The sequence below is a fragment of the Hemicordylus capensis genome, chromosome 5, assembly GCF_027244095.1.
Source record: "Hemicordylus capensis ecotype Gifberg chromosome 5, rHemCap1.1.pri, whole genome shotgun sequence".
NCBI classification, from domain to species: domain Eukaryota; kingdom Metazoa; phylum Chordata; class Lepidosauria; order Squamata; family Cordylidae; genus Hemicordylus; species Hemicordylus capensis.
Genome location: NC_069661.1, coordinates 4,958,568 through 5,101,689, shown reverse-complemented (window position 1 = coordinate 5,101,689; position 143,122 = coordinate 4,958,568). Strand labels below are relative to the sequence as shown.

The window sequence follows — 143,122 nt, the reverse complement described above, 5'->3', positions numbered from 1 at the left end:
TCCCAGACTAGTAGCCATTGATAAGAACCATCACCATCCTCCCCAGATGTTGGCTAGCACACAATTACTTTCCTGTCCTCCTCCCTCAAGTTTTGCCAACACACAACTGGTTCTTGAGAGCATACATAGGGACTGGAACCTGGCTGGGTGCCCCTCTTTCCCAGCTTTTTGTTGTGAGAATGGGCCCAGCGATAATGGCACCATTCACACGTGTAGTGGGCAGCCAGCTAGCACTGACAGAGTTAACTGGGGGGTGGGGGGAGTTGACCTTGATTGACAGACTGGAGACCCCAGAGTCATGACCCAATCTGTTAACCAGGTGGTGGGATGGAAAGGCTCCAAAGGGGCTTTGGGGATAAGAAGGGATGCCCAGGTGAGAGAGGAACATAAGAAACAGCCCTGCTGGATCAGTCCCAAGGCCCATCTTGTCCAGCATCCTGTTTCGCACAGTGGCCCACCAGATGCCACTGGAAGCCACAGGCAGGAGTTGAGGGCATGCCCTCTCTCCTGCTGTTACTCCCCTGCAACTGGTATTCAGAGGCATCCTATAGCCCTCCAACTAGTAGCCGTTGATAGACCTCTCTTCCATGAAGTTATCCAAACCCCTCTTAAAGCCTTCCAGGTTGTTGGCTGTCACATCTCGTGGCAGAGAATTCCACAAGCTGATTATGCATTGTGTGAAAAAATACTTCTGTTTGCTGGTCCTAAATTTCCCAGCAATCAATTTCATACGACGACCCCTGGTTCTAGTGTTAGGTGAGTGGGCGATGAAATGGCAAATGCGGCTCAATGTTGGCAAGTGTGAAGTGATGCACATTGGGATGAAAAACCCCAACTTCAAGTATATGCTGATGGGGTCTGAGCTGTTGGTGACTGAACAGGAGAGGGATCTGGGGGTTGTGGTGGACAGCTCGTTGAAAGTTTCGACTCACTGTGCAGCAGCTGTGAAAAAGGCAAATTCCATGCTAGAGAGCATTAGGAAGGGGATTAGAAGTAAAACTGCTAATATTATAATATCTTTATACAAAACGGTGGTGCGACCACACTTGGAGTACTGCATACAATTCTGGTCACCACATCTAAAAAAGGACATTGTGGAATTGGAAAAGGTGCAGAAGAGGGCAACCAAGATTATTGGGGTCTAGAGCACCTTTCTTATGAGGCAAGGCTACAACACCTGGGGCTATTTAGTCTAGAAAAAAGACGACTGCGGGGAAACATGATAGAGGTCTATAAAATCATGCATGGTGTGAAGAAAATAGATAGAGAGAAATTCTTCTCCCTCTCACCGGGGCAGAAGGTGGGGGTGGGCTGGGGGGAGAGGTGGCTGGCCTGCAGCCAGCAGCAAAGACTGGCAAGCGGCAGCAGTGGGCACGATAGGCCGCGGAAGCAGCTCTTGGCCAGGCGGCGCTGGGACCGGCCGCCGAGGCCAGGAGGGGCCCATGGGAGACTGGGGTGGGAGGGAACCAGGCGGCGGGACTTTCCTGTTCGCCGCCCAGGAGGAGGAGTGGTGGTGGCCCGGTAAGTAGAACTTTTAAAAATGCAGGGGGAGGAGGAGGGCAAGAGGGAGTGGGGGAAGGGGAGGGGGAGGGCAAGAGGGAGTGGGGCAGGGGGAGGGGGAGGGCAAGAGGGGCAGGCAAGAGGGAGTGGGGGAGGGGGAAGGCAAGAGGGAGTGGGGCAGGGGGAGGGGGAGGGGAAGGCAAGAGGGAGTGGGGCAGGGGGAGGGAGAGGGCAAGAGGGAGTGGGGAAGGGGGAGGGGGAGGGCGAGGGAGTGGGGCAAGGGGAGGGGGAGGGCAAGAGGGGCAGGCAAGAGGGAGTGGGGGAGGGGGAAGGCAAGAGGGAGTGGGGCAGGGGGAGGGGGAGGGGAAGGCAAGAGGGAGTGGGGCAGGGGGAGGGGGAGGGGAGGGCAAGAGGGAGTGGGGCAGGGGGAGGGGAGGGCAAGAGGGAGTGGGGCAGGGGGAGGGGAGGGCAAGAGGGAGTGGGGCAGGGGGAGGGGGAGGGGAAGGCAAGAGGGAGTGGGGCAGGGGGAGGGAGAGGGAGAGGGCAAGAGGGAGTGGGGCAGGGGGAGGGGGAGGGGAAGGCAAGAGGGAGTGGGGCAGGGGGAGGGAGAGGGCAAGAGGGAGTGGGGCAGGGGGAGGGGGAGGGCAAGAGGGGCAGGCAAGAGGGAGTGGGGGAGGGGAAGGCAAGAGGGAGTGGGGCAGGGGGAGGGGGAGGGGAAGGCAAGAGGGAGTGGGGCAGGGGGAGGGAGAGGGCAAGAGGGAGGGGGCAGGGGGAGGGGAGGGCAAGAGGGAGTGGGGCAGGGGGAGGGGGGCGAGAGAGTGGGGCAGGGGCAGGGGGAGGGCAAGAGGGGCAGGCAAGAGGGAGTGGGGGAGGGGAAGGCAAGAGGGAGTGGGGCAGGGGGAGGGGGAGGGAAAGTCAAGAGGGAGTGGGGCAGGGGGAGGGGGAGGGAAAGTCAAGAGGGAGTGGGGCAGGGGGAGGGGGAGGGCAAGAGGGAGTGGGGCAGGGGGAGGGAGAGGGCAAGAGGGAGTGGGGCAGGGGGAGGGGAGGGCAAGAGGGGCAGGCAAGAGGGAGTGGGGGAGGGGAAGGCAAGAGGGAGTGGGGCAGGGGGAGGGGGAGGGCAAGAGGGAGTGGGGCAGGGGGAGGGGAGGGCAAGAAGGAGTGGGGGAGGTGAGAGGGGAGGGCAAGAGTGAGTGGGGGAGGGGAGGGGGAGAGCAAGAGGGAGTGGGGCAGGGGGAGGGGGAGGGCAAGAGGGGCAGGCAAGAGGGAGTGGGGGAGGGGGAGGGGAGGCAAGAGGGAGTGGGGGAGGGGAGGGGGAGGGGAAGGCAAGAGGGAGTGGGGCAGGGGGAGGGGAGGGCAAGAAGGAGTGGGGGAGGTGAGGGGGAGGGCAAGAGTGAGTAGGGGAGGGGAGGGGAGGGCAAGAGGGAGTGGAGGAGGGGAGGGGGAGGGCAAGACGGAGTGGGGCAGGGGGAGGGGAGGGCAAGAAGGAGTGGGGCAGGGGGCAGGAGAGAGGAGCAGGGGGAGGGGAGGGAGAGCAGGAGAGACTGGGGCCGGAGGGTGAGAGGGAGGGGAGGGTGTGAGTAAGGGGGGAGGGGGAGGGAGGGCAAGAGAGAGTGGGGTGGGAGGGAGGGGAAGAAAGGCAAGAGTGTGGGGCAGAAGGGAGGGAGGGAGAGTGGGGCAGAAGGGAGAAGGGAACAGCCAGCCCCAAAGAGGGCACAGATGCTCTGTGCGGGTTGGCTAGTATATATAAATAAAATCAATAAATTGTTTTGTTTTTACAAGCCCCCTTCAGAGTGTTTGACTGACTCTGGGAGAGGGGAAGGGAAGCCTCTAGTTCACATGCTCCCAAAGAGCCAGCTACAGCTCCCCACTTAAGCACATATATAAATGGAACCATGTTTTACATTTGCCTGCTAGAAAAGTAAAGAGGAGACAGGAAATTCTAGCATTCCTATCTCCATCAGAAGAACTCTGTTAACCAAAGAGAGCTTGATGACAGCAATATAAACTACCAGATATTTTTCTTTTCTTTTTAATAAAGTTTAACCCCAGTCAGCTCACCAGGTAACAGGGAGGGGTGACTCAGCAATGATTCTTCTCACATGAGCTGGCTGGGTCAGTTCCTTACAACACAAATTGCCAAAGCAGACTTGAATGGGGCAGAGGTTGGAACTCCTGTAAGACCCTGTAACAATCAGCCAGTAACAGCCCCTCCTTTACCCTAAAGAGTTAACCTGAGGTGAACCCTGTCCAGACTGACAAGCTGGGGCATCTAGGGAACAGCCAATCAGCCTCAGCATGTGGGTGGGATCTAGACTCTCTTTGTGCTGTTAAAGCTGGCTGGAGGAGCAGGAGAGGTGTGGCCATGAGGTCTGGCTGCAGGACAATCTCTCTGTAAATCTGGGGTAAACCAGGAGGGCAGGAAACTTGAGTCCTCTACCATGGTTTTGCTGAGTTTGAGAAGGAAGCCTGGGCTTTTGGCTTCTGGAGGTTAGTCTAGGGAACAGTTGTTAGATTTTGCATTAGAAACTTATCTTTCTTTTGTGTGCTCTGCATATCCCTGAACCTGTTCTATTGTTTACCTATAGTGCAACAAAACTAAGAAAAGCTGAGTCTGCTCCCATACAACAGGGCATTGTAAAAGACCCTGTAAGCTTTTAAAGATACTTTTGTGTTTTCTTACATCCATGTTCTTTGCAACTGGGTAACCATGATTGTTAAAATGTGCTGCCCCAATATCACCTGGGGTGCTTTTTGAAGTATTCTTGTAACCTACTGAGTATTTGCTTTACCTGTAACTAAATGCTGTGAGAGCCTCAGACCACAGCAGTCTGTAGCATTTGAATAAAGCTTTTTATTCTTATTTTTGTTCTTTGCCATTTTAAAAAGCCTCTCTGAGTGGATTTTTAACTCAAGAAAAGGGGGGTTTTCTCTGGTGCAGCACGCCTCATTTCATTCAGCAAATCTACCAGTTTTCTCACCATGTGTAAGCTAGCATGTGGAAGAGAAGGAGAGTTTCCCCTGGAATTCCACCCAAGCCCGGGGGAGGGCAGGGAGGTTAAACTCTGTTAATAATTAGGTGTGCTGGCATCCTGCAAAGATATAGAAAAGTTTTGGGAGAAGCCTTTTTTGGCGGGGGGGGGGGAAGCACGGAGGGAATGATTCAGCATTTTTCTTCCCCTCATGTGGGCTCTAAGACAAAGGCTTGGTAAATCTGCTATAGTCCAAATGCATGAAACTGCAGTTTCGTACCCAAAGTGACCTGTGGTTTCCCTCACAAAACTCTAATTGGAACCTTTGGTTTGTTGTGAGTTTCACCGCTCCAACCTGAGGTTTGGGGTGGCAGCATTACATCTGAATGCAGACACCACTATAGCCACTGTTTCGTGCTGTTTCTGTAACCGAAATTATTGAGAGGGTGGCCCAGACCTGCCCAGGAATGTGCCTGCTCCATGTGGCGCATGGATAGGAGAGCTGGTCTTGTGGTAGCAAGCATGACTTGTCCCCTTAGCTAAGCAGGGTCCACCCTGGTTGCATATGAATGGGAGACTATATGTGTGAGCACTGGAAGATATTCCCTTCAGCGGATGGAGCCACTCTGGGAAGAGCATCAGAAGGCTCCCAGTTCTCTCCCTGGCAGCATCTCCAAGAGAGGGCTGAGATTGATTCCTGCCTGCAGCCTTGGAGAAGCCGCTGCCAGTCTGTGAAGACAATACTGAGCTAGATAGACCAATGGTCTGACTCAGTATAGGGTGGCTTCCTATGTTCCTATTCCTGCTGCGCTTCACAATGGCTGCCTCTCAGAGCACTTGTGCCGTCCCCTGTCTGTCCAATCCTGGGACGTTTCAATGAAGTGAAGATCTATCCGTGGTCCCAATGTTTCCCTAGTCTGCCCACCTGGTACTATCCAGACACATGGAGCAGCGAATTCTCCTTTGGGTGCATGAAAGGGTTGCCGGGTGAGGAGGGGGTTGCTGTGTAAAAGTGCTATGATTACCCAGAGAGAATGGGGGCCCCACACAAGTGGGGGAGGCTTTATTTGGATGGCCTACCTCATGAGGGCACAGTATAAATGAAGGACCAAAGGTCTTGCAGCCTCTGCTCCTCCCCAGTGGACTGGCCCTCTCATGAGAAGGCTAATCCCTGAGCGGCCAGCCGACATTGGGAGGGGAGTGTGGTTTAGTGTCCCTGGACTGCTTAGCCATGGTCTGCCATCGCAAGGGCATCCTTGGCCACGGTGCACCAGACCGCAGGAACATTTGCCCTCCCTCATAGACATATTCCCTCCTAGGAAGTCATCATGATCCCTTCCCAGAGTCACATAAAGATAGTGCCCCTCCCCGGCATCCTCCCAATGCCACGATTGTGCTTGTGAGAAACTGTTTGGGTGAGGGGCTCTTTGGAGGGCGGCAGTGCAATTGCGGTCAGAAGAAGGGCCTGCATGCCATTTAAAGGGATTTAAATGCCCTTTCCCTGCCAAGGGTGGGCAGTCCATGCATTCCGAAAAGGCATGATCGTGCTCAGCACGCCCCCTTGAAGATTGTGGCCAATGGCTCCTGCCCTGCAGATGTTCTGACACTTTGCAAACAGTCCGCCACTGGGAGTACTTTGGAGCTTGCTGGGGTGCAGCCTCGGCAGACAAGGAAGAGGGAGGGGCGCCCCTACCCTAAAACCTGGGGTTGTCGGGCTGTGGTTGGACAAACGTCTGCAATGCAATTCAGAGCTATGAAATTTAACCGCAGGTTCAGCAAAGTCCGGTTTCACGTGACGTGTGGATGTGGCCTATGACTACGATGATGACAAAGATTTATATACTGCTTTGCAACAGAAGTGCTCAAAGCAGTTCAGACAGGCAGGATGGGTGGATGGACAGACAGGCAGATGATCCCCTCATCCCCAAAGGGCTTACAATCTAAAAAGAAACATAAAGTAGACCCTACCAGCAGCCACTGGAGAGATGCTGTGCAGGGGTTGGATAGGGCCAGTTGCTCTCCCCCTGCTAAACATAATGGCCACTTCAAGAGGTACCTCTTTGCTTAGTTAGCAGGGGAGAATCTGACATCAAGAGATGCTGCAGCCCTTTAATTAGTCAGTTGTCACTGAAATTACAAATGCCATGAAGCACCACAGTCTGTGGATCCAAGCTGCAACTTCTGTTCTTTATAAAATGCAATTTAGATGTTAACTGGAGTTTGCTCATTAACACCGGCAATGATCGGGACTTGGTTGCTCCTTAACAGCCTTGAGTCCTTCCTGCACAGGGTCAGCCTCTGATCTTCTTCGTGTGGCTGGTGGTGAGGCTGGTATGCACTGCCCCTTCCACCACATATCCAAGGTCATTTAGGAGGCTGGCCTGAACACAGAGGCCTGTATGCGTGGGCTCCTCATCTGCACAGCATTTCCCCTCAAAAATGGGGAAGGAGAGCTGGTCTTGTGGTAGCAAGCATGACTTGTCCCCTTTGCTAAGCAGGGTCCCCCTGGTTTGCTTTTGGGTGGGATATTACATATGAGCTCTGTAAGATAGTCCCCTTAGGGGATGGGGCCACTCTGGGAACAGCACATGCACAGGAACATAGGAAGCTGCCGTATACTGAGTCAGACCCTTGGTCCATCTAGCTCAGTATTATCTACACAGACTGGCAGCGGCTTCTCCAAGGTTGCAGGCAGGAATCTCTCTCAGCCCTATCTTGGAGATGCTGCCAGGGAGGGAACTTGGAGCTTAGATTCTCTTCTCAGAGCAGCTCCATCCCCTGCGGGGAATATCTTCCAGTGCTCACTCTTCTAGTCTCCCATTCATATGCAACCAGGGTGGACCCTGCTTAGCTAAGGGGACAAGTCATGCTTGCTACTACAAGACCAGCTCTCCTCATGAAGAAGCTTCCAAGTTCCCTCCCTGACGTCTCCAGTTAGGGCAGAGAGGCACTCCTAGGAGAAGCCGCTGCTAGTCTGGATAGATAATACTGAGCTAGATGGACCAATGGTCTGACTCAATAGAAGGCAGCCTGCTGTGTTCCTATGTCCAAAAAAGGCGGAACCCTGTGAAGCAGCCTAGAATCTCCCACTCTTATGGAGCTGAGCTGCCCTCTGTCTTCACCTGAAATGACTCCTTGGCTTGCCTCTTTCATAGCTCCTGGAGAGCTCTGCCCCCTCCCGCTCAGAAGAAGGAGCTAAGCTCAGCTGGCTTTGGACTCAGTCTCTCCCCACAGAGTTCCAGTTGGATCTGCTTTCCACGTCTGGCTCACGCCCATTTCCCTAGCTTGTCACCCACAGAAAGGGGTTCCGCTGATTAGCGTCCAATTTCTCTCCATTTGTTCTGGTGTGCCTAGCCTTGCATAGCTCGAGCCAGATGCCAGCCATCCAGAAGGAAACCCGCGTGTGCTCTTCCCCCTGTGAAGCAGGTCTCCTTACTCTTCTTCGTCACCCCTCCTTGGTCACGTTACACATTTGGTCTCTTGGCACCCCAGAAGCTGGACACAAGCCCAGAGAAGCACTGATAACAGCCTAGCCTGGCCAACCCAGCCTTCACTGAGAAGAAAGCAATCTTGAGTTGCAAGACACTGGCATTCCAAGCAGAAAAAAATCAGCCACAGCAGCCTTGTTTTTATAGCCCTTTAAAGTTCAAAGTATTCACAGCATTTCACATGCACTGGTAACCCCAAAACAGCCCTGCGGGCATGGGGATGATTAACCCCATATCACAGTTACAGTTAGCAGGGTTGAGAGGAAGTGGTTTGCCTAAGGCCACTTAGTGGGTTTCTGGTGGTGGTTAGGTTTGAACAGGGGCTGGCTGGCTCACAGTTTAGTCTCTTAGCCACTACATTTACACAGCATCACTCTGCAGGATCAGACCAAAGATGGATCCTTCCAGATGGAGGAAAACTCTATTTGAAAATGGAAGTTCTTTTCACTTGTGGATGCAGGGTCCAGATGATTTCCTTTCCCGTTGCTCAATTTCACAGCGCCATCTGCTGACCATTTGCTGCAAATCCATGATGAAATTGGACTCTTTTCAGACCACTTTAAAAATAGTTTCATGGTAGTCTGAAAAGAGGCTATTCTCATCAAGGATTGGCAGCATATAGCCAACAGATGGCATTGTTAAGCTGTGATAGGGATGCACATCATCTGGACCCCACATACACAAGCAAAAAGAACTTGTTTTCAACTGGTGTTTTTCTCTGTCTGGAAGAATACTCTGTCTCCAACAACAACCAGCCAGGTGCACCTGGGAAACTCATAAAGATGGTGCTCAGCCCCTGTTGTTTCTGCCTTGCACTTGGTATTCAGTGGTATACTGTCCTTGAATATGGAGGTTCCATTCAGCTGTCATGCCTAATAGCCAGCAGTACACATACCCTCCATTAATTTCTCTAGCCTGGTGCTCTTTCTGTCCACACACCATGTCAACTTGGGACACCTGCCCCAGGGTGATCCTGTCCCCACTCAGCCACCTTGTGAGTAAGCCAGGCTCTACCACTGGGGCTGAGACGCTTGCCGTGTCCGCATTATTCATTGTCACTGATATATTATTATTTATTTATTATTATTATTTCTTGTTTACACAGTCAGACAGGTGTTATTGGCTGGTTTGTTTTATCCAGACAGCGAGACCTTCCCAAGGACCTGGGATGGCTGAATTTTATTATCAATATTGTTGTTATTATTATTATAGATATCGTCATAGAATATAGGCTGTTCCCAGTAAAGTTGCTTTTTGTAATTGGCTGGTGGTGATTTCTGTGGCCCCTATGGTGTTGAGGTGCTCTTCAAGGTCTTTTGGAACTGCACCCAGGGCGCCAATTACCACTGGGATTATTTGGGTCTTCTTCTGCCACAGCCTTTCAATTTCAATTTGTAGATCTTTTTCTATTTCTTTTTCTTCTATTCTGCTATCCCCTGGTATTGCTATGTTGATTCTTTTGACATTGTTTTTCTTTCTTCTCGACTACAGTGATATCTGGTGTATTGTGTGGCAGATGTTTGTCTGTTTGTAGTCGGAAGTCCCATAATATTTTTGCATCTTCATTTTCTTCAACTTTTTCAATTTGATGGTCCCACCAATTCTTGGCTACAGGTAGCTTGTATTTTTTTGCACATGTTCCAGTGTATCATCCCTGCTACTTTGTCATGCCTTTGTTTGTAGTCAGTCTGTGTGATCTTTTTACAACTGCTAATTAGGTGGTCCACTGTTTCATCTGCTTCTTTACAAAGGTGGCACTTGCTGTTTGTTGTTGATTTTTCTACTTTTGCTCTTATTGCATTTGTTCTTAGTGCCTGTTCTTGCGCAGCCAGTATTAGACCCTCTGATTCTTTCTTCAAGTTGCCATTCTTAAGCCATTGCCAGGTCTTGGTGATGTCTGATTTTCCACTTATATTGTGCAAATATTGACCATGCAGGGGCTTATTTTTCCATTTTTCTGCTCGGTTCTTGACTTGTTCTTTCCTGTAGGCCTGCTATGTTTCATTGGTGTTGAATAGTTTCTCATTATTGACCATTTGAAGTGCATCTCTCTTCACTGTCCTTGATATATTCTTCAAGGCCTCTTTTCTCCTCCTCTACTGTTTGATGGACTTGCAGCATTCCTCTTCCACCTGAGCTGCGAGGGAGATATAGCCTATCTACATCACTGAGGGGGTGCAGAGCATGATTGATGGTCATGATTTTCCTGGTCTTACGATCTAGCGTCTCTAGCTCTGCCTGGGTCCAGTCTATCATTCCTGCAGTATATCTAATGATGGTTATAGCCTATGTGTTTATGGCTTGTATGGTGTTCCCACCATTGAGTTTGGACTTGAGGATTTTTCTAACTCTCCTGATATATTCACTTCCAATTTTTCTTTTAACTTCAGCGTGTGCGATGTTATCAGCCTGGAGAATGCCCAAGTATTTGTTATGTTCTTTCTCTTCCAGGTTCTTGATGTTGCTTCCATTGGGCAGTTCTATTCCTTCTGTTTTGTTATTTTCCCTCTGTTCATTATTAATGCAGCACACTTGTCTAGTCCAAACTCCATTGCTATATCGCTACTGAATATACGGACAGAGTTTAGCAGTGATTCGATTTCTGATTGGGACATTGTTGTTGCTGTTGTTGTTGTTGTTATTTATTGGATTTCTATACCACCCTTCCAAAAATGGCTCAGGGTGGTTTACACAGAGAAATAATAAATAAATAAAATGGCTCCCTGTCCCCAAAGGGCTCACAATCTAAAAAGAAACATAAGATAGACACCAGCAACAGTCACTGGAGGGATGCTGTGCTGGGGGTGGGAAAGGGCCTGTTACTCTCCCCCTGATAAAAGGTGCCTCTTTGCCAAGTTAGCAGGGGTTATATGTGAAGGCTTCATTTAGCTAAGGCTGTGTCATAATCCTCAGGCCTGACTCCTCCTCATCTGAGATGGACCCTAAACCTGACCACCCCTCATCAGACACAGACCCCAAGTCTGACCTCGCTTCAGCCAAGACAGACCCTGAGACTGAGATAGACTGAAGAAGAGAGCCCCTGAATACGAACACGAGGAATCCGGCGAATATTTATATACCACTTTTCAGCAGAAAGTTCCCAAAGTGGTTTACATAGATATAAATGAATGAATGAATAAATAAATAAATAAGATGGCTGCCTGTCCCCAAAGGGCTCACAGTCTAAAAAAGAAACATAAGATAGGCCTTGGGTGTATATAATGATTTTGATTTTTCCCCAATCCACCACGGAGAGGTTTTTAAATCACAGTATAGACATAAATTTCAATCTGGAGTCAAATTTACATATTGCCACCCGAGATCAGCTAGCTGGCTAGATAGACTCTGGGGCCTGCCCTTCTTTTGAAGTCTACAGGTGTAAACTAGCACTTACCCCATGGTCAGACCATGCGGCTGTGAGATTTATCTGTAACCTCTCTGAGGTTACCATTCCACATGGTAAACCCTTGTGGCGATTACACCCTAAAATTTTAAGTGATTAATATCATAAAGGTGTCCTTCTATCAGAACTTGAGCGACAGATCCCTCGGCTATTAGAGGCAGAAGATGAACTTTTGGGAGCTTGGCAGACATTTAAAAAGAGGGTGGGCTGCCGTACTAGGGCAGTGACCAGACAGTGCTCACACATGTAGTCTCCCATTCAAATGCAACCAGGGTGGACCCTGCTTAGCTAAGGGGACAAGGAATGTTTGCTACCACCAGACCAGCTCTCCTCTCATCACTTCTTTGAAATAATGATGCCAGGGGCACCAGGAGGGGATTGTAGACCTGTGTTCATTGTGTGTACATGGGCACCATCTCACCTCACGGTGGTGCCCCCCTGGAGGTTTTACAGACAGGGCTTTAAGCTGTGGGGTATCCGAGGAGCAAATCTACTTCGCAGCAGATTCGAGACAGTTTAATCCGGGGGATTAGGTGGAGCATTCACATAGCCCTCTTCTGCTCCTCTACGCACATCAAAGGCAAGCATCAGAGCCTAGAAGAAGCCCCTGAGTTTCTTTCAAATGCTGCTGGAAACAGAGGATTATTTTAAGTCAGACATACCTCAGGCTAAGCCAGAATTCGCAGCCTCCCTTCAGGGAAAAAGAAAGCCCTATCTGCCCTAGTCCCTGATAGCCTGCAGGGAGTTTGGGTTAAATCCAGTGAATTTGTGGACTGGCTCACTCCAATCATATTCGGGGGGGACGGACCCCTGTCTGTAAAACCTCCTGGCAGTGTGCACGCTCATGTGCGCACACCCCCACTCACTCCACCCCAAAGCTGGCCACCCACCTGGCTGGCACCCCCATCGCCACCACTGCTGCTCTCCACCTCCTCTCCTTCTGCCTGGCTTCTATCCAGACCTGCCCTCCTTCCATTGGCCCATTGGGAGCACATGTGCACCCTCCTTCCATTGGTCGCCCAGCTCCTGGGTCCATCCTGCTTCTATCAGGAGTGTGAGCTCAGTGGGAGGGTGCACCTTCCATTGGCCCCTTGGGCACGCATGTGCACCTTTCTTCCCTCGGCCAGGAGCCCAGCCAATGGGAGTAGCCCAGCCAATGGGAACCAGGCGAGCAGCCAAAGGAGGAGGTGGGCGGCAGCAGGTAGGTGGCCACAGCAGTGGTGGGAGCCCCAACCAGCTGGAGGAGTGAGGGGGAGGGGAGCGAGGTAGCTCCCGGACACCTGGTGGCTTGGGTCTAGTTTGCCCTATTATAGCTCCACCCGGAATGGTGAGAAGCCTACTCTCAAATACCAGATTTGTTTCAACCCCCTGGAAGGTGTGGAATTGTGCTGATCAAAGAGGACGACATGACGCTCCCGTGCCAGTACCCAATAGCGACCTCCTGTTGCGACACTCAGCCAAACCCAGAGGGTGAGAACTCCTCTGGTGAACATTGATCTCCTGGTGATGTCAGACTCTGAGCCCATTCCTGCTTTCCATCCATAGTGATTAACCAGTTCACAAATATGCAGCAAACCAAAATGCCCAACTTCTTCTTAAAGCAAAGATCATGCAGATAGCTTTAAGACAATGCACAAAAGAAGTTTAAGGGGGAAAGGATGCAAACGTTTTCCATGCTCATCTCCACCCGAGAAACATCAGCGTTAATAGCACCTCATCTTCAGAGGCACAGCTCCTCTGCAAAAGGACAGAGAGGTCACCTTCTTCCTCTAGAGGGTTGAGAAAAACATGTCTAAGCTGTGCCCAGGTTCCTCTCTCCTCCTGTCTAATTTCTTTCTTGTCTTAACCAGAGAGGTGTCATTTAGATTCTATTAAAACAAAGCCTTCCATTAAACGCCACGACACATCCTCTGGGTCATGCGATCCAGCCAATAGCGGGAGAGCCATTAACGCCGCCGAAACGACAAGAGGAAAAGGCAGCGGAATGTTAAGTGACAGGCGATATCCAAGAACCATCAGCTGCCCCCATTATCTTGATGTCATGTTGGCAGAGTGTATAATCATCACAATTGGTATGCTTGATGGAAATTGGACACTCACTTGGGCATTTGAGAAGATGCACCAACTGCATAGGATCGTCTGGGCGTCAGTATGGAGGCTGCTGGGAATGTGGGTGCCGCAGTTCTGCACAAGTGCAGAAAAAGTGCAGACTGTGACTTCAGCTGTGGAATTCAGCTTCCTGAGAACTCCAGCTATCTTTCTTTTAAAAAGAAGAAGAAGAAGAAGAAGACAGTTTCTAGCCCTCATGGGGGACAAAGCCTGATGACATCTTCAAGGACCAAGAGGGCTACATGATTTAGACTTCCAGTGGTCAGATGGGGTGCCAGTAATACCCATAACTACCCACAAATTGTGCAAAGAGAAATCATACAAAATTGCTTACAATTTGCATAAAATATACGTCACAGAATTCCACTTTTTCATAGGGCCAAACTAATCACATTGTTTGACTCTTCCCAGTTTTAATTGTGTTTATTGATTTGTTGTTAAATTTGTTGCGAATGATGGTATGGACATCTATCTCAAGGCAGTTGACTATGTCTCTATCTCTCTCTCTAGTTAAACCCATAAAATCGATAGCAATCAAAAACAATTAAACCATAAAATGCAACCACAGAAGCAGTACAGACAACCAAAACGAAAACAGCACGGTCTTTACCTGCCTCTTAAAGGCATTGCGGGAAGGCAACGTGTGGCTGTCTGCCAGGGTGGCCTTCCAAAGCCTGGGGGCAATGACCAAGAAAGCCCTCTCCCACCTGCGTGACAGTCGAACCTCTCTCAATGTTGGCACGCAGAGCGAGGCTGCCACTGGCGCTGACGATTTTGCCAGCTGGTCAGAAACATTCCAAGGCCGAATGCATTAAGGGCTTCAAAGGTAATAGCCAGCTCTTTGAACTGGACCCAGAAACAAAGCAGTAGCCAGTGCACCTCTTTCAAAACAGGCATAGCAGCAGCCCTGGAGAAAACCCTTCACGACACATTTTGTAACTTTTGAGTCTTCTTCAAGGCCAGCGCCACCTAGAGAGGCGATTCACACGTGTGCAAAACCGGGCTGAGGGAGCCCAGCTGGTTTTGTATGGACCTGTAAACCGCCAGGATCAGGCCAATCCCAGCAGCAACACAGCAGCAAACCCGCCTAATTAGGCACCCTTCAAAATGAGCTTAAGGGCTCAAGTGCTCCCTTAACCTTGTGCATCCTGGTAGTTCCAGGGACCAGGATGACACATCCCAGCCCTTGACCAGCCCCGCGGCCTGGCCGAGCAGGTAATTATCTGGACCCGTGGGGATTAACGCACCCAGCAGCACAAGCTGGATCATCTGCAGGGAAGGTGAGTCTAACCCGCCATCCCTGCAGCCCGTTCCGGAACCCTTCTCACGGGTCATGAGGAAAGGCCCCGAATGTACTGCAGGAATCCAGCTGGAATATGACGAAGACATGGCTAAGCTAACCATGGCTAGATCTGTCCCCTCAAGAAAGTGGCACATGAGCTGAGGCCACCGCCTCCACCCGGGCACCCAGTCTTCTGAAGTTAAAAGGGGGGGGTTGTAAAGGGCGGCCAGAGGCGCCTTTAAAAGTCAAAGAGAAGGCGCTTACTGGCAGGCCTGTGGCACTCCCCCCATCCTTACAACACCATCGTTGCAAGGATGGAGGCACCACCACAGACCTGCCAGTAAGCGCCTTCTCTTTGACTTTTAAAGGCGCCTCTCACCACCCTTTACAAAACCCCTTTTTTCACTTCAGAGTCATAGAGGAATCCTCACCAGATTCCCCTTTACAGGCGCTTGAAACGGTGAACTGGTCTGTGGGTGAACCGGGTTTGGTCTGGTTCAATTGCAGACCAGACCCATTTCACAAGGGCCGGTCTGGTCTGCGATCAAACTGGTCAAGCCAGCCTGGTTTGCAGTGGACCAGTTTGATCACAGACCAGTTTGGCACACCCCTAGTCTCTGTTGGAGATCCAGCTGTAGATGGCATCCACCTTTTGCACCAGTAACCCTAAAGACCACAAGGGGCATTGGGTGTAGAAATAGATTGTTAGGGTCTCCTTCTCTTTCCTGTTTATCTCTGCCTCTATGACCCCTCTATGGATAGAATGCACTCAGGAACTTCCTAGGAGTGACTTCCTTCCTTCCTTCCTTTCTTTCTTTCTTTCTTTCTTTCTTTCTTTCTTTCTTTCTTTCTTTCTTTCTTTCTTTCTTTCCAGAATGCTTCTAGCTCTCTCTCTGAGCACCATGCTTCTATAGGTCTCTCTCTGACCAACATGTAGCCAGCAGTTAGATATAGGTCTTTTCTGTCATCATGGACTTCTGAATAAAGTAGATTAGTTTAACCCTACATGGATCTCCATGCTTATGATATACAAACTGGTGCCCTTGAGGCTCTCTCAACTTCTGCTGTAATGGGATTGAGTTATCTCCTGAAATACTCTGCTGTAGAAGTCATTACCTCCAACAGTCTCCAATCAGGCTCCGGTCCAGATCATTCGCCACGTCCTTAGGCTCAGATGACAAAGAGTGATAGAGCGGAATGTCATCTGCATACTGATGATACGTCGTCAGCCCAAATCTCTGGATTAGCTCTTTCACCACTTCCTTGTAGATGTTCGATAGCATGGAGGACGAGATGAATCCCTGAGGGACCCCACAGGCCAACAGCCAAGTGGCCAAGCAGTGGTCCCTCAGTGAGGCTGCCCTTCATAACAATGGCTTCTTCACACATACAAGTTAACAGTGGATACAGCAGCCATTAAGTCACGAACTGCATTGTCTCAGTGTTGCTTTACGCATGCAGCAGCCAGGCTCCAAGAACTGGCTCACACATGCATTTCCTCACTTGATGACCACAGCATCTCGTCTTTACTTGTATGTGTGACTGGACCATGGAGAGATCCTGCATATTTTCTCACATGCACCATGTTTTTGACTGCTCCACGCATTCAACTGCCAGTCGTGTACAGAAGTCAAGCAGAGAGAAATCAATGGATTTATACGCACATGTGAGGAAACAGATACCCCTAAGACCACTTGCCACAAGCTCCATCCCCATATCTTGCCTCCTTCCTGTCCTTCCCCAGTTCCTCCAAGAACAAATTCAACTTGGGTTGACAGAGAGGGAGAAAAATCAGTGTGATTTGCTGGGGAACACAGGGGTGGGGAAAAACACACGTGTCAATCGTCCCTTAACAATCTCTGCTGTTGAAAATATGATACATGTTCCTAATTTAATCTGTCCAGCTTCAAAGTCTCCCAGAGGCTTCTTCCGGCCCTTCCCCTGAATTCTAGAAGGGGCCATCAGCCTTCCGTGCTTTCTCCTCCCCCATGAAAGTGCTTGACATGAAGCCATCAGTCAACCTTTGGTCTTCTTTCTGACAAGCTAAAGAGACTGAGCTCTTCCTGTCCATGGCTATAAGACAGGGATTCTCAGTCTTGGATCCCCAGATGCTGCTGGACTACAAATCCCATCATCCACAGCCACACCATTGTGTGAGCCAAATACCCCTTTTGAAGTGAAATGAAAGCGTTCACACAACCCACTGGAAAGACATGCTGATGTGCTGCTGCCAGCCATTTCAGTGGGGCTTGCACTGCACGGAAGAACTTCCCACTGGATCATGCCCTAGTCACTTCTCAGTTTCCCCATTAATGCATCCTTCAGCTGTTCTAGAAACCCACTTTCTGAACTTCCTGAACCCATACAGTACAAACGCAGTTGCCTGAATCAATAATGCACACTGAAAGCACTAATGTAAATGTAATTAGGATGTACCCACAAAAAGTTAGCAATGACGATGTCCCACTGAAATTTATGAATCTTCAGTTAGCCATGTCTCATAGATTTCAATGGTGCTTAATCATAACTAATCTTCTTGGAATACAACCCCTTCCTTCTCATAAAATCACTCCAAAAAACTGTTGCTGGAGCCTTTTGCAAAGCAGAGAAGAAGCTGAGAATTCAGAGGAGGTTTCAGGAATGATTAAAATGTCACACACACACACACACATCCCACCACTGATATCAAGGAATCGCCAGGGATAACAGTGGATTCAAATGTTTTTAATTGCTTAAATATTTGGCTTTTAACTGTTTAATCAACGACATTTAAATACATGTACACTTCGCAAGACCTTAGGGAAGGTGTCTTTCTGGAGACCCTGGCTGAAGGAGACTGTTTCTCTTAGAGGTAAAGTAACTTAAAATAGCATCAACTTTCGCTGCTGTTCCTTGCTGGAAGGTGTTGTTGAGAGAGGCTTTCTTGGGTGAGAGAGTCCGTGCGCCTTCACCTAAGGTGGTCACTGGGCAGGACATCAGGGCTTTGCTCAGGAGAGGACCCTCTGGTGGCCCTGAGCCCTGGCAGCAGTCTCAGGGTTAGGAATATAGGAGCATAGGAAGCTGCCTTCTACCGAGTCAAGTCAAGTTAGACCCTCGGTCTATCTAGCTCAGGATTGTCTACACAAACTGGCAGTGGCTTCTCCAAGGTTGCAGGCAGGAATCTCTCTCAGTCCTATCTTGGAGATGCTGCCAGGGAGGGAACTTGGAACCTTCTGCATGCAAGCCGGCAGGTGCTCTTCCTAGAGTGGCCCCATCCCCTGAGGGGAATCTCTTCCAGTGTTCCACATTAGGGTGGCCAACTGTCCCTCATTACGTGGGACATCCCTCATTTCAGGGATGAAATGTTGGTCCCTATAGGGACAGCATTTGTCCCTCATTTTGGTGGCGGGGCGAAAAGCTTCTTATCTTGGAGAAGTTTTTGGTTGAAAAGTAGTATAACTTGAATGTGTTCTAAATAATAACAATGCTGGCATTATTCAATAGCATATAATTCAACTACATATACGTCAATGATACTCAGGCTCTTGATTACCACTGCATACACCTCCCGCCCCACCCCAGCCACGCCCCCCAGCCAACCCCCCCCCCAGCCCCAACAAACTTGTGTCCTTCATTCAGGCAATGGAATGTTGGCAACGCTAGATCACATGTCGTCTCCCATTCAAATGCAACCAGGGCAGACCCTGCTTAGCAAATTTGCCCTATTTAAGGTTGAATAGCAGTTGCAGGGAGGCCCAGTCTAGACCAATCCAGACCAATCCGGAGCTGTGTCACATGGAGAGAAGTGGGTATTTAACCCTTCCCCACAGAAAACCACATCCTTGGAGCTGCTGTTAGTGCCGAGAGAAAAGCTTCAGGGCCAAAGGGAGTGTCCTTTCTGGGGCAAACAGCAGCTCCAGGGGTGCAGTTTTCATTGGAGCGGCACAGGAGTGACTCTAGAACAGGGATTCTCAACATTGGGTCCCCAGATGTTATTGGACTTCAGATCCCATAATCCCCAGCCCCAGTGACATTTGGTTGGGGATTATGGGAGTTGAAGTCCAATAACATCTGGGGACCCAACTTTGAGAATCCCTGCTCTAGAACAACTAGTTTTCCTAATAATTCCAGAGGTAAGGTAACTATTGTTTTTCATTTGTTGACCTTATTAATGAAGCTTGCTTGACAGTCTCAACCTTATTCAGAAAACAGGCCAGAGAGAAAACAGGAGGCCCTCATTTTTCAGAGGGCGTTACATTTTCAGCTACCACCGCGCATGCCGAAAGCCAGAATAATTGAAACCTTGAGGACCTACAGAGTTCTGAAGAACCTAACCCCCATGATTCCCATAGGCACAAGGTTTCAGTGATCACGGTTTCAGCATTCATGCCCCTGTGATGATGGGAACCAGGTTCATATCACCTCACCGCAAATAGCCGAAACCGCGAATGGAGAACCTGTGAAAAATGAGGGTCTCCTGTATTGTCTTTTTGGAGATGACTCTGCACCTGCTTGCACAAATGGTCTCACCCAGCCCCGTTCCTGGCCAGAAAGGAAGCTAAGGGGTTGGCTTGGCTCCTGGAAGGCTGGAGGAGTAGCTTACCTCCCTGGCTGCACCGGCTTCTGCTGCTTGTTCTGGGGTAAAGGAGTGAGTTCAGTTCAGTTCAATTTCATTACAGTCATTGACCAGAAAAGAGAACATAAAGAATACAAATAGCAATGCCAATATAACAAATATAAATAAAATTAAGGAATAAGATTATAATTAACAATGGTAAAATATCCAACTAAGGAGTATTCATAACCTCCAAACGTATCCTACCCACAATGGAACCAAATTTGGCAACCTTCCACAATCTGGCTATGGATGAGTCTCCTTGACATTCCAGAGACCTTTAAAAAATTGTCTGACGCTTCACCGTAACGCTCCAGACTGGTGAATGGGGGAGCGGGAAATATTTTTGGGGAAGTGCCCACTACCCCTTGGAGTCATCTCTGGGACTGCAGCACTGTGGGGAAAGGTGGAATAGCTTGTCCCCTTGTGTTGTGTCTCCCGTCCCACTTGAGTTGCCCTCCGGTTGCTGTTGACCAAACTAGGCACTGGACACAACATGGCATTTGGCCCCGACTTCATCTTTGCAGCCTGGACATTGGCTTGGAAGCAAGGGTGGCAGCTTGCCCTTGCTGAAGAGAAGAGCCAAGAATACGCTTTGCAAATGAACGAGGCAACGTCTTCCATCCGTTTTCCATGGTGCTGGTTGGTATCCAAGCCCAGGTCCAGCAAGGCAGCAAGAGCTCTCCAGGGGAGCTGTTGAACCACTAAAGAGCCAGCAGCAACTGGAGGCTTTTATGACACGAACTCCTAGGGCAGCCCTTCTCCTGAGGAGGCACTGGAGTCAGTCTCCCCCTCCTCCTGAGGAGACCTGTCGGGAGGGAGGGCCCGAGCAGGTGAGCACACACTCCACCTTCAGACCCAGAGCTTGGCCTGGGCTTGGTGCTGCCTCTGCTCCTGGGAGCCAGGAACAGTGAAGTAGGGGTGTGCACAAATCGTTTCAGGGCCTTTGTTTTGAGATGCTGATTCGAGCTGCCCCCACCGAATCCTGCCACACCGTGCTGACCATTCAAGATGATGTCTGTGTTTGCATGGACACACAGATGCCATTTCCATGCCAATGCTGCCCGCAGGCTGGGAGCAGCCCTGCAGCTGCGCAGGAGGCATTTAATCCTGACAGTGCCACGCTGGGGCGGGGCGGGGGTGGCAAAGGGGCCATGGAGGGGTAGGGAAGACCTGCTTTTCTCCTTTTAAAGTGCCCGCTCTCCACCCCACCCCCGGATGTGCACAAAACACTTCACACATCCCCACAATGAAGAGGGCTGTAGGGAAGCGGCCCCAATCTCACCAGAGGGTGCCAGTGCTACAGGGCTCCAGGGGTCCTTGGAGGAAGCAGCCACTCTGGCTTTCTCCGAGTCTTCCCCAGTCAGTCTTCCCCAGTTGAACCCCGACAGTTGGGCAGTGGTGCTGGCGGCATGTCCAAACCAAAAGCGTTTGGGGGGTGACGGTGCAGTTCCTTCATTGTTGCGATTCCAGAGTGTGGCCGTGTGAGTTGCTCTCATTTTTATCGTTCAGATTCACAGAGTGAAACCAACAAGGGAGCTGTGGGCTGGCAGGGAGGAACAAAGGCTCCTTCACTGTGCCTGGAATCAACGTCTCCTCTGAATCCAGACCCTGGGAAACCGCCATCCTGCATTGTGCTTAACTTCATCTCTTCCTGCTTTCTTCTAATGGGGAGAGGGAAAGACAGGTAACTAGAACTCGGTCCAAACGAACATCAAACAGCCCAAGACTGACTTTTTGCATGGCCGTCGTTAAAATGGAAAAGGAGCCGGTGTGCACACCGGAGCGAGAGGACAGCACCGATGCAACAGCAGCCCTTGGAGTTCCATGGGGAGGGAGCTGGGCTTTACCTGTACATCTGTGAAGAGTGCCGTCTCCCAGCCAAGAGATCATGCATACAAGAACGTTTGCAAACAAATCCGCCAGAGCCTCGGGGATGTGGGCTGAGGGGAAAATAGCTCTAACACAACCCATATCCTGAACAGTAACTCAACTTTCATCTTCCAGGGTTCATTTTCCCATTTTTTGCTTCCCCCTCCCACTCCAAAAAAACAAAAATAAAAGCTGTTTTTGCAACGTTCATGCCCAGCAGAAAATGAGCCCATTTGTCAAATTATCACTCATTTTATATCCATTAAGCAAAACCCAGAGCACAAAAACCCCAGATGCGGAGTTCCTTGTTGGAGCCAAATTAAAGGTTCCATTTTCAAGTCAACGGTCATGGCCACGCTGTTCTCGCTGAGACTGGCACAAGTTCGCAGAGGCCTCACCGTACGGAAACCAACATCTCCGCCCATTGACAACGAGCCAGTCAGGAATCAGGCTAGACCATTTCTTCCTGCTCTCTTGCTTTCTGTGTGCAGGGAGGTCTTGTGCGGTGGGGCAGGGGTGGGCGTTCCTGCAGTCCGAAATGCTAGACCCCAGGCACAGTGTGGTGACCTTGCTGAGAATTAGGCCCACGCGACTGGTTCAGCAAGAGGTCTGGGACATGTCCTCAGCTGGCCTCCCAGGGCGCTCCTCTCCTCCACCCCACGGAATCTTGGGAGGTGCAAGGAAGTAATAGCAGTAGCTGTACTCAGCAGCCAAATGAGGTAGGAAGGAGGCCCACAGACCCAGCTGCTGCTTACCACACGGTCACAGAAGGAGCCTCTGCCCAGTTTTTCTTCTCACAGAAGTCGTTCACATGATCAGCCCTATGGGGTAGAACAGGGCTACCCCAGGTAGGGCTGGTCACGTGCAGTGCTGGGATCTCTCTTGATCCGGATGCTCCACCCCTAGGTAGGCCTGCTTCTGTCCCTGAGCTGAAAGCACCCACATGTACCTGTCATGTGGGCACTCCGGCTGCTGGCAGCCACCTGGACCACAGAGTCAGGGGAACGAGTGTCCCTGGAAGCAGGAATTTCCCCAATGCACCATGCTGCTTACACACTGCATTGTGGGATACCTGGCAACCGGGCTCCCTTCCCTTACCTCTGGATCACTGTGCTGCCACTCATGTGGGCGGCAGAGCCCTCTTTGGGCCCTAAATCATGTGGGGGGGAAGCAGGTAAGCACCTGTCTTCCCCCCAGTCCAACCCAGCCCCAGTCCCAACAGTTGTGTGAACGACCTTACAGATCATCAAATATCACGAGCATGGCAGTGATAGAACAAAAGAGATGGGTTTGGGGGGGGGGGTTGGTCCACCATTGCATCCAGTGGCACACCTGGGTAATTTTGGAGCCCCCCTACAAATGAACAGAAAACCTGGATTTAGGGGGAGCTGCCCCATTGATGGGATGGGAAGAATGCAAGTTGACATTCTGTGGAGGGCGTCACGGGTTTGCGACACTCCTTGCATTGCGGAGGCAGGCCGGAGTGTCTCACACCTCTCAAGGGCCAGACGGACAGCCGCCCCCCCCCAGATGCTGTGCCCGCCACACCACCATGGGGGAGGCCTGCTCAGCTCACCCCCTGCTCAAGCACGCAGCGGTGACAATGGCAAAGATCAGCATGGCGGGGCTTGTGTGGGACAGCAGCAGGGCAGGCGCGGGTGGCAGCAGGCTATCTAGAGTAGACTATCTAGATCCATTCCAATCAGGCTTCAGCCTGACTTTGGAAAAGAAACTGCTTTGGTTGCCCTGTGGGATGACCTGTGCCGAGAGAGGAACGGGGGGACGCAACCCTTTTAATTATTTTGGACCTCTAAGGCACTGTTGATGTCATTGACCATGGTATCCTTTTGCATAAACTAGCCGAGTTGCATGTGGGAGGAACTGCTTGGAGGTGGTTCCGCTCCTACCTTGAGGCCCATTCCCAAAAGGTGGTGCTGGGGGGTTACTGGGCAACCCCTTGGCAGTTATGCTTTGGGGTTCTGCAAGGTTCTGTTCTTTCCCCATGCTGCCTAGCATCTACATGAAACTGCTGGGAGAGGTCATCAGGAGATTTGGCTTGCGGTGTCATCAGTATCAGTATGCAGATGACACTCAGTTGTCTCTCTCTTTTTCATCAGATGCAGGTGAGGCTGTCCTGAATCAGTGCCTGGATGCAATAATGTATTGGATGAGGGTGAACTAGCTGAGACTCCGTCCAGACAAGACAGAAGCACTGTTGGTCGGCGGTTCCTCTGCCTGGTAAATGATGTTCAGCCTGTCCTTGATGGGGTTGCACATCTCCCCCTGAAGGACCAGTTCGCAGTCTGGGGTGCTCATCGGTCCAGCTCTGTGTCTAGAGGCTCAAGTGGCCTCTGGGGCTCGAAGCGCCTTTGATCAGCTAAGTGCCCCTCTGTCTGGTCTGTGTTTCCACATGGGTGTCGCTGCATTGTCAGCAGGGTGCCATTCATATTTCCCATGCTTTTATTTGAATTCTAATGATGCGTCTTTGCCCTGCAACGTTGTAAATGTGCTGCAGGAAAGTAGCTGTATTTTTCTGTGGCGTTTTATGCATTGCAGTATGAACAGTTCTTCCCCCCGCCTCCACCCATGCTAGCTTCCTCCACCCCCTCACTGGGGGAGAGAAACAGGCAGAGAGAAATCTCGGCTTTCTCCTCCTTTCCTCTCCTCAGATCCCAAACCACACACCTCCCTCCTCCTCCGCTTGCTTCCAATATAACTTGAGCTTGTTGTCAACACAGAAGGGGAAGGGAGAACAGCAGAGCAGATTTCTGAATCAGGGAGAGAGAACAGTCATTTATTGAAAAGGAAGCCCATTGAACTGAATCATGATTCATTTACTTTTGTGCAAACCTACAGCCCTCACTGGAGGAGCGCTCCCCTCCCCTTTGCCTCTTCCCTCCTATTTATTTATTCATTTATTTCTCTGGAGGCACTTCAGTTCCTGTCTTTTGTCCTTCCTGGTGCACCAAGGATACCCTTTTGCTCCCCACCCCCCACACATAAGCAGTTCCCTTATTTTGTCACTCCAAAAGATCTCCTCAAGCATCCCACTCCCTCTCTTTTCTTTTTTAAATTTTTCCCTGATTTTTCTTGTGCAAAACTGGAATGATGCAAGACAAAGTTAGATTTTTGTTTTGGAATGGTGCTCCCCCTGCTGGTGGTTTAGTGCAAGGCAGCGAAGAAGTTACCCCCCCAAAAATTCATATCAACCCCCCACATACACTGCAACTCCACTGGACCAAATGGAGCAGGAGGACAGGCAGATAAACGCGTTTCAAGGAGAATATGGACAGTCCTGCCTTGCATCTCCAACAGCACCAATGAGCATTGCAAGCCCTGTAACACTTCTGACAGATGGACATAAATCATGGCCCTCTGTGTCACTGTGTAACAGCTTGCATACTCTTTTTGAAACTCTTGCATAATCTTTTTTTTTTTTTCATTCTCTGCATGAAACCCTTGCACACACATTTACATGCATGTATTTATTTTTATTTTCTTCCAAGCAGCTCAGGGCAGCACACCTAACTATCCTACCCACCCTCCGCTGAACTGTACAATGACCCTGTGCGGTAGGTTAGGTTGAGAATTCATGATTGTCCCAAAGTCACCCAGTGGGCATCATGCCTTGGCAGAGATTTGCACCCGTGTCTCTACAGTCCTTAGTCCAAACCTCTAATTGCACTGGGTTGCTTGGTGTGTGCAGCCCTGGCCGGGGCAACGTGGTGCCCATTTCTTGTGCGTCTAGCTAGTCTCCAGCAAGAGGGCAAGTAAGAGAGCATCCTGCATGGCTGGAGAGAGGGCAGCTGCATGCAACTTTATTGCTGTGATTTGCCATCAGGGTGGCCAACCCACCAAGAGTACCCTGGAGTCTCCAAGAATTGCATTCTGTGACAAATCTACCACTGGCTACTAGTCTGGTGGCTACAGGCCACCTCCAGGCTCAAAGGCAAGATGCCTCTAAGTATCAGTTGCAAGGGAGCAAAAGCAGGATAAGGTGCATGCCCTCACCTCTTGCCTGTGTGCTTTTCAGGGGTTTCTGGTGGGCCACTGTGTGAAGCAGGATAAGAACAGAAGAACAGCCCTGCTGGATCAGGCCCAAGAAGGCCCATCTAGTCCAGCATCCTGTTTCACACAGTGGCCCACCAGATGCCTCTGGAAGCCACAGGTAGGAGTTGAGGGCATGCCAGGAGTCTGGACTAGATGGGCCTTCTTGAGCCAGCAGGGCTGTTCTTATGCTCTGTGTTCTTATGAAGTTCACATGATCAGCATTAGGGTAGAAGACACTCCTACCCTAATTCGGGAGCTGGGTGTGCTCTCGATATTTGAACATGTGTTAGATAAAAGCAAGGTCAGTGGGGAGGAGCTTGATTGTCTGCCAAGCCCCAGCAAAGTGGGACAAGATTCCCTCCCTGCCCAGATTCCCTCCCCAGCTTTGGAACAGGGTTGGCAGAGAAATTGCCCTACGGGGTTTGGCTGGTTGGTGATGAGGCTCCCTGCCTGCGGCCTTGTTCTGACCTAGCACTCAACCAGCAACTGGGAAAGCACCCAGCGTCTTCTCATCTCCCATTCAGATGCAACCAGGGCAGACCCTGCTTAGCTAAGGGGACAAGTCATGCTTGCTACCACAAGACCAGCTCTCCTCTCCTTGGGTCCCTACTCCCCTCTCACCCAAAGCAGCTCTAGGAAGAGAGTCTGGTGGGAAGTTCCTTCCTTCCTTGCCCGTTTTTCTAGGTGGGTGGCTTCCATCTGCTGCTTCATTCTTCTATCCACTATGCAAGGAATAGCACAAGGCTGAGGGTTTCCGGGTTGCTGTCCCCAAGAGAGCCAGCTGAAGGAGAAGGAGCACTCTTGAGCTCAGTTCAGCTGTCTCGTCTGGGGTGCTCCCTGAGCTGAGGTGGCGGGCGGGGGGTAACTGGGGGCCATGGCAGCCGTGCTGCTCCCAGACCCCTTGCTGAGGTCTGTGAGAGAGATAAGCAGGTGCAAGAGCTGAAATAGGACCTACCTGATACAGGCCCCTCTCTCACCTTCTGCCACCCCATTTGCAGGCAGCTAGACTTAGCAGCACCCACAGTGGTGGCAATCCTTCAATTGGCCAAAAGCTGGGGGCTGCATTCCTCACCCCTGCCTGAAGCCCACTCTACATGACACTAAATCATGAAAAGGGATAAGTCGGGGGCTCCCAACCTTGGGAGATGTTGTTGGACTACAACTCCCATCATCCCCAGCCACAATGGCCTTTGGATGATGGGAGTTGCAGTCCAACACCATCTGGGAACCCAAGGGAGTGAACACCCAGGGAAAGTCATTTTGCTTTGCTTTCACACCCACCAGCCCCCATTTCCCAGCTCTGGCCAGCAGTTCTCCCGGGGGAACTTTCAGCCCAGGAGAAGAACAAAGGATGCTGCCTTCTGCTGAGTCACCCTCTTGGTCCATCTAGGCTGGTGTTGCCTGCTCTTACTGGCAGCAACTCTCCAAGGCCCTTTCCCGTCACCTGCTACCTGATCTTTTGAACAAGAATTCCTAGAAACGTCACCCGCAATCTTCTGTGTGTGTGTGTGTGTCCTGCCTGGACCCTCCCTGCAAATACTTGCAGACAAGGCAGCATTCCCAGCTTCTGCAAGCTCTGGGCCAGGAATCCCAAGGGAGATGCAAGCACCACGGCCTTGGCCATCCTTTGCCTCTCAGTCCTTGGGGTCCCTCTCCTGACTAGCGTCTTCCTGGAGACTTTTCTCCAGCTACAGCCTGCTTCTCCCACTCACAACATTTCAAGGGGGAAATGACATTTGTTCGGTAACAAGATCAACATGCCACCTGGCCCCGCTTGTACTGAGCAATGCATTTCTCCCTCCTGGCTGAGGCAGTGGGAGTCATTTATACTTGTCGGAGAAAGTTTTGACAATGCGCCAGAGCTTCATTGGAGCATACTGAAGATTTCTCTGAGGAAAAGTGTGTAAGGAGAGAGAGAGAGCGCACTCACTATGTTCTGAAGCTGCACTGGAAAGTTTGGGAGCCCCCAAATTAAGGACCACCAGAAATGGCCAATTAAGAGAGGTTTCTTCTATACAAAATTGTGACAAACCCCTGTGGAGATCAGGAGTCAGGGGTCAAATATAGAGTACAGGGACGCCTAAATGTAATAAAGCACCCAAAAGTCTTCATGTGCTGCAGATGGCCATTTAGGGATCAGGACGCCCTTTTAAAAGAAGAAGAAGATCTCCCCCTAAGTAACTGTGGGATGTATGTACACACTTAAAAATAAAACTCCCTCAGAACCAGGGAAGGTCCCACAGCCTTTCTAGGATGTACCCAGCATGGAGGGGGTGGGATGGAATGTAGAATTAATCTTCTAGCACAGCCCCATAGCAGTAAACATTATTACTTAAGTTTGTTTAAGGAAATCTAGAGTTAACAAGTGAATTCAAGAAAAAGCCGGGAAACTAAGCAAGACATTTCCAAAAGAAAACATGGCCATTGTTTTACTAATTAGCCATCTGCTGTCAATCAGGGCAAGTTCCTTTGCTTTGTAGCTTTTGTTTATTTTTGTTTGTTTGTTTGTTTGTTTGTTTGTTTAACATGTTTTATTCCTCCCAAACCTCACGTCTCTGGGTGGTTTACAACAAAGCAAACAAAAAACAGAAAAAGTTAAAACACATTAGTTGAAATAAATGACAACAAAAATTAAAATGCCAGTTAAAACAAAGTAAATGATACAGCAAAAGTTAAAACACGACAACAATTCAAACCTTAAAACATTTAAAACAATGTTGCCGCTTCAGCCGCCATAGTTGATCCGTATACCAAGGGGCCAGTTTTGAAGTGGGTCAGAGAGGATGCTTGGAAGCGATCATGTCTATTCCCTGGTGAGTTTGTTGTTCCAATTCTCCACCAGGGCATCAACAGGATCGCCGGCAGAGCCAACACTAAATCCTTCCAAGGCTTCTTGGAATCCTATTGAATCTAATAACCTTCTCGGGCAGACCATCCTAATAGGCCGCTCACCCCTGTGAAGGTGGGAAGTGATTGTGAGTCCAACCTTGTGAGTGAGTCCAACCTTACCCAGATGGCTGTCCGTCCATGACAATGGGGATATCACAGGAGTCCTCACCCACGGAATACCACCCTGATCATACCAGATCAAGCATGTGACCAGCAATATGCGTCAGTCCTGAGACCACTTGGGATAGGCCCATAGTTGTCATGGCCGCTAAGAACTCCTGAGCCGCCCCAGACAGATTGGTCCTGAGTGAACACTGATGTCTTCCACCATGTCAAGCCTGGGGGACTCCAACACCAAGCCCGAGACCAAGTCTATCAGCTCAGTTCGGGACTCTGTTGGGCAGCGGGGTGATTAGTACACCAACAGAAGTCCCAGTCTATCCCTGGTCCCCAAACTTAAGTACACACATTCAATATGGTCTGGCACTTCAACAGGGATCTGGCAAAGGGGGGTGGTATACTTACAGACCACAGCCACTCCACCTTCTCGCCCACAGGAGAGCTGGTCTTATGGTAGCAAGCATGCCTTGTCCCCTTAGCTAAGCAAGGTCAATCCTGGTTGCATTGAGTGGGAGACCACATGTGTGAGCACTAAGATATTCCCCTCAGGGGATGGAGCCGCTCTGGGAAGAGCAGGAGATTTCATTTTCCCTCCCTGGCAGCATCTCCAAATAGATGCTGAGAGAGATTCCTGCCTGAAACCTTGGAGAAGCCAAGGTCTGCCTCTGGTGGGCAAGCAAGCAGCTGATTGTGGCAAGGAACAGCAGCAGCCCTGTTGACACCTCTTTGCTCACCTGCCTTCTCCCTCTGGTAGGGGTTGGTGTGCAGCCAGACATTGAGGCCTTGGCCGCTGGCCATGGATATCCACCATGCAGGTTCCCATCACCCCCACTGTCAGGAGGAGTCATGGGCAGCCACCACAGCTTACAGTCCAAAGTCTGGATCAGGGGAACCAAGCAGGGGAAAGGAGTTGGGGGCAGGGGGGGGCACCATGTGGATGGCTTTAAAGGAGGCTTAGATAAATTCATGGAGGAGAGGTCTATCCATGACTACTAGTCTGGATGGCTGTGGGCTCCCTCCAGGCTCAGAGGCAGGGTGCCCCTGTATACCAGTTGCTGGGGAGCAACAGCAGGAACAAGGACATGCCCTCATCTCCCTCTTGTGGGCTTTCCTCTCCCACCACATTAGGGTCAAGAGTCATCCCATGAAACTGTTCTCCAGGAAATTTAGGACCAACTAAAGGAAACACTTTTTCACGCAGCACATAAATAATTAATCTAAGGAATTCTCTGACACAGGAGATGGCCACCAGCTTGGTTGGCTTTAAAAGGGGCTTAGATACATTCTTGGAGGACAGAGTCATGAATGGCTATGAGTCTTGATGGCTACAGGAGACGTCCAGATCCAGATGCGATGCCTCTGAATCCCAGTTGCGGGGAGCAACAGCAAGAGAGGGGGCATGCCTCCATCTCCTGCTTGTGGGCTCTCCAGAGGCATCTGTTGGGCCACTGTGGGAATCAAGGTGCTGGGCTAGATGGGCCTGGGGCCTGATCCAGTAGGGCTGCTCTTATGTTCATGTCAGAACCAAGAAGACCTTGATACTGAAGCAGAGCCTTTGTTCAAACAGGAATATCTGGTATCCTTCCTATTTGGTAGGGACCCAACAGCCAACATAGGTGGGCAACACATCTAGACTACAGACTTTACCTAATTTGAAGCCATTTTAATTTTCAAGGATTTCCCCCGGGGCTGGATTGGGGGCACTGAGAGGGCAGTGGAATGTATGTGGGGAGGGTGCCGGGTTTTGAGCAGAATGGGTACTTAAGGGTAGGAGTTGGGGTGCAGGGGTGGGGTGGGGTGGGTAGGGCACACCGGGAAAATGCCCTGCTGCCCGGTGGGCCAGTCTGAGCCTGTTCCCCCCCCCAAAGAACTCTGGGAATATTTGCTTTCAAGAGAGTTGACCATTCTAAGTCTTTGGGGAGAGATCCCTTGCCCTCTCAGAGAATTATACTTCCTTGGTAGAGAGCCATGACTATTAAACTGGTTTGAAACAGGTTTAAGTGTACAGTGTAGACATGCCCACAATCAGTCCAGAGCCAGAGAGCCCTAAACTCTGGCATGGCTATTGCAATTCTGTAGTCTGCAACATGGGGGAGCTTGGGACAGAGTCCACGGCTCTCAGCCTCAGCAACTGCCCTCATGATGTGGAATTTATTCCACAGATGTGGAACAAACCTCTTTTACATACAGACACTTGCAAAGGGAGCCCATGACCTTTTCTAACAGGTACACACACACACACACACACACACACACACACACACAGAGCCGCCTAATGGCTCAGCAGGGAAATGACTTGAAGAGCAAGCCAGAGGTTGCCGGTTCGAATCCCCACTGGTATGTTTCCCAGACTATGGAAAACACCTATATGGGGCAGCAGAAATATAGGAAGATGCTGAAAGGCATCATCTCACACTGCGCAGGAGGAGGCAATGGGAAACTCCTTCTGTATTCTACCAAGGACAACCACAGGGCTCTGTGGGCACCGGAGTCGACACCGACTCGACAGGACACTTTGCGTTACATACACACATACCCACACACACCATAATCCAAAGAGATAAACTCCTTTCCCTGGCTACTCTGCCACATTCTGAAACTAATCAGGCAAACAGCTCCATTTTGCCGACTTTGTTTCCCTTCCCATTTTGGTCCTTCATTGTGCAACAACTTGAAAGGCATTTATGTCTTTTGTATCCCCCCCCCCCCCCCGCCCACTCACGTTGAGGAGATAAGAGAGAGGCTGGAGGCAAAGTATCCAAAGGCAACAGGGCTTCTGAGCCACATCAAGTTCTCAAGGATGACATATAGCTCTATTGATACATGTATATATTAGACCTTTCTGTTTTCCATATAGGGCTTTGAAGGCACGCGTTGAGATCAAGCTGTGCTTTTAGTCCCCCCCCCAAGCCCCCGCTCCATTAATGACACACACTGTGGGCCCAGGAATGGAGACTCACCACCTCCAAAGTCTTACAACGAGGCCTGGATTCTGCTGTGCAGGATTTTTTAAATACTCTTAAAAGAAAAAAACATAAAAAGTGATGAATGAATGATTTGCTATTCCCCAAAGCAAGGTTCCCCCCACCTCCATTACCACTTCCAGACTTTCTCGGCTGCTTTTAAAGATATGTTTTCCCCGCCTGGAAATAATAATAATTGTTGTTTGATTTATTCCCCCCCCCACTTTATTTCCATTTATCCCGTGCATTTTTGTCCAAGCAGGCGCTTGAGACAGCTTATAAGTTGACCCCATAAAGCGAGTTCTAATCACAAGGATCGCCAGCATTTGATTTCAAAAAGTGACCTTCACTCCCCGAGCTCCATCACCGACAGCCAGACAACTCCACCCTTTCTCCCTTGCTGCCCCTGATGATCCTGGAATCCCGGGGCGTAGCAAGGTTGGAGTGGGCCCAGAGACAAGAATTTAAAATGCCCCCCCCCACTGAAGTTCAGCTCATGAAGTAAAGAAATCTTAAATGAGGCTGAATAGTGGTAACAAAAAGCATAAAGATGGATAGACAGACAGACGGATGGATAGATAGATAGATAAAACCTATGACCACAATAGAACATCATCCTAAATTATTTTTTAAAGGTTGTTGTAAATTGTGGATGATGCAAGTCATTTAATGATACTAGAGGAAGACCTGCTGTTCTGGTAGCTCCAGGTCTTAACACTCACATCAATTTTGGAGGATGAATACGGCTGGGGGAGTCAGTCATGTGACTTGCCTCTGTGGGAAGGCAGTGGGCCCCCAGACAACTGTCTCCCCTTGCCCAATTATAGTTACGCCCCTCTGGAACCTCTATTAGGCTGCCAGCTTCCTTCAAATCCCTTCGTAAGACCCACATATCCCTGAACTCTTCGGCACAGCATCTTGGTATCTATTTCCTACGCAACTACCGTATTTAACCAAAAAGAAGACGGGCTCTGAATTTAAGACAACCACCTTAAAATTACACAACAAATACAGGCTATACCTGTATAGGGGGAGAACATGTGATTGTTTCAGTCCTGGCAACTTAAGGGTAACATATTTACCTGAATCCAAAAATCAGGGGGGGGGGTGTTCCAGCTTCTTTGATGTGAGAAATTGGTTGGTTGTCTTAAATTCAGAGTCTTCTTTCTTTCAGGTAAATACAGCCTGTATTTACCTGAAAGAAAGAAGACTCTGAAGCGATCCTCACAATCGCTGCAGGAGGCTACCGCCTTTTGCGGGGAGGAAGCCTGAAAGCGCTTACCTCCCCGCAGACGATCATTGCCTCCTCTCTGGGCAGCCAATCCGGAGTCACAGAGCTGGTGGCGGCTGCAGGGATCAGGGGCTGCATGGCCCCTGGAAGTTCCAGGGTGCCCCACACAAGCGCGAAGGGCATCTTGGAGAGACCCCCCAGCCTGTCGGGCAACACACGAGCAAAAAACAAGGTTAACAAAGCCATTGCTCTGTTAACCTTGTGTAAGGGGAGGGGGATTTGAGTGTGCTTCCGTTGCAGCACACCATCGCCCGTAAGCAGGCTGGGCTCCCTTAGCCCGCTTTGGGGCAATCATGGGAATAGCCTCTCTGAATTTAAGACAGCCGGCCAATTTCTAAGAAGAGGGGTGTGAAGACTAAAACCAAGTTACGTGTGCCTCTTTTGGGTTGCTCTGTGTTCTCAGTCAACCAGCCCCTTTGATGTGGAGTTGCCTTCCTGGGGACCGATGTCACATGGCCATCGCCATATCTTGTGGCAGTGAATTCCACAGATTAATAATGCACAGCACAAAGAAGTACTTCCTTTTGTCATCCCTCTGGATGACCCTGGATCTATGAGAGAGGGAAATAAACTTTTTGCAACCATGCATAATTTTACAAGCCTCGATCAGGCCCTCCACTGATTGACATTTTTCTAAACTAAAAAGCTCTGAATGCTGTGGTCTTTCTTGTGCTCTAGCCCCCTGAACCCCCTCCCCACAATTGCCTTCTTCTGTATCTTTTCCAGATCTGTAATATCCTTTTGAGCTGTGGTGATCAGAGTAGCATTTCAAGTGCTGGATCTCACAAACGAGCAATGTCTGTTAAATGAAAACCAGAGATCCCAACAGTGTGTACACTCCTGTGGAGCATTTCATGTGAACTCAGGATTTCATCAAGGGTTTTATCTTGGGTTTTCAAGGTGGGCTTAATTATGGGGTTCTGTAGCACCATCCAGGGATTGGTGGAAAATCCCGAGTTCACACAACACGCTCTGCAGGAGCACACAACGCTGGGATCTCTAGTTTTTATTTAACAGACATCACCAAAATTTCATGAACCAGCCCAAACTGTGGCTTCACCATAGATTTGCACAAAGGTATTATGATACTGGCAATTTTATTTTTGATCCCTTTCCTAATTATCTCTAGCCTAGAATTTGCCTTTTTCACAGCTGCTGTACACTGGGTTGATAGTTTCAATGAACTATCCACCAAAACCCCAAGACCTCTCTCCTGGTTAGTCACCAGCAACTAAGATCCCATCAGTCTATATGGAAAGCTGGGATTTTAGGCCCAAATATGCATCACTTTACACTTATTTACATTAAACGGCATTTCCCATTTTATTGCCCACTCACCTAGTTTGGAGAGATCCTTCTCCTCACAATGGAAGCTCCTCACAATTCATTTTGATTTTCACTGTCCTGAATAGTTTGGTGTCTCTTCTGCAAACCTGACCACCTTCCTACATATCTTGATCATGTATGAACATGCTAAAAAGCACCAATCCTGCTGCAGATAAGAACAGCCCTGCTGGATCAGGCCCAAGGCCCATCCAGTCCAGCATCCTGTTTCGCACAGTGGCCCACCAGATGCCGCTGGAAGCCACAGGCAGGAGTTGAGGGCATGCCCTGTCTCTTACTGCTGTTACTCCCCTGCAACTGGTACTCAGAGGCATCCTGCCTTTGAGGCTGGAGGTGGCCTATAGCCCTCCAACTAGTAGCCGTTGATAGACCTCTCCTCCATGAAGTTATCCAAGCCCCTCTTAAAGCCATCCAGGTTGTTGGCTGTCACCACATCCTTGGTGAACCTTACTTCTCTCCATTGTGAAAATTGTCCTTTTATCCCTACTTTCTGCTTCCTCTTCTTTAACCAGTTACCAGTCCACAAAAGGGCCTCTCCTCTTATCCTGTAAATGCTAAGTTCAAGCAGAGGGCATTTTGACAACCTTTCAAGGAAAACTTATGGGGGCAAAACAGACCAACCCACACCATGTGGCCCTCCTCCCAATAGTCATCAGCTGAGGGTTCCCATATTTTCACCCCAAAGCACGCTATAGCAACACGATATGAAGACACAGTGATGTTCTGACAAGGACTTCTGAATAAAAAAATAATACCCCCAGCCACAGTAGCCAATTTTGGGAGGCCACACCAGGCTAATGAGTTTCCTGATCACCCTACCCTCAAAGACAGAGGTGGGGTTCACCTCCACTTTTGCAGCCAACTGTCCCCCCATTTGGCTAAACCTCCTCTGAGAACCTTTGGCCCAGATCTAGGAAGCACCTCCCTGGGATCTCTTGCCCAGGACTCTGGACCCTGCTGTGGTCACTGCACGCAGAACAGTGGGGTACTAAGGGCAATGGGGGGGCGTTTGGGACATGTGTGCATCACAGGAAGGGAGTTGGGCAGCTCCCAGCCAATCCCCCACCTGGTAAATGCAACTTGAGCCCGGCAACTTCTGCCTCTCATTTGCATTTCCTGCTGCTGCTGCTGAAGCAGCATGCTGGGATCAGGCCAGAAAGCAAACAATTGACGGGGCTTTGGCAACCGTGTTCATGGTAATTACTTAATTGCTAAGCACTGATTAATAAACGAAACTTGCCTTTGCAGCAACATGCAAAATAGCCTTTTGCGGGGAAACTCTTCGAAGGCTCTGCGGGAAGCTCTCCTTCCTCAAATGGGTGTTGTTTATCAAGGAGCAAGATGGAGCAGACCAAGGAGAGAAAGGAAGGACGCGGAAAGCAGAGACCTGGTTGGCAGACTGTGTTAGAAACTGCCTTCCACTGCATGGCACCCTTCGGCCATCAAGCCCAGTATTCATTCATTCGTTTGTTCATTCATTCATTCAGTTTATATACCACCCTTCCTAAAGTGGCTCAGGGCAATTTACATTAAAACCATTAACACATAATAAAACAATTAAAATCAAAAAACATTTAAACCAGATTAAAATTAAAATTAAAACTAGATATCATTAAAAGCCGGCCTTAAAAGGTGCATCTTTAAGGCTCTCCTGGGTGCTTTCCAGATTAGACCCTGCAACAGGGTCAGGATATTTCTCAGAATTGTGCTTCCACACTTCCTATGTTGTGACACTGCAGTCCCTACGCTGACTTCAGGGTACCGTTCACATTTCCAATGCCTTCTTTCGAATTTAACCGCTGCAATATAGTGTTATGACATCGTATAGCCAGCATACAGAAGGTACAGTTTCTTCAGGTTGTTAGTTTCCGTGAGACTGCTCCCCCTGCTGTTTACATTTGGAATGTAATTTGCCTGAATGGAAGCATTTTGCTGCTGTTGACTGGCTAATCTGGAAAGCACCCTGAAGGCCTCCAAGGAAGATAATCCCCTCATATTCATGGGGAGCATGTTTCACAACCCAGGGGTGACAACTGAGGGCCAGATCCCAAGTCACCACCAGATGGACTGGTGGCACCTGAAGACGGACCCCTCCTGATGATCTTAATGAGCAGTGGGGATCTTGTAGAGAAAGACGCGCTCTCAGGTAACCCAGACTGAAGCCATTCAGGGCTATAAAGGTAATAACCAGCACTTTGTGCCTTGCCCAGAAACATATTGGCAGCCAGTGCATCCATTTAAGAACAGGCATAATGTGGTCTCTCCAGGATACCCCAGAGACTAATCTGGCTGCCACATTTTGAAGTTTCCAAACTACATACAAAGGCAGCCCTACATAGAGTGCATTGCAGTAGTCCAACCTGGAAGTTACCAGCTGGTGTACCACTATCTTCAAGTCATTCTCCTCAAGGAACAGGTGGAGTTGTTGAATCAGTCGCAGTTGGTAAAAAGCACTCCTGGCCACAGCCTCAACCTGAGGCACCAGGGTGAGACCCGGGTCCAAGTGCACTCCCAAGCTATGAACCTGTTCTTTCTGCGGGAGTGTAACCTTGTCCAGAACAGGAAGTTCTATCCCATCTTGTAGATTAAAAGCCCCAACAATGAGCACCTCCATCTTGCTTGGATTCCGCTTCAGTTGATTCTCCCTCATCCAGCCCATTACTACCTATAGACAGACATAATGCCATTTCCTGATATTGATGGCAAGGAGAAATAGATTTGGGTGTCATCAGCATATTGATGACACCCAGCAACAAATCCCCTGATGACCTCACCCAGCAGTTTCATGCAGTTGTTAAAAAGCATTGGTGACAGAAAGAAGCCCTTAGGGACTCCATACAGTAGCTCCTGTTTTGAAAAGCAACTATCATCAAGTACCACAATCAGAAATCTACCAGATATATAGGAGCGGAACCACTGTAAAACAGTGCCTCCTGTCCCCAGGTGATCCAGAAGGATACCATGGTTGATGGTATCAAAAGCCACTGAGAGATTTAAAAAGAGCCAGCAGAATCACACTCCCTCTGTCACTTCTCTGGAGATGGTCATCTAGCAGACCGACCAAGGCTGTCTCAACTGCATAGCCCACCCTAAAGCCAGTTTGAAATGGGTCTAGATCATCAGTTTCCTCCAAGACCTCTTGGAGCTGGTCAGCCACCACCCTCTCAATCATCTTACCCAACCACGGGAGGTTGGAGACTGGCCTATAATTATCCATCACCAGGGGATCCAGAGTGGGCTTCTTAAGAAGGGGTCTAGCCACCACCTCCTTCAAACAAGGTGGCATCCTGCCCTCCCTCAGTGAGGTATTAATGATATCAACTAGGCCAGCTCCAACAACTTCCCTGCAAGATGAAATCAGCCATGATTTCACCTGACCCAAAGAACAGGTGGTAGGCCATACAGCTCCAAGCAACTTGTTCACATCTTCAGGAGTCACAAACTGAAACTGATCCAATCTAATCTTGCAAGATGAATTGCTGGACACCTCCCTAACTGGCCCTGCAGAAATATTGGAGTCCAGATCAGCCCGAATGTGGGAGATGTTATGTGCAAATAACTTATTTAATGCATCACAGTGAGATTTTGTTTCTGGAAACAGATTTGAAACAGAAGGAGATTGAGATAAACCCCTTTGGGGTGAGATTTCATCAATACGCTGATGATACTCAGCTATATATTGCCATCCCAAACCATTCTGGAGATGCTGTTTCTGTGCTTACTCGATGCCTGGAAGCTGTTAAGGTCTGGATGAATCAAAATAAGCTCAGACTGAATCCCACCAAGACTGAGCTACTCTTACTCAGCCCTCGTACCGGCCAACAGCTGGATGTGAACCTTGTTTTAGATGGGGTGGTGCTGTCCCTGAAAGAGCTTGTACGTGATTTGGGGGTCCTTTTGGACTCGCGCCTCCTGCTTGAACAGCAGGTGGAGGCTGTGGCCAGAAGTGCTTTTGCCCAGCTCCATCTGGTTCGCCAGTTACGCCCTTACCTTGATCAGCAGGCATTAATGACAGTGACCCATGCCCTTGTTATCTCCCGTTTAGACTACTGTAACGCTCTCTATCTAGGGCTACCTTTGAGGACGATCAGGAAGCTACAACGGGTCCAGAATGCAGCGGCTCGTTTAATTATGGGTGCCAGAAAATATGACAGGGTAACACCTCTCCTGCAGTCCTTGCACTGGCTGCCTATTCGCTACCGAGTTCTGGTTTTGACCTTCAAAGCCTTGCAGGGTTTGGCACCTGTTTACCTACAGACCCGCCTCTCCCATCCAGTTACATCCCGTCCGGTCAGATCTGCTCAGATGGCCCTTTTGTCGGTACCTGATTTCTGAGAGGTTCGGGGTGCTAGGACCCGTGAAAGGGCCTTTTTGGTTGCTGCCCCACTTCTCTGGAACTCCCTTCCCCTTCAGATTTGTTTAGCTCCTTCCTTATTTATTTTTAAATTGCTACTGAAGACTTTTCTTTTTCGCCAGGCTTTTGCCCTGTAGTTTACCTATTTGTGTGTTTTTTTCTTTTTTGTTAGTTACTTTAGTTTTTCATTTAGAATGTAATTTTAATGCTGTCTTGCTTTGCATGTTTCTGTACACTGCCCAGAGTCTTCGGAGTGGGCGGTATATTAAATGTTTCAAATAAACAAATAAACAAATAAATAAACAAACCCCTGGCAATCTGGAACAGCTCTGCTGGATGAGAACTTGCAGGTGCAATACGCACAGAATAAAATCACTTCCTTGCGGTATGTATTGTCACAGCATAGGTCTTCAAATGGGCTCTATGCTGTGCCTTATCAAATTCAAGATGAGTCCCTCCTCCATTTGCCTCCAGTACAGCCTATTCTGGGCCACCTTAAGTGGCGCAGCAGGATAATGCTTGACTAGCAAGCAGGTGGTTTCTGGTTCGAATCCCCATTGGTACTATATCGGGCAGCAGCGATATAGGAAGGTGCTGAAAGGCATCATCTCACACTGCGCAGGAGGAAGCAATGGTCAACCCCTCCTGTATTCTACCAAAGAAAACCACAGGGGGCACCAGGAGTCGAAATCGACTTGACGGCACATCTTTACTTTATGGCCTATTCCACAGGCAAAGCTGCCTTCAACTGACTCAAAGCTTTGCTCCCTGTAGACCAATATTATCCTGAGGGCCTTTATCTGGAGATCTCGAAGACTGAACCTTTGCCACCATTGCAGCTGGGGATTCTGGGAGTTGTAGTCAACAACATCTGGGGATCCCTGTTAGAGGGAACACTAGAGACAAGCCCCTCTCTTGCCATGAGCGATGTGAGGGAGGGTAATGGCCTGCAAACTTTCTGATGCACTGAGTGCCTCCTTGTATGACGTGGACGTAGAACCCACTCCACACGCACCTGAGGCTTCAGTGTTGCAAGAGAAGGCGGGACTGCTCTGTCAGGAACCTTGAAGGCCACTGTTGAGCTGCCCATGAAGAAACCTCTGGGAAGCTTCCAATAACTTTAGGAACATAGGGAGCCGCTATATACTGAGTCAGACCATTGGTCCAACTTGCTCAGGATTGTCTACCCTGACTGGCAGTGGCTCTCCAAGGTTGCAGGCAGGAGTCTCCTCCAGCCCTTTTGGGAGATGCTGCCAGGGGTTGGACTTGGGGCCTTCTGCATCCAAGCCTGCAGATGCTCTTCCAGTGTCCTGTGGCCCCAGCCCCTAAAGGGGAATCTCTTACAGCGCTCCCACATAGTCTCCCATCCCAATGCAAACCAAGGTCAACCCTGCTTAGCAAAGGGAACAATTCACACTTGCTACCACCGGAGCAGGTTTCTTCCCCCACAACTTTCCAGTAACCTGCCATGTTCTCTGAAGCAGGGTCTGAAAGGGCCAAAGGAGGCCCCATTTGCAAGCTAACACATCTGGCGTCAGATGCAGGGGGCATGGCTGACCATGCGGTGCAGCCCCTGAAGGACAAGGAAGCCAAGGTTCTTTGAACCCCTTTGGGCAAAGGTGGCTCCCCCGCTGGGCAGCGGCTTCTCCAAGACTGTAGGCATGAGGCTCTCTTTTCCTATCTGGAAAGGCCAATGAGGGAACTTGGAACCTTCTGCAAGCAGGTCGGCAAGCAGGCAGATGCTCTTCCCAGGGAAGGAGCAGGGAAGGGTTTTTCCCACACGCTCCCAGCCAGTGAGTGCTTTGTTCACTGGCTGGCAGCAAGAGAGGGCAAGGGGGTGCCCTGGGGGAGGGGCCTAGTGGTGGCCCCCTAACCCTACTGGCCCAGAGACATTTGTACCCCCCAAACCTTCCATGATGGCTGTGCTACTGCCGGTGAACCTCGGAAGCGGTCTTCTCCGATTGGTCCATCCCGCCGGGGATTGTCTATGCAGCAGCTCTCCAGCACTGCAGACAGGGCTCTTCCTCTGCCCTACCAGGGACTGGTCCAGGGACCATCAGCAGGCCAGGCAAGTGATCTGCCGCTCCTGCCCCAAAGGGGGCTTTGAAAAGGACCCGCCACCCGCTTCCCTCGCCACTATGACAGCAGTTCTCGGCGGGCATCAGACAGGCATCCTCAAGACCAGAGAGCGGGAAGAAGAGGCTCAGGAGCCCCCGAGGGTCCTTCTGGGGCCTGTGGGAAGCGCATAGACCCACGTGGAGCATGGCTGCAGTCTAAGCAAAGACGGCAAATCCCAGGAGCACTTACATCATTCCCAAGACTCCATGGGGAAAGAGAAGAAAGCCATTTCATAATAATGTTGTTGTTGTTGTTGTTCACACAGTCAGACAGGTGTTATTGACTGGTTTGTTTTATCCAGACATCAAGTCCTTCCCAAGGACCTGGGATGGCTGGATTTTGCTGCTGTTATTATTATAGAAATCGTCGCAGAATATAGGCTGTTCCCAATAAAGCTGCTTTTTGTAATTGGCTGATGGTGATTTCTGTGGCCCCGATGGTGTTGAGGTGCTCTTCAAGGTCTTTTGGAATTGCACCCAGGGCGCCAATTACCACTGGGATTATTTTGGTCTTTTTCTGCCACAGCCTTTCAATTTCAATGTGTAGATCTTTGTATTTGGTGATTTTTTCTATCTCTTTTTCTTCTATTCTGCTATCCCCTGGTATTGCTATGTCGATTATTTTGACTTGTTTTTCTTTCTTCTCGACTACAGTTATATCTGGTGTATTGTGTGGCAGATGTTTGTCTGTTTGTAGTCGGAAGTCCCATAATATTTTTGCATCTTCATTTTCTTCAACTTTTTCAATGTGATGGTCCCACCAATTCTTGGCTACAGGTAGCTTGTATTTTTTGCAGATGTTCCAGTGTATCATCCCTGCTACCTTATCGTCGTCATCATCATCATCATCATCATCATCATTGATTGTTGTTGGTATTTCTGTTGTTTGCTGCCTAGAGTCTTTGGAGGAGGTGGTATATAAGAAGTTTCAATCAATCAAGAATGAATGAATGAATGAATGAATGAATTTCAAAAGTCCAGCTGCAAAAGGTGCCTGCTGGCTCCCTCCAGGCATGGAGCAAAGAGGGAGTGTAGTGACTTTCCCGGCTGGCCCCAGATCATCATGGCAAGTATTTGAGGGCTTGGCGGAGGTTGAAGCAAAGATTCAAATCCCCAAAGGGTGCAGGCTGATTTGCTTTCCTGTAGCCCCACTCTCCCCCCGCACCCCCGGGCTCTTTTCTTCAAGCCAGAAGGGTCAAAACAGGTCAGAGTGGACTGCACTCAAAAAGGCTCCCAAAGCTTCACACAGCCCTGGTAACTAATTCCAACCCCCTAGAAGTCTCCTCTGATGCATGCAGGGAAAGAACCCACATGGGGCCATAGCTCACTGGGACAGCATCTGCTTTGGATGCAGGAGGTCGCAGGTTCCCTCCCTGGCAGCATCTCCAGGTAGGGCTGGGAAGGACCCCTGCTTGAAACCTTGGAATCCTCTGCCAGTCTGTGTGGGCAATACTGAGCTAGATGGACCAAGGGTCTGACTCCGTAGGCAGCAGCTTCCTATGTACAGTTGCCATATTCTGGCTTTCCAAATCCAGGTGCCTAATTTGCATATTATGTAAATTGGCTTGAAAATAATTTCTGAGCAGAATAGTGACTGCATGTTTTGCTCCATAACTGCACTTCTACAAGGGATAGGGCTTAGCTCCCCCCCCCCTTTTTTTTTTTAAATGAAAGCTGAAATCCAGGCAAATTTGGGTGGGCTAAGCAATCTGGGTGAGATGCTTAACATCTGGGTGAAACCCAGAATTTCGGGGGGCATAGCAACTCTATTCCTATGTAAAGTTTCTTTTCCAATTGGCTGGCACCACGCATCTGATCATGTAGACTCTATGGAATGCACTAAAATAATGATAGGAAAGGCCCACTGAAATGCACTGTGGCTCCTTCCAAATGTCCATGGAAAGCATGAAATTCCATGCATTCCATGGCCTTTTGGAAGGAGCCAGCCAGTGTCTTTCAGTGGGCATCCCCTCTCATTCCTTTTAGGATGTCCTGACACTAGTCGAGCATAGGTCTTGCATGCAGAAGGCCCCAGGTTCCATCCCTGACAACATCTCCAGGTGGGGCTGGGAAAGATTCCCATCTGAAACCTTGGAGAGCCGCTGCCAGTCAGAGTAGACCATACACAGCCAGGTAGACCAATGTCTGACTCAGAATACGGCAGCTTCCTGTGTTCCTGTGTGCTGGCTCCTTCTGAGCCTTTCAGATGGGATTCCGGCCTTCTCATCTCCCTGCAGGCCTCTTTGAGCTGAGAAAATTGACTTGAGAGTGCTTCAGTCTCCGGCACTCACCAGAGATGTTCGATGTGTTTCATGACAAAGACCGTCTAAATAGGATTTAGAGATGAGAGGGGTGGCAATCTGCAAACAAAGGAGACGGGTCCCCAAGGAAGGCTCGTGAGCAGCCTTGAAGAGCTGGCACAGGTCCAGTAGCAGCGTCTTGGCCGCTGCGGCTCTCTGCTGCCATCTGGTGCCCACCGAGCATCAAGGCGAGTCCACAGTATGAGGTGCGGCCTATTGTGTTACTCTCCATGGCATCAGTCCTAGAACCTTAGCATTTCAGAGCTGGAAGGGACCTTGAAGGTCTTCTAGTCTGACCCCTTGATCAGCGAGAGAAACGGTACAGCATCCCTGACAGTATGGAGTGCTTTCCAGACTAGCTGCTCAGGAGCATCAAAATGCCTCCCTTCGGGCAAATCGCATTCGAAACGTAAACATCAGCGGGAGCAGTCTCACAGCAACTAACAAGCAAAAAAAACCCAACCCAGCAACTTTTTCACGCTGGATATACAACATCCTCGCTCTATATGGCAGAGAATAAATTCAAAACGAGGCATTGGAAATGTGAACGGTACCCTGCTGTCATAGGAACATAGGAAGCTGCCATATACTGTGTCAGACCACTGGTCCACCTAGCTCAGTATTGTCTTCACAGACTGGCAGCAGCTCCTCCAAGGTTGCAGGCAGGAATCTCTCTCAATCCTCTCTTGGAGATGCTGCCAGGGAGGGAACTGGGAACCTAGATGCTCTTCCCAGAGTGGCTCCATCCTTTCAGGGGAATCTCTTCCAGTGCTCACACTTCTAGTCTCCCCTTCATATGCAACCAGGGCGGACCCTACTTAGCTAAGGGGACAAGTCATGCTTGCTACCACAAGACCAGCTGTCCACGTATGGACTGCGGAGTCACGACGCGGGAAGTGTGGAAGCACACTTCCGAGATACGCCCTGACCCCGTTGCAGGGTCTAGTCTGGAAAGCGCCTGGGAGGAGAGGAAAAGAGCCCACCAATGCACCAGGCAGTCAGCTCCACTGCTGAGCAGCTCTTGCAGTCTGGAACTTCCTTCTCATGTCTTGCTGGTACCGGCTTCTAGACTCTTGCATCACACGCATTCTAGTCCTCCTGCCCTTGGGAGCAACAGTCTGCTCCTCCTCCTCCTCCTGTGTGAGAGCCCTTCCGATATTTGAAGTTTGAGGGCTGGATGAAAACGAGCTGGGACTGAGCACCACTCCCCTCCACCTCTCCCCAAACCCAGATAAAATAAAATGTGCACAGGAAGCAAGAGCCAAGTTTAGTGTTCTGGTGAAAGACACCTTTGCCCCTCCGTAGGGATTGTGACTGTCTTGAGGGAGTGTTCCCCAAGCCGAGAAACTCCCCCCTCTTTTTCTTCAAGCCCTCCTTCCCCTGCTCCTCATAACTCACAAGCTCCACCCAACTGCGCCTTCTAAGCCCGTGAACATCCCACTTGGGGCAAAACATCAGGGCAGTTTTGTAGGGGAGGTTGTCCCTTCAGTTTGTTCTCTTCAGATGTTTGTGAAATGGACATCTCTGCAGGTTACTCGACTCTGCTGGTGCTCCAGTGATGCACCCATAAAGATTGTAAGAGAGTTCTAACTCTCTTGGAAATAGATAAAAGTTACAGGTTTGTAATTAGATTTTCTAACGGGTCAAAGTGAGGCACTGTCAAATTAATATTCCTTCTGATTAAATCTGTCTTTACTCTTGACCCTTTTAATTATTAATTATTGTGCAAAATTGGGGCCAAGAACATTTCTTATGCCTAAGAGCAGGCATCCCCAAACTGCGGCCCTCCAGATGTTGCTGAACTACAACTCCCAGCATCCCTAGACACAATTTTTTGTGGCTGGGTATGCTGGAAGTTGTAGTTCAGCAACATCTGGAGGGCCGCAGTTTGGGGATGCCTGCCTAAGAGGATCATTTGCACCCACGTTGCAAGACTAGGGCCCATGATAATCCGTGCACTGCAAGACAAACCTTTGTCTCCATGCAATAAAAACACACTTGCCCATTTGTAGTTAAATAAGAAAAAAGCCCTTTATTTCTTCATTACCCTTCAGAAGGACAGTGGGGTTTGCAGGGTTTCCAAAATCTTCATGCTGAAGGCACACATTTGTCGGCAAGGTGCGTAGCAGGAAAGCGGCAGCTTCTCATCTGCATGAGCTCCGGACACAATGGGACACACAAACCTGGCATCGTCGGAGATGCATAGATCAAAGGCAAGAGCCGGCTTGCTTGTGTAGGCCAATAAAAGCCATCTGTGGCTACAGATGGCCAGGAGGGAGGCTAAGAGGGGGGGCTGGGGGGGCGTCAGAGGGGCCTGTCGCTTGTGGGAGTCGTTCTCTGTTCGGCATGAAATGTGCGCAAAGGAAACCCAAATGCCTGCATTTACGCCAACTCACTTCAACAATTTGCATAGGTCTACTTAATTTGCATAGTTGACACCAAAGCCAGAGCTTTAAAAATTGGGGTTGTCTAGTAAGATCTGAGGGAACGGGGAGAAGAAAGAGGATGACAAGACTTGACCAGTTTAGGGCCAGCCTATGATTTGCCACTCCAAGCAGGTTCATTGCCCAGTTCGAGCGGTGCGCCCCCAGAATCCTCGGCTGTGGCACCGAGGGCGCTGGGCTGCACTTCTTGGACTGTGTGTATGCTTCACTGGCAGCACCACACACACACACACCACGCCCACACCCCAAATATTCTGCTGTCTCAAAAGACTGGATGAGTCAGGCCAGCCCTACTCTGAATAAAATGGTCTGGGAATTTTCTAGGCAGAAACTGAGGACAAAGAAAGGGCTAGGGATGTAAACAAAACTGGAAAGCTGAAAACTTAGGGGCCTGAGCTGGTGGTGGTGTTTTGCCAAACCGTTTGGAGAGAAGAGCAACCCGAGTTGCCCTCAGGAAGCAGAGGCAGCTCCTTTGGCACACACACACACACGGCTCCTTAGGATGAGCCACTAGGGCTTGGTATAGCAAACGTGTCCTGCTTGCATCAGTTCTCAGGTGCAGGGACTGAGTGGATGACCTAAGAGGCAAGCCCCAGATGGGAACCATCTTTTAGGAATTCACAGCAATATTATTCCAAACAAACTTGTTTTGCAAAATGACATTTGTTTCCAGAAATGCAGTTCTACGGAGAAACCAGGACCTAAAATGAGAGGCTGTGGGATCCGTATCTGTCTAGAAGGCACAGCCTCCCAAGATATGTGAAGTGGGCTGTGGTTATGGGGTGGACAAGGGAAGGCACTCGGCTGATGCTCAGAGGCACTTCCCAGTGGCTAGAGTCCACAGAAGAAAATGGGTCCCAGGGCTCAGGGAAGCCCTGAAACTCAGCAGCAGGTCCATCTCTTCCTGACACAGAAGTGGCCACTGGAAGCCAGGGCTGGTTCACATCTTAGCAGCTTCCAGAGATGGAGTTGATAGAGATCGGCTGTGTGATCCATGTGCTCAGGGCACCATAAACAAAGTGCTGTGCTTCTCATTGGTGGGAAAGGTCAAGTACTCTCATCTCCATCTAGGGAAACCCATGTGTGGTGGCCACAGCCGGGCCAGTTTAGGGGTCCATCCATTCACTTGCTGCAGCCAGAAGCTCTGGTGAGGGCGATAAACACTGCACTTCTCCAAAGAAGAGGGAAAGGAGGGAGGAGAACCTCCAAACCTCTCCAAAGTGCAGCAGGATACAGGTGGGCCCCACCCCTCTCGAGTGTGGAGCTGGGGCGGGGAGTCATGCCTGACACGGAGGGTGCTCAGAGCACCTCCAAAGCACAGTGCAGTGCAGCAAGGGTGATTCCCTGCCCCTCTCTTGAGCTCGGAGCTGGTGGGGGGAGAGGGGCTCATCCCTGACTTCAGAAGCACTCTGAGGCTCTGCATATCGGCAGAGACAAGAGTTCTTCCTCTCCCGAGTAAAGGGAGGAACAGGGTCAGGGCAAACACAAGTGCTGCCAGACTCCAAGGACAGCCAAGGGTGTGGTTCCTTGGTCCCAGCACACCTGAACAGCTCCACAACCCCAATCCTGTGAGTGCTGATCCTCCCTGCTCCTGGGAAAGAGAGCCTCGTGGGCTTTCAAGACAGGAGAATGGAAGCTTCTCCAGGGACCTCACCTGAGCCGCAGTTTTCTCCTCTACCAGCAACAAGCAAGAATGACACTCTCACAATGAGGTCTCAGAGCCCATCTCTAAGGCCACAGCGGTGGCTTCTGGGAACTGTGGTCCTCAAACTGAGTCCCCAGACATTGCTGGATCACAGCTCCCATGGTCTTCGGCCATTGTGGCGGTGGGGGTGATGGGAGTTGTAGTCTAGCAGCACCTGGGGACCCGAGGCTGACAACCCCTGCCTCTCAAGTTTCTGCTCTCTCTCCATGTTACAAGTCCCAGCCCCACTGGCAGCCAGCCACAATAGGTGGTCCCTCCTGCTGAACCTCATTCAAGTGGTCTGCCCTAATCGTCATTTGTCATTAATGGCAAGATCCCATATCTGGTTCCCCACCTGAAGGCACCAGGGCTTATGGCAGTGCATGTTCACCTGGGGTGGCTTGGTCAGCAAAGACAAAATGGAACCAGTGAGCCAGAGGAACCACTAGAAGACCAGGGAGGGTGGCACTGCCCCCGCCATGAGGCAGGACAAGGAGTTCAACGTCCACGGAAGCAACAGCACAGCTCACTTTAGACAGTACCATACACTTTGGAAACTGGTCTCTAAGGAGGGTGTGGCATACACACACCCCCAGCACCAGCTCAAGGAGATGCAACGTCCAGCAGTCAGAGAATATCTCACGAGGTTATGCAAAATAAGGAGGTAGCTAATCACGACCTGCGACATGGATCAGAATGGTGCCCTCTCCCAACGCCGGGCCCAGGTGGCCCAAACCATCGGCAGTGGCCTGTGAGCCAGGCAAGAAGTTTCTTCCCAAAGGCCCATCCCGTCCCCCACCTCTGCCTCTTCTTATTTCACGGAAGTACCTATTTCCCCAGTCACAAACCCTGACCCCCTTCTTTGTTAGTGGCAGAAACAGTCCCGCTTAAAAAAATCATAGTCTTTGGTAGCAAAAAATCTCTGCGTCGGACGCAGTAGTGCAAATGAGGAGGAAGGAGTCCAGGGTGAGCACCCGCCAGGATCCTGGTTTCCACCGTTGTCATTTCTTAAAAGGGAAAGAAGCCGTCTGGACTTTCAAGCATGGAGCAGGTCTGCGGGAGGAGAAGAACATTGGCAAACATCAGAGAGAGACCAGGAGGAAGAAGAAGAGCAAAGCCCAAGTGGGCCTCCTTAGGGACGGGGCTGTATCTCAGCAGAAGAGCGGGACTCCCAGGCGGCATCTCCAAGTAGGGATGGAGAAGACTCCTGCCTGAAAACTAGGGAGAGCGGCTGCCAGCTGGGGTAGCCCCGGGGTCCCCAACCTGTACCACTCCAGAAGTTGCTGGACTCCAACTCTCATTATCCTCAGCCACAATAAACTGCAGCTGGGGATGATGGAAGCTGCAGTTCAGCCACATCTGGAGCAGGGGTTCTCAACGTTGGGTCCCCAGATGTTATTGGACTCCAACTCCCATAATCCCCAGCCAAAGGCCACTGGGGCTTGGGATTATGGGAGTTGAAGTCCAAGAATATCTGGGGACCCAATGTTGAGAACCCCTGATCTGGAGGACCACAGGTTGGGAATCCCTGGTGTAGACAATCAGGTGCGGAGGGAGGCCAGCGGTGGACCAGGTTCTGCCGCCACCGCGGCCCTTAGGCCCACCCCCCTGCATCAGATGGCATCAGATGCGGGGGTGTGGTTTAGCTGGGGCCCCGTTTGGGAGTTAAATCATGCCCCCGCTGCGTCTGACGCAGGGGGAGTGTCTGGGGTGCAAGGCAAGGCCCTTGAGGGGTGGCGGCCCAGGTTCTTAGAACCCGTTCTCTCATTGGTGGCTCCGCCCCTGTAGCCAGTACTGAGCTAGATGGGTCTGACTCGGTATAAGGCCGCTTCCTACAGAGTCATCTGTAACAGGGAGAGCCAGGCTTCAGGCTTCAGAGACCTACTTTGCTTTGTATTTGTTTGAAAACAAAACTGCTAATATTACAATACCCTTTTGCCATTGGAACAGGCCCTCCTCTTCAGTCCAGAGTCTCCCCGGCGGAACCAGGACTGTGGCTCCAGATTTATGATATCAGAGGCCAAAGAGGAAAAGGCCTTTCGAAATGGATCTGAGCACAAGCAGGCAGCTTCGCTCCTCTCACTCTCCGGCTAATCATGGGCTGAGAAGGTCTTTGAGGAATTCCGTGACCTGAGAAGACCCTGAGAAAACTAAACTCAGCAGCACCCAGACGCAGTCTGCATTTGCTAAAATACTGTTGCTAATTCAGGGAAATACTAATTCATGAAACATTCCACAGCCAAAGCAATTTCCTTCTCCCCCTCTTAATTGAGCGATATCCCCCAGCCCCAGGTTGATTCACCATCTCATTGGCTGAATTAAGAGAAGGAAAATTGCAACCCTTAATTAACTCTTTGCTAGAAGCTCAGACTAAGTTCCTGACTAGTACCATCAGTCATCAATGTTTCCCTGAAAAGAGACCTTCTGGGATTCCAAAGCAATAGAGCAAGAAAGAGTCCCAGGACTAAAAGAGGATCTGCTTTCCTCCCCACCTCTGCAGAACAATAGAGCAGGATCAATAGGGACATAGAAAGCTGCCTTCTACTGGGTCAGGCCCTTGGTCCATCTAGCTCAGCGTTGTCCACACAGACTGGCAGCGGCTTCTCCCAGGTTGCAGGCAGGAATCTCTCCCAGCCCTATCTTGGAGATGCTGCCAGGGAGGGAACTTGGAACCTTCTGCCCTTCCCAGAGCATCCCCACCCCCTGAGGGACTCTCTGATCGTGCTCATATGTAGTATCCCACAAACCAGGACGGATCCTGCTTAGCAAAGGGGACTCTTCATGCTTGCTAACACAGGAGCAGCTCTCTCCTCCCATCGATCAGGTCAGCAGTGAAGGAACTATCTTCGGAGCTACCTGGTCATGCCCTTGACCTCCTCAATGGAATAGAACTAGAATCTATTCAACTCTTTTGTTATTTCCATTCAATTTGGGGTATAAGAACCTCTGCCCAAAGCAGCCATTCCAAGCCACTTCAGCTTGATAGCCCAGAGAGAAACCATGAGGCTGTTCCCATGATCGCAGGGAAGAGGGCGAAGGGAGCTTAGCCCACTTTCCAGTGTGTGTGGGAACCACCAGGCTCACAGGCAAGCCTGTTGCTCCCAAGGCGGCTAACCCGCTCAATTCCCCCTCCCCTTAAATGAGGTTAACGGAGCAAGCACTCCATTAACCTCATTCTGTTGCTCGTGTGTCACCACAGTGCATGGTGACACACAAGTAGACCCCCAACTGGAGGCTCTCCAGGATGCCCCGTTCGCTCATGCAGGGCATCCTGGAACTTCCAGGGGTCACGCGGCCCCTGATCCCCACAGCCACTGCCTGCTCCATGATGGAGCCAGCAGTTGTGTGGGCGGCCGATCCAGCCACCCCAGGCTGCTCTTTAATCGCCTGCGGGGAGAGCGGGCTAAGCCCCCCCTCCCTGCAGACCCAACAGAAGCTCTTCTCATGGATCGTGAGAAGAGCTTCCATGTCTGTGAGTTGCTCCCAGAGATCTGGGCTCAGCCGCTCTCTGGCCCACAAGCCCTCCACCCTGCTCGCTGCAAAGCCCAGAGAGGGAGGGGTCTGCGGATCTGCTCCCAGAGATGCTTGGCTGCGTGAATCTCTGGCCGCTGACCCTAAAGAGCTGCTTTCAACCCTCTGGGTCTCCCCCCCCCAAAAAAAAAACTTCAGCCTAACCATCCAGAGTTCCCAGGTCTCTCATAATCTTCCTTCCAACCCAGGAATGCTACACAGGTATATTCCCCCTCCTGACTAACTTTACCCCTTCTCCCCTTACTTTGGTTCTATATTCCTTCAGATTCCCTAAGAGTCGTTAACATGGCTTTTGCTGCCATGTCTAATTTGTCCCTGAGAGGCAATAGCCAGAAGTCTTCTGCAACCCTGGTACCTGGACTTTGAGATGAGAAAAGTGCAGGCTTTACTTCTGAAACTTTACAACTTCCTACATCATTAGATCAGGGCTGTGTGCTTGCAATGTCTGGGTCAGAACACCCAAGTCCCAAATTTACTTAAAAACTAGGTGCGGGTTGTGGACCATTGCACTTTCTTGAAACTTCACCACACGTTTTAGCAACAGGTCTTGGGAGAGGGGGGCTGTTGTCACGGGTGTAACTGCAATGGGGGAAGGGGATTGCATCCCACTCCGAGATGAGGATATGGAAAACATCACCCCCTGCCTTGCAAGAAATTTGTCATCACGCTGAATTAAAGCTCCCTTGCATGAGAAAGCAGTGGTGAAAGCCAGCATCTCGGGATGTAGGGAGCCTGCATTCTGTCGGCCAAGCGAGAGAAGGTCTGGCGAAATGCTGTGTGAGCAAATGGCGGAGGACAGGAAACCGTTTCCCAGCAGCAGTAGCAGGCGTAAGCTCACACTCACCTCTGAGGCGGCACTGGCCTGCGGAGGAGAGAAAAGAAGGAGGTTTGTGGCGGGTCTGGATCCAGCATTTGTGGCTTCCAAAGCAGCGTCCAGATTCCTGGAGCTGGGGGCCGAAGAGGGGTTGTGGCCAGTTCGAAAAGCAACTGGCCCTTGCGACTGCCCCATCTGTCGGCAACTAGGGGCATCAGAGGATTGCTCCCGGTATTTAGGCCTCATGCAAATCATGGGTTCAGTTCTAGTTTTAGTCCAGAAATATGTTCAGGTTTCACAAACTTTCACACAAAAGGAAGGTATTCCTTAGGAAAGGCCCTTCATTCAGGAAGCAGTTTTAACTTGCAACTCTTGTTTATAAATAGTCATTTTCAGTTTGGGAATCCAGAGCAGTTGATTTGTGTGGCAGGGTGGGGTGGGGAGCCGTATGAGTATAGCACCTTCAAATACAAAGGTCTAAACCCGTCTTAAGGTGTTGCAGACAAGCAACCTTTCATTAACGAAGGCTGACAAAACAGGTCCCCTCCGACCCCAATCTGAACTCTTGCAAATGTTATCCTGGAACTCTAAAGCTCAGCCACGAATGTGGAGGAAATATCTGGCAAGGACACCAAGACGTCTGGTGCTCGGCTTCTGCCCATTTTTACCCCTGCAATGCTCCTCCTCCTCCTCCTCCAGTGCTGCCCAATGCTCGCTCCACCAATGCTCTAAGGCTTCAGAAAGACTGACTTTGCCGCCAACCTACTTGAGCGGTTTGGAGAGGTAGCTGTTCACGTTGCTTTCTGCTGGCCTGCAGTTGCTGGGAGGCACCATGACCAGCAAGGACCGGCCCTGAGTAGACGGCACTTCTTTGGCCAGGAGGGGGTTCCCCGGCAGTGGCCTGCGAGGTGGCCGGTGCTTTGGATCCACCTAGCAGGGAGAAGAGTGAGACCAAGTGGTGTCATGTCAACCAGACTTTGGGACTGCTTCCGGGCTGCCTGTAATGCACCGTATCAGGAGGGCACCGCCCCATCCCTCCCGCCAGCACCCGCACAGGCATGGAAGGCGAAGCCTTGGAGGTGCTGCAGGGGAGGTTTCCAGCCCGGCTCCCAGCACCTTCCCTCCTGCACCATCAGCGCTCAGCTTCCATTGCAAGCCTGGCAGACTGAGCTCCGTGCTTCAAGGGCGCCCTCTAGGCTGCAGTACCAGTCTACCTGAGCACTCAGTCAGCTGATCTCAACAACCAATCACTATCCACCAAGCCCTATAAAGCCTTGGCCTTCGGGCTTGCTCCTCAATCTCACCAACCGGTTTCCGGGGTGAAGTCATTGCCCAAGCGCCTGCAATCTTGGATCCCAGTTCCTTCCTTGTATTGACCATCCATCTGTTTGATGCTCTGGAACTCAACCCTTGCCAGTTTTGGCCCACAGACTTTCCTCTGGCCCATTCAGACCGCCACCAGTGTGTTCTCCTAGTCCTAAAATCCAACCATCCGATGCCTGGCCATGGCTGGGGCCTGGCAGGGAGTAAGCAGCCAAACTCACCACTGGGGTCCTGCCAGGACTGCTGGGAAGAGGCTTCTTTGGTGGAGGCAGCTTGGTTTGTGCACCAAAGGTGGCTTTGGCGGGAACGGCGGGGGATTTGTTGATGGGCAGGGGCGGTGGCCGAGAAGGCTTGAGGTCTTTCTGAAGAGGCACAGCCGGTTTGGGGGCGGGCCGGAGGGGACGGACGACATTGACGGGCTGGGAGGCACTTTGATGAGGGTTCAGTATAGGTGGGAAAGCGCCCCTCCTTGCCTGAAGAGAGAACACACAATGCAGATGGGTGCATTCCCCCCACAAAACGAAAGAATTCATTTTTCCTCAGAGATTGCATGCACACCAGAAGGAAAACAATGGTTGAGTGCTTCTAGCGGAATGATATGTCTCTGAATCATATGTCAGAGACATATGGTTCCTTATCCCCAGTGCTCCGTTTCTCCTTTTTCACCTGAGAACTGATTCACATGAACACATTTTAACAGACCAACAGCTACACAAGTAAATCTTTTCGGTGGATTTTGGCATGGCCTCCAGACCACGCCTAGTTCTGGGTCAACCCACCTTTAGAGGATTTTCCCTAGGTAACAGCAAGCTACAATTTAGACCCGTCAAAGAATTCACAGGACCGGTCACAGGCACACAAGGTCATCATGTGAAAAATGGCCGTGTGAAGTGGTGCTTCTTTTACCCTGAATAACGAAGCACTTTTACCTTTTAAGCCTTTGCAATACTGCAAACAGAAGAAGGTTTTTCCCCTGCATCAGAGACTGTCTGAAGCAAGACTGTCTGACTGGCTGCAGTCAGGGGCTATTGGGGTTGGGGATGATGGGGGTTGTAGGCCAACAATGTCTTGGAACCGAGCTTGGACACCCCTGTCCTATGATGATAATGCTTTTCAAACTCACCCTAATCTCTCATTTGTCCACATGCTTAAGAGGCTAATGTGGTGGTGTAGTGGTTAGAGTGCTGGACTAGGACCAGGGAGACCCGAGTTCAAATCCTCATTCAGCCATGATACTTGCTGGGTGACTCTGGGCCAGTCACTTCTCTCTCAGCCTAACCTACTTCACAGGGTTGTTGTGAAGAGAAACTTAAGTATGTAGTACACTGCTCTGGGCTCCTTGGAGGAAGAGCGGGATATAACATGTTAAAAAAAAGAGCGGGATATAAAATTAATAATAATAATAATAATAATAATAATAATAATAATAATAATAATAATAATAATAGGGAGCTGAGGGGAAGAGAAACCCTCATTAATTAGGGACTCTCCCCCTCCCTCTGGTGCATCAGGTTGGATGGATTTCAAAATTATTATTATTATTCAACATCATATAGTTATTTACGATCAAAGATCAAATATTTAAACTGTTACAAAACCAACACTCACATAAATAACTCAAATGAAAAACAGCCAATTAACACAGATATAAAGCTTCGGCAACCCTAACCTTATCGAAACCCTAATCTTAACTGAGAAGTAAATTGCTTTGACCAATTGTTAATTGTTGCTGGCTTCTCACTGCTGCCACACAAAAATTCGAGCCATTTAAGGGTATTTGCCTGGCCTTCTTATCTGAAAGGAGGAACCAACTGTAACATTCATCATCTCCACCCGGGAGACTTGCAAATTTGTGCCCCAAGAACAGGTCCCAAGGCTGCGGTATGAAGGCGCCTGTTCCCGGAAGCTCACTGCTGCTAAGCAGGTCTGGTCAGTGCCTGGAGAAGAGACCAGCTGGGGGGCTTGGCGTAGCTTGCCTTCAGCTCCAGGGAGGAAATCCAAAGACGGACTGAATAACCTAATCAAGTACGAGGGTTTGCTGATTCACAGGGGACCTCCTGCACCTTGCCTTGACTTCAGGCTGGCTGCAATGGCAGCCTGGACAAAGCAGGGAGTGTTGATTGCAGGTAACAGCTCCCCATCTACATAGAATAGAGCTGTTCGGGGATTATGAGGGAGGCAGCCAGAGGGAGGAGCAGGATTTTGCCTCCTGGCTGGGGCCTCACTACACAGGGGCATCTAGCGTAATTTCTGAAAGAGCCGGCATGCTTACAAAGTGCAGATGTGATTAAGAAACTGCCACTTCTTGTCTGCATGCAGGTATGTCCTGCCAGAAGTGATGCTGAAAGTGGAGACAGGGGACAAGGCCAGTGGCCACCATCTGCCCCCCCCACCGGAATCATCCCTGTGTCTGTGCAGCCCTAGGCCTAGTTCACACAATCACTGGAATCTAGGTTTAATGCGGGTTACCAACATTAGCGAGATTGTGTGAACTGAGGTGGTTTATGGCCTGAGATGAATCTGAGATTTGCTCCTTGGCGTGGGTTCACACAATTGCACTAATGTCGGTAACCAACATTAAACCTAGATGCAAACGATTGTGTGAATGAGTGAGGCCCCAGTGTTTCCGAACACACAACAATGGGAATTGCTAGGTCAGGACTCAGCAGGATGGAAGAGAAGAAGAGGAAAGCCTGAGAAGAGAGGCTGACAACCAATCCTCAGTTTGCTGTGAGGCTGGGTTTGCATGCGTCAGGATATAAGGCGTCTTACTTACTTGGCCAGAAGTGCTGCCCACGGCTTTGCTGGAAGGGGAAATGTCCTGCAATGTGAAGGCAGAATTCGAGTGCCCCTGATTTGCCTTCTGATGGGCAGTTCCACTCCTGCCAGGGAACACACAGGGAAGAGCACAGACAGTGGAAGTCAGAGGCTTGCAAATACAGATGCTACCTAGTGCTACCACTGCACATATAGTGCTTTTCAACCAAAGTCCTCAAAGCAGTTTACGCAGAAAAATAAATAATAAATGTGAAGGCTCCCTGTCCACAAAGGCCTCACAGTCTAAAAAGAAACATAAGGTACACAAGAACCTAAGAACAGCCCTGCTGGATCAGGCCCAAGGCCCATCTAGTTCAGCATCCTGTTTCGCACAGTGGCCCACCAGGTGCTTCTGTGGTCCTCCAATTAGTAGCTGTCGATAGACCTCTCCTCCATGAAGTTATCCAAACCCCTCTTCAAGCCATCCAGGTTGTTGGCTGTCACCACATCTTGTGGCAGAGAATTCCACAAGTCGATTATGTGTTGTGTAAAAAAGTACTTCTGTTGGTTGGTCCTAGATTTCCTGGTAATCCATTTCATGAGATGGCCCCTGGTCCTAGTGTTATGCGAGAGGGAGAAGAATTGCTCTCTTTCCACTTTCTCCACACCATGCATGGTTTTATAGACCTCTATCATGTCTCCCTGCAGTCATCTTTTTTTCTAAACTAAAAAACCCCAGGTGTTGTAGCCTTGCCTCATAAGGAAGGTGCTCCAAGCCCCTGATCATCTTGGTTGCCCTCTTCTGCACCTTCTCCAGTTCTACAATGTCCTTCTTTAGATGTGGTGACCAGAATTGTATGCAGTCCTCCAGGTGTGGCTGCACCATCGTTTTGTATAAATGTCCTAAAGGTAGACTCCAGTAAGAGCCGTTGGAGGTGAACTAGTGAACCTCTGACTTGAAAAATAGTGGGGGTTGGAGGAGGCAGCTGTTGGACAAGAGAATTTAATAATATTAAATATTAATACTTGTTTTAATATTTAAATGTGATTGTTATGGAATTTGATTGGATTAACATTTGTAAACTGCCTTGGGTTTTACGAAAGGAGGTATATAAATGGAATAAATAAAGAAAAGCCAGAGCCACACTTCTAGAGCTTTGAGGGTGTGTTTGCCCCCAAGTGCCTATATTAGTATAAAACAACTGTCATGGCTTACCCCACTGAATTCGGGTAAATATCACATATAAAGAGTGCCGAGGACTCCATTGGAAAGCTCTTGCTCTCCCGCACAAAACTACTCATGTGTGGGGGAGGACAAAAGCGGCCCTAAAAATGTAATTATATTTTACGTAAGCCACAGCGGGGAAGTAACTTGCCTAGGGAAAAAGAGGTTGCCGGTTCGAATCCCCGCTGGTACATTTCCCAGACTATGGGAGACAATTATATCAGGCAGAGGCAATATGGGAAGATGCTGAAAGGCATCATCTCATACTGCAGGGATCCTCAACGTTGGGCCCCCAGATGTTAGTGGACTTCAACTCCCATAATCCCAAGCCCCAGTGGCCTTTGGTTGGGGATTATGGGAGTTGAAGTCCAATAACATCTGGGGACCCAACATTGAGGATCCCTGTCATACTGCACGGGAGGAGGCAATGGTCAACCCCTCCTGTATTCTACTGAAGACAACCACAGGCCTCTGTGATTGTCAGGAGTCGACACCGACTCAACAGGACAACTTTACTTTACTTTACCTTGGGGATGCTTCCAGGTCAAAAGGAGGGACAGAAAAGAAATGGACAGTTCCCAAGGGTCCCTGTGGAGAGGGACCTCAACCCCTGCCTGTAGGTTTCCAGAGGCATCTGGTGCACCCCACACTAGACGTACCGCAGGCTCCAGGCCACCATGATCACTCCCAGGACCTCAAGAACAGAGGTGACAAGTCCCAGGCAAAGCTCATAGGAACACAGGAAGCTGCCTTCTACAGAGTCAGGCCATTGGTCCATCCGGCCCAGTGTTGTCTACACTGACTGGCAGCAGGTCTCGAAGGTTTCAGGCAGGGCTCTCTCCCAGCCCTATCTGGAGATGCAGCCAGGGATGGAACCTGGGGCCTTCTACCTGCAAAGCAGATGCTCTACCACTACCAGATGCTCTACCAGACAATGCTCCCGTGTAGTCAGCCATCCAAATACAAATCAGGGCAGACCCTGCTTGGCAAAAGGGACAAGTCATGCTCGCTACTGTAAGACTAGCCCTCCTCCAGACCAGAGGAGCTCAGACTAGACAGCACAGTGCCTGCTTAACAGCATGAGGCACCCCCATTTCAGGGTCCTACTTGGGAGCAAGACTCCTTAAGTATGGGCAGGATCAGGGCTGCACAAGTGCACCACGTTGGGGGAGGCAGTCAGGGTGGGTTTCCAGCACATCTATAAAGACACTGGGGGAAACTCCGTTGCTGCCTAGAAGCCACTAGTGCAACAGCCCCATAGCTCAACATTTTGTCATTTGTCCTAGGAAGGTCCTGTCTAGAGCCCCTGCTGCCTGCAACTCTTGGACTCGGACTCTTGAAAACCTCATTGGCCCTGCTGGACAGCTCCTTGGCTAGTCAGTACTCTGGCTCTCAGACTTTCCTGAGTCAGCAGAACTACCTCCCTGCCTATCATGGAAGACAAGGAACGGAACAATATAGATGTGCTGGGAAACCATGGCCAATTGCAGCACCTAGAACATGGGTTCCTGACCTTGAGTCCTCAAATATTGTTAGACTACAACTCCCATCATCCTCTGCCACAATGGCCTTTGATCAATTGCAGCACCTAGAACATGGGTTCCCAACTTTGGGTCTCCAGATGGCTGGGGATGATGGCAGTTATAGTCCAACAACATCTGGGGACCCAAGGTCAGGAACCACTGACCTTCTAGGGGGGAAAAGGATGGGAGAAGCACTCAGCAGTTGCCCCAGCCCTGTACGCCTGCTTACCTGTACGTCTTGTGGCTCTTCCTTAAGCTCTTCACCCACTTGTTGAGAAGTGAGCTCTCTCGCCTGTAGTAGAAATAGAGCCCCAGAGCGATCGCTGGCAAGATCAGCAGGAACACCAGCAGCAGAGTAATCAGGACGGCTTCATGATCTGTGGGGAGGAGGGAGGGTTGCCCGGAATGTCCAGAGAGGCTGGTGCAGCAAAAGTCCCCTTAGTCTGGGGACACACCACCCCCTCCCCCCGATGGGGAAGGGGGACCAGAACTCACTGTCATACTGCACAGGCCCACTGTCAATGCTGCCTCCCAGGCCCGGCTTTTCGCAGAACGGAGGAGCCCAGCGGGCATCGCAGTGGCAGTTCTGGTTGCTGTTGCAAACCTACAGAGTCAGAGATGGTTAGAAGTAAAGGTGGTGCCTGTGGGAGGAGAGACCCCATGACAAGCCTTCATGGGGGCAGGAGAACCGCTCCTGTCCAGTGTGGCTCCAGGACTGAAGAGCTTACAATATGATGTCTATTTTATTTTATGACATGCATAACCCAAGAGTTCTCTAAGCCAGGGGTTCCCAACCTGTGGTACTCCAGGTGTTGCTGGACTACAGCTCCCATCATCCCCATTACAATTTATTGTAGCTGGGGATGATGGGAGCTGTAGTCCAGCCACATCTGGAGTGCCACAGGTTGGGAACTCCTGCTCTAAGGAGCCCAGAGTGGTGTACATGGATATGTTTATCCTCACAACAACCCTATGAGGTAGGTTAGGCTGAGAGAGAAGTGACAGGCCCAGAATCACCCAGTATGTTCCATGGCTGAATAGGGATTTGAACTCGGGTCTCCCTGGAGCTAGTCCAGCTACATCATGCTGGCTCACTTTACACCAGTGGAGAGCAGTGGGTGGGAGGGAGATGATAGAGAACACGGGTCCAAAGAGATGCTTAGGCTCCCACAAGAGGCTTCTGTTCCCCAGAAATGTTTGCTCTTTTGTTTCCACTGCACACACACCCCCGCAATATGTAACCAACTGCTTTGCCAGGTCCTCTCTGGCTCAACAGCCATTTGCCACATTCTAGAAGTGTGGCTTCAAAAGACCCCTTTGGGCTCCCAAGGCTTCAGACCCTGAGCAAGGATCACGAGGGATGAGAGAGAGCAATTCCAGCAAACAGCAGCAACTTGTATGAAATAGGAAGCTGCTGCCTACTGAGTCAGACCCTTGGTCCATCTAGCTCAGTATTGCCTACCCTGGCCAGCAGCAGATCTCCGGTGTCCTTCTAGGGACATGCACAAAAAGGATTTTGCTTTTAAAAAAAAAAAAAACCTCAAAATGAAATGCAAAATGGCCAAAATGTTGCACCAAAACGTTTCTCATGTTTCGGCCATAAGGGACAATGGGGAAACTCAAAACATCCCATTGTTCCCCATGAGTAGCTCCCTGGGACACCAAAGAGAGTTGTGTGGTAGGGCACAATGGGTGCTCTCTACCACCCACCCCACAAAAGAAATGGGCAAGTGGCTGATTTTTAACAAATTTTTATACTTTCCCCCAAACCCCCATAGGATCGATCCTATGATCAAGGATGAAAGAAAACAACAAAATCAATCCTTCCTTCCTCCTCTCCCGATGTATCCTCTTCTTCAAGAGAGGCACACTATAAGGTCTCTCTCTCGCTGCCTCCCAGTCCCTTTAAATACATCTGGAATTTGGAATTCCCTCTTTTTGTGTTCCCTCCCCACTCCCCCCAGCCAATGGGGGCACAGCTGCGCATGATAATACTTGATTTGTATGACAACAATCCAAGCAAGGAGATTGTAAGCCAGTCAGAATCCAGTGCCAGAAAACCAAGCAGAAAGGGGGGAACAGAGTGCTCCAAAATGGCACTCAGAACGTCAAAACATTTCGAATCGCAACAGGGTGGTTCTGCTCCAAGCTTGAAACAGGCTGTTTATTTAAAGGGCATTTTGTTTCGGGCTCAAAACAACCCATTTCAAGTCGAAACGTTTCATGGTAGAAACAATCTGCACATCCCTAGGTCTTTCCTAGGCCAACCTACTGCCTCAAATTGAACTTGGGACCTTTATATTTATATTTATATACCATTCTTCATCCTAAGACCCCAGGTTAGTTCAAATCCCCATTCAAATCCCCATTCAGCCATGATACTAGCTGGGTGACTCTGGGCCAGTCACTTCTCTCTCAGCCTAGCCTACTTCACAGGGTTGTTGTGAAAGAGAAACTTAGGTATGTAGTACACCGCTCTGGACTCCTTGGAGGAAGAGTGGGATATAAATGTAACAACAACAACAACAAACCAGTCAATGACACCTGTCTGTGTAAATAAATAAATAAATAAATAAATAAACAAACAAACAATAAAACTCGATAAGACATAAACACCGGATAAAACAATAAAACTCAATTAAAAACATAAAAACTGAACAAAATGTAGCTAAAAATCAGCGGCTCTCACACTGAGCTCCAATCAATCCCCAAAGCTTAGCCCTTGTCGCCCTGCTTGCAATGAATTTGAACCCAGGCCTTCTAGCATCCCACCTGGAAGCTTCATCCAAACCAAGCTGCCCCACCCCTGCCTGCTATTTCCTGAACCCCCTTTCCCCCCCGTGCCCATGCTGCCGCTGCCACCTCCTCCTCCTCCTCCTCCTCCAATTATATGGTGTTATTTGTCCCTGGCATAATAGTAGTAGTGGTTGCTGTTTATTTTATATTTTAAAAAGTCATGAGGGGCCCAATCCAGTTCAGGACTGTAGTGAGGGTGGAGTGGGTCATTAACCTTTTCACACCCCTCCGGCCAAAAGAGCAGCCATGGGGAGTAGTCTCAAGTCAGACCGAGGCAGCAACAGAGGGAAAGGGTGCAGGGGCGTAGCAAGGTTGGAGTGGGCCCAGAGACAAGATTTTTAAATGGGCCCCCCCTCACTGCTTTCCTCTCCTTCTCCTGGCCCGATGTCTCTGCTAACTATCCCAACTAGTTACAAGGTGTAAATAACAGCAGAATCAACTAATACAAAGATTTAAGTCTGATATTTCAAAATAGGTATGCTGCCTGGAAATACATTTCACTGAATACACACACGCACACTTCACAATATATAGTGATATACATTGAATACTATATATTTGTGCTACTTTTAATGCTTAGAACACACTAGAAACACTAGAGGTAAGAGTATTTATGCTGCTTAGCTAGATAGATGCTAAGATATCATGAGCTAGATGGATGGGGAGCTGGGATGATGTTCATGTGACTTGCCTCCGGGGGGGGCCTTGAGAGGCAGCGGGCCTCGAGACAAATGTCTCCCCTTGCTCAATAGTAGTTACGCCTCTGAAAGGGTGAAAGCCTCCCTCTTCTCCACCACAGTCCCTATCTGGATTCGCCCGCCCCACGGCCAATACTTAACAAAATCCAGGCACTCCACTGCCAGGGTCAGTGTAACCCATGGTTTGGCCCTCAATAAACCACTGGCAAGTGGTTTTTCTGACAGGAGCAAGTGATGGGTCTTAGTCCACCTAGGGAGGCGGCAATTTGAGCTACGAGGCACAAACCTCACAGATTCCATTCTGGACCCCAGATGGTGAATTGCAGCACTGAGGACCCACAACTGCAGGCTTCCTGCAAAGAAGCCGACGTGGTTGGCCTGGGTGAGCTCAACAGTCTGCATCCATTCGAGAGATGCTTGCCTTGAATTGCACAAAAGCAGGGCTGTGTGTGTGTATTGTGAGGTGAATCACAAAATACTGGCTTGCCCCATGCCCGTGGTGGCGGTCAGCCCCCATTCAAAACTGACCCCTGCAAGCTCCGAAAGTGGCCAGGGAAGTGCCAGCAGCCAGCTCCTCTGCTCTCCTCGTGCTTCTTGCAAGCATTGCAAGGTGTGTGAGAAGAGACTCTTCTTTCAAAGTCCCAAAGAGCTGCCATCTTGCCACCCTACTGGCATCCCAAAAATCAGCCGCCTAAGGCAACTGCCTCACTTTGCCTCATGGAAGGGTCGCCCCGATCAATGGAGAAACGGGGGCACCTGTAAGTGAAATCAGCCTTTTCAATGCCACACATCTACCTGAGTCAGCATCTGAGCAAATTGGGGAACAGCTCCGGAAGCAACCTAAGATCTTCGCTGGTTACTCACCCCATGGCCATGGCATTTGGAGATGCACTTGTCCAGTTCATAAAGGGAAGCATCCAGGCATTGCTGATCTTTGCATACCTACAATCAGAACAGCCTTCAAGTCAGGTAGGCCTATAGCAACCCAACATTTTTCTCCCTCATTCCCCTGCAGAATATGGCTTGACCACGTTTTCTCTGCATCTGGCTCTCACCTTCAGGTGGGAAGAGACATTCCACACCTGCTGATGCCTCCAAACCATCTTCAAAGCCATCCCCACAAACAGCACATCACAAATATTCAACTTGGAGGTTACCAGGATAAGGAAGTTGCTCAAGTGTGTGTGAGGGGGTCTCCGCCCACACCCCTTAAGTACCAGAGGCCCAGTCCATCTTCTCCCGCTGGTTTCTGAGATTCCTCCAGTTGCTAATTCCATGTGTCCTCTTTGCAACAATAAAGACTAGCCCCTTGCTGTTTTTAATCTAATGCCTGCAGACACTCCCAAGTTACAGAACCTGATGCAAGATACTCATCTTATTACAGCAACTCCGAAATTGTCAGGCACTCAGGCCCAAGACTAGGCAGATATCTTGGAAGCAGGAAGATTTATAGGCAAATAGGCCACAGCAGTGTTCGAGCTGGGCTATCAGAGGGTTGGTAGCCTGGTGTTCAAAGAATGAGCCAGGTGCTCTCCCCTACCAAACAGTTGCCTGCCCTGAAGTGAGCAGAACTGAGAACCTTTATACTTGATGGTGGCACCTAACTGGCCCTCCAACCACCCTGGTCCATGGCCTGTGCATTGGCCCCTGCTCCCCCAGGGCCAGAGGCAGCTTGGAGAGTCATGAGCACCAACCCACAGCTCCAGCCCCTCCACCCCAAATCTTCCCCTTTTCAAAAGGCTGAGAGTTGGATAGAGCTCAGCTACCTGAAACAGGAGGAGAAGCAGTGTTTCCACTGCTGTGGAAGGTCATGTAGGGGCAGGAGAGCCCAGGGAGGGGGGCAGAGGAGCTGGGGGGAGGGGTGTCGTGTTCCCCCAAGGCGTGCGCATGTGCGTGTGTGCACACATTTATTTAACGACTGCTCAGTTAATTTTAGCTCCCACTCAAGCTGAACCAGGAAGGCCCCACTCTGAATGCACATGCGCACACACTGCCTTGATATGGCCGCCCAGAACAAGACTCATTCCATACAAAGATGCAAAATAAAATGAGAGCACTGGTGTGAGGCCTCTGCGACTGCTGCTGCCACCTCCACCAATCCACTGCCTGAGGCAGCCACTTCACCAGGCCTCACAGGTGGGCCAGCTCTGCCCTCCAATCCCATCTGCCTTCAGAGGCCGAGAGGATCATGCACTGTTCAGCGAGTCTTCCAGTTGGACCAGCTTACCAGCAGCCCCAGGGGTACAAGGGTCTGAGGAGGAGACCACACGCTGCTCGTTCCTTACTGGGTTATAAATGGACACCCTGGAAGATGCCCTTGGGTGCCTCTTCTCTGGAGCTAGCTCTGGAAGCGCACTCACCATCCCGTCTCCACACTTGGTGCCCGTCATCACCAGCCCGGGGTCCGACATGTCCCCCTCGTCATCCTTGGTTGCGTAGACCAACGTGCCCCGGCACTTCACCTCCCGCCCACCAAACCGGATCGTGGTGTCCATGGAGAAGGTGTCGGGCCGCTTGGGCTTCCTGGCTGAGCTCTGGCACTGGATCTTCCCACATTTGGCATCTCTGGAGGGAAGAAGCACATCTGAGTCGGAGGGAAGGAGGAAGAAGGGGCCAACTCCTTGCCCAAAAGACAGTCTCCTCCACAGGCCCACCACAAGCTGGACCTCAGCTAGAGAGTTGGGGCACTGCAGAGTTGAGTCAAGGGCCCAAGGGTGCTCCCAGGGGCCTCATCAAGGTGTGGCCCTGCCCCTGGGGATCCCCTCAGTCATCCAAACTCAGGGGCACTCCCATCCATGAACCCCATCTGGATTCTGTTTCTTGGTCACACTAGAGTGTGGCGCAATGTTGGGAACGGGCAACCATACAGGACGAAGCTCTCCAGAGCGTCTCTTCTTCGTCCTCGTTCCATCAAGAAGCCCAGAGGCGACACAGGACAAGCTTCCACCTCGGTGCCCCTCAGCACTCACTTCAAGGCACACTTCACGTAGTTGCCGTGGGCGTCTTTGCCACAGTTCCCGTACATGTCGCCGGCCCTGTTGACATCCTGGAAACAAGCATCGGGAGCTGGCAAGGCACCTGCAGAGCAAAAACAACCCAGCAAAAACAGAACAGAAAGAAAATTCGTCTCCCAGGAATCCTTTTCTGCACTTAAAATGAGTTTCCATTATTACACACACACACACACACACACACACACACACACACACACCCTAACATGGGCAGCATGGCCAAGGATCAGGGCCCAGGATTTATTTGTTTGTTTGTTTAAAATATTTATACCCCGCCCCTCCAGTACACTACTGCTCATGGCGACTCACAACAATAAAATAGATACAATAAACAATAAAAGTAATACAATCAACCAAATTAAGTAAACAAGTTAAAAGTCAGGTTAAAAACCACAATCAGTATTAAGTTTCAAATTAGAAGTTATTTTAAAAGCTAAAACTTGAGAATCATAAAAACTAAAAACTAAAGAACCTACCAGATATAACCAAAGATGGAGCATTATAAAGCCTATTTTAAAAGGTGTGTTTTAAGCTGTTTTTCACAAACACTGAGGGAGAGAGCATGGCGAAGCTCTTCAGGGAGGGCGTTCCCAAGCCGAGGGGCTACAACCAAAAAGGCCCTGTCTCTAGTCCCTGCCAACCGGATCTCTGTTAGTGGCGGGGCCATGAGGAGTGCCTGAGATGATGAGCAGAAGGCCCTGGCGGGTTCATATGGGCAAATGCGGTCTAACAGGATTAAGAGAAATGTGGGCCTTGTGATCCTCAAGGGCTAGGAGAAGGATTCTCAAACTTGGGCCCCCAGATGTTGTGGGATTACAACTACCATCATCTGGGGAGGACCCAAGTCTGAGGACTCCTGGGTTAGGGTGATCTGGGCCTCTGGCCACTGTGGCTTGGGATGATGGGAGTTGTAGTCCAGCAACATCTGGGGAGGACCCAATCTGAGGACTCCTGGGTCATGGAGCCTGTTTAGTCCCCATCCTACAGATGAGATCCCTTCCTCTCTCCCAGATGTGAACATCTGTAATTCACACCTGGATCTCCAGATGCTCTTGGACTACAACTCCCATCAACCCCAGCCACAACAGCCTGGCAGAGAGGTGAAGGGAGCTTTAATCCAACAACTAGAGACACAAGCCTGGGAAGACAGAGCATTCCAGTTGAGGACCCTGCTGTGGGGGTAATTAAATCTGCCCTCCTCCCTTGACATTGGACGGCACACGATTCAGCCCAGAGGGAGGGTTTGTGAGGTTTTCGCGACAAATATTCGGAAGCTGATGGGGTCACTTTGCCCTTGCTGCAGTACCAAAGCTGTCCAGAAGGTGGCTCTTATTCCCTAATCACCAATAAAAGAGCATTGTGTCGTCAGGTGGAGAAAGGAAAAGAAACAGCCCTAGGGGTGGAATGTTGAAGATGTGGGGCTGGGAAGTGAGGGCTCACCTGGTCCCCACAGGTGGATGCATTGCTGCTGGTGGGTCATGCACATCCCATTGTGGCAATAGGCTTCCCCATAGGAACACGGTGAGCCATCCAGCAAGTACACATTGGCGGGGCAGTAGGGAGAAGCCCCCGTGCAGTGTTCGGGGAGGTCGCAGGTCCCGGCTGGTTCTCGGCACATGGCCCCGGCTGTCTTTAGCTGTGGATGTCACGGGGAAGAAAAAGGAGGAGAGGCATTTCCATCTGGACAAGGAGGATGAGCAGCCTCAAGAAACTGACCCCTAAGGTCTGTTTTTTAAGGAAGGTAAGCTTATGAGATCAGCCAGCATTCCGGGTATGTCTCCCCCCCCCCACCATCAACTTTGCAATGCCTGGACCAATATGAACCCAATGTGCTACAGCTGTAGGGATGCACAGGGACAGCTCAAGGGTGCAGTTTGTAAAGCTGTCACCCACCCTGATTCAAGATGGCAGATGCATGAACGTTTGGCACAAGTGGGCTAACTTGTGAACAGTCTTGTGACTTGAGACTTGATCTGAAGCAAGTTTCCGACAGCTGTAGGGACCAGTGTTCCCTCTAAGGCATGCACGTGTGCATGCACTCACATATTTTTGGATGTCCGCTCCGTTAATTTTAGATCCCGCTCAGGTTGAATCACGAAGGCCCCACTCTGAATGCACATGGTGCGCACACACACTGCCTTGATACTGCCACCCAGAACAAAACTCATTTCCGCACAGAGATGAAAAAAATTAGAGAGAACACTGGTAGGGACACATAGGGATCCCTCAACAAGTAGTTTGTGAAGCTGTCATCCACCCCAATTCAAGATGGCAGACATGTGACTCTTGAAGGCTGAAGCGGGCTAACTTGTGAGGCTGCTAATCATCCATTACGATTATAGTGAAAGGAAAGTAGGCAGATTAGTTCTTACCGGAAAAAGTTGTTTAAATAATTCAGAGCAACTTGTCCTGCAGGGGCAAGTGGGTCCTTGTGACTACACAGTCACAGCAGCCACGTGGACCCATTCAAAGAGACCTAGATTTGGCATCCCTAGCGGACGTACACCCCGAGACTAGCCACCCTATGCAAAGTGTGGGGCATGAGCAGTGCTGTCGTGCTGCAGGGATGGGCAGGGAGACAGTCCCGGGACTTTCCCCACTCCAGGGTCTCAGCAGGGAGGCAATGCCCTTGGTGTTCTATAGGGAAATGATCTGCTGCTCTTGCCATCCCGACAGTAACTGAATCTCAGACTACAACGGATTGTATTGCCAGGCTGTGTCTTAGGAACAACGCAGGAAGCTGCCTCGTACGGAGTCCGGCCCTTGGTCCACCTAGTCACTATGGTCCAATGGTGGTGGCTCTCCAACGTTGCAGGCAGGAGTCTTTCCTAGAGTATTAGGAGGACATCCTAAAATGAATGATCGGGAATGCCCACTGAAATGCACAGGTTCCTTCCCAATGGCCATGGCATGCACTGAATTTCCAAATGGCCAATGGCCATTCAGGAATTCCATGCATTCCTATGGTCATTCGGAAGGAACCCCCGTGCATTTCAGTAGGCATTCCCGATCATCTGTTTTAGTACACTCCCTAGAGTCCACAGGATCCTTTCCTTCGAACAGAAACCCCAAAACTGCATATACAGTCTCTTAAGGGGAGAGGTGACCATTCGGTTTGGCATGGCCATGGGGTGTGGCTGCCATGGTGGTTGGGGCTATGGGGGCTGTCATGGACATGGCTGCACTTTTGAATTTGCAACTACATCCCTGAACGGGGTCCTGAACAAGGGGCTCCAGCAGCAAGACGCAGCGTCCTACCCACCAGCATGGCAACATGCTGAAAGTGGCCGTCCTGCCTTCTGCTCTGCTGCAGCGCCACCCTGTGGTGGAGGCCTTGCAACTACCGGTTCAACCAGGGGGCAGCGATGAAGCTACCAACCCAAGAGGATCAGGCGGCTCAGATGCTTTTCTCTATATATAATTCATTCCTCTTCAAAGATCTGGACTGGATCTTTTTTCTTTTGGGACCCCCATAGGTAGGGGAACTGGCCAAAAGGGAGGGCATTGAAAGGTTGCACTGGAGGATTTTCATCTGTTTAAGCCACTCTTTATGCATTGAAGTTGTGTGGAAATACAGGAGTTCCCAACCTTGGGTATCCAGATGTTGCTGGACTACAACTCCCATCAACCCCAAGGCCACTGTGACTGGGGGTGATGGGAGTTGTAGTCCAACAGGTCCCAGGGACCCAAGGTCGGCAACTCCAGAGCGAAGGGACACATCAAAAGCCAAAGGGCTTGATCTTGATGCTCTCTGCAAAACCTGGGCTACAACATTTGCCTGAGAGGCACTGGACTACCTTGCAGTTCTTGCAACATTCCCCATGGGCGCACTCAGCTCCAGCACTCAGGGTGCAGTTATGCGGGTTGCAGCAAGGATTTGTGCACTCCTGGAGAGAGAGAGAGAGAGAGAGAGGAGGAAACCGTGGTTAGAGCGCTGGACTTTGACCGGGGAGACCTGAGCTCAAGTCCCCATTCGGCCAGGAAACTCACACTGGGTGACTCTGAGCCAGTCACTTCTCTCTCAGCCAAACCTACCTCACAGGGTTGTTGTGGGGATAAACATAACCATGCACACTGCTCGGGGCTCCTTGGAGGAGCAGCAGCCGGACAGATGACCCCTTTCCCCAAATGGGGGAAGTTTCGCCGGCAAGCCCAACCCCACCAGCCCAGAATCCCTGTGATGGCCCGACTTTGATGTCGGAATGCGCCAGGAAGCCGGCAAACAGACAGAGTGTGGCTGGGTGGGGCTGGCCCAACGCACGGCTTCCTGGCTGCAACAAGCTGGGTGGGCTCCTCCCCACCCCGGAGGAGAGACGCCTGCCTCCAGGAGGGCAGGGAGGGGCGGGGCTGCAGTGTGAGCGAGCAGGAAGAGGGGCAGGTGGGGCACCAGGCGGGCTGAGGACTGGGGGAACAGGGCGGGGGCAGGAGCGGAAGGAGGCAGGGTCCGAGGGGATGCCGGAACGACTCAGGGAGGCCCTTGCCTGGGATGAGGAAGGCTGGTGGAGACCCGTGGGGCACTGGTCTGGGTCTCCCCGTGAGGAGCCAGCCCTCTCTTCTCCCTGGCTGGTGGAGGAGCGAGAGGGTGCATGAACCCCCTCCCCACCCTTCTGAGGCATTCGGGCCCCAAGCCCTGACTAAGGGCTGGGGGATATACACACACACATATTCACACACACACATATCCATATATATATCCATACACACACACACACACACACACACACAACACATACAGGTGAAACTCGGAAAATTAGAATATCGTGCAAAAGTCCATTAATTTCAGTAATGCTAATTAAAAGGTGAAACTGATATATGAGACAGACGCATTACATGCAAAGCGAGATAAGTCAAGCCTTAATTTGTTATAATTGTGATGATCATGGCGTACAGCTCATGAAAACCCCAAATCCACAATCTCAGAAAATTAGAATATTACATGGAACCAAGAAGACAAGGATTGAAGAATAGAACAATATCAGACCTCTGAAAAGTATACAGTGTACTGTGCTTGATTGGGCAGCAAACCCGCCTGACCTGACCCCATAGAGAATCTATGGGGCATTGCCAAGAGAAGGATGAGAGACATGAGACCAAACAACGCAGAACTGCTGAAGGCCGCTAATGAAGCATCCTGGTCTTCCATAATACCTCATCAGTGCCACAGGCTGATAGCATCCATGCCACGCCGCACTGAGGCAGTAATTGCTGCAAAAGGGGCCCAAACCAAGTACTGAATACATATGCATGCTTATACTTTTCAGAGGTCCGATATTGTTCTATTCTTCAATCCTTGTCTTCTTGGTTCCATGTAATATTCTAATTTTCTGAGATTGTGGATTTGGGGTTTTCATGAGCTGTACGCCATGATCATCACAATTATAACAAATTAAGGCTTGACTTATCTCGCTTTGCATGTAATGCGTCTGTCTCATATATCAGTTTCACTTTTTAATTTGCATTACTGAAATTAATGGACTTTTGCACGATATTCTAATTTTCCGAGTTTCACCTGTACACACACACACACAATTATATATAGATATTATATATAAAATATAATATATATTATTTTATATATGTATTTTATTTTATATACAATATCTAGATATAATGTTATATGTATTGTATACATGATATACCAAAAAGTGTGAATGATGTTCTTTGGCTGGAGCTTTTGTGACTGGCTCTGCCTTTTGGCCATCAGGCCCCCTCTTTCCTCTTCCAGCCAGTTGGCTCCCACCCACCCACCCACCCACCACGCCCTCTGCCAGGCCCCGCCCCTCCACCCCCAGGCCCCGCCCTCCACCTCACAGCTGCCCTCCTTCTGGGAACCTACCTCCGCCTCCCCACAGTCGCACTCTTCCCCATCCTCCAGGAACCCGTTGCCGCATTTCTTGCCCACCACCAGGTCCTTGGTGTTGGGCATGTTGAAGAGGCACATGCCGCCCCCCTTGTGGAAGTAGCTCTCCAGTTGCCTCCGGCTGCAGGAGCTGAACACTTTGGGGAAGGGGTGGCTGGGGGAGGACCGAGAGGGAGGGGAAGCCCCAGAGAGACGGCCGTTAGAGCTGGGTTCAGACTCACAGCTGGGTTCAACTGGCTGTATACAAATCGACTTTCATTTCTCTGTTTTGATCAATGCCCAGCTTCTGCACTCTGGGCTTGTATTTTATATTTGCCTGTGTGATGGGTGAGCAAATATAAAATACAAACCCAGAGTGCAGAAGCTGGGCATTGATCAAAACAGAGAAATAAATGTCGATTTGTATACAGCCTAAGCAATTAGATCTGCCCCTTGAAGCCCTACTTAATTTTAAGCAAACCATAGTAAAAAGTCTGTGCGTGTAAGGAAAAGGTGCAGGGAGGCAGGGAGATGTTTTCAACTTGAAATCTGATATCTGTAAAAATGGTTAGTCAGTGGAACAGTCTGCCCCATGCACCGGTGGGCTTTCCCTCACTGGAGGGTTTCAAATGATGGTCGGTTGGCCATCTAACAGGAATGCCTTGGCACAGGGGTCCCCATAAAATTTCAGAGTTGGAAGTCTCCTAGTCCAGGAGTTCCCAACCTGTGGTGCTCCTGCTCCTCAATACCCCATGGGGCAGGCAAGCTCCAAATTGTTCCTCAAGGGCTGAAGGATCTTGGTTGGGGCTGGAGAGGTTCCTACAGGGACCAGACCTTCCTCTTCCCCACAGGAGACCTCACCATCAGGGCACGGCCGGGTCCTGACTCCCTGGAATGTGAACGATCTCCCCAACACTTTCCTTTCCCCCTCCCTCCTCAACCATGGCTGTTTTGTGCGCAACTGATCCCGCGGCTGATGTCAGCAGCACAGACTCTTTCCCCCTCCATATCTTCCTCTTTTGCCCTCCTTTTCGGCTCACTTTGGACTCTGCCCTCGCTTGGTCGGCCTCCCTTTCCTGGTGCCTCCCTTTCCACAGCTTCTCCTTGCTACCGTACAGCTCTCTCCATCCCAGCTTCCTGGCAGCCTCGGGGAAGCTGGCTTCAATTTACGGGCGGCCGCTGTTTCCCCAGAGGGCTCTGTGTTACGCGGCCGAGAAAGAAGCGGTGTGGTGGGGTGGGGGGGAGCCGAATTCTCACCCTCCAAACCGGGAGAACAAGTAGGGGGCGAAGGGACTGCTTGAGGAACCGGTTTGAAGGCAGAGGGGCCCCACGCCTGCATCCCCGTCCTCCTCGGGGAGTTCCTTTCTCAGCCGAAATTTCGGGAAGCCTGCTTCCCTTAGAAGGAGAGGGGACTCTGCGAAGACCTCAAGGTCAGAGAAGGGTGTAGCCTTCGGTTACATCACACAAGTGGAGGATTTGCTATGGGCCATGGACTTCAGCTTCCACTTTTTAAAAACCCAGTAACCAAGTCCTCAAGTTTCCTGAAAGCATATGAGCAATGGAGTGTGGCCCCTTGGGGGCCAAACTGTGTGGAGGAACCTCTGTTCCTTCGAAACGGCTTTCTAAAGTAACCAGCTAACTGTAACCTTCTAGGAAAGTCGTGGACCAACACTGCTATAGAGATCCCAGCCCATCCTGTTTCTCTTTGGGAGCTGTCGCTCAGCATCATCTGGGGAGACCAGAGGAGGAGTTCAATGAGACCCCGCAAGTTCAATGGTCTCCACTCACAGGGCTGGGGAAGGGCTTCCTTGCGTGGAGACACTGGAGAGCCACGGCCAGCCAGACTAGAAAACGCAACGCTTGGACCGTCAGCTCCATCGGCTCAGGCAATGGGAGCGGCTTGTTTGCCACATCTACACCTGCTGCTCTCCGCTGCTGCTTCTGTGCTCACAGTGAACTCTCGGGCCTTTGGGGGCCCAGCCAGGCTCCGGGCTTACCCTGTGGCCGCAGCCATGACGCAGCCTCCCTGGGACGCACTGGCCTCCACACAGCAGCCCTCAGCGTCGTGATTCATTCCAAAGTTATGGCCAATCTCATGGGCCATGGTGGCAGCAGCACCAACGGGCAGCTCCGAATGGTCCTGGAACAGCATTTGGGGAAGGAAGCAAAAAAAATAAAATAAAAGGAAAGGAAAGCCCTCATCAGGCTAGGAACAGAGGAAGCGATCTTGCACCGAGTGAGACCACTGGTCCACCTAGCTCAGCAGGGTCTACCCAGACGGGCAGCGGCTCTCCAGAGTTACAGGCAGGAGTCTCTCCCAGCCCTTTCTGGAGATGCTGCCAGGGAGAGAACCTGGGACCTGCTACTGGACTACAACTCCCATCATCCTCAGCCACAATAAATTGTAGCTGGGGGTGATGGGAGTTGTAGTTTATCAACATCTGGAGTGCCACTGGTGGAGAACAGCTGCCCTAAGGGGAAATACCTTACAGTGCTCACTTGTAGTCTCATCCAAATGCAAACCAAGGCAGTCCCTGCTTAGCAAAGGGTCATGCTCACTCCCACATGGCCAGTTCTTCTCCCTCTGAGAGGTTAAGGCAAGAGTTGGGGGCTGGCCTCAGAAAATGCCTGGACCCTGTTTCTGGGAATGTGTCTGGGCCAGCTGTCCACTCCAGAATCTATCATTTCAGATAAACAAGCAAAGCCACAGTGTTTGGAAGCGGAAACCAAAGGCCAGCATGGATTTCTGAGGCGCCACGGCTTTTCCTGTGCATTTCAGTTTTGAGATGGGACCCCAGGATACAGAGATGTGTGGAGAATCGAATCAAACCCCGCATGGCTTGGACAGGCTTGCAGGGGTGCTTGTGGAATCCAGCGTTACCAGATTCTGCCCCAGATGTCCAGGTTCCAGAGTTTTCCAGGTGCAGACATAGAGAAATTGTGGCTAGAATTTAATTTTTGTCTGGAATTCAGTTCTAGAGCTGCAGCCAGTTTGACCTTTTTTCCCAACAGACATTTACCGGGTGCTGTTTTTTGAACATGAGATCTTATTGCTGCAGCTTTACATTCGATTATGGGTCCCTGTCCTCTTTTTAAGACCACCTTTTAACGTGGGCGGTTTGGTGAGGATATTTGTAAGCTTGCTGTATTTTCTCTTCATGTGATCGCTCGCCACCTTGCATATTCCAACAGCTGGTTCAGACATCCTATGGAACCACAGTTAGAGCCTGCCCCACACGATGTCCTCAGGAGAACATGCGTCTCCTTCCCTCCCCGGCCTTGCGACCGTCTACTTCTGATTAAGGTTAGATAAAGAAAGAGCGGTTGTGACGTCCCAATGGGCAGATGGTGGCTGGCTATTACTTGGAAGAAACTGCAATCTGGAACTCACTACAAACTCGAGTTTATTATTTATTTATTATTTTATTTATTTAGCACATTTTTATACCGCGCTAACCCAAGGTCTCAGGGCGGTTCACAACAAACAAATACTAAAAACAATTTAAAACAAATAATAAACAATCAAAAGTTTAAAAAAATAAAAGTTAAAAAGCTAAAAAGTTAAAAGTTAAAAAGCTAAAAAGCTTGGGTAAAAAGATAAGTCTTTAGACCCCTTTTAAAAGCCACTAGAGATGGGGAGACTATTATTCCCACAGGAAGTGTGTTCCAAAGTCTTGGGGCGACAACAGAGAAGGCCCGTCCCTGGGTGGCCACCAAACGACATGAAGGTAGCCACAGACGAGCCTCCCCTGATGAACGTAGTGGATGATGGGGATCATGCAGAAGAAGACGCTCTCTTAAATAGAGTTGCAGCTTGTGGTGTATTGAATAGAGAGGTTGGAATAAATCCAGATCGTTGGGTTCAGACATTGTGACCAATCCTGGTTTACATGTGAACACCGTTATCTGCGGAGGTTCTGTTCTCCGCTACAACCACAGATAACGGAACTGCAGATAATGAGGCATTGAGACAATGGGATGGTGGGGGGTGGGAGGGAATTTAGGTTTCTGGAAGCTGCAAAAATCAGCTAAAAACAGAGGAAATAATGTAAACAAAGTGCTGTACTGTGTTCTGTAGGTCTCCAGGTGTCCGGCAATGCCCCCCAAAAGTCCTAAATGCACAAAATGCCTCCTTTCCTCAAAATGGTAGCCAGGGTGGTCCTCAAAATCCAGCCACCCTGAACTATTTTTGTTACACATATGCCAAGGTTGGGTGCTAATTGTCTGACTGCAGATTCACAGAACCGCAGTATCTGCAGCCAGTACGGTGGATACTGTACTGGCTGTACAGTATATCGATACCGCAAATCGCGAGGGGTTTGCCTGTATTCTAACCTAAATCAGAAGTAGATGCTCGTGAAAGCAGGGGAAGAGGGAGGGCACGCCCCTGAGTCTGGGGATATTGTGCAGAACCAACCTTTAATCATGGATCCACGTGACATATGAACCAGTGTGATAAAAGGGCAGGATATAAATGTTTGGGGAAAGTAGTGATTGAGTGATGCTACAGAGTACAGAATGGGATCCCAGGGGAACAACCGTCTCCTTACCATGCTTACACCACCAGAGTTTTCTGGGCTGCACATGCCCTCCAGCGGGGCCATGCCAATGGTCGTCCCTGTGAATGTCACACCGCTGTGGGGATACACAAGAAAGAACAGGGAGAAGAGATCATTCTTAGGGCCCCTGATAATCGGAACAGCATTCTAAGCAGCCTGAGAATGTTGAAATTAACTGGAAACAGTGGAACTCATTGCCACAAGATAATGTAAAGACCAGCAACATAACAATTTTTCCTCAAAAGACTGGGCAAGCAATATTTATTAAGACTATCTGGAGGCTCTGTGCTCCCCCGTCCCAAACACTATGTCTGCAGTCCTTGTTCTCCATAGTGTGGTAACAGAAAAAGCAAAAAGGGCTGGTTTAAATCTGTCCCTCATTCTAGCAGATGGCTATTCAGACATCTGTGCTGTACAGGCATACAGCCGTCTGTACAAATGCACATGTTTTTGTGTGCATGACTGTACATGTGTTCATTGTAAAAGCAAGCCAGGAGCAGGCCCCCTCAAATGCAGGGCAAAGATAGAGAGTGTACTACTGTACTGGCTGAATATAATGCATCAATAACTGGATGTTCCTACAGATCTGTACATGTGCACACTGTACACAGATCGTATGTGCATGGAGCGTAACCTGCAAAGAGGGCTGCAGAACTCTCCTTAGCCACTTCAGCCCATCGATCTGTTGAGAGCTTCAGTGGATCTACCTGAGAGAGGGAGGGCAGATGCACCCGGATATGGCCAGTTTGGAGACGCCAGAACAAAGCCCAAAGTCAGACCCAGCGCCCTGTTTCCGGCACTTTTTCCTTCTAAAAAGCAAGGAGCAGCAGGAAAGGAAAGGAGACACCCCTGAGCAGACGGCAGCCGACTCCAAGACAGACTCACGTGAGCAGCTGCGCATTGTCGTGCTTCTTCCGAGATTTCAGAGATTTCTTCCACTGCAGGAAGGACACAAGGGAGGCATGGGCATCGCTGACCACCCGACACTGGTCCCGATCGGTCCACACCTCCAGCCCAATCAGGGCCACTTTGATATTCAGAGACCTGTAGAACTGGAGAAGAGAGGAGGAGGGTTTTGAAAAATAAAACTCCTACCAAGTACACATCTCCCCCAGAGTATGTATTCATTCATTCACTCACTCACTCACTCATTCATTTTGAATATTTCTATATCACCCAAAACTTGCATCTCGGGGGGTTCTGAACCCTGGGTTCCCAGATGCTGTAGGACTACAAACTCCACCAGCCCCAGCCACAATGCTTGAAGGTCAAAGGATTATAGGAGTTGTAGTCCGCCATCTGGCAGCTAAGAGGGAAAATGATGGAAGTCTATAAAATCCTGCATGGTGTGGAGAGAAAGAAATCTCTCTCCCTCTCTCACAACACTACAGCCATCTCTGGAAGGGGGCCACAGCATGGGGGAAGGGGGCCAACTCCTTTCCCTCTGGGCTGTGACTCTGGTCTAAATTGCATTCCCGCAAGCTGCTATTAGCCAGGGAGAGGGAAATGTATAGGCAGACAGTGCTGGTACGTTTCCCCCTCTGCAATTACAGCAGCTTCAGGCAGCGGGGATTAAGTCAAGAAACTGGCACAGGGGCAAAGGGTAAAACCCCACCCCACCCATAAGCTGCAGCCTCGATCTAAAATGAACCCACTCACCCCTGGGGCGGGGGGGTACTTTATGAGAATGAAAAAGACATTTGGGAGTCCAGTAGTTGTCTAGTTGGGCCCTGAGGCAGGTCCTGTGTGAGGTTATCAGGGCCCTGGAGGGCTTTCCCGCATTTTCAGAATGCAGAGAGTTGCGGTTAGTTGCTAACCTGCCCCTGGCCTAAAGAGACCTGCTGATTACCTTGTCCACATAATTAGCAATCTCCAGGATCCGCTGCTTTGTGAGTCCCAAATTTTGCTGCTGGTTCACAAACTGGAGGAAAAACAGGGAAAGATGAACGAAGAGGGAGGAAAACCAGACAGGAAAGGAAACACAGTTAGTGGTATTTCAGAAGCAACAACCACTTAGACTGTTGTGTGCTCCTTGAAGAACTGCTGGTACCATGATGTGCCCTGCATGCACGCACATAGGCATCATGCACACGCACACACACCATCCAGAAGGACTCCTCTTCATTTTGGACCAAAACTAGATCACAAAAGCAAACCTTTCAGATCCCCCAAATTGGCAGCAGGAATTATAGTTCAACACTCTTAAGCCCTCTCAGAAGTAGATGCAAAACCTAATTCTAAATCTAGTGGGAGGCAAGCCTAACTTGTGGGCAGCCATCAATTGGAGCAGGAATCCCCATCTCTGAGTCCTCAGATGTTCATGGACTCCAACTCAAACCATTCTCAGCCACAACAGCCGGAGGAATTGTGGTCGAACAACATCTGGGGACTCAAGGATGGGGACCTCTGAAATGGACCACAAATCTTCTTTGCTTCCTGTGAGAAGTAGACAAATCCCTGGAGGACAAGTGTATCAACAGCTATCATGCAGAACCTCCACAATCAAAAGCAGTCTACCTCTGAATGCCAATTGCTGGGTGACAACAGCAGAGGCAGGTTGTTGCCTTCATCCCCTGCCTGTAGGCTTCACAGAGGCGTCTGGTCAGCCACAATGGAAAACAGGATGCTGGACTCGAAGAATGCTTAGCTGCATCCAGCAGGACAATTATTATGTTCTTTTTAGCTGTCATGATTAGGAATGGAACCTCCATGTAAAGAGGCAGGTTACCACACTTCTGTCTTCACAAGGATCCATACACATCTCTTACCCTAGATTGGAGGGGGAGTTGCAGGGGCAGGCAATTGGGATTTAGACCAGGCATGTGTGAGTCTGTTGTGGGGGGCGGGGGTGTGTGTGTTCCAATCCTTTGTACCACACCACAGCCCCAGTCCAAATTGCCTCTCCCCCTGGTGCTCTTTAGCTGCAGAAGGTACCCTTACAGGCAAGTAAGGGAAATGCTGGCCTTAAGAGTCAGAGGATGGGTACAGAGGCAAATGGCTAGATCTCCCTTTCCTCCAGTAGTGCGGCCTTGATCTAAACCTACCCTCCCACACCCTGTAGCTAGTCTGTGTGATTTTTTTTTTTTAACTTCCTTCCTTGAGTGAAAGCCAGGGGCACAGCCACCATTGTGCGAACGAGTTCAAAGAACGCGGGCCGCCAACGGAAAAGGCCGCTGATGCCCGTGGCTCGGGCTCCAGAGGAGTCCAGAGCAAACTCCCCTCTCCCACATCCAGGCAGCCGAGAGCCCGGGCGAACTCTCTGCTAGTTATTTCAGGCAGCAGCGACTGCCCAGCAGAACGTCTTCCCCTTCCTCTCCCTCTCCGACACGTGACGTCACATGCAAAGGGGGCGTGGCCTGGGCTGCCGAGAACCCAAGCGAGCTCTCAGCTCATTTCAGGCAGCGCCAGCGGCCTGACGGGACGTTTCCCCCTTTCTCTCCCTCCAGAGAGGGAGAGGAAGGGGGAAACGCTCTATCGGGCGGTTGGAGTTGCCTGAAATAACTGGCAGCAGAGTTCCCCCGGGGCGTGGGAGCGGGGAGTTTGCTCTGGAGCCCGAGCCACGCCCCCGTGCATGTGACGTCACACACACGGGCGCATTTGGAGGGGGCTCCGCACCGGTTGAAAGTAAAACACAGGAACAAAAGAAGCTGCCATATTACTGAGTCAGACTATTGGTCCACCCAGCTCAGTGCTGTCTACACAGACTGGCAGCAGCTACTCCAGGGTTGCCCGCAGGAGTCTCTCTCAGCCCTCTCTTGGAGATGCTGCTGCCAGGGAGGGAACCTGGGACTTTCTGCATGCAAGCGGGCAGGCGCTTTTCCCCATCCCGTCAGGGGAAGGTCTTCCAGTGCCCACACATGAAGTCTCCCACTCAAAGGCAAACCAGGGCAGAAGCTGCTTAGCCAAGGGGACCATTCCTGCTTGCTGCCACAAGGTGCTCACCAGGGTGTGGTCTGCAACTATGAAGAGCTCCATGTACTTCAGGGTCCTCCAGGCGTCCCTCCTTTTCTGCAAGAGAATTCGCTTAGCATCACCAAGGGGAGAGGAACCAGCACAGGGAGGGACCAAACGTGACCCGTCTTCCCCATTCCCAGAGGCAGAGTCAACAGTCAGGGCCAGAATATGCATCTATGGAGGCCAGGGTGCTCAGCCTTGGGTGCCCAGATGTTGTTGGACTACAAACATCCCATCATCCACAATGGCCAAACCTAGTGGCTGGGGTTGATGGGTGTTATAGTCCAACAACCTCTGGGCACCCAAGGTTGGGAAGCTCCACTTGAAGGCGCTCAGGCTGGCATGCATGGTCCCCTTCTCCCATTTTATCCTCACAACAACCCTGTGAGGTAGCCTAGGCTGAGAGAGGCTGAATGGCCCAAGTTCAACCAGTGAGCTTCACAGCTGAGTCGGAGTTTAGCCCAGGTCTTTCAGGCTGTAGTCTGACACTGTAACCACTACACCACACTGGTTCTTATCCACAGGGAACTAGGAAGCTGCCTTATACTGAGTCAGACCATCGATCCATCCAGTTCAATGCTGCCAGCACTGACTTGCAGCAGCACTCCAGGGCCTCAGACGGGGGGGGGCTTCTCCATTTCTACCTGGAGATGCAGGGAGTGAACCTGAGACCTTCTGCATGCAAGTATATGCTCTGCCACTGAGTCACAGCCCCAGCTTTCTCCAGGTTCTCCGTTCTAAAATGCCCACGAAAAAGCTCACCCGCTGATGTGCAGCTGGCTTGAAGACCCTAGCAATATCTCCTAGGTTGCTTCGCAGGTGGTCGCCATGCCCACAGGTCCCGCCTTTGATTGGCAGATGCTCTGCTCTGTAGAGGACGTGGGTGTCAGATTCCGGGCTTGCTGGGGGTTTCAGGTAATAGCTGTCATTATGGCTGAGGGTGATCAGGCCGCTGATGGAAGACCAAAACGGTGCAATTAGAAACACTCCCTTTTGATAAAGCACTTTAGGAACCAGTAATCCTTCCACGATTCAATGCGCCATTCTTGTCCATGCTGGTAAACAGGTCCCTCAGGTTTTCATGCTGCTTCAAAACCCTGTTTCACCAGGGACAAGGGTGGGGCAGAAGAAACTAGGGTGTATCTGTACTTATGGTATCACAGAGCTGGGTAGTCTGCAGAAAAGTGCCACCAAAATTATGGAATTGTTGGAGCACTTTCCCTGCAGGGAAGGGATCTGGAAGGGAAAGTCAGGAGGGTCCAATCACTGCAGAAAGCATGGAACTTGTTCAAAGCCCCAATAATAAAAGCTCAGTTGGAGGTTCAGGAGGTCACCAGCATGGCTAACAAGTGGAGTCGGGGAAGCTACAAAAGGGAAGAAGAATTCCTTCAGAAAATGGAAGTCCTGCCCAAATGGGAAAAAAACCAGGAAGGAACATAAACTCTGGCAAAAGAAATGCAAAGACACAACAAGGGATGCAAAGAGAGAGTTTGAGGAACACATAACTAGAAGTGTCAAGCAGAATAACAAAAACTTCTTTAAATATATCAGAAGCAGAAAACCTGCCAGGGAGGCGGTTGGACCCTTAGATGACGAGGGTGTGAAAGGGAGTATTAAGGAGGAGAAAGAGATTGCAGAGAAGCTGAATAAGTTCTTTGCGTCTGTCTTCACGGTGGAGGACACCGACCATATACCCACTCTGGAATTGAACTTCTCAGGCTTGGAGGCTGAAGAACTGGGCCAATTTGAGGTGAAGAGAAAGGACGTTCTTAATTGTCTTGAAAAACTAACAATCAAGACATCGCCAGGGCCAGATGACATCCACCCAAGAGTTCTGAAAGAACCCAAATTTGAAATTGCTGATCTCCTTGCAAAAATATGTAACTTGTCCCTACAATCAGGCTCTGTACCAGAAGACTGGAAAGTAGCTAATGTAACTCTGATTTTCAAAAAGGGATCTAGGGGGGATCTGGGAAATTACAGGCCAATTGGCTTAATTTTGGTGCCAGGCAAATTGATGAAAATCATACTTAAGGACAAAATTGTTAAACATATAGAAGAACAGGCCATGCTGAAGGAGAACCAGCGTGGCTTCTGCAAGGGAACGTCTTGCCTCACTAACCTTTTGCAGTTCTTTTGAGAGTGTCAACAGGCATGTGGATAATGGTGATCCAGTTGACATAGTATACTTCCAAAAAGCTTTTGACAAAGTTCCCCACCAAAGGCTCTTGAGTAAACTTAGCAGTCATGGGATATGGGGACAGGTTCATGTGTGGATTGGTAACTGGTTGAAGGACAGGAAACAGAGGGTAAGAATAAATGGAGAGTTTTCACAATGGAGGGAAGTAAGAAGTGGGGTCCCCCAGGGATCTGTACTGGGACCGGTGCTTTTTAATTTATTCAAAAATGATCTACAAGCAGGGGTAACCACTGAAGTAACCAAATTTGCAGATGACACTAAACTATTCAGGGTAGTGAAATCTAAAACAAATTATGAGGAGCTCCAAAAGAATCTCTCCAAACTGGGTGAATGGGCAACAAAATGGCAAATGCGGTTCAGTGTAAGCAAGTGTAAAGTGATGCATATTGGGGCAAAAAACCCAACTTCACATATATGCTGATGGAATCTGAGCTGTCACAGACTGACCAGGAGAGAGATCTTGGGGTTGAGTCAATGTGTGGCAGCTGTGAAAAAGGCTAATTCCATGCTAGGGATCATTAAGAAGGGGATTGAAAATAAGTCTGCTAATATTATCCTGCCTTTATGCAAAACTATGGTGCAGCCACATTCGGAGTACTGCTGCATATAGTTCTGGTCACCACACCTAAAAAAGGACATTGTAGACCTGGGAAAGGTGCAGAAGAGGGCAACCAAGATGGTCAGGGGCCTGGAGCACCTTCCTTATGAGGCAAGGCTACAGCATCTAGGGGTTTTTTTTCTTTTGAAAACGAGGCGACTACGGGGAGATATGATAGAGGTGTAATAAACTATGCATGGAGTAGAAAGAGTGGACAGAGAGAATTCCCACCCACCCTCTCTCACAACTCTAGAACCAGGGGTCATCCCAAGAAATTAAAGGCCAGGAAATTTAGGACCAACAGAAGGAAGTACTTTTTCACACAGTGAGTAATAAATCTATGGAAAGCTCCACCACGGTATGTGGTGATGGCCACTCACTTGGATGGCTTTAAAAGGGGCTTAGGCAAATTCATGGAGGAGGAAGAGAGGTCTAGCAGGATCCAGCAGCCCTAGTGGCTATGTGGAACCTCCATGTTCAAAGGCAGTATACCACTACACATCAGCTGCTGGGGAGTAACAGCAGGGGCGGGCTACTCTGCTTGTGTCCAGCAGCTGATGGGGTCCCCAAAGGCATTTGGCTGGCCACAGTTGGAAGCAGCACAATGCTAGGCCTTTGGTCTAATCCAGCAGAGTCCTCTGACCCAGCGGCATACACCACAGGAAGCTGCATCACAGAAAAGTCTCTGGGAAAAAGAGACCCGTGTCCAGCAATCAAAGCTTGCCAAGGGCTCCCCAGTGATTCTGTGCTGAGGTGTTGGAATTTAACGAGGGCTCGTTCTCTTAACCCAGGGGTCCCCCACTGTGGGTCCCCAGATGTTGCTGGACTACAACTCCCATCATCCCCAGTCACACCAGCAAGCCACTGCAGCTGGAGATAATGAGAGCTATGATCCAGCAACATCTGGGGATCCACGGATCCCGGATTAACCACTGCTGAGGAGGTGTCAGATGGAGTCCCAGAGTCCAGATCTCCCCACCTCGCCCTTGTTCTTCCTACACTTGGCTTGGGGCTGAAGCCCACAACCACAATACCGGGAACACTTGGAGTGCCAAGACTGCATGGAAGCTTCTGAAAGCAACCGGCACACAGCCGCCCAGAACAGCTATGCAGCCCATCCCAGTTGAGCTGGCCATCGCACTCCACGCCTTCACCCGAAAGGATCAGAGCAAGCCTCGGATCTTCAAGCCAACAACGTTATCGGAGCATGAGACGTGCCCTGACTCACCCGGCAGCCACTCCGGGAATGTTCTCCCAGCTCGATGGGCAACCACAACCCCTTCCCCTGAAACCTGGAAAGGCGTGGGATGGATACAGACATACAGCTGCTTGCTCATAGGAACATAGGATGTGGTGGCTTTCTGAGTCAGACCCTTGGTCCATCTAGCTCAGTGTTGTCTTCACAGACTGGCAGCGGCTTCTATAAGGTTACAGACAAGAGTCTCTCTCATCCCTATCTTGGAGATGCTGCCAGGCAGGGAACTTGGAACCTTCTGCATGCAAGCAGGCAGGTGTTCTTCCTAGAGCGGCCCCACTGTCCCCTAAGGGGAATATCTACCTGCTCACACAGGTAGTCTCCCATTCAAATGCAAACCGGTGGGAGGGCTGCTTAGCAAAGGAGGCACTTCAAGCTTGCTTCCACAAGACCAGCTCTCCTCTCCCTAAGATCCAGGGTCCATCCTGCCCAGTGCTGTGCACTGCAACTGGCAGCAGATCTCGAGGGACTACTCAGGCTCTGCCATTTTGTACCTGGAGCTGCTGGGGTTTGGACCAGGGACATTCTGCATGCAAAGCATTTGCAGCAGGAAGGAATGGAGCAGGGCCTCTCGTTGGCCACTGGGCAATGGGGCTTGGGCTGGAGAGGCCTGGATTCTACTCTCCACTCAGCCATGAAGTTCCCCAGGTCAGTCACCAGTCTCAGCCTAACTTGCCCCCGGGGTTGTTGTGAAGACAAAAGGAAGGCAGAGCCGTGCATGCCAACCTGAGCACTTGGAGGACAGGGGAGATAAAAAGGAAACAACCAATGAGTCCGCCTGCACAACCCAAGGAGAGGAGAGCTGGTCTGGTGGTAGCCAGCATGACTTGTCCCCATAGCTAAGCAGGATCTGCCCTGGTTGCATCTGAATGGGAGACCTGATGTGTGAGAACTGCAAGATATTCCCCTCAGGGGATGAAGCCACTCTGGGAAGAGCAGAAGGTTCCACATTCCCTCCCTGGCAGCATCTCCAAGAGAGGGCTGAGAGAGATTCCTGCCTGCAACCTTGGAGAAGCCGCTGCCAGTCTGTGAAGACAATACTGAGCTAGATAGACCAATGGTCTGACTCAGTATATGGCAGTTCCCTATGTTCCTATGTTCCAACAATAGAAACATGGGAAGCTGCCTTCTACTGAGTCAGGGCATTGGTCCTTCTAGCTCAGTATTGTCTACCCAGACTGGCTGCGGCTTCTCCAAGGCTGCAAGCAGGAATCTCTCTCAGCCCTATCTTGGAAATGCCAGGGAGGGAATGTGGAACCTTCTGCATGCAAGCATGCAGACACTCTGCAGCCCCATCCCCCCTAAGGAGAATATCTTCCAGTGCTCACACATGTAGTCTCCCATCCAAATGCCAACCAGGGTGGAGCCTGCTTAGCAAAGGGGACAAGTTGTGCTTGCTCCCACAAGACCAGCTCTCCTCCCACAATGTGGCCTTAATTTCTAACTGCATTGTTCTGGCTTCCCACATGACACCGAGGGGATGGACTCTCTGTATGCATTGGTGGGTTCTCCTGGGGCTTCACCCTGGGATTCACCGCTCTGCTGGTTAGAGGTGGGGCGCTGGGAGGGAGGGAGTTTGTCTCATATTTTGGTGAGATGTGGTCAGCCTCAGAGCTCCATCATGCAAACGTCCCAGGATCAGACAGTCAGCTCTAGGTCTGGATGGAGTCAGGGAAGCATCTGTTCAGAGCTTTCACAAGAAGAAGAGCCATCATCACTGGCAGCATCAGAAACAGAAACGCAGTGGAGGGGGCAAGATGAATTTTGAGAGGGCACACTCTGTGGAAGGGAGGGCTCAGCATTATGCCCCAAGCTCTTTCTTTCAAATAACCACAGGGGTCCAGCAACAGGGTTAGGGGGTGAGCTACGTGCCCGGGGGCGGGGGCAGCATCATAGTTGGGAAAGGAAGAGCTACTGCACCAAAGGAAGGAAGCAGAAAGGGAAATTCCTTGAGTCCCCCGATGTTGTTGGGACTACAAAGCCCATCGCTCCCAGCCACAATGGCCTCATCGCTCCAACCCTGAGAGCAATGGGGATCGTAGTCCCAACAATATCTGGGGACTCACGGTTGAGCAGCCCTGCCGTAGGGGGATTCAAGACACGACAGCCACAAGAGTCTTCTTCATGGCCCTCTCTCAGACTCACGGCTTCGGGCAAGACTCCCCGAGGAGGAGGCAAAGGCAGTTTTCCAGCTGCACAACTCATTTGTGCGTCCGTTAATATCCTGGGCCAAAAATGATTGTGTGTGTGTGTGTGTGTGTGTGTGTGTGTGTGTGTGTGTGTGTGCATAGCTGAAAGATGACCTCACTGACTGGAGTTCCTCAAGATGTGGCTCATACAGATGGAGGCTGCCAGGGCTATTTTGACTCCTGCGATGACAGAGCCGGGCCTCTGAGATGGCAGGGCGGTCAGCATGCGGTGGTTGCTGGGCCCTCCCTCCCCTCCCTCTCCCCCCTCCTCTCTCCACCAGCAACCCCTGCCCACCAGCCCTGGCAAAGCAGCCGCGAGCAGAACATGGCTGGCTGATCCAGGCTTGCAGCTGCGGCCGCTCAGAACCGGACAGGCACATTCCGGCCGCGGATATTTTGCCAGGGAAGCAGTAGATGGAAGGGGAGCAAGGGGGGCTGCGGGACAAAATAAGAAAGGGGGAGGCAATTGCCACAGATGGCGAGGTGGGGCGGGGGGGCAAGTTTGAAAGGGTGCATAGGATTTGGCCCATTAGAACAGGGCAATGAAATGGATCTCCAGCCCAAACAACAGGGCTGGCCAAAGAAGAACCCGGGCAGGCAAGGGAGAACACATGGTGGGTTCTGGGAAACCCGCACTGAGGATGCAGCACGGTGACTGGATCTCAGTTTGCAAAGCCAGCGGGCATGGTGGGTGGGGCAGGGGTCTCAATCTGTGGCCCTCCTCCTGCTGCCGATGTTGGCCTACAACTCCCATCATCCCTGACTACTGGCCATTGTGACTGGGGATGATGTTGTAGTCCAACAACAGCTGGGGGGGCACCGTTTGAGACCCCCCCGAGTTACATTAGCAACAGGAGACCCAGGTTCGAATCCCCACCCAGCCCTGAAGCTTACTGGGTGATCTTGGGCCGGTAAGTGCACGTTGTGTAGAATGCACCACTAAGCAACAGGCTTAAACCTAGCGGGTGACAAAGAAAGTTTATTTTTATTAAAATATTTATTATTATTAAAACTGGCAACTTTCTCTTCTAAAATACAAAAGCAGTGGTGGGGGCTCTGGATTGGGACCATAAAAGGTGGCAAGAGGGCGTATCCATTCCCACCTGCCCCCCAATGAAATTTTCCCGCCGGAGATCTGCTCACCCAAGGCACTCTCTGTTGCAAAGAGCCAAACTTCTTTCCCAACAGTGCCATGAGTATTTATAAAAAGGGTTGAGGGGGGGATTATGTTTGCCATCCTGAGCTGCTCAGAGGAGGGGTGGGTTACAAAGGTAATAAATAGATAACATGCCCTTGAATGTTCCGTGAAAGTCTTTGGAATGTTATCGAGAGAAGATTGCAGTTAGACCTACCTAAGCTGCTGGGAAGGTTAAATTTTAGCACATGAGCCCTGACTTTACACAGCTACGAGCAGGGACTGGTGAACCCAAGGCTCTCCAGCTGTGGGACTACAACTCCCATCATCCCAGCCACTGCAGCTGGGGGTGATGGGAGTGGTAGTCCAACAACAGCTGGAGAGCTTCGGGTTCACCAAACCCTGGCTTAGACTTATTCTGGGTGGTTGCTGCATTCTGGCTCACACAGCCCCAGCACTGGATTTCAAGTTACAAATCCAGGGATGAAAAATTTCCAAATTTGGGGATGTTTGAGGGGGAAGTACTACCAATTGGGTTAAACCAAACTTCATATCCCAATTCATATTCAGTAGCATTGGACCCTTCCAGTTGGTGTCCAGTTTGTGCCCGATCCGGACTCGAGCTGAACCAGGCAAACCGGTTTTGTGCACACCCCTACTGCCAGAGATGACGGGGCTCTTCTTTCAACACCTATTGATCCACCCATCCTCCATTCATGCACGAAATATCTTTTTAAACTGACCCAAAGACCAAACTATACATTACAGTGGAGTCACCTAATTTTCTTTTCGTAAAGCAGCCATGAGGGTCCCTGCTTTGGACTGGGGTCATGGCGCTGGGGGTGCCCAATCTTGTCCCCATGCATGGATCCCTTGACTTAAATTGCCCCTCAATTCGAAGCTGTTATCACTCACAGAAGAGAAAGAGCAGAATTTTGTGTGTTCTGGGTCAGAGAGTCCTTTGGTGGGGGAAAGGGCTGGGCACCCCATGCCTCTGCTGAAATCCCAACCCAAAGCAACCCCACAGGGGTTGATTTTACAAGAACAAAGTTACGGCGGGAATGCCAGCCACAGAACTCCAAAGTAGCATGCCATGTGACCCTAAACCAGTGGATGTCACCATGTCCAGTGGCAGTGAATTCCACAACAATTCCATGGCAATGGTCACCATGTCCAGTGGCAGAGAATTCCACAGATTACCCATATGTTCCCATGAAGAAGTGCTTCCTTTTGTCAATCCTGAATTCCACGGGATGAGCCCATGTGTTGCAGGAGAGGGAGAAAAATGGTTCTCTACCCACTTTGAGCAGAAAGTGGCTAGAACTTAGGCATTGTATACATTCTTCAGAGGGCAAGCAACTGCCTTTGAGCCCCTGCTCTCCCAATCGCCTTCCTCACCTGATTCCGGAGCAAGCACTTAGCACCACCCAGGAGCCCTTGTACCCTCGGACGTGGCCGTGGTAGTAACAGTGTTCCTGGAAGAAGAGGCAACTCATCAGAACGATTGGCAAGACTGTTCGTTTTGTGTGTATAAACTGGGCAGAACTTGCGTGCGGGTGGCAAAGAGAATCAGGTCCTCTGAAGGAGAACTATTCCTGACAAGGAACTCAACAAAGCTCATCCCTCGTTTGCATTTATTCCAGATTTTAACCCAACCCCTCCTAAGAGTTCAGGAGAGGGGTGCACAACTCTGGCCCTCTTGCAGATGTTGAATGACAATTCCCATTATCCTTGACTATTAAGCACTGTGCCTGGGGATGATAGGAGATGTAGTCCAAAAACAGCTGGCCGGCCGAAGTTGTGTAGCTTTGGTTTAATAGCATCGCACAACTGCAGCTGGGCTAAAAGTTCCCCACTGAGAACTTTGGGCCAAATTGGGGGGTGAGGGATTCAAAGGGGAAAGGGGGGCAAGAGTGCCCATCTTTTTTCCATTTTCAGGAGGCATGCTGTTTTCAAGTACATAGCATAAGAACATTGGAAGCTGCCTTCTACCCAGTCAGACCCTTGGTCGGTCGAGCTCTGTATTGTCTACCCAGACTGGCAGCGGCTTCTCCAGGTTGCAGGCAGGTGTCTCTCTCAGCCCTGTCTTGGAGATGCTGCCAGGGAGGGAACTTTCTACACGCAAGCATGACGGTGCTCTTCCCAGAGCAGCCAAAGGGGGAATATCTTACAGTGCTCACACATACGGTGTCCCATTCAAATGCAGACCAGGGCAGACCCTTCTTAGCAAAAGGGACAAGTCATGCTTGCTACCACCAGACCAGCTCTCCCAGGACAGACCAATAGGATCCTTGCCACCCGGAGAATTTCCCCAAAGCAAAGCAATGGGAGAGATGTGCTGTCCCTTCTCAGGTCCTGCCGCTCCCCTTCCTTGGCTGGCAAAGCGCCATCTTTCCCAGAGAGCCTTGGGCATATCCCCGTAATGCCCAACTGAAACCATCTTCAAGACATGTCAGTGCATCTGTTCAGAACCCCGCTGGGTCAGCCCAAAGGCCCATCTAGTCTAGCATCTTCCTTCCCACAGCAACTAAATAGCTGCTGCCGCTGCTGGGAAGCTAATGAGCAGGACATGAAGGCCACAGGTAGACTGCCTCCATACACTGAAGCTCAGTTTGGCTACCATGGCTAAGAGCAGCTGATAGACTTTTTTCAAAAATATAAGAACATTTTAAAAGTCCTGCCAGGTGAGACCAAGATGAGTCCATCTAGAACAGCATCCTCATCCTACAGTGGACAACCTGATGCCTCGGGAACAACAAAATTCAGTTGTGTGGACAGCAGCTCTCTCTTGCTGCTGCTTTCTAGAAACTAGTATGCTGTGGTATACTGCCTCTGAACAGGGAGGTTCACCCCTTCTTACCCTTGGCTCTCCCTCCCCTTCCATCCCTTCGAAATCTAGACCACTCCTTGGATCAGGGGCCCAGTCCTTTTTTATGTGGTTCTGTGTACTACAAAGTATAGTGCATTCTGATGGAAATTGATGTTGATGATGATGACGACGACGATGATAACACAGGAACATAGGAAGCTGCCATATACTGAGTCAGACTATTGGTCCATCTAGCTCAGTATTGTCTTCACAGGCTGGCAGCGGCTTCTCCAAGGTTGCAGGCAGAAATCTCTCTCAGTCCTATCTTCGAGATGCTGCCAGGGAGCAAACATGGAACCTTCTGCTCTTCCTAGAGTGGCTCCATCCCCTGAGGGGAATATCTTCCAGTGCTCACACTTCTAGTCTCCCTTTCATATGCAACCAGGGCGGACCCTGCTTAGCTAAGGGGACAAGTCATGCTTGCTACCACAAGACCCGCTCTCCTATGATGATGATGATGATGATGATGATGATGATGATGATAAGAATTAAGAGCTTACTCAAGGGTTCCCAACTTTGGGACCCAAGATGTTGTTGAACTACAACTCCCATCATCCCCAGCCACAATGGCCAAGGTCACTGTGGCTGGGGATAATGAGAGTTGTAGTCCAGCAGCATTTGGGGACGCAAGGCTGGGTACTCCTAGACTAACTAATCCATGTAGATGATTCTGACAAATTATGACCCATTTATATGACTGGTGGTCATCCCAAGGCAATCTCCACATTTGTCTTACCTTTGGATTTCCTTACACAGTCCTTAGACCCTCCTGTTCCCTGGATTTCCCCCATACCCCTCCCAACCACTACATTTCTGAGCCAAACTGCCAGCATGTTTCTGATATTTTCTTTGCAACCACAAGAAGAAACTTGAGGGTGAAAACAGACAAATGTTTCAAGTATGGTCAAGCTAGCTTGAAATCACCTTCACTGCCATGAACACACACAGGGCCATTTTTTCTATGCTGGAGAAAATTGTGAAAAATCTAAGACCAATCTGCAGTTTTACAGTGTGTCAGGTTAAATTTTACAGTGTGTCAGTAAGGGCCTACTGGCCAGTACCCACAACATCACCAACATGTTTCACTTTTTAAAATTCCCAAAGCAGAGTTGCAACATTTTTTTTAAAAGGAATATGTCTTGGGGTAACACAAAAAATGACCATATGTGTACATAAATGTATATAGGTCACTTTTAAATCTATCTATAAAGGCAAAAAGCCCAACTGAAACAGCAGAGAAGGAAGAAGATAGCTGATTGAGCATTCAACTTGCAAATATGTGAATGGGCAAAGCAAGTTGCAAAGCAAAGCAAGAACTCCTGCTTAAGTACATTGCATCTGTTTTCACCATTAAAAAAAAGCAAGTTCAGCTTTTCTCTGACTGCCAAATTGTACAGCGATTGCAAGATCCTGCACGCAAAGCCCCGGCAACTCTGATGATCCATGAGATGTGGGGCGCTAGAAGGTTCCCCACAGACCCCACCAAAGGCACCACTTCCACAGACTCCTGCTTCTGACTTACAGTGTGGTTGGGCGACAGAGTCACTACCTGCCCGTCCTTGGTATAATGCGTCTCCGTGTAATCTGGTGACAGCAGCCTGCTGGGAAAAGAGAAAGCGGGTGGGGGGAGGGAAGAGAGCAGTGGTTAGAAGAAAGGCGCAGGATTAAGGTTCCGTTTTGATCACTGCGCCATGAAATGGACTCAGAGGCCCATCTGAGCAGCCCACCAGCAGAAGGTTCTGTGGGCCTAAGGCATATGAAGGCCAGTCACAAACAGACAAATAACAAATTATTTTGGAATCCCATCAATGGAGCTGAGCTCCCAAGCTAACCTTTTCCCCTGCAAAATCAGCTGTGGGGGCAGCAGGATTTGGGTCAGGGCCGTAGCGCTTAGGGAGAAGTGATCATTTTTCCGCCCATGCTGTGATCTTTACCCAAATTATACAACCACACCAGCTGCTACCATCTATGGAGGAGAAACCTTACGGGCACCCAAACTGGTTGCATGCAGAAGCTTCCAAGTTCCCTCCCTGGCAGCATCTCCAAGATAGGGCTGAGAGAGACTCCTGCCTGCAACCCTGAAGAGCTGCTGCCAGTCTGTGTAGACAATCCCGAGCTAGATAGGCCAAATGTCTGACTCAGTAGAAAGCACCTTCCTATGCGCCATAGCTCATAGCAGCACGTTGGGGCTACAATGGAGGGCAAGGTAGGCTCGCCCCCTCCCCCATACCACGGCCCCAATCCAAATATCCCTCATGGTTGCATATCCATAGAGAAAATGGAGGAGGGCCTTTTCTGTGGCTGCCCCAGCCCAGATTCGTGCCTCCCCCTCCCTGGCTGCTTTAAAGTCCCATCTTCAGACCCACCTGTTTCGCCAGACATTTGCCTAACAATAATTATTATTGGTATCGGTATTGTTGTTGTTCACCAGCTAGAGTCTTTGGAGGAGGCGGTATATAAGAACATTTGAATTAATTAATTAATTACATGATACTGGGAATTCCAACCCGAGCTTCAATGCCACGTCAGTTTGACGCTTAAGTCCAGGTGCCCAGATGTTGCTTGGACTGCAGTCCCCACCACTTCTGGCCAGGCAAAATGGCCTGGCCACTGCGGCTCATGGGGGGGGCGTGGCAGTCCAGCCACATCTGGGGACCCCAGGCTGAGAACCCCGACTTAGGGGGTATGTGCAGAACTGAACTGAAATGCATATTCTTCTTGCCTAGCAAGCCAGAGGCTGCCGGTTCAAATCCGCGCTGGTATGTTTCCCAGACTATAGGAAACACCGATATCGGGCAGCAGAGAGCCAGGAAGCTGCTGAAAGGCATCCCCTCATACTGTGTGGGAGGAGGCAATGGTCAACCCCTCCTGTATTCTACCAAAGAAAAACCACCGGGCTCTGTGGGCGGCAGGAGTCAAAATCGACTTGACGGCACACTCTACCTTTACTTTACTCATCATCGTCAGTTCATCAGATACATTTTTTCCTCTGTCACGAGCTTTCTCCAAGGAGCCCAGGCGGGCATGCATTGACTCCCCTTACCCCAATTTTATCCTCACAACAACCCTGAGAGGTAGGTTAGGTTGAGAGATGACAACAGGGCACCCAGAGTGTTTTTCATAACATGTCTCAGTTTGACATTTTGGCCCTTAACATCACACTGGCTCGAGCTTTGCCTCCCTAGTCTGCTGCCTCACTGTAAGCTCATCAGGGCGAGGAGTTGTTTTTGCCTGTTACTCTGCTAAGCGCAGTGCAGTGTGATGACACTAATCAACAATGGACCAGTTGCACATTTGCTTCCATAAAAGCACAGGCAAGAGTCTAGCCAAACAGAGTGGGACTCTTCCAGCGATTGCCACCACTCAAGTGCAGACCACGTGTATTTCTGCTCCTACTCTGCACCACCTTGCTTTGACCCAGAAACCCTCTCCTCCCCAAATTTCAAGTTTGTGCCCCAACCAGATTGTGCAGAAATCCGAGCGGAGGCCTCCATAAACAAGGAAGGCGCTCAGTGCTCCCGAGACAGAGCCTCGGAGAGAGGAGAAACGCCCCAGGAAAACAAAACAGCCAAGTGGGCCCGTCAGAGGACTGCCTTAAATGGAGAGGCGCAGGGCTGCTACCACCGGAGTAGCAGCCGGCAAAGATCCTCTCTGGCGTTCTCCAGGCTGCTTTTCCAGGGGTCAGGATTAGAAGGCGTGCATTCAGCATGAATCACAGCGTCTTGACTCTCTGCAGCCACCACTGGGATTAACTCTTCGTGCCCATCTGTCTGGAGACACAGATGGCAAACCGCTGCAGGGTTCAAGAAAGCAAACACTCGACATCCAGCCTGGTCCTCAGCAGAGCTGGACTGCACACGCAGTGCTAAAAAATACAGTAAAAATGTAAAACTCTGATCCAATGAATGCTGAGCTATGTGGCCTGTAGAATGTATGCCAATGGAGGAAAACTGGCAGTATTGGCATATTTTGCATGATTCTGCCCTGGGGAGAGGGGAGAAGAGGAGGGATGAAGAAGCCATGAAAACCCTCATGTCCCCCACCTGCCTGAGACCCTGGAGGGCCACTAGCAGCCAGAGCAGGCATGTATTGGGTTAGGTCAGGCATCCCCAAACTGCGGCCCTCCAGATGTTGCTGAACTACAACTTCCAGCATACCCAGCCACAAAAAATTGTGTCTAGGGATGCTGGGAGTTGTAGTTCAGCAACATCTGGAGGGCCGCAGTTTGGGGATGCCTGGGTTAGGTGGATGATTTGTTGGATGGTTGTAAGAGCCAGTTTGTAGAAGTATGTGGTATAGCTTTCCCTGGACTGTACCATGCTGCAACAGAGCTATCGGAAGGGGAAAGAGTGGCATGCCTGAATGCCTCCCACCACCACACCCACCCCAAAAAACCCTGCACATAGAAAATTAGCATGTACAGGAGAAAGCTAAACTACAGCCATTTCCCTGAGATGCTAATTTCCTATGTGCTGAAGGGATGTAGGGGGAAGCATTCAAGCAATTCCTTCCTCCCACATCTGCAACCCCAAAGTGGTACAGTCTAGGAAAACCTTTATCACGCAAATCTGCTCATGCTGTGTACTGGCCCCAAGGCAGCTTCTGTTATTTTAAGTCTAAAATATGTATGACTTCACTGAGAATTCTCAAAAAGGAAAAACTTGGCTACTCACAATTAAAATGTCCAGATCAAAGAATGCCGGTTTTCAACCCGGAGTCTAGAAACGAGGTTGCATTGCCAGTTTCAGCTGGACAGAAAGCCCAGCTAAAAATCCCAAAGGGGACAGTCCAAAAACTCACATCCAGGGAGAGAAAGCAACAAGGGGGGGGGATTGAATTTTCGCTCGACCCCTGCTCCTCCTCCAAGCCCCTTTTGAAGTGAATAGTTATCACTACACCTTGTGGAAGTGAGTTCCACAAGTGATTCTGTACTGCGAAAAGAAGTACTTTCTTTTGTTGGTAAATCAACTGCTCATCCGTTTCACTAGCTGACTTCAAGTTCTACTGTTGTGAGAGATGGGGAGGACCCTCCTCAACTCTAGGCCACACCAGAGCTATACTTCTCCTGGGCACCAAAAACCCTCGGGTCGCCCTGGCCAGCGTCTTTATACGTGGCACTCCGTTCTGCCATCATGGGTAAGAGGCACTGGTCGGCCTCTCTTCCACCAGGGATTTGTCTAGCTATTTTGAAAAGCCATCTGTGCTTATGGTCGGCACCACGTCTTGTGACGAATCCCACCTATGACATAATATACAGTAGGATTGTGCTTGGTTTGGATTCATAGCAGAAATGTCCATATTTGCTTGTATTTTGTGTCGTTGGAGAAGCCCACAAGCAGGGCTTGAAGGCAACACCCCTCCCCTGTTGCTTGTTGCCAGCGTCTGATATTCAAGGGTACACTGCCTCAGAACATGGAGGTTCCATATAGCCAGAATGACTCGTGGCCATGCTCCTCCATATGTTTGCCAAATCCCCTTTTAAAGGCACCTATGAGAACACACGCGGCAAAGCCGGCCGGAGTTCTGCATCTCGCGGATTTCTCTCGATTCTGAGAAAGAGCAGGCCTCATTGCTCTCTGCTGGGTATCTCCCCCCCCAGATACTGGCACCCCTCCCCATAAAAGGTTGCGCTGAGTCACATCACGGGCTTTTTCCCACAGCTGTCTGCCGTCTCTCAACAGCCTTGCTGGGAGGCTCCAAGGCTGACATACAGCTCAGCCCCGTCGCTGACAAATCACTTCCTGATGTTGGAACGGACGATAAAAAGGCAGGAATGGAGACAAGAGCATTAATCAAAAACAGAGGCCAGCCTGGATTCTGCAGTGTCGCTGTTCGGTTTCCCCCACTCGCAGGTCACCCAGAGAAAGCAGCACTTCATTGAGACATGGTGGGATCTCGTTTGTGACCCTCCCAGCGGAAGAGAAGGGAAACACACATGGCTCATTCACACATTATGCTCAACACTCTTACAAGTGTACAGTGTACACAGGTACAGACATTCACACATTATGTTGAACACAGGGACAGCACTACGCTTCCATCCTGTACCATGCATTGGAGAGGCCTGTACCCAGGTTCACTTTTAACATGAACACAGGTACAGTCATTCCCCCACAAACATGCAGGAGTGTACAGTTATCAGTACACTCGTACAGCTTAACGTCTGAACGGGGCTACAGAAATGCAGGGTTCATCTGATGGAGGCACAAGGCCTGATGCAGAACACCCAAAGATGGTCACCTTTCTGTTCATTTGACAGGGCACGCACAATTCCGCAGGAAGTTCCTCTCCCTGGAGAGGAGAGCTGGTCTTGTGGTGGCAAGCATGACTTGTCCCCTTAGCTAAGCAGGGTCTGCCGTGGCTGCATATGAAAGGGAGACTTGATGTGTGAGCACTGTGAGATATTCCCCTCAGGGGATGGAGCCACTCTGGGAAGAGCAGAAGGTTCCAAGTTCCCTCCCAGGCAACATCTCCAAGATAGGGCTGAGAGAGATTCCGGTCTGCAACCTTGGAGAAGCCGCTGCCAGTCTGTGAAGACGATACTGGGCTAGATAGACCAATGGTCTGACTCAGTATATGGCAGCTTCCTATGTTCCCCTGAGCAGGAGGTGTTGTGTAAGAAGACAGCAAGGCTCTTGTGCATTCGTCATCCATTTCAATGGGGCGCAGGATAACTTCCTCCTAGATTGGGATCAATCCATCTGCCTTCCACACTGCCAATCATTAATGGCACCCCAAATCTGCCACATGGCATGAGCCGCCTTGGTTTGCCTTGGGACAGAACTGCCATGCCGAGTTTCCTCACACCGGCTGTTGACTTGGGGGCTGCAGCTGCAATCAGTCCTCAAAATGCCCTGCAGGGTTGCTGAGAACTTTGAATTTTCACCTCATGCCTTTTTTGTTTTGTTCAGAAGTCTTCTACAAGGGGGACAGAAAACCCCAAACTTCGCCTCCTTCATCTATCTTGCCACCAAGCAGTGGTGAGCTGCAGCAAAGCTTGTGCAGAATTTCTACAGAATGGTAATTCTGCAAGATCCAATAATTGCCAACATGGCTCTCCGATTCTGGCACATCTGCAGGGCCGGCCCATCCACTAGGCAAACCTAGGCAGTTGCCGCCTAGGACAGAAATGCTTGGTGCACGGGGTTCCTACACGCCTCCCTTTCCCTCTCCAAGTAACCACTAACATGTCCTACTTGCTAGGCGTGCCCATTTGCACCCCTAGCAGCACCCATGGGGGGGTGCAAGAGGGGGGAAAGAGCAGGTGAAAAAAGTCAAGCCTGCCTTGCTTTGCTCTCTTTCCAATCACAGCAAATGAACAGCCTGCATGGCTCAAGTTAAGGTCGGAGCCCCACACTTCTCAGCGAGGGCCCTCACCTGTGACTAAGGCAGCCCAAATGGTGAGCCTTTGGCTTGACTTTAACTTGCTGAGATCACCAAATCTCTAACCCTTAATAATGTGGCAATAGCCCGATTCAGACATTATGCTGTATGAGTGTACAGATATCTGTACACTCGTACATGTGTTTGTGCGAATGACTGTGCCTGGGTTCATTTGAAAAGTGAACCTGGCCTTTCAAATGCATTGTACGGACAGGGAGTGTACTTCTTTACCTGAGTTCAGCATAACATGTGAATGACTGCACCTGTGTACACTCATATACTCGTTGTATGAGTGTTGAACATAATATGTGAATGGGCCTAAAATGTTGGAAAATGTGAGAAATAGGCCCGGTGAGCTCCTCAGAATTGCGCAGGTGTGCATGCGTGCTAAGTTGGGATGGATTTTTATTTATTCATTCATTCATTCGATTTCTATACCGCCCTTCCAAAAACGGCTCAGGGCAGTTTACACAGAGAAACAACAAATAAAGAAGATGGATCAAAAACAAGATTTTTGGCATCTGAGGGTTCACCCAGCAAGGAACAAGTGTGTCAAATGCAGCCAGTGTCCAGCCTTTGGTTCATGGAGCCAGACCGATTCAGCAAATCATGGGGAGCTGAATCGTGGGGAATGGCTAGAAAAGCACCCGGAAGTTCAAAAGACACGCAAAAAGGAAGCCAAGTGCGTGGCAGCAGGTAAGAGCGGCTGCAGGAAGCCTCCCCCGCCCACCTCTGGCCTCACACTTTGGTTTTTAGGGTTATCCCATAGTGAGCTGACCCCAGGGCGCTGCCTCTGCCCCTCCAGAACCACACGCTTCTCAGAAAGCAGCTACACCCAGCCCGCTCAGCAGCACCCACACAGAGGGAGAGAGAGCGGCCCACATTTGCAGCAGAGCCAGAGGAAAGGGGCAGGCAGCTGTCTGCTGGCTCCACTGATGCCAGGCAGCCGGGTTTTAAATGGATGGAATAAGAGCACTTAGCCACAGGATTCCTTCTTTTAAAGCAGAGCCCAAATGAGGCCAACTTATAGAGGGCTGCTCTGTTAATGGCGTTTCACTGTGATAATGGAACCTCCATGTTTAAGTGCACTGTACCTCTATGGTGCTGGAGACAGAGGCAGGGGATGGGTGTCTCCTCCATGCCCGTTGAAAGTGTCGACTCCATGTGCGGCAGCTGTGAAAAAGGCCAATTCCATGCTAGGGATCATTAGGGAGGGGATTGAAAATAAAACAGCTAACATTATAATGCCCTTATACAAAACTATGGTGCGACCACACTTGGAGTGCTGCGTACAATTCTGGTCACCACATCTTAAAAAGGACATTGTAGAACTGGAAAAGGTGCAGAAGAGGGCAACCAAGATGATCAGGGGCCTGGAGCACCTTCCTTATGAGGCAAGGCTACAACCCCTGGGGCTTTTTAGTTTAGAAAAAAGACAACTGAGGGGAGACATGATCGAGGTCTACAAAATCATGCATGGTGTGGAGAAAGTGGAGAGAGAGAGATTCTTTTCCCTCTCCCACAACACTAGAACCAGGGGTCACTCCATGAAGTTGATTGCCAGGAGGTCTAGCACCAACAAGCGGAAGTACTTTTTCACACAATGCGTGATCCACTTGTGGAACTCTCTGCCACAGGATGTGGTGATAGCCAACAACCTGGATGCCTTTAAGAGGGGTTTGGATGACTTCACAGAGGAGAGGTCTATCAATGGCTACTAGTTGGAGGGCTATAGGCCACCTCCAGCCTCAAAGGCAGGATGCCTCTGAGTACCAGTTGCAGGGGAGTAACAGCAGTAAGAGACAGGGCATGCCCTCAACTCCTGCCTGTGGCTTCCAGCGGCATCTGGTGGGCCACTGTGTGAAACAGGATGCTGGACTGGATGGGCCTTGGGCCTGATCCAGCAGGGCTGTTCTTATGCCCACCACTCTTCTGCCCGCAGCAAGGATGCTGTCCTTTCTCGCTTGCTGCCCACCGTGCCTCAGCTTGTGCTCTCTTGCAACTGGACCGGCTCACTTCCCCGAGTTCTCTCCCTCTTTTGCTCTCCCCCATCCCCACTGAAGTCAGGCTGTAAGCTCCTTGCGGCAGGGACCTGCATTTTTAATTGGCATTACTCTGCGTAGCAAAAAACAGACCAGTTGCTTCAGGACTGGTTTCACAGTCGGAGCAACGTCCCTTGACACTCCAGCAGAAGGTGCCTACGCCAGTCGTCAATCACTCGCCCACCCTCAGCCACGTCTCCTGTTGCTTTTGGCTCTTCCCGCTGTAGCCTGCCCAGTCCTGCGCCTGGCTTGACCCCAGCCTGGTGCTGCCTCCTTCGATCCACATCTGCCTGCCCCCAGCTGTGGCCTACCTTGCCTCTGCTGCTGCCACCAGCCACGGAAAACAGAAAGCAGCCAGAGAACAGGAGCCGTGGCAGCAAAAGAGGAGACAAGGAGGCCGGCTTCATCCTTCCCTTTTACCTCTGGAAGCACTCTGGCCAAAAATTATCTCCTGAGACACTTCACCCAGTCATATCTCGAATCAAGGGGTCTTCGTGTTTTGCAATTTCACTTAACATTTGATTTATGATTGCTTTCCAGTGTTTCACATCCATTAGTCTCGTTGTTGTCAATGTGTATCATGGAAAGCTGTGAACATTTGTGTGTTGGGTATATTTTTAACAATATTCAGAAGGCACAGCATTCTGAAGAACTGGGGTGGGGCTGGGAAATCTCACTGCCACCGTTTTCTGACACGTTGAGGCCCTCTCACAGAGTAGTCACCCCACTGCAGGGATGTGTGGAACATTGCGCCAGCAAAATGTTGCAACTTGTGCCAATGATTTAGTGCAGGCACTGTGGCTTGCAGTGGATTCTGGGTCAGTGATTCCTTTTTGGCCATTTTTGGACTGCATTTGAAGTGTGTGTTCTGTGTCGGAATGCACAAATTCCCTTTTACTGTGTGCTACTACAGCATTTTTCACAGCAGAAGCACTGTCTTGTGTTTCAGTGTTTGTGGGCAAGTGGGCAATTTTTGGATCATATGGTGCTTTGGGGGAAAAGGTTAAAAATTTGTTAAAAATCACCCACTTGCCCATTTCTTTTGTGGGTTGGGTGGTAGGTAGCACCCATCATGCCCTGCCACACAACCCACTTTGGTGTTCCTAGGAACTACTCATGGGGAACAATGGAGTGTTTTTATTTTCCCCATTGTTCCCTAGGGCTGAAACACTAGCAACATTTCTAGTTTTGTTCTGTCAAAACCACCAGGTCAGCCACTGTTTCGGCCACTTTGCATTTCGTTTTGAGGCCGAAACAGAACGCAAAATCCATTCCGTGCACATCCCGACCTGCTAGGTTTCAGCTTCCTTCCCAAAGACTCCAGGGGATGGAGTTCAATCTGAAGCAGAGAGGGCAGGATCATGGGGGGCAACCAAGGACACACCCCAAGCCTTTTATTTAAAGTTTAAACCAGGGGGTCCCCTCGCCCGGGGCTCTCAGATGTTGTTGCACTGCAAATCCCATCAATGGCTGAAGATAATTGTGGCAGGGGATGATAGGAGTTGCAGTCCGACGATTTCTGGGGGCCCACGATTGTGAAGCCCTGGTTTAAACCACCCCCCTTCACCCAGAATGAGTTTCCCATGTGAGTGTGTCTCTCTCTCCGCCCATGCCAGGTTGCAGAGGACGCAGGGTTAAGCCCTGCAGGGTCCTCAAAGGTGCATCCCTCTGGAGAGTGTCCCCCTCCCCCAACTACTAGTGAATGGTGGGGAGGGGGTGTGGAGGCAGAAGGGAAGCAGCTCCACCCACTCACTCCCTTAGCAATGGGGGAGATGCAGCTGGACACCAAGAGAGCCACAATAAGTCTGTTTGAAACTACAGCGAAGGCGGCAGGATAATTCTGCACTGGAGACCAGGCAGGAGGCCAGCCCAGAAAAGGAGGGGTCAACACAAGGCGCTCCACGGTTGTCGGACTACAACTCCCATCACCCCCTGCTGCGATGTATTAACATTGCCTGTGGGCATTGTGGTCGCCCAACAACATCTGGGGGCCCGGGTTCGAGAGCCCCTGCTTTATGGGGAAAGGGAATGACCGAGCAGGCACTTCCAGCCAGGCCAGACACCTCTCCCCTCTCCATCTCTTCTAGGTTACGCTGAAGAGTGAGAGGGCAAGAGAGTCACAACAAGCTTTCTGACCTTGGCGTGGCTTTCCAAGATCAAGTCTATCTGCCGAACACTTCCTGCCTCAGCCGGGCTCCAAGCTCAGTGAGGTTTTCAGCAGGGTGCTGGCAACAGCGATGAGCTTGAAGAGAGGCTCCATCTCTGTTTTCTTTTCTCCTCTTCCCTCCTTGTCCACGTCCTCCCCGCAACAACAACAAAAAATCCATATGTATATAAAAGAAGAGAAATAACATTCCAGAATCCCCAGTAAGAGGAGGGTTTCGGAGCCAAAGGAAACGCGGTGGAGGAGAAAACAGCATTGTTAGCAGCAGGGTGAAATCCAGAACAGCCCCAGAAATCCTTTCAGGGAGACAGGGCAAGTAACCACAAATGTAAAAATAGTGCACCCTTGCCACTCGAGGTCGAAGATGCCTCTTGTTGAGGCTGCTTTTCTTCCCTCCTGCTCTGAAAATGGAGGTCCTGGCTTGGCCACCAAGTCTTCCGTTAATTTCACAGTCCCCAAACAGTTTCCTAAGCATCGTCATTATCTGTCTAGCAAGCTCAGTCTGGCTTTTAGCTGAAGCAAAACAAACTGAAATGAGGCTCTGCCACCCTGAAAGGTCTGTAGCTCCACGTCAGCAAGCCAAGATCAAGGGCAGGGTTAGGCAACCCTGGTTTCTCCAGCTGTTGAACTATAACTCCCATCATCCCCTGTCACAACTGATTGTGTGTGTGTGGGGGGGTGATAGGAACTGCAGTTCAACAACAGCTGGAGAGCCAAGGTGGCCTGCCCCTATCTAAGGTCTTGCTTTTGGCCCTCAGATTTGAGATTTCCTGTTTTTCAGGTTTAGCAACAAGAAATGCTTGACTAACAAGCCGAAGGTTGCCGGTTCAAATCCCCGCTGGTACTACATCAGGCAGCAGCGATATAGGAAGATGCTGAAAGGCATCATCTCATACTGCACAGGAGACGGCAATGGTCAACCCCTCCTGTATTCTACTCAAAAGAAAACCACGGGGCTCTGTGGGCACCAGGAGCTGAAGTTGACTTGATGGCACACTTTACCTGTATCGTTTTCTCAGGGGTTCTCAAACTGTGTCCCCAGATGGTACTGGACTGCTGAAAGCCACTATGGCTGTGGAGGATGGGAATTATATTCCACCAACATTCAAGGACCCAAATTTGAGAACCCCAGATTAGTGCATTGTACTTCAATAGCAGAAAGGACAGATTATAAAGCAGTCAGTCTGGACACATCTTGGCAGCAAGGCACCGATTCATAAAAGTCAACATGGATTTGTCAATAATAAATCCAGCCAGAGTCATTTTGGCCCAAAAGTGTTCTTTGAGCTGCAACAAGCCATTCTTAACCACCAGAAAACCGAAACTTAGGGCAGCAGTAGGGATGTCTCTTTAACTTGTTCATAAATGAGCTAGAAGTTGGAGTAAGCGGCAAAGGGGCCAAATTTGCAGATGACAATTTAGGGTAGTGAAATCCACAACAGATTGTGAGGAGCTCCAAAAAGATCTCTCCAAACTGGGTGAGTGGGCAACAAAATGGCAAATGTGGTTCAAAGCAAGTAAGTGTAAAGTGATGCACATTGGGGCAAAAAACACCAACTTCACATATACGCTGATGGGATCTGAGCTATCACAGAGTGACCAGGAGAGAGATCTTGGGGTCGTGGTGGAGAGCTCTTTGAAAGTATCCATTCAGTGTGCGGCAGTGGTGAAAATGGCTAATTCCATGCTAGGAGTCATAAGGAAGGGGATTGGAAATACAAATGCTAATATTATAATGCCCTTACACAAAAAACGATGGTGTGGCCACATCTGAGTACTGCGTACAGCTTTGGTCACCATATCTCAAGAAGGATATTCTAGAACTGGAAAAGGTGCAGAAGAGGCCAACCAAGATGGTCAGGGGCCTGGAGCACCTTCCTTATGAGGCTAAGCTACAGCATTTGGGGCTCTTTACCTTGGAAAAGAGGTGACTAAGGGGAGACATGGCCTAGGTGTATAAAACTATGCAAGGAGTGGAGAGGGTGGACAAAGAAAAAAAATTCTCCCTCTCTCACAACACTAAAACTAGGGGTCACCCCATGAAACTGTAGGTCAGGAAATTTAGGACCAAGAAAAGGAAGTCCTTTTTCACACAGCACATAATTAATCTATGGAATTCTTTGCCATGGAATGTGGTGATGGCCACCAGCTTGGATGGCTTTAAAAGAGGCTTAGACAGATTTATGGTGGACAGGTCTATCAACGGCTACTAGTCTGGTGGCTGTGGGCCACCTCCAGCCTCAGAAGCACGATGCCTCTGAGTACCAGTTGCAGGGGAGCAACAGCAGGAGAAAGGGCCTGCCCTCAACTCCTGCCTGTGGTCTTCTCAGAGGCATCTGGTGGGCCACTGTGTGAAACAGGATGCTGGACTAGATGGGCCTTCCTGGGCCTGATCCAGCAGGGCTGTTCTTATGTCAGCTCGCCAAAACTGACCCTTTCTCCCCATCTTTCTGCTTTATTCTCCATTGGAAGGTGGCAGAGGATAATCTCAGGCCATGTGTGGGTCAATGCTTAGTTCTGCCCTTTTCCTGCCAGGCTCCTTCCCAGCACCAATTCCACCCCCACCCCACACACACACTTCCAGGACCGATGATTCCGGTCTTAGGAATCACCAGGCCTCACCTCAGAAATCTCTGGTTTTTAAACACATCTGACCTGGCAACACCAGACAGAAGCCATTTTGAGGCCAGCTGTTGTTTCAAGGGTTGCTTAGAGTTAAGCAACATTTGTTTTCATCAGCACTTCAGCCTCCTGTGAGTTCATCTTGACAGAGTTTGCCTCAGAGAACATACAACTTCCCTCCCTTCAAATCCCAAACCGATCTCTGGCAGTTTTGTGGGGCATTTCAAATTCAAGAGCCAAAAAAGCGAACAAGGTGGCCACGCCGTCCTCAAACACAAGGAGATGGGGATTGCTGAAGGGGGAGGGCTGGGCGGGAATCTTTAAACCCTGCCTGTTTATCCGAGGAGGAGGAGGAGAACATGCGGCAGATGGCCAAGGCAAGTTCTAGTTGCCAAAGGGTGGACAGGGAGACAGAGAGAGAGAGAGAGATGCAGAAATGGGTGGGGGTCATGGAAACAGTCACTGAAATGCTGGCCTGCCCATACAGCTGGATTGGGGATGTTCCTATTATCAGGATGGGTGTCATTTCCCCTTGAAGCAGAAGGGAAGGGCCCAAAAAAGGACCCTAATGAGCACTGCAATGGCATTAGTCATGTCACACTTTTTTAATGTATTAGTCACCTGATTGTTCTAAATTTAAAAAATAACATTGTTTTATTTTGCTTGCAGCAACCCTGTGGGTTAAATTGGATAGGCAGATTTCAGCCTAAAGGGATCCAGAACCAACTCCTCCCACTACCTGTAACCAGGTGCAAAATAGGGTTGGAGGGGCAGTTAGTTCCTCCCCCCACCCTCGCCCACCCCCACCCCACACACACAAGCCAGACACTGGAGTGAACTAAAGATCAGAGATGCCAGCTTCTCAGATAAACATCCCTGGAATATTTTCCAACTCTCTTTCATAATATCACGGCCTAGAGACGTATTGTTTTGGGTGGTTGGTAAATAAACAAACAAACAAACAAACAAATAATCAAACCATTGAGATTTCCAGGATGGCTTTCAGGCAGCAGTTAGGTTTATTATTACTATTATTATTTATTGAATTTCTATACCACCTAACATACAGATTCCATTGTGGCCGGGGATGATGTCATCTATAAGCCAATAGAAACCATTTTGTTTCCTCTAATTTGTACAGGTTTCTTAATTTGAAGAATAACTGAAACGCCCAGTGACTGCCAAGCCAGGTTTCTTTTATTTATTTATTTATTTATTTATTTATTTATTTATTTATTTATTTAAATGTATTACATCTGCATACCTCCCCCAACGTGCATCTCTGGGTGGTTTACAACCACCTAGGCAATCACTTTGGTCTTCTGTTCATAAGGTGGCCTGTCTTCCCCTAGGATTGGAAGAGGGAGCACAGAAGTTCTGTGGTCCGAGAACGACCTCTCTTCTTAGATTTTGCCCAGTCCAGCCCCTGAGCCTGGGTGCCATCAGGCGGCCAAAGAGCCCCTTCTCCTTGCTATGAATTCCTCAGGAATTTTAGGATTCGGCCAGGCTTGGCTGCAACAGTCTGACAGGCTCTTCTCCTGCTGTGCTCAGCTCACCCCAAGTCAAAACAGCCTCCTTTTCACAGCCCTGCATCTCAGCTTGGCAGACGCAAGAGCCAAAAGAGGAGGTGAGCCAGGGACAGAGGAGGCTGCAGCTCAGACATTAACACCCTGAGCTCCAAGAACCACCCTGAGTTCACAGGGACTGCCCTAATTTCCTAACAGCTGCCCTTGCCAAGTCAATACTCTGATGGTTTTGCTTCAGATTTGGGGGAGGGGGTGGCCCTTTGGGTAGCTCAGGTTGCACTCTGCAGATGCCGTTCCCCTCCCCCAGGCCTCTAGGCAGTGACTGGGGGCAGGCCACATTTTGTTTCTAGCAAACAAAGGAACGCTGCCTTCTTCCAAGTCAGACCCTTGGTCCAATCAGCTCATTATGGGCTCTACACTGACTGGGAGCAGCTCTCCAAGGCTTCAATCAGGAACCTTACCTGGAGATGCTACCAAGAACTGAACCTGAGAGCTTCTGCATGCAGTCTGCCACGGAGCTCTGTCTCCACCCCACCCCCAGAGTAATAGATGGAAATGTGAACACATGAGCAGGTGCTTGTGCTAGCTAGCTAGCCAACTCTTCTGTTAGGCAGATCAAATGCTAAAAGGCCAGAGAATGTTTCTTAATGGCAGAGAGATCACCCTGGAGGACGAGTCACAAAGAGTCTTGTAAGATGCACATCTCTACCACCAGATGGAAGGAACTGGTGCAAGAGGGTAAGGTAACTAATCCTCCTTCCCAGCAATGTCTGCAAGGTCTGTGAAAAGAAACAGCAGGCAGGCTAGGTGCAAGATAAGAGACCTGGGCTTTCCAGGTGGCAAAAAAAACCCTGCAGGATATTCAAAGCTCTCACACAAGTTCCAAGCACAAACCTACTCTCCGTACACACGCTGCGCTGCAAGTTTCCATGCTACTTTCCAATGCAATATAACGCTCTGTACAGACATCAAGCAGGCACCCTTGTGTGATTTGGCCCTGGGGATTCCGGAAGAGCCGGGTCTTGTGCTGATCCTCCCTCTTCATCATCGCTACTGTGAGCAGGGGCTGTGATAGGCTGGGCCATGACACTTGCATGCCAAGAACGTTTGCATGAATAAGTTTGTGGCAACTGTGGGAAAGGGTGAGTTCTTATTGGAATGCACGAGCTGGCCAGCAGGTGGCGCTGTGAAAACTGTGCAAGATTCCTGCCCAGCATGTGTACAGGGAGTAAGATCACATTTAGTGCAAAGCTTGAATATTCCACACTTTATTCCCACCTAGAAAGATCCTCAGACAGAGGTTGGAAAGGAGGAGCAAGAAAGGTAAGTTCTAATTTGCTCATGGGTCTGACTGGAAAACTTGCTGTTCAAGCCACCATATAGTCAGGAAGGTGTGTATTCTGAAACACACTTTGTAGTGTTAGACAGTGAAACGGGATGTGGTGTTAGCTCACTGAGCTACCAGAACAACCTTGGGGGGGAGGGGTCCTTTCATCAAGTTCCTAGCCCAAGGATGGGCAAACTTAGCCCTCCAGTTGTTTTTGGACTACAATTCCCAGCATCCTCAGCCACAATAAATCATGGCCGAGGAAGATGGGAGTCGTAGTTCAACAACAGCTGGAGGGCCGAGCTTGTCCACCCCTGTTCTCTCCCCTAAGGCTGCAGAAACAGACAAATGTGTGCAGGCAATGCCAACTGAAATGCAAAAGCCAGAAGGCCGGGGCCGCTGTGTAGGATTTCCATTGGTCAGGGGGCAAGGTGGAAGTGCCCTGCACAGTCATTCTACCCCTTTCCGTGGCTGGCAGATTATTAACCATGCAAAAGGAGCAGAGCTACACACATCCTGCGTAATGCCCCAAGGCAAACTGAAGGTGTCCATTTTTTCCTGGTGGGTGCAGGAACCTCTTCAGGTCTGTGATCAGCCCCAGCGTTGACATGCACATACTTACTCATTTTTTTCCAGCACCAGAATAAGTTCCCTGCCTTCAGCTGTCACCGCCACCTCTCCGCGGGCCGGTGATGGAGCCTGCAGAAGAGAGAGGAAAATTAGCCCACAACCATCCACGGTTCTGCTATTCTACGCAAAGCACAGGAGGCCCCTGCCAGGCAAGCCAGGCTGGGCCAAGACATTTGGGTGCCCAACACGGGGAATCCAAACAGCTCCCTGGGCTCCTGTTGAGTGGCACAATTTGCTGGGAAGTTCTCCTGCACAAGTCCCACCGAGGGGAATGGGAATGGGAACCATGCACAGGGGACTGTCGGAGCAGGGCCTCCAGGGAAGATCTTAAAGTCCTACGAGAGTGCTTCCAAAGCAGGGGCAAGCCATATAAAGTATTTGCGCTCTTGCGCAAGAGTGCAAAAGTGCCCACACCCAGGCGTGTGGCTCCCATTGAGCATGGAGGGACGAGTGTCTTCTGGCTGCTGCAGCCCTGAGCACTTCCAGGGGCCATTAGAGGCTCTCCACCACCACCACCACCCCGCTTTCCCCCACACTTCTGGAGGGCTGCCAGAGTTGCTCATCTGCCCCCACTCTCTATGGGGGGCAGGCTGCCCTTTTGCTTGTTGCACTCGGCCCTTTGCTCCCACCTCCCTGGGGGTCGGGGCAAATGCATTCTCTCTCTACTTGGAGAGAGGCAGAGAAAGAACGCATCTGCGCCCACCCCAATGGGGCGGGAGTGAAGCGCCGAGTGTAATACGCAGACAGGCAGCGCGCCCGTCTTGCCCCTGGTGGCCACGCCCCCTTGCGTATGTCGTCCTGTGCAGGGGATGTGTCTGGCACGCCCTAGAGCATGCATACACCAGCACGGCAGGGGGAGAAGCTGGTGGAGATCATCCCGCGGCCGCCAGCCAGTGAGCTCCCGACACCTCTGCCCACACTGCCCTGAGGGCATATGCCACAGTGCCGGGGGGCTTGCCCTATGCACCGGCAGTGGAGTGTTGCTCTGCTTGGTTGCCAGTGGCAGGAAAGAAATTGGCAAGATTCCTGAGCCAGACAGACACAGAGCTCTACTTTTTTAAAATAAAATAAAAAAGGGGGGGCCCTACACGAAAGGTCTTTTGTCCATCATCAGCTCCAGTCCCTCGGGGCGACTGCCGAACGTATCATCCTGTGGGAGGCTAGAGACAGGCACCTTGGCTTCCCGGAGGCGCCAGATGACAAATAGGTGTTTAAAAATAAGAAAGATTACGGGGCGAGATGAAGGGAAGGAGGAAGCACTGACTCAGCTGGCCTGGCACGCAAGCGACGGCCAGCCGTTCGGGCTGATCTGTGGAGGAGCTCCAGCAGTGGGGAGAAGGAGGCCCGTGAGCAGCATCTTCACTTGGCCTAAGAACCATCCGACTTGGGAGAGGTTTCCCACTGAATGCCTTGGCATACCCGATGCTGGGGGCAAAATGAAAGGGGAAGGAGACCACTCTGTCGTCCCCCAACCCCCTGGCATCTGCTGTGGGAAACATCTAGATGGACCTCGGAGTCTGATCCAGCAGGGCTCTCTGTACGATGAGACTGCTTATTAGTCACGATAAAGAAATGGAGCCTCTGTGTACAGTGGCAGTCCATCTCTGAATAGTGGCAGTCTATCTCTGAATCGCTGATGAGGACAAACGTTCTGGAAGTGTCTAGAACAGTCAATGAACATCTTGTTCACCTAGATGGGGGTGAACAAGATGGAGCTTCAGGGCTCTTAGATTCTCCCACCTTTGGAAAACAAAATACTCTGGGAAGGGATATGGAGGACGGCCCTACTCTAGCAATGGTAATGTTTCCAAAAGCAGATGCTGGAGGGGAGGGTGTCAGGAATAGGGAGCAAATACCACCCTCCTCTTAAATTCCAAGAGCAGGTCGTGAGGAAAATGTCTCAGAAAAAGACAACAATACTTTCTCCCCCAAACCAGCCCTGGAGCTTATAAGCAGGGATGTGCTGAAAGCATGCCTATCCTGCATTTCCTCCTGGCATGCTCCTGCCCCGCCCCACCTTGCAATAAGGAATGTGGCTGGGGATGATGGGAAATGTATTCCAGCATCTGGGGACTCAGAACTGAAGACCCCTGGACTATGGAACTGATCAACATCCCACGCCATGTTCAGCCCAAACAAAAAGCCCTTTAAGAAGCATCCTTGGTTTCTCCGAGGCTGGAATCTCACACAGACCCCGGTATCTCAGCTCTATGGGAACTTTCATGGAAACCAGATGTGCCTCTGAAGGCCTTCCCAGAAAACGACACTTTTAGCAAGGAGGAGATGGTTCTCGCCACCCCATTCTTCACATCAGGCTGGCCTCCACCTCACCTTTGGAGAGCAGCCCATCTTGTGTTCGCCACCTTGTTCCCATCACAGTTCTATTACAAGCTGCCTCAGCCCCATATTCCTGGGGCAGGGTTGGGTGCGGGGGGGGGACCTTTTTGCATGCACCCCTCCCCAACGCTCCCTCCGCCCCGCCCCCGCCACCCCTGGGGACTCTGCCTTGAAGCCATTTGGCTGCAAAAACCTAACCCATTCCCAACGGATGGCATTTTAGCTTGCATCAAGCATCCTGAAGTTATTGCTGCAGAGGCAACACCACGGGAAGACAGTGGGGGAAGCAGTTACCAAATGCTTATCCAAGCCCCACAAATTTGAGGAATCTGGCCCTGAAATCAACAAACATTGCCAAACCCAAACATGAGAGCCAAGCTAGCTTTGAGGCGAGATGCAAAGAGGAAGCACTTTCTTAAAGTTTCTCTCTCAGTGTCACACACACACACACACACACACACTCTGTAGAGATTTCCCAGAATCCTTGTGGCTCACACCCAGAAATATGACCTGGAGAGACCACTGGGAAACAGGGATTTTCCCCGCCACCGTGAAAAACTAAGTCCCAGAGAGGCAAAAACATTTGACAGAAAGCATTTTAACTTCTTCACAAGGTATTTGGAGACCTGCTGAAGTGGAAGCAGAGATCTGCTTAAAACTTAGGAGGGAAGCACAAGAGGGCTTTTGTCTGCCACACGTCCATCACACATCACAACATTTAGCATTTTGGCAGGGGCGTTGCCATTATACTCCATCATACCCTGGCCCAAGAATAACTTTATGTTTTTTTAAGGTCTCTCTAATATCATCATAAGCCACCTAATGGTGCAGCGAGGAAATGGCTTGACTAGCAAGCCAGAGGTTGCCGGTTCAAATCCCCGCTGGTATGTTCCCCAGACTATGGGGAAACACCTCTATCGGGCAGCAGCGATATAGGAAGATACTGAAAGGCATCACCTCATACTGTGTGGGAGGAGGCAATGGTCAACCCCTCCTGTACTCTACCAAAGACAGGGCTCTGTGGGCGCCAGGAGTTGACACCAACTCGAAGGCACACTGAAGGTGGAAGCCGCAGAGAGCCAGGGGAGGCCGGGAGCCCTCTCCCCCTTGCTTTGTGCAGGTGCCTCCACGGCTGCCCTTCCTTTCTGGAAGAAGCCATGGAAGAGGGAGGTGCAATTCACTGGGGGGCCACCCCCTAATGACACTTCTGCATTTGAGCACTGCATTTGCCATTCTGAGAATCTCTGCCGGCAGACGCAAAGAGGGTTGCTTTTGCCCTCTCCTTTTCTGGCCTTTAGGGGCTGACAACTCTTCACATTAAAAAGGCTGGTACCTAGATGAGGCCTGGGCAGCAGAAGCACTCAGGGCATGCAGCCCCCTGTTTTAAACAGGGCCTTGGTGCAAAGTCCAGCACAAGCTGTTTATTCGCCTAAGGTGCAGAGCAAAACACAGCGGCTGAAGAAGGGAAATGGGCCTGCCCCTTGCTTTTCTAGCAACACAAAGGAAAAGAAAGGTTGTGTCATCAAATCGGTGTCGACTCCTGGCGCCCACAGAGCCCTGGGGTTGTCTTTGGTAGAACACAAGAGGGGTTTCCCATGGCCTCCTCCCGTGCAGTGTGAGATTATGCCTTTCAGCACCTTCCTATAGCGCTGCTGCCGGATATAGGAATTTTCCATGTTCTGGGAAACATATCGGCAGGGATTCGAACCGGCAACCTCTTGCTCTCTAGGCAAGTTACTTCCCATGTTCTGGGAAGCACACCAGCGGGCATTCGAACCAACAGCCTCCTGCTCTCTAGGCAGGTTGCTTCCCCGCTGCGCCATTAGGTGGCTTAAAGCAGGTTTATTTTCTGGTCAGTTGGCAAAGCAAGTCCCTGATCCCTTTAATGGCAATTCAACAGAGAAGTGTAGCAAATGCTTCCTCCCCCACTTCTCTCCAGGTCAGAAAAAGCTTCCACCCATTTAATGTCTCGGTGTTAGCAGGGCCAGGAAATGAAGCTGGCAACTCCACATGCAAAACCAAACCGCTTCCTCGGTCTGAGGACCCAACTAAATGAGATGTTAGAGATCGGTGATTGGATGTTTTAAAAAAAATCTGCTGGAGAGCGAGAAACTAAGGATCCAGACACAGCTCTCCAACAATTCATCTGCTGAACCAGGGTTGCCATCAGGGCTGGCCCGCCCGCTGGGTGAATGAGATGGTCGCCCCGGGTGCCAAGCAGGCTGGGGCAGTGACGGTCTGCACCCCATGCCTTGCAGGCAGGCACAGACAAGAGAACCACCCATTGCAGCGGCAAGGAGGGCAGGTGGGTGGCGGAGAATGCCCACCTGCTCACCCTCTTGGCCGCCGCCTCCACCCACTGCTTGGAGGGTGAGCCTCTCCGTCATGTAATGACAGAGAGCCGTCATGCCATCTCCTTGTAAAAGCAGTGGGTGGAGGCAGCAGCAGCAAGGAGGGCAGGTGGGCAGACTATGACAATCTTGCTGCGTCACACAGCAATGTCATTATAAAGCTCGCTGCAAACAGCAGTGGCGGCCAGGAGGGCAGGCAACAGGGAGCGTCTGCCCACCCGCTCACGCGAAAGGCATGCCCACCTGCGCAGCGACCCGTGTCAGAGAAAACAACAAAGAGAGCAAGCATGAAAGGGTCGGTTATTATTATTATTGTTACACTTATATCCCACGCTTCCTCCAAGGAGCCCAGAGCGGTGTACTACATACTTAAGTTTCTCCTCACAACAACCCTGTGAAGTAGGCTAGGCTGAGAGAGAAGCGACTGGCCCAGAGTCACCCAGCGAGTTTCATGGCTGAATGGGGATTTGAACTCGGGTCTCCCCGGTCCTAGTCCAGCACTCTAACCACTACACCACGCTGCTACTGCCGGCAAATATCCAGGGCAGACACAAGTCAACTGGAAAGTGCAACACTTAATGTTCGTATCACACAAATTATCTGTGAACTAATTTGCATAATATAATAATAATAACCAACAATAAATAATATGCATAATGCATGCATGCTAATTTGCATACTATGCAAATTGGGGCACCCAGCTTTGGAGAGCTTGAATATGGCAACCCTAATCTAGTCTGGCCCTTTTCTCTGGCTGCAGAGAAAATGTTTGTGCAAAGGCAAGGAATACTAATAGGCAAGAAATGCACAGTGCATTCTGGGTAAACCCACAGCAAGAATGCCTTCCAGGTGCCAATATCTCCCCCACCCCAATTATGCATTTACCCAGGGTGCACTGTACTTCTAAGAGATACACAGCTCATTGCCAAACTACAAGTGTTGACTCCAAACAAAAGTCTTGGGAATTCACTGTATCTTCCCGCCTGATTCTGTGGGTCAGATCGATTAGATCCGGCTGCTGGTCCAAATATATATTCAGCCACCTCATTGCCTGAGGCCCAGACATCAGTCATCATCACATGGTTCACCATGCCTGGACCTTCCCTTCTCCAGACTAAAGGCGATCGCCTCTGAGTGAGTAGGGCAGGCACAACTCTACAAAACCCCTCCTCACAGGGCCCCACCCACCTAGCCTGCCCCAGCAACAGCCTGAGTCACTTCCAAAGAACAGCCAACTAATTTCCAGTGCCTAACAAGGCAAAGAGCTTGAATCACAGCCCAGGTAATGGAGACATGTTGGAAATATAGAGTTGGAGATAACAAAGAAAGAATTACTATCCTCTGCCAGTAATTGGAGAACTTGGAACCATTTTAAGAAAATCAGACCTTTCCTGCACACTTTGCCCTTTTGACTATGCAGGAGGTGTAGATTCTTCCTCCGATCTCCTTTCTACAGTTGCTTCCATGCTAGTCAGTAGGTTTGTTCATACAATCATTTGAATCTAGGTTTAATATGGGTTACCAATGCTGAAGTGATTGTGTGAACCCACGTGGAGGTGGCTTATGGCCCCAGATACCCACCTCGGCACGGGTTAACGCAATCACACTAATGCTGCTAACCCACATTCAACCTAGATTCAAGTGATGGAGTGAACAAGCCTTTTTGCCTCTAGAACTGCCACTCTTTGTTCACACTCTTTTTTCTGAGCATCAGGAGGACATCGCCAGTTTGCTGCAGTCCAGGGTTGTATTGCATTTTCCCCCCTGATGTGTGGTGATTTATGGAAATTAAATGCAGTTGCCACAAGCAGCGTGCCCAGTGTGGTCATTCAAAGCACCACTGAACCTTTTCAGGCTGCTCGTGCCTTTGGGTTAAAACCCTTCCTCTTGGCAGGTTCAAATCTGCGTTTTTTGCTTCCGTGGATCCTGGCCTGGGAATTAGCAAGGAATTACCCCTTGAATAGATGCTCTGAATTACCCCAAGTCAGTTTCTATTAATGGTATAGTGTGCTGTCAAATCGATTTCGACTCCTGGCGCCCACAGAGCCCTGTGGTCTTTCTTTGGTAGAATACAAGAGGGGTGATGACTTCAGCATCTTCCTAGTTCTCTGCTGCCCGATATAGTACCAGTGGGGATTCAAACTGGCAACCTTCTGCTTGTCAGTCAAGCATTTCCCCGCTGTGCCACTTAGGGTGACTCTCCGTTTCTATTGAAAGGGCCTTAATTACCAATTTTCTGGTCTTTTTTTCTTGTGTGTCAAAATATAGTGCTGGCTACGAAGAAGAAGATTTGTTGTGGCCCGTGCCTAACTCCCTGAAGATCATGAGTGGTGGTTCTCAAACCTTGCTATTTTCCGCTCCTTCTACTGATCAGAACCACAGAAGCACCAAAAGATTTCAGTGTTGGTGTTTGAGAAGATGTGGTTTCTATGTTGTGCTGCTAGGCCTACACAGATGTGTTCCACACCCAAGTTGCCATCTTTCGTTTGTCATTCTTGCCAGATCTTATTACCTAGAGATCTTTCAACCCTCATTAGAAGTCCTTGAATGCACAAACACTCATGAAACCCAAAATGCATTGGAATGGGTGCTGGGGGAATATTACCATCAGAAGGCTGGCAATGTTGACTACTAAACTTAGAGCTAAACCATACTTATAAGATGTATAAAGTATAACCATACTTTACGCTACTTAGGGATGTAGACGTCTCAAGTGGTGAGTCCACTATATATCCATAAAAGTAAAGTGTGCTGTCAAGTCGGTATCGACTCCTGGCGACCACAGAGCCCTGTGGTTGTCTGGTAGAATACAGGAGGGGTTGACCATTGCCTCCTCCCACACAGTATGAGATGATGCCTTTCAGCATCTTCCTATATTGCTGCTGACCGATATAGGTGTTTCCCATAGTCTGGGAAACATACCAGCAGGGATTCAAACTGGCAACCAATTCCCTGCTGCACCATTAGGTGGATAGATGCATACAGCTCTACTTCAAAACTAAATTATGTTCGCAAGCAACGAGAGCCCTTTTCAAACCTTATGTTGTACGTCTTTTCGTGTGACTGACAGCACATGCATGTATTTTAACAGTGATCCTGGGAATACATCCCCTTAGATAGGACGTGTACTATTGTTCATGCAATGAATATTTATTTATTAGCCTGCCCCTCCAGTAAACTACTGCTCAGGGCAGCTCACAACATTAATAAAAGAGATACAATGTAAACTAAGACTAATAAATTTAAACAAGTTAAAAGACCAGACTTACGATGCATGAACAATTGTAGCTACATTCAGATCTGTACATGTTTAGCGTGCATAAGGTTTGTACATGTGTCAGACATAAGGTACAACCTGCCTACAGTGCATAATGAAGAAGACAAAGCAAAGCACAGAGCTTGCCCACAAGAGGAAACTCAGCACCCACTGTAGGAAGGAGATCGTGTTTGTAGACAGCCTGCTTTCTACACCAATAGTTTGTTGAGGCTTTCTCATATGAAGATCACTGCCTGCTGTGCGGTTGGCCTCTCACTGGTAACTGCTGAACACAAAGTTAGCTTTGCAAGACTCAGCAGCTGTTGCAAAGAACAGCATGGATTGCTCCGAGGTTCCACCCGTGTCCCCTGGACCAAAGCAGCTGGGTAGAGCAAGGCACTCTCTGCCATACTCCCCTACTCAAAGCAAAGAAACAAAGGAAAGATTGTCATTTTTTTCTCAGCACAAGCTCAGCCCAGTCTTGTAAAATGAGTGCAAGATGTATTCAGATGGGCAAACAATGTTCAGAAGCCCTAAAACCAACTTGGTTATCCCATGATGCAGCTATTGGCTGCATTATTCACCTGACCAAGATGCACCACAGGCCCATTCACACGTTATGTTCACCACTCGTATAACAAGTATACAGTGTACACAGATACCAGCATTCACATGTTATGCTCAGCATAGGTACAGTCATTCACACAAACATCTGTACACTCATACAGCATGATGTCTGAATTGGGCTCATGTATAGACCACTTAGGGCCAATTCAGACAATACCATCCCTGTCCCAGTGATTTGGAAAGAGACACACCGAAAGTGTAGACGTCTCTTTATCACTTGCAGCACAGCTGTTCATCCACATGGCCAGTTTACAGGTGCTCCAAATACAAGTGCAAAGGGGCTGAATGAATAGCCCCCACCTGCGACACAGGGATGTCCCCGAAGGGTCTCGGAACATCTGCGGAGGGCATCCCAGTGGGCACACTCCCGGCAAATTCCCTTCCTAACCACATGGGTGGGACAATCCAGTCCTCAATCAGGTTACCTCGGATTTAGCCATAATTTCTGCAACAACTTTTTCATGCAAAGCCGCTCGGGGAAGAGCAGAAGATTCCAAATTCCCTCCCTGGCAGCATCTCCAAGAGAGGGCTGAGAGACACTCCTGCCTGCAACCTTGGAGAAGCCGCTGCCTGTCTGGGTACACAATACTGGGCTAGATGGACCAAGGGTCTGACTCAGTATACGGCAGCTTCCTATGTTCAAATCATGGGGGCCACATGTGGAGACACCAGTGCACACAAACAGTAGGGAAGTTCACGTTTACCGATCATGTGCGAGTTAAAAACAAGGTCAGCAATAGGGAGCTTGATCATGAGCAAAGTCCCAGCTGGGGAGGACGGTTCTTCCTGCTACCTCATTCCAAAGCTGAGGATAGAATCTGGGTAGGGCCTGCTCATCCTACTGAGGTGGGGGCTTAGCACAGATCAAAAAACAGGAGCACATGCAGCTCCCAAATAAAGACAGGGTCCTAGTGCTACCCAAATGACGATCATGTGAACTGCCTTTGTCTCTTGGCTGGAGTGCTCTTTCCTGTGGCGCAAGACACGGATACAATGCTTTTAAGTAACTTGCCAAAGAGTCAGCATGGTGTAGTAGTTAGAGTGCTGGACTAGGGCCAGGAAGACCTGAGTTCAAGTCTCCGTTCAGCTGTGAAACTCTGGGCCAGTCACTTCTCTCTCAGCCCAACTGACCTCACAGGGTTGTTGTGAGGATCAACATGAGCACGTATGGCTCTCTGGGCTCCCGGGAGGAGGAGTGGGATATAAATATAAGTGAGTGAGGCTGGCCTATAGGTCAGCTCTTCTGTGCTTCTGCTTTTCACTTTTTGCTCATGAAGCCTCAACAAGGGAAGGAAGGCCAGCTCATGGCCCTCCTGATGAAAACTGCCAGGAAATGCAAACTTCACTTTAAAATTGCCCATCTCACATCCTGCCCTGCCCACAATCGCACAGGTGTGGCGGTGATGGTGAGACTGTTTATTCGTTTTTGTGGCAGCTCTGAAGAACAGCTGCTGTTTCCTTCAGACCATTACTTCCTATCCACCCTGCTTTGTGTGTCTATATATCTGGCTTGGGAAACACTATGGAGGTGGGGGTGGCAGCCCTTGATCCACGGCAGGGCCCAGCTCCGAGGCAATCTGTTCCCCAGGCCTGCTCAGGATGCTCGTTGTCATGGCGACGCGAGGCTGTCTGGCCTGCGGCTCTAACTGCCAGGCAGGCCCGGATCCTCAGATGACTCAGGGCCAGCTAATCGGAGTGCTGCATCAGCTTCCTCCAGTCCGAAAGGTAACGGCTAGCAACAGGGTTACCAGCGATGTGAAGGCAGGAGGGGGGAGAGACAGGAAACAGGAGGCACACACTCAGCCCTGCAGAATGCCTCCAGGAAGGAATCTGTTCCCGGGAGCTGGCAAAGGCTGACATCCAGATGAACTGCGTGCTTGCACAACTTAATTGCACATGCACAGGGGGAAAAATCGCATCGCTGTGCAAATGCCCAATGCCGCACTCTTGCACAAATGTTCACTGAAACGTATCCATGGATGGAGAAAGGGGTTCTCCAGCAGGAGATGCACCACAGGTTGTGTGTGCCAGCACCGAAGTAGTCTGGAATGCAAGCTCCCAGCGTAACACACCTACCGTATTTACCCGAATAGAAGGCGACTAGATTTAAGCCGATACTTTAAAACAGGGATTCTCAACTTTGGGTCCCCAGATGCTATTGGACTTCAACTCCCATAATGCCCAACTAAAGGCTACTAGGGATGGGGATTATGGGAGTTGAAGTCCAATAACAGCTGGAGACCCAACGTTGAGACTCTCTGCTTTAAAAGACAGATGTCAAATACAGGTTATACTTGTGTTTACCTAAAAGAAAGAGGACCCTGCATTCAAAATGATTGCCCTATATTTAACAGGAAAGAATTGGGGGGAAACCTTATCTTGGATTCAGCTAAACACAGTAGCTAGCACAGCACCCTTGCAGCATAGTCTAGTGGTTAGAGTGTTAGACTAGGACTGGGGAGACCGGAGTTAAAAACCCCACTCAGCCATGAAATTCACAGGCTGACTTGGGGCCAGTCACTTCTCTCTCAGCCTCACAGGGTTGTTGTGAGGATGAAAATAATCATGCAAATTGCACTGGGATGCTTGGAGGAAAAAGGTCAAGTCCCTTTCGACTCCTGGCACCCACAGAGCCCTGTGGTTGTCTTTGGTAGAATACAGGAGGGGTTTACCATTGCCTCCTCCTGCACAGTGTGAGTTGATGCCTTTCAGCATCTTCCTATATCACTGCTGCCTGATATAGTACCAGTGGGGATTCGAACCAGCAACCTTCTGCTTCTTATTCAAGCATTTCCCCGCTGCACCACTTAAAGCAGGATATAAATGTGAAAAAGAAACTGCTGGGTTACTCAAGATGTTAGCCAGAGAAACTGAGGACCTGAGGGCTGATCTGCTCCTACTATCAGACTCTACACACCCCAAGACCTGATCTGCAGTCCTCAGATAGCTGCCAAGGCAGGATTTGTTGGTGGAATCAAAGGGAGGGATTTTGGAGAGCAACCCAGAAGTGTTGCATGTTTATTTATTTAAAATATTTATATCCCTCCCCTCCAGTACAATACTGCTCGGGGCAGCTTACAATATACAATTTAACACAAAACAAACAGCACGCCATGTAGAACAATCCACACCAACTGAAGATTAAAAACCCACCAGGCTACAGTAAAGTTGTGCGGTCGGGTAGGTGTCAACTCCTGGAGACCACAGAGCCATGTGGTTTTCTCTTGGTAGAACGCAGGAGCGGTTTGCCATGGCCACCTCCCATGCAGTATGAGATGATGATGATGCGTTTCAGCATCTTCCTATAGAGCTGCTGCCCAATACAGGAGTTCCCCATAGTCTGGGAAACATACCAGAGGGGATTCGAACTGGCAACCTCTTGCTCCCTAAGCAAGTTACTTCCCCGCTGCGCCATTAGGTGGCTCAGGCTATAGTAAAACACATTTACAAACCTCTCTAAACAAGTAAGTTTTAAGATCTTTTTTTAAAAAACCCTAAGGGAGGGAGCATGGCAAAGCGTTTCTGTTAAGGCATTCCAGAACCAAGGGGCCACAACCAAAAAGGCCCCATTTCTGGTCCCTCCCAACCTCAGACTCTCAGTCAATGAGATTCACAACACTGTGAGCAGGACCTGGGGATTCATATGGGCTCTGGGGGCTCTTTTATAGCTCTAAGAATTCTGGGGCTCTGGTTTTGGTTTTTAAAGACACTTCACCCCATTGGACTCCCACGAGTAAGTCACAGCCCGGAGGTGATCTGACCTTAAACAGGTTACACCAGAGCTACCTTTCAGAGAGAGCATGAAGAGGAAGCACCCGTTCCGCCGCCTAGATGGCGTATCCGTGCTGGCTTGCCCGCCGTGCTGCCCGGCGCTCTGCCAACTGGGAAAGAGCGTCTCTGTGCCCTATGTCACTGCTCCTGATGCATCACATCCATGTGCTTCTGCTGTGTCATGCCGGGTCCACGGCTGGCAACGGGGCATGGGCGCACCACCCATTGCTGTCTCCCAGACAACGAGCAAAGCGCCAGCCCTCCTACGCCCCTGCCCCTGCCTCTTTGCTTCGACAGATCTCAAGGCTGAGAAAGATCCTCGCCTTGCCCTCGACCTCGGAGAGCCACTGCCAGCTGGAGCAGATGGCCCCCGGCTGGATGGTGCAAAGGTCTCCCTCCTCAGACCATGGCATACACATTCACCACCCACCCCTCCCCTCCCACGGTCCTGCTGAAGTCAAGAGGAGGAGGTTTCCCATCCAGTGGAGGCCGGTCAGATTCCTGGAAATGAACCAGGGATTCTGGCCCTCCTTCCTCGCAAATTCCCCGAGGGGCTGAGAGTTTTGCAGCCTGCCTCTTTTGTAACGGCGGGGAGGTCAGGGGCTATACGACTAGCCGGCCTGCAAGAAGCCTCGTTCCCTCCCTGAAACTGCACCCTCCACACTGCCTGCCCAAGGAATGCTGGGCACCAGGATACAACTGGAGGGGGGGAATAAAAATAAACTCTGGAGCAGCTCTGCATTCCCCGGCCAAAAGTGCTCTGGGCCCTATATATAGCAGCAGAAATGGGACTCCTTTCCTCTGGCTTTGACCAACTCACTCTCTGTTATTACTGAAGCTCATGGCAAACAGAGCGATCCAATACAATCAACACCAAATGAATGGGTTGGTCTTTCTCAGGCACACAAAAGGTATCTATAACTAGTGATTAAAACTGTCCGTGGCCAAGGCGGGGGAGAAGGACTGGAAAGATTGATAATTTGGTCTCCTTTAAAAGACAATGAGACATTGTAGGGCTATTAGCTGCCCTAATTAAACTTCCATGTTCAGAGAGGGTCTACCTCTGAATAAGAAATGCCAGGAGGAACAATTGCCCTTTTTATGAGCATGCAGAGGTATTTGACTGGCCACTGTTGGGAGCAGGATGCTTGAATCGCTGGATCTTTGGTCTGGCCCAGGAAGACTCTTCTTATTTCTTATATTAGATTTGCAAACTTTTGATTTAAGCAGTCATAGGAAGTTGCCATATAATACCGTGGCAACCCCTTGGTCCAGCTAGGTGCTTTCCAGCTTAGCTGCTCAACAGCAGCAAAATGCTTCCGTTCAGGCAAATCGCATTTGAAACGTAAACAGCAGGGGGAACAGTCTCAAGGAAACTAACCACCCAGAAAAAACAGCAACTTTTCTACGCCAGATACACAATGTCATAGCACTATATCGCAGCGATTAAATTCGCAACAAGGCATCGGAAATGTGAACGACACCCTGCTTTCCACGTAGCGACTGCGGTGTCACAACACAGGAAGTGTGGAAGCACACTTCAGAGATTCGTCATGACGCGGTCTGCAGGGTCTCATCTGGAAAGCGCCCTAGCTCAGTATTGTCTACACTGACTGGCAGCAGCTCTTCGATATTTTAGGCAGGAATGTCTCCCAGCCCTACTGGGAGATGCTAACAGGAACTGAACTGGAGACCTTCTGCATGCAAAGCAGATGCGCCACCACTGAGCAACAGCCCATCCCCAAAGGGAAATCTCTTACAGTGCTCAGGTGTGTAGTCTCCCATCCAAATGCAAACCAAGGTGGACCCTGGTTAGCAAAGGGGACCATTCCTGCTCACTACTGCAAGACCAGCTCTCCTCCTCCGAGTCCTGGCACTTGGGCAACAGCGCTCCTGAGCATGTGCCTTTTGCTTTCCCACAGGCACCACAATTGGCTTCGTTAAAAGGTGGTCCAGAGCTAAACCTGGCAAGTTGCTTAAGGTAAAGCAAAGTGTGCTGTTGAGTCGGTGTCGATTCCTGGCGCCCACAGAGCCCTGTGGTTGTCTTTGGTAGAATACAGGAGGGGTTGACCATGGCCTCCTCCCGCGCAGTATGAGATTATGCCTTTCAGCATCTTCCTAGATCGCTGCTGCCTGATATAGTATCAGCAGAGATTTAAACCGGCGACGTTCTGCTTGTTAATCAAGCATTTCCGCTGAGCCACTTCGGTTTGGCCCTAACCTGGTGCCTTAAGAGGCCCCCATGCAGGCAGAGTGCAAAAGAATACCACCCACCTCTGCCTGCCTCTGACAGAAAGCTCGGCTGCCTGGCTGCCGTGTGGGTGTGTTGCCAGGGCACCCTCCTTTCCCTGCCACCCCCAGGAACAAACCGCTGTTACTCACGAAGGAAACAACAGAAACCAGCGCTTGGGAGGAGGAGAGAGTGGGCTGGTTTATTGATGGCATTTTTGTCCCACTCCTCTTCCTTTAAGGCAGGGGTCCCCCAAAGCCAAAGCCCACGGGGCCTTCTAGTCCAATCACAGCTGGGGACCCAAACTGGAGAACCCCTGGCCTTAAAGCAGGGGGAGGCCACCTGGGCTCTCCAGCGGTTGTTGAACTCCCCTAAACCGGGGCTGGGGGTTGTGGGAGTTGTCGTTGGGGCACCAAACCTGCCTATCCCTGCCTCAAAGGAACTCAGAGGGGGCATCCTTGGTGTTGTCACACCTGCCCTTTTCCCCCCTCGACAACAACACTGTGAAGTAGGCTATGCTGAGAAACAGTGATTGCCTCATGGTCAGCAAGCGAGTTTCATGACTGGCCAGGATTGGAACCCAGGTCTCTGTGAGCCAAGTTCAGCATTCTGTCTATTACATTATTCCCCCCCAACACACACACACACACACACACACACACCATGCATGCATTGTAACTACAGGTGTTCTGCTAGTAAACCGATCATCTCTTTCATATATCTTATGTTCAGCTGGTCTTATAGTATCAAGTCGGGGTGTGCATGGAACTGGGTGGTCCGGTTTGACCAGACCGGGCCAGCTCGGTATGGCACTCCCTCAAAACCCTGGTTCAGTTTGGGGGTTCGTGAGGAAAAATTAAAATAAAACAAAAACTTACTCCCTACGAGGGGTGAGTTTCAGAGGCAGTAGCAGGGGGTCAACAGAGGTTCCCCCTTCCCCCCCGCCGGCCTCCCATCCATCCAAAATCGGCCTGTGCGGCCATTCTTTGGGTCATGCCAGGCCACGCAGAGGCCCACTCCGCAGGCAAGGCAGCCTCCCAAATGGCCACTGTGCTGTTGGGGGAAGGAACGAACGGGCCGAAGAACGGCTTAACAGGACGGTTATGGAGGCCAGTAGGGGGAGGGGAAACCTCCATGGACACACACATACACACCCTGCCACCTACCAAAAAAAAAAAAAACCCCGGAGGGACTAAGTTTAAAAAATAAAAATAAAAATAAAATCACGAACCCACCGAACGGGCCAAGGGGGTAAGGTCCGGGGTCGGACCAAACAGGGGTTGGTTCGACACCCAAACTTTTGAACCTGTTTGCACATCCCTAGTATCAAGCCTGAATAGTCCCCTTTGCTAAGCAGGGTCCACCCTGGTCTGCATTTGAATGGGAGACTACATGTGTGAGCACTATTAAATATTCCCCTCAGGGGATGGGAAGAGCACCTGAGAAGAGCACCTGCCTGCTTGCATGCAGGAGGTTCCAAGTTCCCTCCCTGGCATCTCAGGAGTCTCAGATAGGGCTGAGGCTCCTGCCTGCAACTGTGGAGAAGCCGCTGCCAGTCTGGGTAGACAAGGCTGAGCCAGATGGACCAAGGGTCTGACTCAGTAGCAGGCAGCTTCCTATGTTCCTATCCTCCTCCACTGTGGATTGTGTGTCTTTCCTTTTCTTTATTGCCCGTCATTTTTTCCTCTGTTTCACGCTTCATGCTTGGCCTCCGATTGCTCCTTATGATCAGAATTCCTTCCCAATCAATATCCGTTCAGCGGATTCTCTGCCTTTAAAAAGCCACTTTGAGACTCCCCAGAGTATCTCAGTGTTCTTGGCCTTCCTCTCCTCTCCTGTTATTAGCCCCGTTTTATTGCCAGGCCTTCTGCTCTGCGTCTCCATCAGCCAACAAGCCCACTGGGCACAGTCTGCCTTGCTCTGGGTGTCCTACAAGCGCCTGATGCTCTCGATGCTCGACACACAACAGCAGGGATTGTTCTTCCATCTTTTACACAGTGCAGAATAAAATTTGTCTTGCAGCCACAGCTGCTTTCGGAGGCGCCACACCCCCTGGCAATGTGTGAAATCCCAGCCAAACAAAAGGGCCCTTACAAACGGCAGATGCTACAGCCAGCCCCAGGCGGCCGAAAACTCCCAGTTGCAGTGGGAGGGTGGAACAGCCCTGACAAGCAAAGGCTAACAGCTGTCTGGCTCACAGGCCCAAACAGTCCCCCTTTCCAAACTACAGAGCACCCCTTCCCTGCTTGGCTGGGCTTGGTGGATGCAGCTGGGGCCAGCTCAGACTCTAGGTGGCTATCTAGGGCGGTGGTGCTTTACGGGGGGGCAAAATGTTCAGTACAGCTGGCATCTGGGCATGGACACACTGCTCGCTGCCCTCCCCCAGCCAGGAAGTGCTTCATTCATCAACTGGGTGCCCTGGGGTGGGAGGTGAGACGGCAACTGAGTCACATTTGATCCCGCCCCCCGTCCAATGGCCCTCTTGTTCCCTGGCATGATTCTGGTCCTTGGGGGTCCCTGATCCAGCTGCTGTTTACCAACAAAAGTTTAAGAACGGCCAGGCCAGAGTGGCATACTGGACATCATGTGCAGTTGAGTCTTTCGAGCTGAAATGGAGCAAGTTCAGAAGACGCTTAAATCCTGGCAGCATTTGGGCTGCAGCATCCAAGCTGAAGATTCAGAACTGTACCTTCTGGGAGAAGGAGTAACTTCTCAAGTGAGGGGACCAGTGTTCCCTCTAACAGGGATTCCCAGATGTTGTGGACTACAACTCCCAGAATCCCCAGCTGCAACAGCTTTTGCTTGGGGATTCTGGGAGTTGTAGTCCACAACATCTGGGAATCCCTGTTAGAGGAAAAACTGGAGGGACCTGGCTTACGACCAGTTGGGCTTGATGAGAGCTTTTGCTACTAGTTCTTCTTCCCTGTCCGGCTCCACTCCTAAGCCCCGGGCATAACCAAGCTCTTCTCCTAACCTGCCAGGTGCCTGCCTGGGATCAGAGGACAAAAGGCAGCACACACAGGTAAAACACAACTAAATAAATCCTCCATCCCCACCAAGGCCCACCCCACTAGGCGCCACCCTCTGACCTAGCCGCCGGTATACCATGCTTACCTCCCAGGCTCCACCTTCTCAAGTCTCCAGCTCCAAGCCTCATGAGATCTAGCAAGCATTGGCTGAGATCCCGACTAGCAGAAGATGTTGACAAGTTGCGTAACACTCATTGCATAACCTTGCCTATGTCACAGAGTTCTTCCACTAGAGATTGGGCAACATCAGAGAGCCTCATCACTTTATACATTGCCTTGATCTTCTTGCGCAATAAAATTTTGTTTAGGAACATAGTAACATTTGTTTAGGAACAGAGGAAGTTGCCTTATACCAAACCAGGCCATTGGTCCATCTAACTCAGCATTGTTTACAAAGACTGGTAGTGGCTTCTCTGAGGTTGCAGGCAGGAGTCTCTCTCAGGCCTGTCTGGAGATGCTGCCAGGGAGGGAACTTGGAACCTTCTGCATGCAAGCAGGCAGGTGCTCCTCCCAGAGCAGCGCCATCCCCCAAGAGGAATATCCTACAGTCTCCCATTCAAATGCAAACCAGGGCTGATCCTGCTTAGAGGACAATTCATGCTTGCTACCACAAGACCAGAACCCACCTAATGGTGCAGCGGGGAAATGACTTGCCTAGCAAGCAAGAGGTTACTGGTTCGAATCTCCGCTGGTTTGTTTCCCAAAATAATCAACTGTTTAGAAAACACAACAGAATGTAGGTCAGTATCCTTGATTTAAAAGTAAACTGCAAGGACAGCTGTCCCCATTTTCAAAAGATGCAAGGAAAAAAGGGGGGAAATTAACTAGCCTGCAAAAGTGGCTTTTCCAGAATATGGGAAACACCTCCATTGGGCAGCAGCGATATAGGAAGAAGCTGAAAGGCATCATCTCATACTGTGTGGGAGATGGCAATGGTCAACCCCTCCTGTATTCTACCAAAGACCACCACAGGATTCTGTGGGTGCCAGGAGTCGACACCGACTCGACGGCGCAACTTTTAAACTGCTTTGGGAACTTTTTGCTGAAAAGTGGTATATAAATATTCGTTGTATTCATATCCCTCTCTTTGTTGAGAAAGTGTCCCATGAGGACAGGGCTGGTCAAACCTGCCCCTCCAGCTGTTGTTGAACTACAATTCCCATCAGCCAATAAATGGTGGCTGGGGCTGATGAGAGTTCAACTACAGCTGGAGGACCAGGTCTGCCTGCCCCTGCATTAGGATGACAGCCACCATAACATCCCAAGATAAATGATGTCTTCCCATTTGAAATTGGGGAGCAATTTCCCCTCATCTGCCATGACTCAAATTCACAACTACTCTAGATATTTTTAGCCCAAAGAATCCTTGGAGCTCATGTAGATGGTAGCAGCATACATAGTACATTCGAAAAATGCTATGTTCTATCCTTGCAAGGAAAAAAGAAAAATGGGAAATGGTCAGGATTCTAAACAATCCTCTCTAATAAAACGCTTGGTGTCCATCCGTGGATGGACACCAAGCGTGTGTCCGTGCCTCCCTGCCCTGTTCTGCGCCTGCGCGAAGCGCAGGCGCAGAACAGGGCAAGGGAGACACGCTCGCCGGCACCCGGCAGCCATCTTGGGCGGCCAGAAGCAGCCGCCCCGAAGAAGCTGGAGAGGAGGCGGCGGGAAAGTGACCAAGGCGGCGGCAGAGCCGCCGCCTCGGCCAAAATAGATGGAGGCCGGGGGCGGAGCGGAGGCCATGTAACCTTAACAAAAAATTTACTCCCGCGGCCGCCGCCAACCGCCCACCCTCCCTCCCAGCTGCCGAGTCCCCCTTACCCTAGCCGACTGCTGTCGGCCGAAGACAGCCCTTAATTTAAGAGGCAGAGAGGAGCTCGCAAGCAGAGCTCCTCTCTGTGCAAAGCCTCTTGCCGAACTGCCGCTTTGGGCGCTTGCGTCTAGCGCCCAAAGCGGCAGTTCGGCAAGAGGCTTTGCACAGAGAGGAGCTCTGCTTGCGAGCTCCTCTCTGCCTCTTAAATTAAGGGCTGTCTTCGGCCGACAGCAGTCGGCCAGGGTAAGGGGGACTCGGCAGCTGGGAGGGAGGGTGGGCGGTCGGCGGCGGCCGCGGGAGTAAATTTTTTTTAAAAAGTTACATGGCCTCCGCTCCGCCCCCGGGTCTCCGTCTCCCCGGCCTGGAGGGGGCAAGTGCCTGGGCCGATTTGGCCCTTAAAGGTAGGGGGGAATGGCGGAGGGAGGGGGAATGGCGGCGGGGGGCCAGGAGCGCCGTTACTAGCGCCCGTTATTCAACGGGCCAAAATTCACTTGTTACAAATAATGCACCAGCCACACCCACCTGGAAAAGGGCCACACCCACCTTTTCTGCTGTTCCAGCTGCTCGCTTGCTCCGCCCTCCCGAAATCCAGCGTGGGGTGACCAACTCCCCCTGTGGCGAAAGTCCTGAGAGCAAACAAAATCACCAATTAGTGGAGGGCCTGAGACAGAATCGCAGCATACATAAGAACAGCCCTGCTGGATCAGGCCCAAGGAGGCCCATCTAGTCCAGCATCCTGTTTCACACAGTGGCCCACCAGATGCTTCTGGGAAGCCCACAGGCAAGAGCTGAGGGCATGTCCTCCCTCCTGCTGTTACTCCCCTGCAACTGGGATTGAGAGCAATGTGCCTCTGAGGCTGGAGGTGGCCAATAGCCACCAGAAGAGCAGCCACTGACAGAGCTGTCCTCCATGAATTTGCCCAAGCCTGCAGCAGGGAAATGCTTGACTAACAAGCAGAAGGTTGCCAGTTCGAATCCCGGCTGGTACTATATCTGGCAGCAGTGATACAGGAAGATGCTGAAAGGCGTCATCTCATACTATGGGGGAGGAGACAATGGTCAACCCCTCTTGTATTCTACCAAAGACAACCACAGGCTCTGTGGGTGCCAAGAGTTGAAATCGGCTTGACGGCACACTTTACCTTTACCTCTTAAAGGCATACAAGCTAGCAGCCATTACCACATCCCATGGCAGAGAATTCCATAGATTATACTCTATGTGAAAAAATACTTCCTTTTGTTGTTCCTAAATTTCCAGGCTATCAGTTTCACAGGACAACCCCCTAGCGTTGTGAGAGATGGAGAAAGAGTTCTCTCTGTCCACTCTTTCTGCTCCATACAAAATTGTATTAACCTCTCCCTTGTCTCCCCACAGTCATCTTTTTTTCTAAACTAAAAAGCCCCAGGTGTTGTATTATTATTATTTATTATTTATTTATTGCATTTTTATACTGCCCCTCCCAATTTGGTCCAGGGTGGTTTACAAACAAAACCTTGCCCCATTAGGAAGGTGCTCCAGGCCCCGATCATCTCGGTTGCCCTCTTCTGCCCCGTATCCAGTTCTACGATGTCCTTCTTAAGATACAGACAGCTTCTCTGTCCCTTGCCCAGAATTATTTAACCCTTTGAAAGTGAAAGGAGATGATTAGGCCTATTTTACAAAAGGCAAAAACAAAGCATGGAAAGTCAACTTCAAGACTGCAAAAGGGAAGAGGAGAGCAAAGCAGGAACTGAAATTAAGAGTTCCTTCATCCCCCAAACCCTGCTAAAAGACACTTCTCCTTTGTGGGGGGGGGGTTTCACCCTCCTGTGGAAGGTGTTTTTGTGGAAATGAACTCAAGAAAAAGAGTAATTGTGGGTGGATGTGGTAGAAAGAGAAAGTAAGGGGAAGGGGCCTCCATCCTCTTTTTTCTTTCTTGGAAAAAGGAGACCAAGTCCTTATCTGTACCTAGATGGCAACAGCAGAAGCAGACGTGGGTAACCCAACTTGAAAAGCACTGAAAACAACTTTCAGTGGGGGTAGGAGGAGACAGAAGGATGCTCCGAGAAGGAACTCTTCTTCTCAGGAATTCAGAAAACATGTGGAGGGGGCAGGTTCAGGACTGTGCTTCCTGTCCCTCTTCCAAACTACCACAGGTTCATCCAACTGGCGTATATGCTGCTGTTCTCTGTTTGGATAATCAGATGAGCCTACTAACTGGGTAAAGAGGCCTCTTTTAAAGTGGGAGGGGGCTCTCTCATATATAGCAGGGAAAGTGGCTGCTGATAGTGGTATTTCTCGGCTTAGATTATGAGCCTCTTTGGAATAGGGAAGCATCTTCAGGCTCTGGGCTCAACTGGAGAATCACTCCTGCGAACTAGGCCGAAAGGGACTTTTTCAAGTGGTTTCTTACATGGGGTGGGGGGGAGAAGCAATGATCCCTACTGTTGCTGGTGTCTCCTTGGTGTGTGTTTCTTTTTAGACCACCATGATTGTTTCTGGGGCTGGGAATCATCTGATCATTCCTTCTGCTAGGTAAGCCACTGGTCGTGTACCAAAAATGGTATCAACATTTATAACCCCCACCCATGAAGGCTGGGAATGGATGGCTGGAGATATTCCCCCATACACACACACACACACACACACACACACACACACACACACACACACACAATTGCCAGATACCTGAAATGGGCAAGCGGGTGGCAGCAAAAACCTAGGCTTGCAAAAAGCCCTTCACCGCAGCACTGAGGCCCATTCACTCCAGCAGGACGTCCACACTGGTGGGAAGGCACCCAAACCAGATGGCAACCCACTGGGGGGAGAGGGCAGGGCCTCACCCTCAGCAGTCATGCCGAGCCTCAAGCTCTGCAGATCAGAAGAGGCCCGGCTCCTTTCTTGGTAGGGTCAGTGGCAAGCCCCGGGTTCGACGTGCACCCCATGAGCAACCAAAAGTAGGAGGGGCCCCCCCGGCACCAGTCCCCCTTGGCAAGGTGTTGGTGGCTACCTAGATGGCCAGAATCAGCAGGAAACAGGGTGGGAGGCCTACTCAGAGGGCACTGTGGCTAGATCCTCTTGTTCAAAGCTGCCCTTCTAGCCTCATCTCATTGATCCGGGAGGAGAGGAAGGGAAGTACCTTCATGCAGGTGCCCATGAGATTCAGCAAGCAAGATGGGGGGGACTTCATTGAGGATGGGCGACTCCCCAAGGGCCAAAAGCACCAATTTACACTTGCAGCATGCCCTGAGCAGAAAGGAGAAGAGCCCCAGGGACACCAAATGAGGAATCATCTGTGCACAGCTTGAGCAATCTTTTCCCCAGCCAACAGAGATTTCCTTCCTTCCACCCCACCAGACATCTTTTATACATATATATATATTTGACGCAGTTGCAAGATACTCCCCTCAGGGGATGGAGCCACTCTGGGAAGAGCAGAAGGTTCCAAGTTCCCTCCCTGGAGGCATCTCCAAGATAGGGCTGTGAGAGACTCCTGCCTGCAACCTTGGAGAAGCCGCTGCCAGTCTGTGTAGACAATACTGAGCTAGATAGACCAAGGGTCTGACTCAGTATATTGCAGTTTCCTATGTTCCTATGCTAGGAAGCAAAAGTCAAACCTCCCCCACCCCCCAGGTTTCGTTTAAACAGGTGTGGGTTTAGATTAACACACACACCACAGTTGCTCCAGCTTCAGCCTCAAGCCCACCAGAAACCGCTCTCCGTTCCTCCCACCGGCTTTCCAACACTACCACCACCACCCCCGCCACTGCCGCACCCACTCCAGTTCCAGCCCACCATCTTTCCACTTCAAGATCAGCAGCCCTGGGGCTGTGTGGCAGGGAGCCGGGGCTGACCATCATGAACCCATTTTATTATACCTCTTATTCAGATCTAGCTTCCCCCAAGTGCTTTGCATGGGCTCTTACAATTTATTTTTTTTATTTATGCAGCACGACACTTTACAGAGAATGAGGATGGGCCCCTGCCCTGAGGAGCATACAATTACAATCTAGAAATAACACAAGGGCAACCACGGAGGGGGAGGGAGACGGAGGCAGGGATAAACAGAGGGAAAGTGTGCCATTATTGTAGTCACACATAATATTAGTTATGGCAGGTGGGGGGGGGTCCTCAAAGTGTGGCGGGGATGATAGGAGTTGTAGTCCAGCAACATCTGGGGACCCAAGCTTGAGAACTCTTGCCTTAATGAGTACTTTGCATTGTGTGGTGGGAGTGTGGGCCTCAAGAGCTGTGCACATGGCTGCTTTTATCCTCACAACAACCCTATGAGGTAGGTCAGCTGAGAGACAAGTGACTGGGCCAGAATCACCCAGTGAGCTTTATAGCTGAACAGGGATTTGGACCTGGATCAACGCTATGATGCTCTGTCCACAGCACCACACTATCTGGCAGGCATGCAGCTCCTTCCCGGAGTGTGCCTCTGTGTGTGGCGATATTGCCCTCCTTCGAGGCTTTCCTCAAAAGCCACCTTTTCCACATGGCCTTTGCCCACGTCAACATCTCCCCTCCATGGGTGTCTGTTGCACAAGCAGGGACAAATGTCCCTGGGCCCAGAGAGTCAGGGGGCCCCCAAGCAGGCCGCCCCGCCCCCCCTCCCCTCCCCTCCCCTCCCCTCCCCTGCTGCCCCTTCGTATCTTTGCCCCCCTGTGGTGGCAGGCGCTGTGGCCGGGCCTCTCTGGTCAGCCGGCATGCCTCCCTCTCACTCGCCGGCCAGCCAAACTGCGCACCCGTGACGTCACGGGCCAGTGGCATCCATAGTCAAACTGCACAGGCGTACAGTTCGGCTGGCCAGCAAGAAAGAGGGGAGGGGTACACTGACCAGTCAGAGAGGCCCCGCCCAGCCACAATGCCCACCACTGTCACGGGGGCAAAGATAAGAAACGGGCAGTGGCGGCAGAGGGGGGGAGATGTTGGTTGCCCTGCTCCTTGAGTCTGATGTCAGAGGCATGGGCCATGGCTTGGGGTATGCACCCACTTTGTCCCTGGCCGTCCGGGGGCCTCGCTGTGCCCCTGCTCCCCTCCCTCTGTCATTTCCCCATTGACTATTTTAGACTGTCAATTCCTTGGGAGCCGAGACCCGTCTATGCTGCCCTATGGAGGTCTGGGAGGTGCCATGCACGCTGATGGCATCCGGTCAACAAGAAGTGGCTACCCACCGGGTAGATTTGTTTTGCTTAGGTGGAGAGGTCATTGGTCGCTGGGCCTTTCATCCTCGCTCACATCTAATATTTCTAAAACACACTGAAAATGTACACTGTGCTACACAAACGTTAGGAATCAGGGAGGGTGGGGATTGGCTTACTTGCTTTGAGGCTTTTTTCAATAACCTTCTTTAATGTCCAATTGAAAGTTAAAAGTTTAAAGACATTCAAAAGTTTGAAGACTTAAAAACTAAACCTCAGATGTAGCAAAATAGCAAAAAACGTTTCAATGTAAGACATCATCCTCAGTGCTATACAAAGGTGGCGGAGGTCTTGTTCTTAAATACAACTCCACACCATGATTCAGCTACAGAACTGAAGGCAATCAACCAATCCTATGCAGCTCCCAACATCACATACAGAAAAAAACTTGCTTCGAGTCCCTGCAGCTCAAAAGGTCCTTTAATTCCTCCTGCTTATTTTTTTTCCTCTCTCTTGGGCTAGAGTTATGTGGAGAGCAATGTGTGGATAGCCTTGGGACAAAGGGTTAGACTAGATGTCCTTCAAGGCACCCTTCCACACTTCTGATTCCACTGCAGTTACTCAGGCTCATTAATCATTTCTACCACACTTTTTGCTATGCAAAGTCACTTTCAATCCTTTGCGGCACTTCGGCATTGATTTTTGTTCCATGGGTATGGGTCAAATTCTTTTAGAGAGTTACTTTAGCATATAATGGGTCTTTCCCCCACCCCGTGAAAACAAAGCACAGCTGCAGGGGAGAAAATCATCAGCCAAAAAAATCTGTCTCCGTCATACTTTCTCGCACAATAAGAGCACAGCAGTTTAGGACCAATGAATCCGGCCCATTAATAGTTAGCTGGTATCTACTGTCTTTTTTCAGCTACTCCTAGTACAAGCCATACATGTGATTCAACTGTTTGTTTTTTAAAAGTTTCTGGTTAAAACCAAGATCACAATGTTTAATGCATTACGGTACTTATGGGCAGGGCTGTACCACTTCAGCCCTCCCGCTGTCAGACGACAACTCTCAGCATCTCCAGCCTTAGTGGTCAATAGTCAGGATGATGGGAGTTGTAGTCCCACAACAGCTGGAGGTGTGCAGTCCTGCTTTAGGGCAAGAATTCTCACACCTGGGCTCCCAGATATTGCTCAACTACAACTCCCATCATCCCCAGCCACAAATGGCCAAAAATTAAGGGAGTTGCAGTCCAACAATATATCTCATATTTGAGAGCCCCCCTGCCTTATAGGGGCTGCAACATCAAGCATCACACACTCACCGCTCCCAGCAGTAACACCAGATCACATTCATTGTGTAGAAACCGGGCCCGAGTGCAAATCCGCCCTCAAAGGTCTTCCAGAGCAAGCCCATACACGAGACACACCTTCCCTTTCCCCCTCACCAAAGCCGCCCAACGCTCACAATCTGCCAAGAGGCACATCATTCATTGCCTGTGCCCAGATGCAAAGGGGCGGGGGGGGCAGCAAGTTCTCCAGCACATTTATTTATTTTATTTGAAATATTCATACGCTGCCCCTCCAGGACACCACTGCTCATGGCAGCTGGAAGGACACTTTCAGCTGCAAGGGATCCCCTCCCAATCCGAAGCCTAAGACTGCGGGGCAAGATTCAGTTCCATTCAAACTGAGTCTCCAGCATGGGGCATGCATGGCGATCCAGGGAGCTGCCTCATACAGAGTCAGGCTCTTGGTCCATCTAGCTCAGGACTCTCTGCTCTGACTGGCAGAAGCCCTCCCAGGTTTCCGGCAGGAGTCTCTCCCGGCGGCCCTCCCTGGACCTTCTGTCTGCAAGCAGATGCTCTGCCACTGAACTTGGGCCCCAATCCCTCTGGGAATTGCTCCTTCTAGTCAGTGCTCACACGTAGTGACCCATCCAAGTGCAAAGCAGGACAGACCCTGAGCAAAGGGGGCAGTTCATGTTCTCCGCTCCAACTTTTTCTTGCACACCAAACTTTTGTTTGAACTCCTGGAAACATTAGATCCAAACTCTAAACTTGGCAATAAATGAGGGTGAAATATACAGCAGTCATTTGCAACATTTTGCTGGCATCCATTCGACCCACGTTCCATAAGAAGGGCCCTGCATGCTGGATCCGACCAAGCTGAGCCCACGCCTACCCCTGCACCCCTCTGGCTCCCCCCCCCCCCGCCGGAGGCCAACCAGATGCCTAGGAAGTCCACAAGGCGCAGGGCGTGGAGACAACAGCCCCTCCCGACTAATGCCGCTTCCCAGCAACTGGCATTCCGAGGTACACTGCCTCTGAGCCTGGAGGCTCTACAGAAGGCACACAGCTGCTAGCCATCGATAGACCTCTCCTCCTCCTCTTCCTCCTCCATCAGTTTTGTACAGTCACCCTTTGAAACTGTCAAACCAGGGGCAACCACCAAACCGTCTAGCAGTGAATCCGCCCCTCCCGCCGCCACTGCCTGGTTAAGTCTGCTGTGTGTGTGAAGCAGGATGACTCCCTTTGTCTGTCCTGAATCTCCAATCCGTCTGTTTCGTTGGCTAAGCCCAAGTTTACGGATTATAGCAATAGCACTTACATTTATATACCACTCTATAGCCGGAGCTCTCTAAGCGGTTTACAATGATTTAGTATATTGCCCCCAACATTCTGGGTACTCATTTTACCAACCTCGGAAGGCTGAGTCAACCTTGAGCCCCTGGTCAGGATCGAACTTGCAACCTTCTGGTTACAGGGCGGCAGTTTTACCACTGCGCCACCAGGGGCTCCATTATGAGGAATGGAGAGAAACCCTCCTCTCTATTCACGTCGGAAGGGAAGAGCAGCCCTGCTAGGTCAGCCCAAAGCCCACAGCAGCCTCGTGGGAGCCCACAAGCAGCGCCCGAGTTCCTGTTGCGGTTGCCACCTAGCAGTGGCGGGCACTGAGAGGGGAGCTGCCTCCGGAGGGCCTGGAGGTTCCATCAAGGCAAACCGCCCTCGATCACCCTGAAAGGTCTTGAGTTGGTGGGGACCTCCAAGGAGGAACCTCCGTCCAAACCCAAGAACCTTTCCCCACTAGATCCAGGGGTGTCCTATGGGATAGCCCCTGCCCTGCTGCACAGGCCTAAGTCTCCTAAATCAGTGGCTAAGCAGCAAGAGCCCTTGGAGAAGCTGCTGCCAGTCTGTGAAGGCAATCCTGAGCTAGCTGGACCAATGGCCGGACTCGGTACAGGGCAGCTTCCCATGTTCACCCCTCTCCTCCAAATCAAGGCGAGCTCCTCTCCTGCCCACCGTCCTTCCTCTCTGACACCGACGCGCACCCAGAGAGACACAGCCACCACGCCAAGACTTTCTCCTGTGTCCAGGTGAGGGTGCCCGGGCGAGGAGGAGCAGCAGCCCTGGCTGCCTCCTAGTGCCAGGACCATTCAACAGACAGAGAGGCGCCCCCCCTTCCTCCTCGTGGCCCCGTCAAGCCAAGCCCCCCCCCCACTCCAAACATCAGCATCCAGGCTCAGGCTTGCGCCCCCCGCCCGCCCGCCCTGCCCAGAGAGGCACCCACGCCCCGCGCAGCAGCAGCCTCCCTGCCTCGCCCAGATGCAGAAGCCTCGCCCTGCGGCCGCAGGCACCCAAGCCGCCCCTAACCGCGCGCCCCGCAAGGAAGCGCCCTCTTCCGCCCACGCCCAGAGGCCAGGGTGAGGGGCGCCCCCAGCTCGGCAGGCAGCCTCCCCCGCGGACCTCCAGGCGCCGGCCGCAACTGCCCCTTGGCCAGCCGGGGAGCGGGAGGAGGCAGCCTCCCTTCTCCTGCCAGAGGGGACCCAACGGCCGGGGGGGATCTGATCTGCCCTGCCGCCGCCGCCGCCGCCGCGCGCCTTACCTCGCCCTCTGGAGGCGCCTCCATGGCCGGAGAGGAGCGGCAGCAGCAGCAGCAGCAGCAGGAGGGGGAGGCCGAGGGGCCCGCGCAAGAGGAGGAGCCCCCTAGGACGCCCCTGGAAGACTCTCGCCCCGGCGCAGCGGCTCTGACGCCGGGCTCCCCTCGCCATGCCAGCCCGGTCCCGAATGCATCTCCGTCTCGCCTCCGAGGCCCGCCTGCACGCCTCGCGCAGTCCCCTCCCCTTGGACGACGCTGCCGCCTCCTTAATTCGAACCACATGGCCGGAGAAGCAGTTCTGCTCAGCTCGCGTCCAGCGGCTTCTCCTCCCCGCCCAGGGCAGGCCTACTCGCAAGGAAGAGCTGCTGCTGCTGCTGCTGCTGCTGCTGGGCCCACTCCCCTCTTCTTCCCAAGAAGGACGCGCCTAGACGCAGCAGGGCCCCCGCCCCGTCCGCAGTCTGGCAGGCCAAGGCCAGAGACCACCTGCTGCCTGCGCCGAGAGACACACGCAGGTGATTCGGGCAGGACAGTCGCCATGGAAAGCCACAGCGGGCCAGAGAGCTTTGAGGCGGGCAGCGGCTGTGAAGCTAGTCCTCAGCAAGGCCTGCCACATGGCTCCATCCAGCCGGGCCGGGAAACACATCACACGTCACAAAATGCCCAGAAACATGAGCCCGGTGCAGACATTGCGCTGTACAAGTGTACAGATGCATGCCTGTACACTCATCCACCTGTGTGTGTGAACGGCTGTACATTTTAAAAATGAACCTGGATACAGGCCCTTCAAATGCATGGCACGGATAGGAAGGGTACTTCTGCACCTGCGTTCGGCATAAGGTGTGAACCACTGTAACTGTGGCCAGATCTGCAGCTGAATACAGTGTATACTCATTGTGTTGAACATAACATGTGAATGGGCCAAGAATTTACTAACTAGTCGCCCTGTGATAGTTTGTGCGATGTTTTTAATAAGTCGTGATGCAACACAACTGTGTACTAAACAGAGACGCAAGTTTTGGGCAGTACAGAAATATGTTAAATAAAATAAAATAAAAAGCACAAGTGAGAATGACCACTTAGGCAGATGTGAAACTACAAATCCCATGGTGCAGTGTGACCCTAGTTGAAACACATTGCCCCCACCCACCCCCACAAAATCTGAGCATCTGCAAAGTGCCTTTCTCTCCAGGCAGGCACCCTGAGCAACCACACCAACATGCAACCCAGCCAGGTCAAAGGGCTTCAGCATCCAGGGGTTTGACCACTACCCACTACCCCCCCCCCAGCCTGTTCTGAGATGTTTCCATTGAGCTGCAATTCAACCCAGAGTGAGCTGCATTTAAGGCCATTGATCTGACGGTAGAGAACAGGCCGCCTCCTGTTTTGAAAGTCTGCACTGTCTGGGCCTTGTTGGGCCATTTTTATACAGGCTTTTCTTGGGCTGCCTGGAGCAAAAGAGGAGACCAGTCAAGGTGTGAGTGTGATCTGCTGCTGCTGCCTGCTAGGCCATCTCATCCATCCCTTTCTCACCATGCCTAACACAGAGCCCCTCCCTTGAAAACAGGCAGGAGCAGCGCCCCCCTGTGGTGAGCAGCCACAGGCACAGCTTGCAGCATCTCCCCAGGTAGTGAAAGCTTTCCAGGTCCTGCCATGACTCCGCCCACTCAAGAGGCCGATTAGCTCTTCCCAACCATGCCTTGTTCCCGCCTAGGCTGGGTGGGTGACAAGAGCCAGTGTGGTGTCGTGGTTAGTGTGTTGGGCGACAACCTGGAAGACCACAGTTCAAATCCCTCCCACCCCTTAGCTGTGAGCCTTGCTAGTGGCCTCGAACCAGTTTGGGAGGATCCAGTGAGAGGAGACAGGCCATGCACGTCCCCCTGAGCTGCTCCTAGGGGAGGGTAGAATAAACATCAGGAGAACAGCCATAATTCAGTCCCTGGCATCTCCAGCAGAAGAGCCACCTAATGGCGCAGCGGGGAAATGATTAGAAAGCCAGAGGTTGCTGGTTCGGGTCCCCCCTGGTATGTATGTTCCCCAGAAACACCTATATGGGGCAGCAGTGATGTAGGAAGATGCTGAAAGGCATCATCTCAGACTGCACAGGAGATGATGGCATGGTAAACCACTCCTGTAGTCTACCAAGAAAGCCACAGGGCTTTGTGGTTGCCACCAACTCGATGGCACACATTATTACCTCTATCTCCAGCAGATCCTGGGTGAACCTAGAGAGCGGCTGCCAGTCAGTGCAGACAAGACTGAGCCGTTGGACTCTGCATACGGCAGTTTCTTATGCCCACAAAAATGACATCATCTATTCGGCTTGGAGACTTCCCTGTATTTACCTGAATCTACTAGGCTAGGTTTCCCCCAAGTTTTTTAATATTAGAAATCAGAAGGTCATCTTAAATACAGAGCCTTTCAAGTAAATGCAGGTACAACTTGTCTTTAACCGCTACTTTTTAAGGGGGTCGGCAAATTCAGAGTCTTCTTTGATTCAGGAAAATATGGTAAGAAACGGGTCTAGCTTTTATACTCAGGGTAAACCTGCCACCAAATTACTTAAAACATTTTTTTTGAATCTAGTTATTCTTGTAGTTCTCTTGGTTCAGATTCTGGTGGTGATATGGCGCAGTTTTAAAGCCGTCCGCCTCCTCCTAGGTAGCTGGGGGGGGCCTTTCCTTTTTGAGGGGAGATAATAGGACTGGGCATCCTGTGTCTCAGAGGGCGTTGTTTGTCTCGCAGACCTGTGCGTGTCTCCGTGTTTCATGAGGCCCCAGCCAGCCTGGCCTCCAAATCTGCCTTCAGTGTTGCCGGCCATGAATCTTTTTCTTCTTCCTTTTTTGGGTCATTCCTAGGTTTAAAACGCAATAAAACTGTTAATCTGAATTTTCAAAGAAAAAGCAGGAGGTATGATGTGGGGGGGGGTGCACCTGGCCCTGGCCCAAGAAGGAGTGGACCGCCAGCCTAAGCAAAGAGTTGAGGGGGGGTCTTATTCCCCCCCCCGCTTGCAGGCCAAGCCCTTCAGCCCCCCCCCCGCAACCTTCCAACCTCCAGTCAGCGCCATGCATAACTCCCCCCCCCCGCACCCGCCCGGCAAATCAAAGCCCTGTTTTATGCCTTAGCCCAGCTGGTGCTGGGGTGGAGTGGAGTGGAATCACTTTCAGGAAGCATTTAAGCGAGTGCCCCATTTTCTTTTCCAAGTGTGTCGGCCAAAAAACACATGTCTCTCCAGCTCCTGCATTCGTTGCCACAAGCAGACTGACCTCTCGGGTGGGGTCACAGCCGTTCCTCTCCTGCAGTGCAGCCCGTAGTACAATTTTGCTGTGAGCTGTTTTAAACGTTGCTCGCGCTCTGCCCTCCACCCTTTTCCTGAGCTGATTTTCTGGTGGTTGGTTAGGGTGGTGATTCAGAGAGTGGTATGTTTCTCTCATTTCAGTTTTCTGTCTGCAAAATCAAGAATGCTCTGCAAGATCAGAGCCCAGGTCCATCTGGGTCCAGATTTCTGTTTCCAACAGGGGCCAATCATACTCCTCCAGGAAGGTCACAGGCAGGGCATGGAGATAATAACCCCTCATTCCTGCTGTGTGTGCTAACAACTGGTATGCCAAGATAGACTGCCTCTGAACAGGAAGGCTCAAGCTAGCCACCTTGGATAATAACCAGCAGTCACGGCTCATCCTAAGGAGGCTGGAGGGAGCCTAAGGTTGCTCCCCTCTCTCCTACTCCACCCAAGAGCCAAGTTGCCTGCAGGCTGGCCATTCATCAGGTAGAGCTGTACAGGCTCATTCAGCCCTACCTGACAAATGGCCAGTCTGCTGGCAGTGCAGCTCTCGTGTGGGGTGGGAGAGAGGGGAGCAAGCTTTGGTGCCCCCGGCTCCTTAGGATGGGCTGCTACTGATAACCAGTGAAAGACAGATTCTCCATCACCCAGGGGTTCTCAGCCTTGGGTCCCCAGATGATGTTGCACTACAACTCCCATCACCCACCCACCCCCCGCCACGATGGTTGAAGAATGGGAGCTGCAGTCCAGCCATATCTCAGGAACCAAGGTTGGGAAACACTGGCCTGTCGCTTTTGAAAAAAGTCACCCAACATAAGGCGTGCGCATGTGCATGCGCTCACAGGTTTTTGGATGTTCGCTCAGTTCATTTGAGATCCCGCTCAGGTTGAATCAGGAAGGCCCCACTCTGAATGCACATGGTGCGCACACACCCAGTGCCTTGATACTGCCGCCCAGAACAAAACTCATTCTGCACAGAGATGAAAAACATTCGAGGGACCACTGGTCATCACATCTTGCGGCAATGAGTCCCCCGAGTTAACAACCCATTACGTTCTTCCTTGTGTCTTGCCTGAACTTCACCAGGTGCAGTGCTGGCTCGGGGCATTTCGCAGCCGGAAGTGGTGCGCCAAATGGCACCATCACCCTTCCTTCCTTCCTTCCTTCCTTCCCCTCTCTCCCTGTTTCCATTAACATCACACCTCCCACTTCCTCCTTTCCAGTCCCTCTCAACAGAAAACAAAACAATCCCTTCGTTTTCTGCTAACCACCTCCCTTCTTTGAGATCTGCTTAGGGGAGTCAATGGGAAATTAAGGGTTTCTGTTTGGTGCTCGCTCTGTGGCAGGACCGTAGCAGCTAGAATGGGACAAGGGCAGCCTGCTCTTCACTCTCCCCCTCCCACCTCCCCGACTTACTGGCATGAGACGCTCATCTCGGCTCCCAGAAAGACAAGCCCTCCCCAGGAGATCTATACGTAGGTAGCAGGTGTATATGGTAAAAATACACTTATTTCTGAGCCGGGGGAAGGAGAGTGAGTGAGTGAGTGAGTGTGAAAGGATCTGCGTGCATGGCCAGTGTGTGACATTCTTTGCATAGGAAGGGCATGCTGCCACTGCTGAAAATGTTGTGTTTTCCACGGTGTCCTTACACAGCTTCTGCAGTGAAGACCTGGGTGGTGGGGGGAGGGCAGGGGGCTGCCTTCTCTCTTGTCCCAGGGACTCCCCCCTCCAGCCTTGCTCTGGCCCTGCTCTGATCCTGGGCAAGACCGGTCACTTACAAGCAAGGAAATAAGCAAGTGAGACAAATGCTCCTATGGAATTCTCTGCCACAGGATGTGGTGATGGCTGCCCTCTTGGACGGCTTTAAGAGGGGCTTAGATAAATGCATGACGGAGGACAGGTCTGTCAATGGCTTCCAGTCTTGGTGGCCAGAGGCCGTCTCCAGCCTCTGAGTACCAGTTGCAGGGGAGCAATGGCAGGAGAGAGGGCATGCCCTCAGCTCTTGCCTGTGGGCTTAATGCACAAATTACTCATAACTAGAGTTCAAATTAGTGGCACTCAGTCCTGACTACTTTTGTCTGGGTGCTGCCTGCTGTAACCCGCCCACCACCGATAGCTTTGCTAACTGAAAGACGACCCCTTTCCTTCTGATCTCTGCCTTACCAGCGGCCTGTGCACTCCACCCAACTCTGGCCATGCAGAGCTTTGAGTAGTTTTGCAGCAGGTCGGAGCTGGTGAGAAAGGCACCAAGCTGTGCGTTGTGTGCTGCAGTCGGGACATTCTCTTTGTCAGGGAATGGAGCCCCAGCTCAGCGGCAGAGCATCCGCGTGGCATGCAGAAGGTCCTCGGTTTATTCCCTGGCAGCATCTCCAGGTAGGGCTGGGAAAGAACCTTGTCTGAAGCCGTGGATAACTGCTGCCAGTCAGAGTAGGCAATGCTGAGCTAGACAGACCAATAGCCTGGCTCAGTAGAAAGCAGCTTCCTATGTTCCAAGCAAGCCACCTGATGATGCAGCAGGGAAATGCTTGACTAACAAGCAGAAGGTTGCCGGTTTGAATCCCCACTGGTATGATATCGGGCTGCAGCAATATAGGAAGATGCTGAAAGGCATCATCTCACACTGCGCGGGAGGAGGCCATGGGAAACCCCTCCTGTATTCCACCAAAAGAAAACCAGAGGGCTCTGTGGGCGCCAGGAGTCAAGACCGACTTGACGGCACAACTTGACCTTTATGTTCCAGGCACCTCATTTGCCAGTTACTGTAAGCTGGCTACACAGCTGCTTTGTTCAACCCCAGAGAGAGTATTCCAGTGGAGAATAAGGAAATGCTTATGTTACAGGCAGGAGCCCTATAAACTGGATTTGGTGGAAAGCTTACTGCCTTTTATTGTAACTGGAAATAATAATGTTGTTTTTTAAATAAAAGACCACACCTGTGTGTATTTCCAGTCTATTTCATGAATGTGTTGCGTTTGTGTTCATACCCTCGTTTCCCCCTTATTTTCCTTGAGTAAAGGTCAAACAAATATTCACAAACGTTCATGAGAGGCTAGCAACAGATGCTGCTGTTGAAATCTTTGCTGTGGCATTTCACGCCCAAAATGCAAATGGGTGTTTCAAATGTGAAGTTTCTGCTTCAACACAAAGGTTCTCTAGAGCGGGGAGTCCCAGGCTTGGGTTGCCAGATGTTGCTGGACTACAAGTCCCATCATCCCCAGCTACGGTGGGCAGATGCCATTGTGGCTGTGGGTGATGGGACTTGTAGTCCAACATCTTCTGGAGACCCACGGCTGAGAACCCCTGCCTTCAACCATCAAGAGTTGAGGGTCACAGAGAGCCTTAGTGGTGTCGTGGTTAATGCATTGGCCTGGGATGTGTGGCCCATTTCGAGGGTCTCGAGCTTGAAACAAAATGCCCTTTAAACACAAGGCCTGTCTTGAGCTCAGCACAAAACAACCCCATTTCAATCAAACACGTTTTGATGTTTTGAGAGCCATTTTGGAGGGCTGTTTTCCCCTTGCTGATTGGTGTTCTGGCACTGGCTTCTGATTGGCTTGCAATCTCCTTGCTTCTTGGTTGACATGTCATACAAATCAAGTGTTGTGATGGGCAACTGCACCCCCATTAGCCTATGATAAAGTAAAAGTAAAGTTGTGCCGTGGAGTCCGTGTCGACTCCCGGTGACCAGAGCCCCGTGGTTTTCTGAGTAGAATACAGGAGGGGCTGACCATGGCCATCTCCCCTGCAGGATGAGATGATGCCTTTCAGCACCTTCCTATATCGCTGCTGCCCGATAGAGGTGTTTCCCATAGTCTGGGAGACAGACCAGCGGGGATTCGAACCACCAACCTCTTGCTCCCTAGGCAAGTTACTTCCCCGCTGCACCATTAGGTGCCTATCCTATCCTAGGATATCCTAGGATAGGCTGTTAAAAACGTAGGATCCCATGGGGGCCTGGAGGAAAGGTTAAAATTTTGTTGAAAACCAGCCACTTGCCCATTTCTTTTGTGGGTTGGGTGGTAGGTAGCACCTATAATGTCCTACCACCCAACCCACTTTGTTGTCCCCTAGGAACAATGGGGTGTTTTTCCCCCCATTGTTCCCTATGGCTGGAACACTCAAAACATTTTGAGGTTTGTTCCATTGAAACAGCAGGTTGGCCACCACTTTGACAAAATGTTTCGGCCACCTGCATTTATTTTCAAGCTTGAAACAAAATGTAAAATCTCTTCCATGCACATCCCTAATATTGGCTTCAGGACTAGAGAGAGGCAGGTTCAGCATCCTTCAGCTCACGGTGGGGTCTTGAGCAGCTGCCATTGTTCAGCATAAACTACCTCACAGGGTTGTTGTGAGGATACCGGGGGCGGGGGGCGGCGAGTACACCCTCCTGCTCTCTTTGGAGCAAGGGCAGGATAAAAATGTAGCCAAGAGAGGCTTGATGGGAAATCTAATGACTATTGCATACAGGAAGCCATTACCCTTTTATTATGCCTTCCCAATTCCCGCTCTTGGCGGAAGAGATCCTGCAATGATTATGAAGAGCAGCAGCAATTGAGGAAGAGTGATGATGAAATTTGAAGGGGCGGGGCGGAGAAATACTGCGGATGTCTTTCCAGAACACGGGTGAGTCAGGGACCCAGTGCCAGGAATGGGCGCGGCTGCAGAGGGCACTGGCAGCTGCA

At 50.6% G+C, this 143,122-nt stretch overlaps 1 protein-coding gene across 5 annotated transcripts; it reads right to left on the bottom strand.

The window, feature by feature from the left end:
* Positions 1 to 44,650: 44,650 nt before the first annotated feature.
* ADAM33 (ADAM metallopeptidase domain 33) lies at positions 44,651 to 135,409 on the bottom strand. 5 transcript variants are annotated; one of them, XM_053257791.1, is made up of 24 exons: positions 135,164 to 135,409; positions 126,701 to 126,783; positions 106,736 to 106,812; positions 90,572 to 90,650; positions 87,579 to 87,655; positions 79,566 to 79,755; positions 78,792 to 78,857; positions 76,699 to 76,770; positions 75,735 to 75,901; positions 74,841 to 74,925; positions 72,288 to 72,430; positions 70,288 to 70,465; positions 68,249 to 68,338; positions 65,892 to 66,087; positions 64,410 to 64,518; positions 63,801 to 64,005; positions 62,305 to 62,382; positions 58,442 to 58,550; positions 58,176 to 58,323; positions 55,218 to 55,323; positions 52,663 to 52,914; positions 51,885 to 52,048; positions 51,149 to 51,166; positions 44,651 to 47,826 (listed from the first exon to the last, which is right to left on the bottom strand). In XM_053257791.1, the coding sequence occupies exons 1-24, from the start codon at positions 135,327 to 135,329 to the stop codon at positions 47,775 to 47,777; spliced, it is 2,910 nt and encodes a 969-aa protein (XP_053113766.1). In that variant the 5' UTR covers positions 135,330 to 135,409; the 3' UTR covers positions 44,651 to 47,774. The 5 variants fall into 5 exon arrangements, with proteins under 5 accessions (XP_053113766.1, XP_053113767.1, XP_053113768.1 ...); XM_053257792.1 differs by having other exon boundaries at positions 90,572 to 90,647; XM_053257793.1 differs by lacking the exons at positions 78,792 to 78,857; positions 79,566 to 79,755; positions 87,579 to 87,655.
* Between the last annotated feature and the right edge of the window lie 7,713 nt (positions 135,410 to 143,122).

Excerpts from the sequence above, each read along its gene's own strand:
- ADAM33 (XM_053257791.1), bottom strand. The coding sequence starts at position 135,329 with ATGGCGAGGGGAGCCCGGCGTCAGAGCCGCTGCGCCGGGGCGAGAGTC. Across the intron at positions 87,656-90,571 it reads CTCTGTCGCCCAACCACACT|GAACACTGTTACTACCACGG; the intron begins GTAAGTCAGAAG and ends CTCTTCTTCCAG. Across the intron at positions 70,466-72,287 it reads GTCATGGCTGCGGCCACAGG|CCACCCCTTCCCCAAAGTGT; the intron begins GTAAGCCCGGAG and ends GTCCTCCCCCAG.